Genomic DNA, 144,179 nt, shown 5'->3' on the forward strand with positions numbered 1-144,179 from the left:
AATGCAACAATTTTGGTGGGGTAGCAGAGGGAATAGGACTAAAACTCAGTGGCTTCCTTGGAAATTGCTTAGTAAGATCAAAATAGAAGGTGGTCTGGGCTATAGAGACTTTGAGCAGTTTAATCTTACGCTCTTAGCCAAGCAGGGTTAGAGATTGATACAACAACCCCACTCATTAGCAGCAAAAGTGATGAAAGCCAAGTATTTTTTCAGATCTGACTTTTTACATGCAAGGCTTGGTAGCAATGCCTCTTACCTTTGGAGAAGTTCCTTGGAAGTTAGACCTGTTCTAGAAGAGGGCATGTTGTGGAGGATTGGGAATGGGGAGCCTGTTAACATATGAAAAGGCAAATGGATTCCTCGACCTACTTTCTTCAAGGTACAGACTCCTTTGGTTGAGAGGTATCACAATGGCAAGTCAGTAATTTGATTGATGAGCATACAAAGCATTGAACCTGCCTGTACTGAGAAGTATTTTTACAGAAGAGGATATCAGCAAAATATGTAGGATTCCTATCGGCTAGAGTGGCATTTCAGATTAGTTAGTATGGAGGTGCACTAAAGATGGTCAATTTACAGTAAAGAGTTCTTATCATCTTCTTGGTGAAATGAATTTGTCATCCATAGGTCAACCCTCTATTCGAGCAAGTCACAAGGAGATCTGGTCTAAAATATGGAAAGTTAAGATTCCAAGTGCAGCTTAGATGCTATTGTGGAGGGCCTGCCATGACTCATTGCCAACAAATCTCAATCTCTACAAGAGGAAAATCAGGGAATCTCATTTATGTCCTTTTTGTAATCTGGAACCTGAATCTGTTATACATGCTTTATGTCCTTGTGCATCAATGCAGGACGTGTGGGGAGTTTGCTCCAGGAGATTACAAGAGGTCCATGTCATATTTGATACATTCAGAGAGTTAGTGAGGCTTCTGTTTTCATCTCTAACTGAGGAAGATATTGAACTTTTTGTTGTTACTGTCTATCATGTATGGAATAGAAAGAATCTCTTTGTGTTTGAAGAGAAATTTGAGGACCCCTCAATGCTGGTACAAATTGCTTGATAGCTGGTCCGAGATTTTAAGTTTGCTAATGAAAGGAACTATGTTGGTCTGGAATCATAGAGGCCTCATGTGTCTAACTGGACTCCTCCACCAATGAACATATGCAAGGCCAATTAGAATGCAGCTGTTGATCGAGTATGTTGCAGAGTGGGAATAGGGGTGGTTGTCAGGAATTGGGAGGGCCGAGTGGTTGCTACATGGAGATCCCAAAAAAATTTGTTTCCTGATGTCAAGCTTGCTGAGGCTGTGGTTACTCTCAAAGCTATCATTTTGTATGAACAGTTAAGTATTCAATGCGTAATTCTTGAAGGGGATGCATTCAATGTGGTTCAAGATCTTAAGAGGAAGCCAAGGGACTGAAGCACAGTAGGTTTGATCATTCAAGACATCAAATCCGAGTTCAGGAATAGGCCAAACTGGTCTGTCATGCATGTCTCTAGAAATTTCAATTGTATTGCTCATTATTTAGCTAAGGATGCATTAAAACTCTTTGAGAAGAGCATTTCTTTGGAGGGAGTCCCTCCTTGTATCCAACATTTGCTAAGCTAAAGTTGAATAAAATTGGTTATTCTTATTCAAAAAAATAAAGTGAATGCTACGACATCTCTTACTGTCTTTATAAATATTTCAAACGCTATCAAATAAAGAATAAATATTATTAGATCTACATAATGATATCCGTAACTGGCGAATTGTTGAAGGCGTGATATGGAAGAAAATCTTCCCCATGCTTTTACTTAGCATGGATGGTTAGATTTGTGTTAAAATTAGTCGCAGACTCACTAGCATGTGATTGATTCCACTGATCAAGCAATTTACAGAGTCTGTTGTTGGAGAATATTCTTTGACTGAGGTGTGTTGCTGTGAGTGCTGCTACATTGGTGTAAATGAGCTGATTGCCTTAATACAACTCGCAGATGGTGTTATTTTTCTGTCAGTCCACAGTTTGGAAGGATTCCATTGATTAAGCAATTGCTACATTTTCAGAAACTTCCTATGAAGGGAATCAACGATCATGTGGCTTCCTTTTGAAAGAAAAATGCTGAGAAGAAGAGGCACTATCTCCACCTCCAACATTTGGAGAAACTCCATCCGACTCTAGGATTGTGATTAATTGGAACTATCTAAGTATTGAGTTGGGATATGTTTTCAGCTTTGTGTTTTACATTGGGTCACTTATTGATATGAACCCGTGGGAATGAAATCCCTTGAAGCCACAATGAATTTGGAAACTCACCCAAGAAAGTAAAAAATAAGTTAATGGATGGAGAATATAGACCCATTGAGAACTCGTTTCAAAAACTTAGATTATATGAAAATCTAGACCCGTTGAAGAACCTATCTCAAGAACCTAAATTATAAGTAAGAGCGCCACAAAAGTTGGGATTTACCTTTGATAAGTTCAAAAGTTCATTCAAGAACAAGAGGATAAAAACTCAACTCACAATGAATAAATTCATCAAATTTCATAAACTTCTTAAAACGAGGCTACAAAGAGTATTCAAACCAAAACCTAATTAAAACCCTAGTAAAAATAAAGTCATTTCTTCCAAAAACACCCCTAGATGAATAGTATCACAGCTATAGTAACTCGCTACAGTACCTTTTTAAACCCTAGTTCCTAAAAAGTAACTTTCCAAACGAGCACTTGACCAAAATACAAGGCCTTTCCAAAAACTGTAGTTCATAAGAAATAAGACATATGTGAGCCAAGTATCCTCAAGTCCATTTATTCTATACTAATTCCTATAACTAATAAAATAAACCCCTTTAATTAAATATACAAGTCCAAGGCCTTCAATCACATAAATATAATAATAGGCCCTAATTTATGTTGCACTCTTCCATAGCTTGTATCACGTGGATGATCACTGGATCTCTTTCTCTCAAGCCCGTGTTGAATATTCAACTCTTACTAGACTTATCCCAAGTGAATTGCACAAATTCTTGCATTTTTTGGAGAGGTGGAAGATATGGAATTTCAAACAAGTTGATGGCATTCTTTCCAAGATCTTTCCCAAACTGTATCTTGGAAGAAAAATCCAGCATAGACCAACTCAAAGAAATCGGGGACAGAGATATCGGAAATCATTTTGACGAGCAAAACAACCAGGTTTATAAAACTTTTTCTTTGTTCCACTTTGTTTCAATATAATGCAAAGAGTAATACTATACACTACATTCTCATCCTATTTTGATCATACTAAGTAGTATGTGGCACGTTCATAACCATTATATGATAAAAAAGCATATAATAAATTATCATTTAATGATGATAAATATGCTACATCATAATTACTGGGATGATAGTATGGTGTATATAATTTTCCTAATGGAAATGAGTAATGCTATACACCACACTCTCATCATATTTTGATCATACTAAGTAGTATATGGCACGTTCATCACCATTAGATGATAAAAAAATATGTAATAAATGATCATTTAATGGTGATAAATCTACTACATCAGAATTAGTGGGATGATAGTATGGTGTATATAATTTTCCTAATAGAAAATAGTAATGCTATACACCACACTCTCATCCTATTTTAATCATACTAAGTAGTATATGGCACATTCATCATTATTAGATGATAAAGAAGCATGCAATAAATGATCATTTAATGGTGATAAATATGCTACATCATAATTAGTGGGATGAAAGTGAAATGGTAGTATGGTGTATATAATTTTCCTAACGGAAAAGAGTAATGTTATATATCATATTCTCATCCTATTTTGATCATACTAAGTAGTACGTGGCACGTTCATCACCATTAGATGATAAAGAAGCTTGCAATAAATGATCATTTAATGATAAATATGCCACATAATAATATCCGTAACTGATGAATTGTTGAAGACGTGATATGGAAGCAAATGTTCTCACTGCTTTTACTCAGCATGGATGGTTAGATTTGTGTTAAAATTATTTGCAGACTCACTAGCATGGGAGTAATTAAATTTATTGATCGTGTACTCTCTTTACAAAAAGTAGATAAATCTAAGTCTTCCATAAAAAAAAAAAAAAAAATTATTTTTTTAAGGAAAATGCTTGGCTTACCGAGCATCCTCACCGATTTCTTCTCTTTTTTTATTTTTTATTTATTTTTACTTAATAGTTAAGTATGTAGTTTTTAATGAGTTTGTGATTTTTTTTTAGATGTTTAAAGGATCTAAAAAAATGTTTCAAAATAAATCACAAAAAAAAAAAAAAAAATTGGCCTTTTCGATGATACTCTCAGTGCAGAGTGTGGGTGGGTGTTAAAAAAAAAAAAAAGAATGCAAGACAATTCTAACCAATTTTATAGTATTCTTCAACACTTTTTCCACCAAATTATTCTGAAAGAACAACTTTACAAAAATACAACAGTTATGTTCTATAATGTCAATAAGATAAATATATTTTTTAGCTTAAATTTGCAATTTAAGTAGACCATTAGATCCTTAATGAAAAAAAAAAGGTCTAATTTTCTTTATATTTTCTTCCCAATAATGACGAAGAAATAGAACACTAGAAATCAAAATATTGATCATGACAAACGTACGTAGTAGCCGATGAGGTGGAAGATGCACGTACGTAGTAGCCGATGAGGTTCAAGTGAGTCATAACTTAAAAAAACATGCAAACTACAGTGTTTTGGTCGATCAAGATTCCCTAGATGTTAAATGCAGTGGCAAGTTGTTTAAGTTTAGGGGCATATTATGCAGACACACTCTTCGTATTTTGGCTCAACTAGGCAAAAGTACAGTACCATCAAAATACATATTGGATTGGTGGAGAAAAGATATAAAACGAAAATACACCTTTGTAAAAAATAGTTATGAGTCGAGTAGCAACCACGATAGACAAACGATAGGATCCAAAATTATTTCTATGAACTGTGTTTAAATGCTTCAAAGGTCGAGAGCAGTTGTGTGAAATTGATAAGTCAAATAGAGCAGTTGAAGCTAGAGTACCTTGGCATCAATTCTCAGTATGTTAGCAAACTAGTTGATCCACCTACTTCCATGGAGGGAAGGAAAAGTATAGTTCTTAGTCTGTTGGTAGTTTGGAGCAAGGGAAGACCACGGTCAAGGAGAGAAGCGCACCCTGTTGAAAAGGTTCTTAAGAAAGCTAGTACAAGATGGAAATTGCGATGCGACCTTGTTGAGATTCCTGGAGAGCAAAGTAGTCAAATAGCAGATCAATGCAATGTGAGTGGCATACAATATGTATATCCTCAAATCCAGGTACTTCATTTCGTGGTTTTTTGCCGTGATTGCAATTTGTATATTTTGTCAATATTTTGATGTTGTGTATGTATTGTATATTACTATAGGATATAACAAATCAAGTTTGGACACATGCACTAGAATTTTTTTCTACTCCTTTAATTGCTCCTCCTTCGCAAGTAAACATTCGCAGAATATAAAAAATAAAGTTTGTACCATTATTATATTTTGTTGGTTTAACACAATATTTTTTTATGCCTATAGTATACACATGGACAATTATACACGACAGATTATTTAGGAATTGGAGCGACTGCTGCTCCTTCACTGGTGATCCTTCATAAAAATATAAAAAATAAAGTTTGTGCTACTCCTTGGACACATTATGATATTACATTTTGATACATTTGGCATAAGATTTTTTTTTTTTTACTATAGTATACATACGGGCAAGTATATACAACAGATTATTTGGGTATTGGAGTGATTGCTCCTCCAGTGTAGGTAGTGTCAATGTGAGACACTAATGTTGTTGTTACTAAGTTTTGTTTCTTTAGGTCCAACCATCTCAATTGCATCTCTCGGATCAAGATGATTATCAGGACAAGTATAAATGGTGGTGATTAGCAAGAATGTTTTGGTGGAAATGACTATGTACGAACACAATTATTGGATTATGTTTTGGTGGAAATTATTGGCTTGCGATTTTGGTGGAAATTATTGGAGTATGTGGTGGTGTTTTGGTCCATTAAGTTATTGCAATGTAATATTCAAATATACTTCCTGTAATAGGCTTAGTGTAATTTCCTGTAATGCATTTTTGTATTAATGGAATTAGTGCAATATCCTGTAATGCACGATTTTGTGATGGAATGCGATTACAAGGTATCTTGTAAAAAATGAAGCTGAAATTTTCATGTGAAAATATACAAAAATTTGAAATTGTCCATTCATTCTCAAAAACAAAATACTTACAAATTCAAAACCAGAATGAGTTTACAAAGTATCCTGTAAAAACTGAAGTTGAGCTGAAATTGTCATGTGAAGATATACAAAAATCTGAAACTGCCCATTCATTCTCAAAAGCAAAATATTTACAAATTCACAACGAGAATAAGTTTACAAGGTATCTTGTAAAAACTGAAGCTAAAATTGCCATGTGGAGATATACATAAATCTAAAGCTGTCCATTCATTCTCAAAATCAAAATATTTACAAATTTACAACAAGAAATGTCCAAAACATAAAAATGTCCATCCATTACATGTCAATATTAAAGTATATCTTAGAATTGCCCCAAATATAAAAATGTCCATCCATTACATGTCAATATTAAAGTACATCTTAGAATTGCCCAAACCCCAAAGATACCAGACCAAAGTTGGGTAGAACCCATCAACTGCAACTCCTCACCCAACACCGAATTCATGGGATGCATGATGTTAACACACGGTGTGTTGGCTGTGCCAATCCATTCACTACTTCATTTATTCTATTGAAGACTAATTTTAAAGGGATGCGCACTATAACATGACCTTTGGGCTTTTCTATCACTGGTTTCCGCTCTTCTTCGAACTGCTTGTTATCATCTATAGATTTGGCACAACTTCAATATTTGTTATCATCAATGAAATTTACAACTTAAGTTTGTGAACAACCTGTTGTATTCATGTCATTCAATTAGCAGAGGAAGGTAAAGCATAACCCATAAGAAAAGGTAATCAAAGTTCATAATTCAAGTGCCCCTTTTTGTAAAGAATTTCATTCCTAAATCAAAATCTCTGATATTGCTACATGTAAAATGGAGCTCAATTAATTGGGGTCCTGTTTTTTTTTTTTTTTTGCCATTTAAATAGAATTACTTTGTGTTAAGCTTGACGAATTTTTTTTCTACCTATATATATATATGTATGTATTTGTGTATGAATATCAAAGGTTCAATTTGAAAGTTTGCAGTCTTAAGAGTTCCAATCTTGAATCCATGACCTCGTCCGTTTATCTCTTACTATATATTATGTAATCTGTATGTCAACTCACCTAGCTTGAGTAGATTAAAAAGGAAAAAACATATTAAACTAAATTCCCATTTTCTTCCTGAGTTTCAAACAATGTACGCAACCCAAGCTACAACTCTCCTTTAATTTTTTTTTTTCCAATTAAGCACATTAATTGTTACAATAATGCTAAATCAATGACCATAAATCACTAAAGAAAACATTTACAACAATGGTAATTTAAACAATTAATAATTACAATTTATAACCATCAATAATGGCAAAAAGTTAGAGGGGCTGAACATAAATCATGGCAGAAAACATAAAATAGAGAAGTGAAAATTAGATACAAGTAGCGAACCATATTGTGCAACAACAGAGACTCTGTTGTTGTAAATGGAGCTCTACCAATCGGAATGGAGACAAGCGACAGGCTCGGGGAGATGGAGGGTTTGAGCTCTGCCAATCGGAATGGAGGCAAGCGACGGGCTCAGGGAGATGGAGGGTTCGAGCTTAGGGGCTTTGGAAGAGGAGGGTTCTGGCTCAGGTTTCGCGTGAGGGTTCGTGGTTCAGGGGATGAGATGTTGAAAGGATGCCGAGTGGGAGATGAGATGGCTCGGGGAGATGGAGGCCACGAGCGAAGGTTCATATTTCAGGGAGATGGGTTCGTGTGGTTCAAGGAGATGAGGGAGATGAGGGATCGTGTGGTTCAAGGAGATGTGCTCGAGATTTTCAGAGAGAGAGACTTCATAGGTGGAGATGAGGGAGACGAGAGAGATGAGGGCTCGTAGCTTCTGATAAGGGAGATGAGTGGGATGGGGGCTCATAGGTGGAGTCTGGAGATAAGGGAGATGAGGTAGGGTTTTTATTTATTTATTTATTTTTTAAAATCCACCTAGTAGCAGCCAAGTCATTTAGTGGAGTGTTTCGGTAAAAAAATTCTGTGGACCTAGCATTTTCCTATTATTATTACCTAGATACTAAGGATCTTGAGCTATATTTGGTGAAGATCCTAACAATCCTAACTTATATTGACTTTTCATGCAACAATCTCTCGTTGGGCCTATTCCTGAAGAATTAGGAGCACTTAAATTGTTATATGTTCTCAACTTGTCAAATAAGTTGATGGCATTATTTCCAAGATCTTTCCCAAACGGTATCTTGGAAGAAAAATTAAGTATAGACCAACTCAAAGAAATCGGGGACAGAGACGTCAGGAATAATTTATAAGAGCTATATAACCAGGTTTATAAAACTTTTTCTTTGTTCTGCTTTGTTTCAATATAATGCTAAATAAATAAATAAATAAATAAAGACAATATATATGCTATTGAATGTGAGGCTATTGAGGGCAAATTGATACATTAGACTTTCTATCTTAAATTTTATCCTTCCTGGCCATACCAATTGGAAAAAATATATCTACCAAAAGAGAAGTAGATACATAAAATAAATACCACGACATCTATTACTGTCGTTAAAAATATTTAAAAAACTATTAAATAAAGAATAAATATTATTAGATCCACATAATGATAGCCGTAATTGGTGAATTGTTGAAGACATGATATGGAAGCAAATCTTCCCCCTGCTTTTCCTCAGCATGGATGGTTAGATTTGTGTTAAAATTAGTGGCAGACTCACTAGCATGTGATTGATTCCACTTTTATTTTATTTTTTTCTCTTATCATTCCTAACAATTTCAAGAATGCAAGACAATTCTAACCAATTTTCTAGTATTTTTCAACACTTTTTCCACCGAATTATTCTGAAAGAACAACTTTACAAAAATACAACAGTTATGTTCTGTAATGTCAATGAGATAAATAGATTTTTTAGCTTAAATTTGCAATTTAAGTAGACCATTATATCCGTAATGAAAAAAAAAGGTCTAATCCCACGTATAAAGTATAAACCTTTATATTTTCTTCTCAAGAATGACAAAGAAATAGAACACTAGAAATCAAAATATTGACCATGAAAAGAATCCCAAAGGTGAGAAAATGCGAATGCCCAATCCCGTGTCTTTTGGTCAGGAGAAATTCAAACTTCAAAGCGTTTTCCATAAAAGTGAAATAGCAAAGAAATTGTAATAATTTTGTTAAAATAAACATTATCATTTAATTTTGGAAAAAAAAGAAAAAGTTTGAAGAGGCGAGATTTGTGAAAGCTAAGCTCTAGCGATAACAAATCGACATCATTTTCTGCGCAGGAGCCACCGATTAAGTTGTGTAGGCAATTTTCTACGAGTCCATAGAAAATTGCAAACCGTAAACCCAACGGCAAGGCTTGACATCCATGAACACAGCTACTTCTTCTGTCCCCAATTCTACACTTTTCTCTCTCTTGAGCTTTCTATTGTTTTCACCAAATTTTCATTTCTCTATTGTGTGGGTGTTCTCAATGCAGCCTACAATGAAAATTCCATTCGTTACTTGGCTTTTCTTGATACCCATAGTCTCTGGTCAGTGTTTGGATGACCAGAAATCCTTGTTGCTCCAATTGCAGAATAGTCTCCAATTCGACGAGGCTTCCTCCACAAAACTGGTGCACTGGAATCAAAGTGCCGATTGCTGTTTGTGGAAAGGTGTGTACTGTAGCCTGGGACGTGTTATTGGTCTAGACTTGAGCAGTGAATCAATCTCTGCTGGTCTTGACAATTCAAGTCGCCTTTTTAGTCTTCAGTACCTCCGGAACCTGAATTTGGCATATAACAACTTCCATGGATCAATCCCATACTCAATTGCAAATCTTACCCAATTGATCTGTTTGGATATGTCAATGAACTATTTCACTGGATCAATTCCATCATTCAGCATGGCCAAGGATCTGACCGAAATCAACCTTTCTCACAATCATCTAACTGGTGAAATTACTTCCACTCGTTGGGAAGTACTCTTGAGTCTTTTCTACCTTGACTTGCGTAATAATTCACTGGGAGTATTCCACTTTCTCTGTTTTCTCTTCCATCATTGCTGAAACTACAGCTTTCCAACAACAAATTTTCAGGGCAACTGCATCCATTTTCCGACGTCTCTTCTTTGAAAATCGTGGACCTTAGCTCTAATCGACTTCAGGGGCAACTCCCCATTCTGCCACAATTGGCCACATACTTGAATTTTTCAACGAACAATTTCAGCGCTGGCATACCAGCTGGTATTGGTAAGTACCTTAGTTTCGCTTATTACTTCTCTCTTTCAAGCAATAAGTTCCATGGAAAAACCATAGATCAATATGAAACCAACGCCAAATATCTCATAGTTTTGAAGCTGTTCCATATATTCCTTCAGTGGCATAATTCCCAAATGCTTGATTGAAATGAGTGAGACTCTAGAAGTGCTAAATCTTGGGAAAAACAACCTCACTGGTACAACTCCAGATATATTTCCTAGCAATTGTGGTCAATTGCATGTTAAGATATAAAATAAATAATAAAGACTACCTATTTTTATCAGCTTAATCTTTTAAAACAAGGTGTGATTTTACATGGTATTATAACAAAAGTCCAAAGTTTTACCACTTTTAATTAAATATTTCACGTTACTTGTAGAATGTATTTATGTTGCATATCCTTGTTCTGCGATCTAACAAATTCCATGTGTCCCTAGGTTGTACAGGGCCTAATGGCAATGCTGCCTGGGCAATCTCCGAAGAAATAGTTATTGACGTTTCCTACAACAATCTTGAGGGGACAATCCCCGAAGAAATTGGAGGAATCTATTCAATAGGAGTTCTCAACTTGTCACATAATGCTCTTACAGGCCAAATCCCATCATCTCTGGGAAAACTGAATCATCTTATATCACTAGATCTTTCGTTCAATCACTTGGTGGGGCATATTCCAGGAATTAGATGTCCGGAAACATCCTTCGAGGGAAACGAAGGATTATGTGGCTTCCCACTGCATGAAGAATGCAAAGACTCAGGATCTCATTCGAATGATGACAATGTGGTTGACTGGAAAATCATAATGCCTGAGTTTGGATTTATTTTTGGCCTTGGAGTTATCATCTTACCGAATATATTTTCAAAGAGGTGGAGGATATGGTATTCCCGACAACTTGATGACATTCTTTTTTCAAATACCAAAACTAAAATTATATTAAAAAATAATATTATAACAATATTTTAACTTGATAATATTTTTATTTAATTATTCTTTTATTTCATTTTTCAAAATTTATAAACATCTTAACTCAAACTATTTCACTATTATTTACAAATCATTTCATTACTATTCATAGATCATCTCATTTCATCTCATTATCCAAACCAGGCCTTAGAGATATATAAACATAAACCCTCAAACTATACTATCACCCAATTATGAGGAATAATTTTGCTTATATTTAAAATAAAAATGCTTTTTAAGTAGACCTGTAAATAAACAATACTATGCAAGAAGCTAGTTGAAATTGTTTCGGTCAAATTCGAGTTCGGCTGGATGAGCTATTTGTAAACACAAAATTATAATCGATTATTAAACATTACAACTCGTATAAAGCTCTGCACGACTCGTATAAGCTCATATAATTCGAATAATTTCATATTTATTATTTTGTATAATATTACCTGTATATTTATAGTGAGAATATTTAAAATATTTAAAAAGACTAGAAGAAATCATGTTCATAATACTAAAACATGTTACTTAAATCCTTACTAATTTTATCATTGCTATATTGTATATATGAACTTTTTGAAGATATTAGATAGAAGTCAATGTTTATTGTAGTCGTCGAATTAATCATTACTTAATCATTACAATTTTTTCAAACTTCCAAACAAAATAAAAAAAATAATTCAACTTTTCAATTTTCAAAATAAAAATTATATTAAAAAAGTTATATTTAAACAATTTTTTTAATAGGTAATCAAGAAGTTTTATTAGGATATATGAGAATCACCTAGTTAGAGTTTATACTCGAAATGAGAAAATAATAGACATTTAGCCCATTACAAACAATGGCCTCCGCCCATAAGAACAATGATTTAAAAAAGAAAACTTAACTTATCTATTCTTCTCTTAGATCTTCAAAGCTTTTATCATTTCTCTCCCGCTAAATATATCAACACATACATATAAGAATCATTCTCCATATGGTTGCCACTTGTGAGTTATCTCGAAAGCCTCTCCAGCTTGCAAAGAAGACCACTGGTCTAAGAGGCATGACCCATGAAAATCCAATTCTCACGAAAATATCATTCCACGTGGTCCTAGCCACCTCACAATGTAAATGCAAATGATCTACTGATTCACCATTCTTCTTACACATATAACACCAATCCAATGCCATTATCCAACGTTTCCTTAAATTATCTATGGTGAGGATCTTGTCCAATGATGTTTTCCATACGAAAAAAAAAAAACTAATTTTGAAGGAGCTTTCGTCTGTCATATACTCTTCCATGAGAACATGGTCATTCCAAGACTAGTTAGAACTTGGTAAAATGATTGAACAGTGAATCTACCTTTCTTAAAGGGGCTCCAGTTCATTTTATCGATGGTACCCTCGGTCTTGCTTATATAATACAATGCCGCATAGAACCTTATGATATTCTCCAACTCCAAATCTTAGACTGCCCTAATGAGCTCAACAATCCATTGAGGGGAGCCACAATAAAAGACCAAGAGATCCACTATAGCTGCATCATTTTCTTGTGCGAGTTCAAAGATGGTAGGGAAGTCTTGGAGGTTTCGTTCTCCACACTATCTGTCATATTAAAATCTGAAACGAGAGTCGTCGCCCACCATAATATGTTCATGTCTTCGAAGGTCTCCTAATGTATTTTGACAAACACACTCCATATGGGTTGCATACCTCATTCAAGCACCATCCTCCCTAAGCCTCCCCAAACTATGAATCTCTAACATACTTCTATAGGGCCCCCTTTTCGTGATGGTACCTCCATAACCATTTATCCAACAGTGCTTAATTGATTTTTATCAAATTGCAAATCCCCAATCTACCTTCAAAAATTGGAATACATACAGTGGACCAATTAATTAGATGAAAGTTGAATCTTCCCCCAATCCACTCCACAAGAAGATTCATTGTAACTTCTCAATACGATTGACAACCTTTATGGGGAGCGGAAGCAAGGACAAAAAATAAGTGGGTAATTTAGAAATATTACTTTTAATCAAAGTGAGCATACCACATTTCGACAAATTTAACCTCTTCCAAGAAGCCAATCTGTGTTGCACCTTTTCAACCATGCCATTCCAAACCCTCTCTAGTTCACCCAATGGTAAGCGAAGATATTTCAAAGCTAGAGATGATACCTTGCATCCCAAGAGAGAGACTAAATTCTCTGCTTTAGGAACAGTCCACATCGGCACCAATTCAGACTTTGAGAGATTAACTCTCAATCATGTACCCTTTTATCGAGCATAATTAAGATGTCATCAGCTGCCCCTTTAGATGGCAAGTACCACCACGCTACACGTTGCCCTTTCCATAAACTTCAAACTAGTTTTCTTGTAATAACTTCCAACTTGGTCTCCTGTAAGTAAATAAAATCCCCATTTTGTTGGCGAAGTAAGTTTCTAACTTGGAGCCATTTATTATGTTCATTCAAACCCCTTACATCCATTATATTATTTTTAGTTTCATAAAGCAACCATCTTACCTTTCCTTTAAGATGCCCTTGATTAGAGCTCTTCTCCCCACCATTATCATTCATTGCCCAAGTAAGCATCTTAAGTTATCTCTCTTTTTCCTTTTTTTAGCAAACTTAAGGGATATATCGGATTTGGATTGTGTATTCCCAGCCTTTATGGTAGTAAATAATGCAAAAAACTCGTCTTCACAGCCCTCGCATGTAATCCCTACGCAGTGCTTAATCTCCGTAGCTTTTGTTACCCAATCTAAAACATTGGGATGAAAAGAGTTTAGCCAAATCGTTTCTTTCACCTCAACAAATGACCTGCCGCTCCCTGTATCCTCCTTCTCTTCAGCCACCATCTCCCCCTTGTTAGACACAAAGAAAGTTAGTATTCCTTCCATTTCGACCTCCCCCCTTTCATCCATTGATTCCTCACTCTCATAAACGACAGAGAGATTTTTTTTTGGCTAAAAACCTTTTTTTCGATGCCAAAACAGTGAATTGCACGGCATGATAGTCAGCACAGAAGTCTCTACTAGTAGTTTTTGTGGCCTCCTACAATGCTCCAAGTCTCCCAGCAACTCTGCCATCCTCACATCTACGAGATAGTAAAGTGTCGTCTTGATCTTCTACACCTCAATAGCCACCTTCTCCGCTGTGGTGACAGGAGACAGCCTAGAGAGCATCGGCGCAGGCGTCTGTGCCACCCCACTAAACAGTGGCCTTCCCGTAGTTTCACAAATCAGCCCAGACGATAATGACATACAAATCTGCACAGACTCGATTGGTACTGGCGTTATGTTTTCAGCGTAGATTCTTTTGGAAGCGATCCAAAGTGTCACTGGTGCAGATCTTTGGCCAAAAAAAAAATAGGTGGCTCCCCTGGCTGGTGTATCGGGAATGGTCAACAGGCCTAGGTATCTGTGTTTCCACCGGCCCGACAAGCCTAAACATGGATGTGGAGCCCTTTTCGAAGGAAGGCCCAGTCCATTTTAGCCTCCATTTCATTCTGGGTGCATGATTTGGGCCTGTTCGACCCAAACAAATCTTGGCCTTTCCTTTGTCTGGCCTGTTCAACCCATTTATCTCCTTAGCATTTCCTCTTTTCAAATACCCTTGGCCCTACCCTTGGCCCTGGCCTAGGCCCATGTCCATTTTGCAAGGAAAAACTTCTATCGCCTTCCTCGGTAATTCAAGTTCCTTATTCACATTGAAAAATGCCTCTTTCAAACCAGATAAGGCCATCTGCACCTCACTTTCTGTTGAGCAGACATAGGACAGACCTCCACTCCCTATTTCTGGCACATCACATCGTCCATACTTCTTTATAATGGTGATAAGCTCCTCTACCATGCACCATTTTTTTTTTTTGTTCACCTCTATTATGCACCCATTGTAACCTCTGCATACGACTTGACCTACCTCCCTATCTCCTTTGCCTTGTCCACCACTATATCCAAACACGGGGCCAACGCTAGAGCCTTGTTTGTCAGAATATGCATTGACAAAGTATGTTTTAACTCCATAGAAAAGCTTTTCCAACCCTTTCCTTCTGCTCTTTCCAGCATCGCCGAAAGACCTGGACCCCCACCGCAATAGTCTATTACTTCAAAGAAATGCCCAAAAGCATTAGAATGCCTATGAGCAAACAAAGCTTTGGTCTCATCGCGATATGTCTTGTCAAAATCTTTCCTACCCAATGCTAATGAGCATCCTGTCATTGTATTCACTAGCCAACAAGCATTGCATGGTTGAGCACCATCTCTTTAGTGACCTTCCTACTCCTCCCAGTGATATGAAATTAGTTTCCTCCGTCCAACCAAAATATAAACACCTTTGTTTCAATTAAAATTTGTTTTAGGAAGCCCATGCTTATCACAAAACATTAGAATAATCGTAAAATGGTTCTCGCGAAAGTCACCAGAGCAGTCCTCCCATTGTTGAAGTGTGCGGAGAGAAAATTTTTCAATGAAATGTCCTCCCATCATAAGGAGGCCTGGAGCATTGCGGGAGGCCACCAAAAAAAGTTGAATAATAATAATTTTTTAATAATTTTAATTAACTTTTTCTCTTTCATTTTTTAAAACTCAATAAAATATCTAAACTCAAATAATTTTATTATTATTCACAAAACATTTCATTACGATTCATAGACATTATGAGATATTCTAGATGTCCAAACTACTTTTCATTACTCAGTTTTAAAAACTGCCAAAAGTCATGGAATTGGTCTTACTTTTCAGTTGGGTATTTCTTGTTATTTATCAATGGCTAGTGAAGGACGAGGCGGAGGAATTTGTTTGTTTTGGCGTATTGAGGTAAATCTCAATCTCTCTTCTTATTTTAGAATGTCATTTCAATGCTTGTATTTCTGTTGTTAATAGAGTTGTAACCGAGAGAATTACAACACTTTATGGTTGGTCGTCGAAAGGATATTTGGTCTTTATTACGTCATCTGTCTAATTCAACTGTGTTTTGATGACTTTAACGAAATTGTATTTGATTCTTAAAAAATGGGGGGTTGGCCATGTCCAACTTAGCATATGAATGTTTTTTCGGTCAGTTTTTTATAACTACCAATTGAGAGGTGTACCTATTCAAGGATCTCCTTTCACTTGGAGTAATATGAGAGAATGGACAACAAATATTAGAGAGAGGTTGGATAGATTTATGGGCAATCGTGAATGGTCTGATTCATGCCCATCCAGCTGTGTTCAAAACATACTTAACTTTGTTTCTGACTATAGCTATTTGTTATTGAATACTGATGGTCTACCCACTTATGCACCTTTTCGAAGGCGCTTATTCTGTCTGAAGCGATGGGAGCTCCAGGGTGTGAGGAGAAAATAGCTAAAGCTTGCATTTCTTCTAGTGATTTGTCTTCTAGTTTTGATCTATTTGCAAAATTACATTGTTGTGGTCTTAATCTTACCCAGTGGAGTAGAGACAGTTTTAAGAATGTAAAGCAAAAATTGATTACAAAGAGCATTCACAATGGATTTTGTAAAATAAAATTTCCTGTATAATATAGAGAAATTTGATCAAAAGCACCCTCCAATGGATCATCTATTCTATTTTTATTTTCCATTCATCTACAATAAACCCGCTACACGTTGTGGTTACTGTTCATCCATCTAAATAATTTATTGTTATTTCTCTCTCATTTCGTCCTCCTTTCATTTTTACCTTATTCTCATTTAAGCTCTTATTACTTTCCACCAGGCCCCACTTTTTCTATCTCATTTACTCTCTAGCACTCAGTTTATGATTGTCTTTGACTTTTATGCATGATGTTATTAATAAGGCTACCCTTTCAATTAAGTGTGGGGCATGTGCTTAGGGGGAAAAAAATGTGTGGGGCATCTAGATCAAATAGATGCATTGAACAATTACGAAAAATTAAATTAACTAAAATTAAATTAACTTTCTCAGAATAAAATCAAGTCAGAGAAGTGCTAGAGAGTAAATATTGGCAAACTAGAGCTAGTTTTGAGGTACAAATGATGCGGAAAAGTAATTATTTTTAAATGACATTCTATATGGGGTAGTCGATATTGTAAATATCAAAAAAATATGAGGATATTGCAAATCTATTGATAGTTAGAGGAAATATTTGAAATAAATAAAAAAATTTATATTAAAAAAATATTAAATGTTACAGAGAAAAAATATATAAGTTGATGTATGGTATATTCTAAATTCAAGATATAAAATATAAAAAGTAGATTTTGATAATGTATTTTAAAAAGGAAGATAAAGAAACCATTGACAATGCTCATGTTTATGATTTATCTACTTACTATATTAACAATTTGAAATGATATCAACTTATCGCAGGAACAAGAGGAAATGATATCGCATCAATGATCATGAATGTCTTGGTTGTGTGCTGGTGACCAGAATATAAATTTTTTCCATTATAAGGCATCCCATCAGAGGAGAAATAAGATTACTGTTATAAAAAAAAGGTTTTGTTTCTTGTTTAGAAAACAGACAATATTTTTTGATAAAACCTTTCTGTTTCTTTCTTATAAAAACTTTAGATTTTCACCCAAACAGAAACTGAATACTCACAAGAATCAAAGTTTGATACCAACCACAACAAGAAATAACAGTATTACAAGATATGATCAGATTACATATATCGAACAGTATAAAACAATAGGAAGCACAAAACTTTATCAAGAACATAAACAGATATCAAAAAAATAAAAGGAAATATAACCTATAAAAGGAAATAAACGAAATAATGGAAATAAAAGGAAAGAACACACCGATATACGTGGTTCGACCCTAATGGTCTACATCCACGGCAGGAATGGCCTCAGAGATCTTTATTGATGAACAATATATCACAGAGAAACCTCAGTACTTTAGAGTTACAAATCTCTCTCACTCTCTACCAGAAATCGTACTGATTTCTTCTCTAAGAGCAAAAGCCCTAGACACCCTAAGAATCTCCCCCTTCTCTGCTCTCTCTCTCTAAGTTGTCGTCAATATACAAAATGAGAATCGAATTAGGGTTACAAGGGATAGCAAAGAATATATATGGTACAACAGATGCAGACACGTGGAGCAATCCAGCGGCTCAGCAATTTTACTCCTCAGATATAATCATGGATCTCCCACGTGATTTAAGCAACTTAGCCTTAATTGTTCAAAGGTCCAGATTGTGCCACATCAGATCCAATTATTTATAAAAGAATAAAACACATTAGTAAGTAAATAGCATCAGATAAATGTATTGACATACATATTACAATTACTAACATTAAAGATGTTGAGGGTTGTCTTAGAAGTGGGGCAGATATTGAACCAATTGTCCAACTTTATTTTCATAAGGTATTTTCTTCTATAGCTCCACAAAATATGGATACAGTTTTGGTTTTTGTTCGGCCTCGGGTAGATGATTCAATGAATGATGTTTTGCTTATGGAATTTACGAGTGAAAAAATTAGAACCGTTGTATTCCAAATGCAACCTCTCAAAGCTCCAAGACTAGATGATAAGCCCTATTATTATTATTTTTAGAAGTATTGGCACATTATAGGTGATTCTATTATTCGTACGATTGTTTATTGTTTGAATTCTAGTTTTGTTCCTATTGAGCTTAACCGTACATATCTTGTGCTTATTCCCAAGAAGAGCAATCCTGAATTTCTTAGTGACTATAGATCAATTTCTCTATGTACTTTGGTCTATAAAATAATTGACAAAGTTCTTGCAAACCGCTTGAAGTTGATTTTAGCTACTGTTGTTTCACCTACACAACGTGCTTTTGTACAATTACGGATAATATTTTGGTGGCATTTGAGTCGGTGCATGTCATTTGTAGGAGAAAGAGGTCGAAAGGATTGTATGTCCATCAAGTTGGATATGAGCAAGGCCTATGATCAGGTTAAATAGTTTTTTTCTGAAACAAGTGATTCAAAAGATAGGTTTCAGCCCAAGATGAATTACTCTCATTATGGCTTGTGTTTCATCTGTATCATATCCAGTTCTTCTCAATGGTGTCCCAACTGCTAGTATTTATCCTACTCATGGTTTGAAGTAGGGTTGTCCTCTTTCTCCTCATTTTTTTGTGTTTTGCGCTGAGGTTTTTTTCTTGATGTTAAAAGTAGCTAATTTGGATGGTTCTTTATTGGGGATTCGGGTTTGTAACCAAGCTCCCCATATGTAATAGTTTAGAATTAATTGGAAGAGGTTGATATTGATGAATATGGATAACTGTATTTTCCTCAAGAGAATGGAACAGAAGATGAACAGTACCACGCCTTCTTCGAGGGAAGGCACCTCCAGAGTCTAACAGAATAATATTCTTTTCTGATCCCCTCCCACTACCCCACGTACAGGTTAATATACTGGAATAGTAATTTACTAAGAAGTCCTTACTTTAAATGGGCTCATGGCCCTTACAACACTAGATTAACTGAAATAAAAACAAGATAGATGTTGGGCCTTCAGACAGCCCACGGCCCATTTTATTTCTTCATTTGATGATCCAGCCTTCTCGACTCACGGCCCATGATTCAGATCACTTCTGTTTTGCATCCCGACCGTCCCCTCCACTTAGGGTTATCACCAAACTAAACTTCACTTCAGTTCCTATGCTCTTCTCCCAGCCGCCGTATCACAACTCTCCTCCACTTCAGAAAACCTTGCCCACAAGGTGGGGAAAGTCTTCGCACAAACGGTGATGCAGCTCCCACGAAGCCTCTTCTTTCTTCTGTCCTTGCCACCGAACCAACACTTCTTCCCACGGTTTGTTCTTTATTTTCTTGAACCTTTTTTGCAACACTTCCTCGGGTTCAGGCTTAATGACTCCACTGTTGTCTACAGGGGGTAGCGTTGTAAGGGGTAGAACTCCATGGCTGAGTTTCGGTTTGAGCTGGGAAACGTGAAAAACGTTGTGGATCTGGGCCGTTGACGGAAGCTTTAAGCGATAAGCCACTTCACCGATCCTTTGCTCTATCTGATACGGACCATAGTACCTCGGAGAAAGCTTGTGGCTTTGGCGACGGTTAATCGAGGACTGACGGTAGGGTTGTAGTTTGAGGAAGACCCACTCTCCGATCTGGTAAATCCTTTCCTTTCTCTTGCTGTTCGCATATTTTCTCATCCTCTCTTGAGCTCTATTTATGTTGTGCTTCAACAAGCCCCACAGTTGATCACGGTTTCTTAAGGTAACTTCTACCTCCTCTAGCCGTGTTGTGCCTGGAACATAACTGGTTAATTTGGGTGGACTATACCCATATAATGCCTCGAATGGAGTTATTTTTGTAGATGCATGCATGCTTGAATTATAACACCACTCTGCCAATTCGATCCACTGGGCCCAATCCCTTGGTCTGTCACCCACATAACACCTTAAGTAATTTTCCACCCACTTATTGACCGCCTCTGTTTGTCCATCAGTTTGTGGATGGTAAGCAGTACTGAAAACCAGTTGGACCCCCTGTAACAAAAATAATTCTTTCCAGAACTTACTCGTGAAAGTGGGGTCTCTATCAGACACTATAGAAACTGGCATGCCATGCAGCTTGAATATATGCTTCATAAAAAGTTGAGCTACCACCTTAGCATTGTAGGGATGACTAATAGGCACAAAATGACTGTACTTGGTAAATCTGTCAACAACAACCCATAAAGCATTAAATTTCCCAGAACTTGGCAACCCTTCAACAAAATCCATCGTGATATCTGTCCATGGTTTCGAAGGGATAGGCAAGGGCTGTAAAAGCCCACTAGGCAAAGAGTTGTCAACCTTCATCACTTGACATGTATCGCACTCTCTTAAAAAAACCTTAACATGAGCCTTTTGACCAGGCCAATAGAAATCTCTTTTGAGCCTGTGTAAAGTCTTGTCAAAACCCATATGCCCGCCTATAGGACTACAATGAATTAACTCTAGTATCTTCTGAATGAGGCCCTGATTAGCTGGTATATAGATTCTACTCTTGTAGAAAAGCAATCCATTCCTTTCTGTATAGTGGCTATTCAAATCACCACTTTGATGCTTTTTTAATAACTCTTGCAATGCTGGATCCTCTTCATACAATGCCTTAATGTCATTAACCCAGTCCCAACTAGGTAGGGATATCACAGATAAAGTTGCTGTAGTATCTTCTCTCTGCCTAGACAAGGCATCCGCTACAACATTCTCTCTACCCCTTTTAAATTCCACCACAAAATCGTATCCCAACAATTTAGAAATCCACTTTTGCTGCATAGTGGTTCCAATCCTTTGTTCCAACAGAAATTTAAGGCTTTGATGGTCAGTTTTGACCACAAAGGCCTGACCCAACAAATATGGTCGCCACTTTTGCACCGCTGAAACAAGTGCAAAAAGTTCCTTCTCATATGTAGACATCCCTACAGCTCTACCCTTCAAAGCCTTGCTGAAAAAAGCTAATGGCTTCCCTGCTTGCATCAAAACGGCACCAATCGCTTCACCCGACGCATCACATTCGATAATAAATGGTGACTGAAAATCAGGTAGTGCCAAGACAGGGGGTTGTGTCACGGCTTCCTTTAAGCGATCAAAGGCAGCCTGGGCTTTATCCGTCCACTTAAAAGCTTCTTTCTTTAATAAGTCTGTCAACGCCCCTGCAACAGCTCCGTACCCCTTTATAAACCTGCGATAGTAACCTGTGAGGCCCAAGAACCCTCTCAGTTCCTTCACTGACCGTGGAGTAGGCCATTCCAACATTGCTCGCAGCTTCTCAGGGTCAGCCCTTACTCCTTTTCCCGAGATGAGGTGGCCCAAGTAGGACACCTCTTTGCACCCAAAACTACACTTGCTCAGTTTAGCATACAACTGGTGCTGCCTCAATGTATCAAATGTGCTTTTTAAATGAGTTACATGAGCTGCTGCATCTTGGCTGTAAACTAAGATATCGTCAAAAAAAACTAAAATGAATTTTCTGAGATACGGTTTAAAAACCTGGTTCATCAAGCTTTGGAAGGTTGATGGAGCGTTAGTTAGGCCAAATGGCATAACTAAAAACTCGTAGTGCCCTTCATGAGTCCGGAATGCAGTCTTTGGAACGTCCTCGGGTTTCACCCTTATTTGGTGGTAGCCCGATCTCAAGTCCAGCTTTGAAAATACTTTAGCCCCATGTAGTTCATCCAGCAACTCTTCTACCACTGGTATAGGATATCTATCCTTGATAGTTGCACTGTTTAGTGCCCTATAATCGACACATAACCGCCAAGTACCATCTGCCTTTCTTACCAGCAAAACAGGTGATGAATACGGGCTTTGACTGGGTCTAATAACCCCAGAATCCAGCAACTCCCTGACAATTTTTTCAATTTCATCTTTTTGGAAGTAAGGGTAGCGATATGGTCGAACTGAGATAGGGTTGGTTCCAGGTTGTAAGGTAATGGCATGGTCATGGGAACGGTTTGGGGGTAAGCCTTTTGGGTTGGCAAAAATGTCAGGATAGTGGCTAATGAGTTTCTGGACAGATTCTGGAATCTGGTTGTTTTGGTGTTTGGCTGTACTTTCGATAAACTGTAAAAGTATTCCCTTATTCTCCAATTGGCTGCACTCATGGATGGACCCCTCTTCGATCCAAGTGTTGCTATTAAGACCCTTCAGCTGCACCGTAGCTTGTTTGGAAGTAAATTGCATTGTTAGGTCCTTGAAGTTCCACAGAATTGGTCCTAATGATTGCAACCATTGAATTCCAAGAACCATATCACATCCTGCCAGAACCAGCACGTACATATCCACCAAAAAACTAGACTCTTGGATAGAAACATTCACTCCTGTCACCTTGCCTTCACTAACCACCAACTCTCCATTTGCCACCTTAACTCTAATTTTTTCTTCAGGTATTAAGGGTATGTGAACCCTTGAAAGTACTGCTGGATCCAAAAAATTATGGGTGCTTCCCGAATCAATGAGGATAACAACCCATTGGCTACCAATTTTTCCTTTGACACGCATAGTCTTAGGGTTCCGAGAACCCGTGATGGCATGTAGAGAAATTTCAGGGGTCCCTTCCAACAGACCAAGGGGTTTGACACTCACCTGACCAGCGGACTGGTCCTTCCCTTCCGGAGGTTGCTCAGCCTCATCCTCTACTTCCTCAATCAAATACAACTTAGGACTGGTACATCGATGTCCTGGGTGCCACTTGGAATCACAGTGGTAGCACAATCCTTTTTCTCTACGTTTTTTCATCTGGTCTGGGCTTATTTTCTGGACCGGTACAACAGCTTTTTGATAGGTTTGATTGGGTGATGTGGACAGATTGTTAGGCTGTGTTTGGGACTTGGTTGCTGCAGGTTCTGTGTGTTGATAGAAGGAATGTCGTGTTTGGGTCTTTTTGTGGAGTGAGGATTTCTCTTCTTGTATTTTGGCTAAGCCATAGGCTTGGATTAAATTGTTGGGATTAAACATTCTGACTGTTAACCGAATGTCATCCCTCAAACCACTGAGAAAACAACTTAGTTTGTATGGCTCAGATAAGCCTCTCAAGCGGTTGGAGAGTGTCTCAAAGGCTGACTTATACTCCTCAACAGAGCCAACCTGCCTTAGCCTAGTAAGTTGCTCCATAGGGTCATCATAACTACTAGGACCAAATCTGATTAATAAGGCTTTCACAAACTCCTCCCAACCACATAACAAGCCAGATTCATCCATATCCCGAAACCAAACTAATGCCCTTCCAGCCACATGAAATGAGACCAATCTCAAACGGTGTTGTGGTAGTGTGTGATGAAATGTAAAAAACTGGTTTACCTTGTAAAGCCAGCCGTGTGGATCCTCTCCATCAAATACAGGAAAATCAAGCCTCACAGATCTTGGTTGTAGCTCACCACCATGAGGTATGAGATGCTGTTGGTCCTCTTCACGATTTGTTTGTTCTGAGTTGGCTTCTTTTTCCTTGTGCAGGATGGCAGTGAGGGTAGAAAACTGCTGCATCATGGCCTCCATCTGCCGCCTCATAGCACCCAACTCACCTCCAATAGAGCTAAATTGGGACTCCGAGTTCTTGATGTGAGCTTCAGTGGTGCGTTTGAAGGAAGTGAATCCTTCTTGGAGGTCTTTCAAACGGGTTCCTTCAGCCATTGCAGGACCTTGGGCTCTGAGATACCACTTGTAATAGTTTAGAATTAATTGGAAGAGGTTGATATTGATGAATATGGATAACTGTATTTTCCTCAAGAGAATGGAACAGAAGATGAACAGTACCACGCCTTCTTCGAGGGAAGGCACCTCCAGAGTCTAACAGAATAATATTCTTTTCTGATCCCCTCCCACTACCCCACGTACAGGTTAATATACTGGAATAGTAATTTACTAAGAAGTCCTTACTTTAAATGGGCTCATGGCCCTTACAACACTAGATTAACTGAAATAAAAACAAGATAGATGTTGGGCCTTCAGACAGCCCACGGCCCATTTTATTTCTTCATTTGATGATCCAGCCTTCTCGACTCACGGCCCATGATTCAGATCACTTCTGTTTTGCATCCCGACCGTCCCCTCCACTTAGGGTTATCTCCAAACTAAACTTCACTTCAGTTCCTATGCTCTTCTCCCAGCCGCCGTATCACACCATATTAATCATTTATTTTTAGTCAAGCAACTATTGTTGCTAATGAAAAATTACAGCACATCTTATCAGCATATGGGGCTACTTCAAGACAGCAGTTCAATTCGGAGAAAACAGAAAACAAAGTTGATGTTTAGTAATAATGTGTGGAGGGAAACATTGCAGGAAATCGAAGAAATATGGGGCCCTTAGTCCATTCAACACCATGATAAGTATCTTGATTTACCTTCCTTTATGGATGGATCTAAAATTAACACTTTTTAGGATATCAAGGAGAATGTTTGGGCTAAGCTTCAGGACTAGAATGAGAAACTTCTTCCACAAGCAGGTCGTGAGATTTTAATTAAAGCAGTGGCTCAAACTATGTTGAATTACACCATGAGTTTTTTCAAGCTACCTAAAGGTTTTTGTCATGTATGGTCGGTTTCGGTGGAGACAACAGGTTGAAGAGAGGAAAATTCAATGGGCTAGTTGGAAACGTTTGTACTTTTTAAAATTTAGAGGTGGTATGGGCTTTTGGAGATCTTGAAGCTTTTAATTTAGCTCTTTTGGCAAAACAAAGTTGGAGGCTTCTTCATTATCCAAATTCATTGTTTTATGAAGTCTTTAAAGCAAAGTATTTTCCCCATTTTGATTTTTTACACATTAATTTGGGTAGTGCTCTGTCATTTGTTTGGATAAGTATTTTTTATGTCAATGATTATTAATTCAAGATGTTCATGGATATAGGTATTGGAGATCAAATTAGATTATGGGATGTAATTGACTGCCTCATTCTCTTGGGAGCAAAGTACTTACTCCTTATAATATTCTATCATCTGATGGTTGGGTTGCTACACTTCTGGGGGTTTCCTTAGAGGCTGAATTGAGAGTTAGTGCATCATGTATTTCTTCCCAGTGATGTTGTTCAGACTCTGAAATTCTTATTTTTGCTCAGTGATGCAGTGACCAACTGGTTTGGAGACACATGAAAAATGGTCTGTTTACTGTGAAATCAAACTACTATGTTGCTCTGAATATTCTTTCTGGGGAAGATCAGGGGGCTACCTCAAATAGACACATTAATCATTTATTTTGGAAGACTATTTGGAACCTAAAAATTCCTAATAAGGTGAAAAATTTTGCTTGAAGTGCTTGTGGTAACAATTTATCTACAAAGCAGAATTAGAATTTATTGTCTATGCAAATTCTTAATTGTTTGATTTGTGATTTCTGTGATGTTGGGTGGAGGATACTCTTCATGCTTTATGTACGCGTCTCAACTTAATTCGGGTTTGGATGGATTTTTTTTTTTATGTGAGCTATTTTGATTGCAGTAGCTATTTGTGATTTGATATGTTGGTTTGGGATATTGTTCAACATGCTAATATCTCTACACTTTCTCATTTCCTAATTATTGCTTGGGGAATTTGGAAATATAGAAACTTTTGCATATTTGACAATACTGACAAGTATACATGATACTATTATCTCGTCTAAAGTACATGGAGAACTTTCAGCAGATCAAGGCTTCTAAACAGGTTCATAAGTTGATTCCATTATTATGTTGGCATCCTCCTCCAGTTGGTAAATGTATGTTGAATTTTGATGGGGCTGTTTTTCATTTATTAAATAAGTCGGGTGTGGGTGCAATTCTTAGAAATGAAAGGTGTGAAAGGCTTATGGCTATGTGTAGAAGGGAGGATGATGTTTATGAGGTGGATGAAACTGAGGACCTTGCTTCTTTATGGGGACTTCAAATACTTTTACCTTTGGGTGTCTTTGATTTGATTTTAGAGGGTGATTCTTTGGTTATTGTGGAAGCGATTTTTTTCAGATTATGAGCATTTGTCACATTATGACCCATTGATACGTGAGATTAAATCATTGTTGTCCTGTTTCCTACATTATAAAATTGTTCATATGGTTAGACAAGAAAATGAGGCAGCCCATTTCTTAGCTCATCATGCAATATCAGTGGATAATATATTACAATGGTGGTAAGAACCTCCACCATTTCTAGCTACTAGGCTTGCTGATGATATTACTTCATTTTCTGGGAGTTGATGTTGTCTTTTATGTATTTGATGGGCGATACAGTGTTTGTTCTCTCTAGTTTTATGTTTGCCGCATGTTTGAGGATTGTACAAATAACTATATATCTGTCTGATATTATGAATGGAGGTCTTTGTAATTCTAAAAAAAAAAAAAAAAATCTTGATTGGAATAAAGACAGACCCACACAAACGCGTCTTTTCCAATACACAAAATAAACATGAAACAGACAGATATGCGGTTTCTTGGACTGCACTTTTTCTTCTCCTTCAACCTCCATTCTACACTTTCACTTAACCCTACCTATTCATAATCAATTCCTGAACCCACTACAAATTTCATCTCCTTTTTCAATTCTTTACCGTACAGGTCTCTCTTGATATGACACGTTCCAATGAGACTTCCGTTCTTTTCATTGCTTTTCTTTCAAACTACCAGTATTGTCAACTTTGCTCAGCTTATCTGTTTTTCTAGTCTCTGGCCAATGTTTGGAGGATCAACAATCCTTGTTCCTCCAATTGAAGAAAGAATTCATTTCAAAGGGAGATCCTTCACAAAAATGGTGCTCTAGAATCAAAGTATCGAGTGCTATTTATGGGCAGCAGGTGTAACCTGTAGGGTAGACTCGACAATTCAAGTAACCTTCTCTAGTACCTCTAGAACCTAAGTTTGGCACGTCTCGTCGGCAGAGTTGATGTAGATGACTGAAGAAGCGATTTCCTTCGATAAAGCATTGAGCAACCACGATAGAACGACAGTATTGCATCAGATCCATGCATTATACATTGGATCTGTCTCTGCAGGCAGTGGCAAAGCTCCATTAACAAAACACAGCTTGTTCTTGTCAATGAGTGCCATGGACGTGGATCAATTCCATGTGAGATAATTGTCTCCATTCAGTGGCTGGGAAATGAGAATCGCTCCAAGATGATCACCACTTTGATGATAATAAGGATTTGAATAATCCTCAAAAGTATGATGTTGAACAGTGGAAGAAGAAGAGGAATCATCAGAGGCGACAACCATGGTGAATCATCACTAATAAATTAGGGTTACATTTGATACCATGATAAGAGGGAAAGGAAAGCTTGATTGGAAGATAAAAGAATTCTAGAACCTTGTATTTCATCATAAAAATAAAGTACAAAAATACATATAGTAAAGTAATCATGTGATGTACACTGTAACTAATGTGCATGTGATACATGTGATTAAAAAAAAGGTTAGGATTGGATTGAGAAACACTATTAACTCATCTCATCTCATTTCATTTTATTATTATAACTTTCATAAATTTCTATATAAAATATAATAAATAATTTAACTTTTTTAAATTCTAAAATAATAATAATATTAAAAAATAATATTTTAATAATATTTTATTTAATTTTTAAGTGTGCAAATCTAACCAAACGTTATTATACAATAAGTTGGTAATAGATTCCGATTGCCATTTCGCGCTTGACGAGGTTGGTTATTCTTGATATGTCTACCCTTTACTTTCTAGGAGCTCCTCATTCCCTGAAACTTGAGGATCCAAATTTGCATATGCTAATTTGGAATCTTTCAGAACTAATAGAACTTCATCTTAATTGATAGTGTTGATGTCGTATTTCGCGGACGTAGACAACTCTATGCTGGCAGCACTCGAACTCTTGCAAGGAGGAGAATGGAGAGCTCGGGGTCCCTCCAAGGAGGACAATAGCACATCCTACACAATTGTTTGATTTGAATTTTTCAGGGAACAGTCTCAGCGGGCCGATTACTTCACTTAGCATGGCCAAGAATCTGACTCAAATAAACCTTTCTTGTAATTATATATCTGACTGGTCAGATTACCTCCACTCACCGGAAAAGCTTCGGTATCTAGTAAACCTTGATTTGTAGTACAATTCACTGGAAGGGAGCATTCCAGTTTCTCTATTTTCCCTTTCATCATTGCAAAACCTACTTCTTTCTGGCAACCAATTTTCTGGTCAATTCAATCAATTTCCCAATATTTCTTCTACTGTACTGGAGACCATTGATTTGAGTAGCAACAACTTGGAAGGGAGAATACCAGTGTCAATCTTTGACCTCCGAGGTCTTAAATTAAATCTAGATCGTATCACTTTCTTCAAACAACTTCAACGGCTACTTGCAGCTTGTTGTGATTCAGCAGTTGAGAAATTTACAAAGATTGATCTGTCATACAACAACTGATCGATTGAGTATAATGTAACTAATTCTTCATTACACTCCTTTCCCCAGCTTACTACATTAAAATTGGCTTCTAGCAACCTAAAATCATGTCCTAATTTCTTAAGAATCCAATCCAAATTAGCAATTCTAGACCTTTCAAACAACCAGATTAGCGGAGAGATACCCAGATAGATCTGGAAACTTCCTAATCTTTTTGAGTTAAATCTATCTTTTAACTATTTTTTTACTTTTGAAGGATCTTCACTCACTCATTCTTCGAGTGTCCCGACCTTCACTCCAACCAGATCCAGGTGAAACTCCCAAATCACCCACCATCTGTTACGTACTTGGATTTCTCAAGAAATAATTTCAGTTCGGTTATACCTGCTCGCATTAACATACAACTTCCTCACTGTTGCTTATTTCTTCTCTCTTGCAAGCAATAAATTCAATGGGAGTATCTCTCCTGCAATATGTAATGCAACCTGCCTCCTAGTTCTTGATTTGTCAAATAATTCCTTCAGTGGCACAATTCCCCAATGCTTGAGTGGGATGCGTAGGACTCTTGGGGTGCTAGATCTAAGGAAAAACAATCTCAGTGGCACAATTTCTAATACATTTCCATATGATTGTGGATTACAAGCTTTAGATCTCAATGGAAACCAACTTGTCAGACACTTACCAAAGTCCCTGGCCAATTGCACAAAGTTGTAGGTTCTTGATATAGGTAACAACCACATTGAGGATATCTTCCCAAATTACTTGAAGAACATATCATGTTGCGTGTACTTGTTTTGCAGTCTAACAACTTTAGCAGGCCCATTGGTTGTCCCGGGCATAATGTCAACTGGCCAATGCTTCAAATTGTAGACGTAGCTTCAAACAATTTCATTAGCAATTCTCCAGTAAAATGCTTTTCTAAGTGGAAGGCAATCATGGATGCTGAAGATGAGGCCCAATCAAAGCTCAACCACCTCCAGTTTGAAGTCTTGGAATTGAGTAAGATTTTTTATCAAGATTCAGTTGAAGTTACCTTCAAAGTTTAGAGAGGGAACTGGTGAAGATTCTAACTCTCTTCACTTCAATGATCTACCTGTCCTGCAACAATCTTGATGGGCCAATACCAGATGAAATAGGACTCAAATCACTATATATTCTTAACTTGTCACATAATGCTTTTACAGGCTATATCCCAGCATCTCTGGCAACCTTGACTCAGCTGGAGTCATTAGATTTGTCTGGAAACAAGCTTACCTGGGGCGGGGAGATCCCTGTGCAACTTGCAAAAAGTCTTATTTTCCTCTCAGTGCTAAACCTTTCTTTCAATCAATTGGTGGGACTAATTCCACTCATCAAGCAATTTGCCACATTTTCAGAAGATTCTTACGAAGGGAACAAAGGACTTTGTGCCTTGTGGCCCCCCTCTGAAGACAAAATGCAACGTTGGAGTAACAACGCCATCAGCAGCACCAAAATCTCAAAAGAAAGCTTCAACCATGCGGATTGGATTTGATTGGCCGTTCATATTGACCGGACTTGGTTTTGGGGTAGGAGCAACAAAATTTGTTGCTTAGTGTTTTCGGAGAAAGGAAGAAGATGGTGTGACAGTAGCACTGTTAAAATTCTTCTGGTGATTCTTCCCATGATGGGATTGTCTTGCACAGGCTACAAGTATGTTGTGGTTGAGGCAGAGGGCGATAGTGAATGTGACAACATAGAAGATGATACGGAAGATGAAAATTTTCGAGGTCAGTATTGTGCATTTATTTTGTTCTAAACTCAACATTGGTAGGAAAAGGGTCATTCATGGCCGCCAGTGTATATGCCATAACTCACCACCGATCTCTTCATTTCCTCTACATCCTCATCTTCTTAATAGTCATACCACCAGAGTACATGTTTCTTCCCTTCTTTTGTTTTGGTTTTGTATATACCATGTGGACCGCCCTTCTTGTATATAGATACAGAATCATCAACCCCAGAGAGGGGGGGATGAAAACATAATTTGAACATGTAATTGAGTGGCCCTTCTGGTTTAGAAATAATCTGCTTTTTACCTAATATCAAATTGGGTGTATCTGTTCTGTATTACAAGGAAAGAAAGCATGGCAGAGATGTGTATGGATATTCATTCAGGAATCTTACCGAACGGGTGATAAACTCATTGAGCTTCTCGATGAATACCCGATCGAGAACTTTTAAAGAGAAAATGAAATCAAGCATATGCAATATCTATATGAACAGACATGTTAACCGTCAATCGCCTCAAATTCCCCAATAGCACTCAAACCATGCACGTTAAACTGGGAGTCCATCCATTGCCTTCTCCACAACAACGGCAGCCCTCTATACCGTTCTCCATAAGTTGCATTGCATAAGCAGACCCTCTAGCACAGCGAACTCTCAAGAAGAGCAGCAAGATTTTGAATATATTTTATATATATATATATACATATTAAAAATTTAAACACCATATATACAAATAGAATTGCTGGGAATATATAGAAAAGTATATATAAAAATTACATTTAATATTTGTTCTACTTATAATGTAAGTTTGTAAATTTTTTTATATAATTTTTTTAATGTACTATTAGTTTTTGAGAAAATATGTCTTATTTTTAACACACTTAGCTCATCACTGACGTGGAAAGCTATAATAAATTCCATTATAAGTAATGTGGTAACACATCGGCTTCTGTATAACAGAATTCTTAGTTTTTATCATAAATCTGATTATTTTCATCACATTTGGTGTTATATTTACTTCTTATGTCAACAACTTAAACACTAATCACTTATAATATGACACATAATATACACAATTAAAAATGATAAGATCTATGACAAAGAATAGTATTTCTTTTCTATTTACGGGCGTAATATTCTTAAAAAACTAATGATTAAAACTGAGAATTTGATTAAATGATTAAATTTACTTGTAATAGATTTTAATTTTTTTGTTTTTGGTCTAAACTCTTCCTTGCTCTTGGATTAGTGTGAAGGGATGTACTATACATCAGTCATCATTCACTTTCATATTCTATTCTTCTAACTTTTTTATAAGATGTATGAAGATATTTTTTATAAGATATGATAATGCAAAATATGAGATGATGACTAGTAACTGATCAGAAAAATTTTCAGTGTGAAATGGATGTTTAGATTCTTTTAAAGGTCAAAAAAAGATGTAATTCATGACATTGAGACCCCATGGGGGAACACCCACTTGCCCACCAGAAAAGAAAGGTAGACATATATTGACATCTCTCGAGTTCAGTTGGCCTATCGTAATGGGCTAGTACAAGTCTTTGGGTATACCATTAATTTGTCGTGTTTGAAGTGTTGCCATGACTCTTGACCTTATTTTTTACGCAAAATTTTTGCAAAAGACCAAAGCATGAACTACTTTGACGTGATGGGTGAAAATAATAACTTGGGCATTTATATTTGAAAATAATAAATAAAATTTGAATTGGATAGATGCGTTGATGTCTAGTTCTACACCTTTTTCAAAGTCTTTATTTCTCATTTTGGACTGACTAAAGAATCTTATTTATAAATCTATTTCTTAACAAGCCAAACATATAACTTATGTGAAAGTCTGTAACTAATTCAAGTTATAGTATTGAAAAAAGAAAAATAATGTTTTGTCTACTCAATTTGTCTTCTTATAATTTTGACGTCTCATGTATTTTAATTTTTTTAATTTTTTAATTTTTATTTAATAATTAAGAAAGTGATTATTAATGTATTGATATTTTTTTATATTTTTTAAAAATATTTCAAAATGATAAAAAAAACTTGAAAAAAAAATAAAAATACCAATTTGGCCTACGGTCACGTAGAGTAGCACCGCTCTTGAAAAAATTGAATCGATTCCAACATTCAGTCTGAAAATCTCTAGCTAGATGATCTCTTGATGATCTTTGATGGGTTTTGTCCAGTTATTGCTATTGAGAAATTGCAATGACGTAGAACAAGCACATAATTAAGGAAAAAGGAGAAAAGAGAAATAGAGAAAAAAGAGAAGAAATTAGCTAGAAAGGGATCGAGAAGAACTGACCGAGCCTTAAGCCTAAAAAAGAGAGTAAAAAAGAGGTCAAACTGATTTGAAATTTTCAATTCTTCGAAGTTAATAGTTCATTCAAATGTTCCAACTACTTCATTCACAGTCAAAACGGACATGTGAATGGACGACTATTTTAAAATTAAAGGGAAATGATAATTAGACTGATAAATCCTATCGAAAATTTGTACTAATTTTTTTTAATGATTAAGTAAATATTTTTTTAAATAAATTTGTGATTTTTATTTAAGGGATTTTAAAAAATATTTTAAAAAAAAATCACTATCGATGGTGGTTTCTATATTGAAGAGGCAATTGATGAAAATATATGATTGTAAATAAATCTTGTGGTTATATTGAAGAGTAATATACGAGGCATGAGTTTTACTAATAAGGCTTCCTAAATTAATCAAATAATAATATTAAGAGATATTAATTCTCAAAATTAGTGTGTACTTAGACCATATCATTTATATTTAAATTTTAAAATTTATCTTTTAAATTAAATTATGTTACGTACGTCACGTTTCACCATTTATACTAAATTTAAAAAATTGACCATACCAAAATTTGTGATAAATCTTGCATTTTCTTATATTCATAAATCACAATCCAAGGAGAGATTCTAAAAACGTGGACTGATCATTAGCTTTCCATGCATATAACCACCAGTACTACAATATATATGAACTGCAAAATATTACTACAATATTATGATACATCCCTCGACATTAGTAATACTCTCAACAGCTAGCCCAGCCCATATAATATATAGCATGCAGCGAATCATTTTCTGCAGAAGAGCAGAAGGATTTCTTACACCACAGCTGACACGCTGTACCCCACCCACCCACCCAGCCACAGAGACAAGAAAGACAGGGACATAGACAGAGAGAAACCAGACCAAATCTAGTATTTCACGTAAGGGTCCAAAGAAACGGTTTCCTCAGTCTGGAAGTAAGAATTCGGCAATGGTAACGGTGGTGATGACGGCTGAACTTGGTCTACTAAACTGTTTTCTGCATAAAAGTTCTGCTGATCATGAGAAGGAAAAGAAGGTGCAAGGAAGCAAGATGGGTCCTCGTCCACAAAGTTGATCATGGTTTGGTGAAGCCAAATCTGCGTCTTTAGGAACTTCACGTAGTGAATGGCTTCTTCCAACATCGACACTGTGTCCATCTTACTCCCACCAGGAACTAAGCTCTGTAGGATCTTGAACCGGTCACTGATCCGGTGCCTTCTCTCTCTAGCAGCCACGCTTTGAGGGTCAGTCGAGAGCTTAACTCCCTTGCTTCTCTTCCCACCTTTGATCTTCTTCTCCTTGCTGCTGTTTGCCACTGAAGAAAACTCAGAGGAGCTAGGGTTGGCAGTGGAAAAGTAGTCCATATATAAGCAGGAATAAGAAGGAATTGAACGCTCTTATCCAACTCTCACAATGTTCAGTTCCGGACTTTATGTAAGTTGTGACTGAGAAGTGGAGGTTTTCCTTGGGACATATTTATAGGGAGAGCACATCACAACGCAGGGGAATGTTGATTTGATGTGTTGAATGAATGGATGAGATTTCGTCATGTGAGTCAGCTAATCTTTGGCCAGGATACGGGTGCCTAACCGTAGGGGCCTAGCCCAGCAGGGGCCTCGATCTTTAGCATACGCAAAGGTTTTTGCTTTGACTGGCCTGTTAAAGCCATAAAGGCATGTTTACTTAGCTTTAGAGGACTACGATCTTCTAAAAAAATTTGTGACCAAATAGGACCCCTACGACTGGAATCAGTGTTGTTTTAATGTTGGATTCAATTTGTTCTTTATGTGGGTCAGAGCAGTGAGGATCAAGAGGGGTCCTTCCTCTGAAATCGAAGCGGATGTATCATGATTATAACAAGTGTGCCTTAATCAAAAGAGCAAGTCGTTGCGGGTCTTTTTAAGTGTGTACGGTTTCAAGCTGCTTTCTTTTAACCTCGGGTTACACTGTTTGCTGAAAGAGATCGATCAATGAGTATTTGTGTTTCCTTAGGTTGCATCTCGTTAAGAGGAAAAGAAATTAAAGAGCTTATTAATATGTCTCCCCCAGCTCTTCTTTTAAAGGGATTTTTGGATCAAAGTTGTTTAATTCCACTGTTGCTAAATTCAAGCTAGATCCACTACAAAGTATAGCTGAAAAACCCCACTCTTTAAAGAAACCAAAGGTATGCTTTGTCTTTTTGTCGGAGAATAAAAACACAGCGGAAAAGAATCGAAAAACGGGAGTTAACAGTTGCAATCCCATGGTTTCGTCGGCTGAAATAGTGCTATTACTAAAATGGTCTGTGTTAAGGGCCGGCCGGCTAGCTGCTGATCACGAGGGTACGTGTCATTCTCGCATCCGCAGTACTGAATGGAATACATGAATAGTTATATATCTCTTTTCCGCTCAAAATAATTTTGAGCTCTCGTCTAGAATGGAAAGCTTAAAATTGCAGAAAATATATAGACACGTAAAGTGGAGTCTATAATATTTTATTATTATTTTAAACATGCAGTACTGTTGAATGAGCAATATAATTAATAAATATTATAAGACTTTTACTTAAAATTCATAAATCTTGAATCAAACCTCAAAGGAACCATGATGTCATGAACAATACAAACCGGAGCTCAGGCAGGGTATTGAAGGAGGTACTGCTTATGAAGATGACGGCCGTGCGCTAGCTATATATAGCCATACAAGCAGGAGAAAGGCCACAAGTTTTGGTAGAGTGGCGCATTCAAGTTAATTGTGAACCAAAACGTACAAGAATTCAAGGATTTGACTCCTAATTTCAACAAATTTGAAGGAAATTGGGAAATACATGCATATATAGTTTGGCAGGTGGAGAAAATTAATGATTTAACTGGAAGCCAAAATATTATAATCCTTGTTGATTGGGGGTCAGGTATGAATAGCATGAAACATGTTGTGAACAGGGAGATTGTGGTTCGTTCCAATACAAACTTTATATTTCCATATTCTTTAATTTAATTCAGTAACATAGTCACATAAATGATGAAATAGAAATTTCATGGAAAGAAAGAGTGAAAGCTGGGAAAAAAAGAAAAAAAGAAAAAGAAAAACAGGAGTACTACTTAAGATAGTGATCGGAAAAGACGGAGAGACAAGTGCAAGAAAAGAGCACATGCAGCTCCGGTTTTCACGTTGGGAGTGGGTAGAAGCTTAATTATTTTTACTTGTTTCAGGTGAAAATCACCTGCTTTCCCTGTCTTCTCAAATCCAGCTTCATCAACCACATCAGTCTCTGGTAAAAAAAAAATCAAAACATTAACCATATATATTTATATATATATATAAAATGACATCAGTCGCGAGCATTTTCAAGTGCATATGATGGCAATAATAGAAGACTTTTTTACAATGAATAAAAGATCACTGCCAGGGCTTTTTGACAAGACTATTTAACAAAACATATCAAAAGAAGATACAAAAAAACACAGATCCAACAGGCCGTCGGCAGCACTGCTACTGGGTCGACACGACTCACAGGAGGTCGTGTGTGTATATGTATAAGTATATATATAGAAGCTAGTTTGTCTCTCTCATTTGACTGCTCAAGTTGACCGCGTGTCAAATTTTTTTTTTACTCGATAATTAAGAAAGTGATTTTAAGTATATTGATATATTTTTATTTTTTAAAAATATTTAAATGTGAAAAAAAAAATACTGGACAGTACGCCGAACGGTAAAGGTGGGGCGGCATAGTAGCCCCACTCATATATATATATATATATATATATGTGTGTGTGTATATGTATATACACATATAAATATGAGGAGTGCTACAACCACAAAAGAATTATATAAAAATAATCCCACAAACTGACATGGCTTCATGTGATCCGTCAAATCTGATTTACAAAATATGTAACTTTACTATTTTACAAACTACATCAAGCTACATTAGTTTGTGAAATTATTTTTTTATAATCACTTTGTGGCTAGAGTAGTTCCCTATAAATATATATCGGATTGAGAAATTGCAGTGGAATGCGTATCCAGGCCCTACTGAAACCAAATCAAGGAGCCCTCGTCGACACAACGCTCGGCGTTTATGGGGCATGTGACTCTGGGACTTTCAAGATCAACTATCAGCCTTCCTTCCAGAGTGGCACGCGCCACTGCAGCCTCTTTGTGTTATGTTTCTCCATTTTTTGCAGCATTTTCTTAATTTTTTGCAGTGTTTTTACAAAAAAAAAAACATCATACCCTCAGACCTTAGTCCAATGGGAAGGTCCCCCCCCCCCCTTCCGCTTAGTGGGTGTTTTGGTGGGGTTTGGTGCATCCTACTTCGCTTAGTCGGGTAGGGGTTTTGTTTTCGGGTTTTGTTACCTCTATTATGGACAAAATTGTGCTATCTCTTAGAATTAGGTCTTTAGAGATCTGCCATCTGGACTAGACCATGTCAATCACGAAAGTGTATGAGAAGCTATTAACAATTGTAATTGGCTTGTTTTCAAGTCAATATTGTAATGTCCTCTATTAATGAAGGAATGTGCTATGTTTTTATCAAAAAAAAAAAAAACAAATGAATCATTTCGTTTTAGCGAAAAATTTGTCTGAAAGATCTCGTGCGTAGGGAAGGAAAAAGCTACTCTCTAAGCCCTAGGCCCAAAAGCAGTCTAAAAAATCATGTTCCCCTTCATCGTTGTCTTCCCTGTCTATAGTCGTCGCCCTCTCAGAACCATCGTTCCCTTCCCCCTGCTCAGAACCGTCATATGTCCCCTTCCCCTTCCCCAATCGTCGTCGTCAGCTAGAATCTGCCCTCATCAAGGTAAAACGATTCCTGCTATGAGCTTTCAATTCTTGTTAGATACTGAGCTTGTTTGCTATAGCCTATGAGCTTGATTTATGCTGTTTTAAGTTTATATTGATTTTTTTTTCTAGATTATCTTGTCATCTCTTGCTTGCTGAATCAAATAAGCAGATGTGGGATGAATTTTACATGTCATTGAGATACAATAGAATGAACACGTGACAATAATTTATCAAGGATCTTGATGGTTTCGAGGGTATTGTTGATTATGCTTAAAACCATTCAATAAAAAATAGAAATCAATGAAAATTAAATAAAACAAATGCATCCCCAAGTTGTTTTTTGGTTGTTATTGAAACCAATTTAAAAACTAATAAAAACAAAAAATATCAAGAAAAGGAAGTGATGATTTCTATGTCAATATGATAGTTAAACGAAGCAATTAGAAATAACGTTTGCACTTGAGAGACCTCGTAAATTGGTTCCACCGGTTTCGACCGGTCCTGTCTGATTTTTCGATTAAAATTTACACCCCTATTCTTATGTAACTACATATCTAGTATTTTTTTTCAATTGTCAATATCATAAATACTATAAGCTATGAAATTGGTTACTCTGGTCAATTGTTTTGTGTGATACGTCAGTCATTGACATGTCTAGTATACTTTGCAGTAAAGCCATTTGTGTAGTATACGAGTAAATAATGTGACATATCTAAAATACTTGGCAACAAAGATATTGACGTGCCTACATTTTAGTTTGCTTATCTTATTAAGAGCAAGCATTTATATCATGTCCGTTATACTCATGATTGATTTTTTTTTTCTTCCAATACAATTAAGTTAGTCTTTAGCCTGTTAGTGAACAAAGTGTTCAATCTTAGCCAAGTCCATATAATAAACCTAAAATATCTTTCTTTAGTTGCACCTGGCTGGAATGTTCTAAACTATTATTGCTTTCCATTTTGGCCCACTTATGATTGTAAATGAGCCAACATAAAAGGTCATGCTTTCCAATTTAATGAGTAATCTAAATTTGACCAAGAAAATAACTACTTGTCAATAGGAATTTTTGAGAGGCTGCTAATAAAATGGTTAGACACATGTCCAATGGCAGTTTTGCAACAAGGTTTATTGCAACAGTGTTAGCATTGCCACCAACCTACTCACGAAATGCACATATATATAAAATAAATATCAAAATAGTAAATACAGTTGTAATTCTTGCTTGTCAATAATTTTTTTTTCATATATTATATAATCTATGAAATCTTTGTTATGTTGCAGCAGCATCTCTACTAGTTCCAAGGGTGTTTCTGTTTTTGATATGCAATGTCTTCATTGCATTCTTCATCTTCTTTGGTTGATTCTTTTTCGAATCATGCTCCAAGATGTTTATGAGGAGAGATGACATGTCTAAAATTCTTGAACATCCCAAGAAGTCCAAGGCAACCTTTTTATTCCTATCCAAATTACAATAATGAGGTCAACACTAATATTTTCTCTTGTTTGTGTACTTTTATTTTCCGACATTGTTGTATTAATCATAATTTTTCACAATGATTTGTACAAGCTGTTTGCTGTAGGGAAGGTCATACTACGAGTACTTTTTATGGACAGATATTGAAGTAGGAAATGAACAGAAAGTTTTCTAAAAAAGAGAACGTCGCCTCCAAAAGAGAGGAATAACTCCAAAAATGTGAGAAAGAACTCTAAAAGAGGTATGAAGAACTCCAAAAGAGGGAGGAAAAACTTCAACTTGCTTGGGAAGAGATTCAAAAAAGGGAGGAGGACATCCAAAATATTACGTTTGGACTTCTTAATGATCGAAATGAGCTTCAAGGTCAAATGAAAGTTATTAGCCAGGCACACATGCTACTCTACGTGTATTGGGGACTTTCAATTCTAATATCATGTTGTTGGATAGGATCAAGAAAAAATGCAGATTAAGTAAATGTGTATCAAACTATATAACTTTGTTTATGTTGTAATAGGTTTAGAAACTTTATCAATATTGTAACATTCACACCTAGCAGTTGTGTATGAAACTTTTAGAACCTGTGATATTTATTTACTATATTATAAGTGTTGTCATGTTTTTAGACAATTTGGATTGTTATGTTTGCAATACTCAGAAGTTAGATAATGATGGCAGCATGTACTACTAGGAGTTAGAAAATTATAATGACCAATCTCATGAAAATGACCAATCCTGTAATAATTTGAAAATACAGTGCAAATCTCATGTCTACCAAAATCTATACAAATTCATACTCATAAAATGGTTAAAATATCTAACGTCATCAACAATACATTGAACGTCCCATCATGCCAAAATAGAGTTACACGAATGAAGTTATGAAATACAAGAACCAATTCTTTTTAACATAGTCAAAATGCAGCTGTCTACACAGTCTTCTTATCAGTCCTAGAGAGGGCCATGATATTAGAAGTCCACCTACAAGTAGTTTGAAAAGTTGTGTAAAAATCATTAAAAAAAAAATCTCATTACTTGTTCAACATAGAAACAAAAGGAAAAAGTAACAACATTGTTTCTCAGGCACTTGCAAAACAACACTTTGTTGTAAGCTAGATAATATTAACGAATCTGTTGGATTTAATACATCTTCCGGACGTGCTGTCGCCTATATTTGAATACATAAACAAATTAAATAACTTAAAAATAAATTTTTGCATATATCAAAATCTTATTATTTAAATCTTCCCACAATTTTCCTCTATTGCTAACCACCGACCTTTTTATTTTTGCTTTGCAATTTTTCTATTGTAGGTTTTCTCCTCTTCGATGGGGGTCTCCCTTTGCCTCTAAAAACGTGAGGATTCAACACTTTTTTTGAACTTTCAGTTTCGGCATCAATGGAAGTATGAGTATTTGCAACTGTAGTTTGAGGTTTTGTTTTAGTGTAAATCAAATTCATTGCCTGTAACTTCTGTGTCATGTTCAAGGAATTATCTTCGTTCTCTACTGCATTTGTAGCTACTTACCATATTTTTATCAAACAAGAGTACCTACCAATAGCTGGTTTACCACTCAAGTTATTGTAACTGCTTCGAATGAGAGCATATCTATGTTTAATGTCCTTTCTCCACCTATCCATAATGTACTTTTTCGGCAACACTCGGACATCCCTTGAGGCAAAAATTGCAAGAACGTGCCTACATATAATTCATCTCATCTCCAATAGTGTACACATGCACTTCCCATCGCACTCATCTTTATTAAAGTATGCCTGCAAAGTTGATCTTTAGATGCAGTCTTCAACTTGCCTCTGGTCATTAACTTGATATGTTGTAATCGCTCATTCCATTTTTATGAGAACACAATGAGAATAGATAATCCTCATTACTTCTGCATATACTTCCTTAAACTTAGAATTCATGTACACTTCCTAAAATTTCTTCTCCACGGATAAATGGGATATACATGGGATTGTACAATTGAATGAGTGAAAGTTCGTTGCCATCTTATTCCCTACTTTCTTTCTTAGTGCATTGTCAAATTGATCAACGGACTCTTTTAACATAGTTCTTGAATGTACAAATTCATCAAAAAATGCATTTATACTCTCACTTCTCTGACTTGTGCTCATCCTAAGTTAGAATGTATTTTCCAGGTATACGGGAACCCAATACATTCGCTCACTATAGAGACTTTGAAGCCTTGCATCCTCGTACAAATTGTAAGTGTCAATAAACACCTCCCAATACTTCTCAAACTCGTAAGAAGTTTGAGAATCATAAACTCATTTTTGCAATGCACTCTTCAAACCACCTTTATATTCAGCCTGTGAACCCAATTTCTCTGATAGTTTTTGCATTATGTGCCACAAACAGTATATGTGACGGGTATTTGGAAAAACTATTGTAATATCATTTTTCATTGCCCTGTCTTGATCAATGATGATAGCTTTTGGCGATCACCCACCCATACATTTCAACCAAGTCTCAAATAACTACACAATTTTTTCAGTACTTTCACTTGATATCAAACATGCTCCCAAAAGTATGGACTATCGATGGTGGTTAACACCAACAAAATGGGCAAATGACATGCCATATCTATTTGTTAGGTACGTTGTATCAAATGTCACAACATCTGCAAAATACCCATATGTTGCTCTACTACGTGCATCAGCCCAAAAGACATTTTGTAATCGTATATCATCATCCAAATCTATCAATGAGTAAAACCCATCATTCTTATATTACATTCTCTGAAAATAACTACTAAGTGCATCAGCACCTCCTTTGCCAAGTCTAAGGTGTCGAGTCTTGTCAATATAATTATATGCATCTTTCTCAATAAATAGATGTTTCTCGAATCCACCAGCCTCTACAACCAATGCATTAAAACTTTTGGCCATACCTATGCATGCCTTGTCATTAATATCTAACTGCCTCTTTACAAAATAATCAATAGCTCGATTACATTTAAAAAATATTACCTTTCATGGACTTGGCCCATAGTTATGTGCATTTTGAACAGTAGTTATGCGCAGGACACCACCAACCAAGATTCATTAATCTTCGCCTTGCAATCAATTTTCGTTGTCGATCGTGGTTTAGAAAGGTTGGTAATACGATTCATTGCCTTACCACCATAAACACAACCAAGTGTTACATATCTAACACTCTCATCATCTTCCCTTTTATTTCATTGGGTCATTATGTCAAATCCAACCTGTTTTCCATATTGCTTGTAGTAGACAATGAGTTCTTGATTAGTTTTAAAAAATAACCCTAGCGTTGGCTCTGAAGCCCCATCATCATCATTTCCCGGCATTGGCTCTAAAATCTCATGATCATCATTCCCAGACGTTGGCTCTAAGACCCCATTAGTTACTTACTCCTCATTTCCCACATTTGGGGTATCCGGATAAGTACTCTTTCAGAAGAAAACAACAATCGCCTATGCTTTCTTCCCATTTCTCCATCAAGTTGCACACCAAGAATACCTATATAGAGTAAGAACTAACATTAAGAACAATCTCAATTTATTTAAGCACAACATGAAATTAAAAAAAATTAAATAAGTAAAAAAATTTGGTACGGAAAAAGACAACTTGAACATTTAAGCACAACATGAATATTTTCACTAATGTAGATTTCATGCACAAATGTACTCTCAGTAATATTTTCAGGCCATACAAGCTCTTTTTCAGTTTGCAAACTGAACCTTCCTTTCCCTGTACCACAAACCCTTCAGGTTGGTGCATGTAGATGTCTTCTTCAAGATCTCTATGAAGAAAAGCTGTCTTCACATCTAGCTGCTCAAGAAATAGATCTTCAGTAGCAACCATAGCCAAAACTAACCTGATGGTTGTGATCTTTACCACAGGTGAAAAAATCTCAGAGTAATCAATGTCATGTTTCTGCTGAAAGCCTTTTACAACAAGTCTGGCCTTGAATCTCTTACTGCCATCATGCTCAGTTTTCACCCGGTACACCCACTTGTTGTGTAAAGCCTTCTTCCCTGATGGAAATTCTGTCAACTCTCATGTCTGATTTCCTAATAAGGAATCCATCTCATCCTTCATGGCCAACTCCTACTTGCTAGAATTTTCATCTTGCAAGATTTCTTGGTAACTCTGCGGTTCTCCACCATCTGTCAATAGAATATAATTTAAAGCAGGTGAGAAACGATGTGGAGGACGAATAGTCCTAACTGACCTGCGAATTGCAGCTGTAGGAGTGGACGGCGCTGGATCTGACTACAGAATAATAGGAATGGGTGCATTGGGCCCATTTTTCCAGTCACTCATTTCTCTACACTGCACTGTGACCTCTGGTAGATCATCCAAACTCACAAAGTCAAACTCCTGAGGAACTGCTTCAGCAACTGTGCTAGACTTGTCCTTGTACACAATCTTCTCATTGAAGATCACATTCCTGCTTTTTATAATCTTCCGACCATGATCATCCCAGAAACGATAGCCAAATGTCGCGTCTCCATAGCCAATGAAATAACATTTCCTTGACTTAGCTTCAAACTTACTACGAGTATCAGAATCAATAAGAACATAAGAAAGACAGCCAAAGATTTTAAGATGAGAAAATTTAGCCTCTTTCCCGCTCCAAGCTCCTCAGGCAATCCACAATCTAACGGAACTGATGGCCCTCTGTTTATCAAGTATACTGCAGTGCTAACTGCATCTGCTCAGAAAGTAGGTGGTAGCCCAGCATGCGGCCTCATGCTTCTAGCACGCTCATTTATAGTTCTGTTCATGCGCTCAGCAACTCCATTTTGCTATGGTGTCCTAGGAATGGTCTTCTCCATTCTGATACCCTAAGTAGCACAATTCTCCTTGAACCCACCATCAATATACTCACCACCATTATCAGACCTCAAGCATTTCAACTTCAAGTCTGTCTCTGTCTCAACTATGGCTTTCCAAAATTTGAACACATTAAATACATCAGATTTGTGTTTCAAAAAAAAGACCCATACCTTCCTGCTGTGGTCATCAATGAATGTAACATAGTAACGAGAACCTCCAAGAGATGCTACTGGGGAAGGTCCCCACACATCAATGTGCACAAGATCTAGTCTTTCTGACTTTAGTGTTCTGCCATTCTTCAAGAAACTGACCTTCTTCTATTTTCCCATAATGTAACTCTCACACATACTGAGATCAACTAACTTCAGTTTTGGTAGCTTGCCTATAGACAGAAGTTCTTTCATGCCCTTCTAACTCATATGGCTAAGCCTGCAATGCCACAAATATGTTGTGCTCTCTGCAACAGTAGTAGCAATAGTGTTATCCAAACCAGTAGTCATATAAAGTGTACCAGTTTTCTTACCCCGAGCCAGTACCAATGCCCCTTTGGTGACCTTCCAGGTGCTATTTGAAAACACCACTCAATGTCCACAATCATCAAGTTGCCCAACAGAAATGAGATTCTTCTTCAACTCAGGAATGTATCTGACCTTTTGTAAGGTCCATTTATTCTTGTTAGGAAGAGCAATATCAATATCTCTCATCCCTACAACATTCAAAGTCTCTCCATCAGCCAAATACACCTTTCCAAAATTACCTGTAACATAATTCTGCATTATCTCCCGATGGGAAGATGTATGGAAAGAAGCCCCTGAATCAAGTATCCAGTCATCAACTGGACTATGAACAGCAAGTAATAGTGCATCCTGTACTTTTTCAGTTACCACATTAGCACTATCATTCTCGGTCTTCTTGGGATTTCTGCAATTCTTCTTTATGTGGCCAGTTTTGCCACAATTCCAACAAGTTACCTGCTGGCCAGGCCTTGACTTGCTCTTGCCCCTGTTCTTTGATTTTGATCTGCTTTTGTTTGAGTTCCTATCTTGTGCTTTCCCCCGAGAGTCAACAGTCAATGCTGAACTCGAACCTGAGGTCTCGCCTGAATCTTTCCTGTGCACCTCCTCAGCCAAAATCAAATCACGAATATCATCATATTTCAACTTTGACTTACCGGTAGAATTACTAACAGCCATTCTCATGGCTTCCAAACTATTTGGCAGTGATGCCAATAGTATCAGTGCACGTATCTCATCATCAAATTCAATTTCAACAGACGACAATTGATTTGTGATAGTGTTAAAATCATTCAGATGTTATGTAACAGACATACCATCTGCCATCTTCAAATTAAATAGCTTTTTCATCAGATGTACCTTGTTATTTGCTGACGGCTTTTCATACATACCTGATAAAGCCGCTATGAGATCCTCAGTCGTCTTCTCCTTGATGACGTTGTGTGCAACGGATCTCGACAAGGTTAATCGAATAACTCCCAGGACCTGTCGATCCAACAGGGTCCAATCAGCAACTGACATGCTGTCCGACTTCTTCCCCAAGAATGGAAGATGAAGTTTCTTCCATTAGAGGTAGTCCTCTATCTGCATCCTCTAGTATCCATAATCCGTACCATCAAACTTCTCGATCCCCGATACCTTCACTTTCTCTCCAGCCATCGTTTTTTCTCAGACCCGAACCTTGGCTCTTGATATCAATTGTTGTGAAAAATGATGACAATAAAGTAAATTCAAACACGGGAAAAACAAGCAATCAAACACGACACAGTATTTACGTGGTTCGGCAAATTGCCTACGTCTACGGGAGCTGCAGAGGATTTTTATTACTTGAGGAATCACAATACAATATGTGTTGGACGGCTACTGTTAACTCAGATACAGTACAAGCCATAAAATATCATATATATATATGTTATGCGGCGGAAACCCTAAATTCAGCAGAATTAGTGATGTTTGCTCGAGCGGCGTGTCGAGATCGCATCGCGCGAACCTGTTTCCATCAACTGCTCGAGCCATATGTCGAGCGGCTTCTCAAGCGAAGCTCTCTGACTTCCCTCCGCTCGAGCTGTGTGTCGAGCGGTGTCGAGCGAAGCTCTCTGACTTGCCTTTGCTCGATTAGTCTGTCGAGTTATCTTTGAGCGAAACTCTCTTACTTGTATTCGCTCGAGCGGCTAGACGCTCCGCTAGAGCGTTGTGGACTAGACTCTAAATACTCAACAAGGAGGGACAAGATCATTGCCCACATCGACATCGTATCTGAGTTCTATAGAGAACTTAGTGGTGCAGGCCAGGATGATGACAAATACACTTTCTCCGTTCGGGGCAAATTAGTTAGATTCTGAGTGGACGTAGTCTCCGATTTTCTTCGTATCCCTCAACTACCCACTGCATATCCGAGCGTGGTGTCGAGGGAGTCTACACATGTAGGTGATGAGGAGACTGCTGAGGATGAGGACACTGATGAAGTAGATGGTTTTGATGGCCTTGCTGATCATGAGGTTTGTTAGTTGGTTGTGGGTCTAGATGCTCATTCCTATGATGGGACCAAGAACATCAAACAGGTCGACTTATCCAATATTTTCAAGATCATAAACATAATAATAACGAACAACATTGATCTACAACTACACAAGACTAAGGTTAGCATAGATCGGGCATGGCTTATGAAACGAGTCGCTCGTGGGGTGCCTATCGACCTAGCAAGATATATCTACGCTAGGATTCGATCAGAGGCCACCTATATTATGACAGATATATTGTCATTTGGGGTCCTGCTCACATGATTTCTTTTAGTGACAGGGGTCCAGCTAGATGCGTATGAGCATGTTCAAGAGCCAATTGGACCGATCAATTCCTCAACCTTGTCATGCAGCATGGCACACTTGATATTTCATTTCATGCACCCACTACAAAGGTGGTCAATACTGAAAAAGATGCACACCCTAGAGATCGTGGCGTATTGGGTGAGGCATCTACACAATGCATATAGAAGTCCGAATTGCCCTTGCAAAGATTGAGTCGAAGATCATGTCTCAATTGACAGATATGGAGGCATGCCTTGGTGGAGTCGAGACGGTGCAACGAGATTTGGGCTAATAGTATATGCCTTTTATTTTTATTTTTTTGGTTTTTTGTATGGACACTAGTTATTTGTGTTTTGTATAATTAATTTAAATATGAATCGTCTTGTCATTTTCTAAATTAGTTATTGAGTTCCTTTATGTATTTATATTATTTAAATGCTATATTTTTTTATATAAATTAAATATTTACCTATAACTAATTAATAAGGTATTCTTTTGCAATTAAAATTTGTAAAAATTATGCCACTGTTTGAACGTACTATAGAAGCATTCAAACGTTTTTTCTATTCCTGCCAAACATTTATTCATCTATCTCACCAAGATTTTCGTTCAAACCATTCAATGATTGTTCGAATCTTAACTTTAGATGTTTGAATGGTAACTCTTTCGTGTTCAAACATCTAAATACACTATTCAAAGGGATACTCAAATTCACACTAAATTTGATAACTTAACTTGCCAATTTAATGTTCAACGATTCCAAATAACTGTTCGAAAGTTTATTAAATTTAAGATCGAACGGTTAGGTAACCATTCAAACATAATTTCTATTAAGGACAAAGTTTTTTGTGCCAATATATTCCGTTCGAGTACAAAATGTTACGTTCGGACGGATAACGATAGTTGTCAATTTTTTGGAACAAAACTTGAATTTCATCCATAAAAAGCATATTTTGAAATGATTTTCATTTCATCTCAAAAAAATTTCATACCAAAAACAAAAATTTGTTATAGTGACCATATTTTAAATAAGATATACTTTAATAAAATAACTTTAAGTAATATTATTTTATAAAAATATCTTTATAAAATAACTTTATGTAATAAAATAACTTTATGTAATATTATAATTTATTGGCCTAAATTATATTTAATGAGTTATGTTGAATAAGTCCACAAGAAATAAATTATTGAGATTGATTAGGAGTTTTAATTAGGCTCAATAATTATGTTAAATCTCATTTGTTATTCAATGAGTTAGACTGCTTTTTGAATTTAAAGATCAGTCATTAGAAATTTATTTCAATATAAAATTTTCGCTAATTGAAGTCCCCTACGCAGTCTCGGTCGTTGCCAATCCTACATTGAATGAGCTGCTAGATCATGTTTTTAAATTTAAGCACTCTTCTTAGATGATCACGACTGAGTGTTCAGCAGAGTAGTGTCACTACATGTACTAACCGAGTCCGACTCAAACTCATCGGCACCCTCTCCCAAATCTCTCTATAAATATTTTTATTCTGTGTTATTTGAAAAAACCATAAACCTCCATAAGTGCAGTGACCAAACCCAAGATACCCAATCCAGCATAGTGCATGTCCCACATTCACCATGCCAATAGCTGACTGCTTCATTCCTCTCACAACATCCCTTATGTTTTCTTTCTTCTTCTAGTTCACATGATCAATTTTATGCCAGAAATATTGGATTAACGTTGCGAGGTAAGTAGTTTAATTATAAATTAGGATTAGTATAAGTTAGCTAGTTATATATATTATTATTAAAACCAATTCTTTGGAAGCCAGTGTTTATGTACCGTGCATGTCATGATATTTGCAAGTATGTCATTCATCATGTTTCATTTATCATATTATAGTTATATATATATTTTGCATTTCATGCATCTCACTTTGCATAAAACACATAAACTTTCTTATGATCAATTAAGTATAAAAAAATAAGATCATAACAGTTAATAAGATGACCATTTAGATGCATGTTACCAATGCAATTTAAGGGTGGATATGCAAGCCACAAATCTAAGTTTGGTCTACCATAGTATGCTAGAAAATTATTAGCTGCTCCCTTGCGGTCGCGAGATGTGGGCCCGATGCAACACTTTATACACATGGTTAAGTGTGTGAGCCAGTATGATAAATAAGATAAGTCAGATAAGTCAAGATAAGTCATGCATGTCATAGTATACATATGAACAATCATGATTTGAAGTTTTTAGCATTAAATATTTTATGAAAAACCTTATTTTAAGTATGTTTACGTTATGATGAGTTTCTTACTGAGTCATTAACTCATTTTAGTTTGTTTTATGTTTTTAAACTACGCTAGGTCAAAATATTTATGAAAGTAAAGCTGCATGATAGAACTTACACTAAGAAGGTGTGACAATGACCTAGATCATGTACAAATTTTTTTTTTTGCACGGATTTTGAAAATTTTTAAGAAATGCTTCCTCGCACTCTCATTTGTGATTTTAGTATTTTGATTAAAAATGATTCTATTTATTATATGGAATTTTTATACTTGGCGCTTCCTTTAGGAAAAAAACAAATATATTTTTAAGTCAAATTCAATAGTAGTGCTCTGACTCCCGTAATTTTTTTTTTTAAAAAATGACATCTTTCTTAACAGTGGATAACAGAATTTTACTCCGATTGTCTCAAATTATTTGGCTACCTAAAATCAGGATATATGCTCCTATCCGTACAATTCTTTCCACCACTTTTGAATCATGGGGAAATAAAAAAAGTGCCATGATCACCATGCATGGCCACCTGCAATAAGAATATATATATATATATATATATATATATATATATAGGAAGGACCGATATGAGAAAATTCATTTGAACCTTGTATCAAAGTTGATGAACCAGGAGTGGCTCATATTAGGTACCTGAAAGAATATAAAATGGTCCCTCAAGTCACCCCTGATCTACAAGACAAGAAGGAATTTCCAGCAATCAAATCTGGTTCATCTATTCCAGAATACCTTTTAATGATTTAGGCTCCTAATTCACCAACTGCTTCAGCAAGAGGAAAAGCTACCAGCTCATCCTCAAAGAAATCTTCTAAGTCTGCCAACGATAATATCCTCAACAGACTTGATAAAAAGGATTTAATAAAATTGCTTGAGCAACAACTGTCCAAGTCCCTGAGTAACAATTCTGAAGACGAGGAGAATTCAGAAGCATCTTTAGAGGCTTCGTACATTAACTTATTGGTAATAACTCAGAAGACATTCCAAAGCTGGAATATGATTGACTACTACTTGAGTTTAAAGAAGACTAACCAAAGTCGACTTTGAGATATTTGTCACTTTGTGCCTAGAGCAGCAGCCCTCAGAGACAGTTGGGAGACACAGAGACGACCGAATGCTATTTTGTCATTTTATGCCGAAAGCAGCCGCCCTCAGAGACAGCTGGAAGACATAATGATGATACCACCTGTGCCCGTGCTTAAACAGTTCCCACTGTTCACTCACGGATTGATTTACTGTTTTAATATTGTAAACAGGAACTCCTTATGTTATAAAAGGAGGACCTCATTCTGAGTTTAGGCAGAACTCAACTTTGAGAGAACTTCCTATCCTCTCTCCCTAATTCTGAGTCTCCCAATACACCCTGATTTTGTAAGTGCAAATCTGCACTACCTTATGCTTGTAATTACTTTAAACTTGTTAATTTTAATAAAACTTATATGTTTGTTACAATCATTTTTGCATATTCATTGATGCATATGCCTGGTTTAACCGTCTAATTATTTTATGCTTGCATAATTTATTATTGTGCAATTTACTATGATCTCTTCCATTCCCTTCCTTCTCTTCTTCTTTAGTCCCCTCTTCCTCCCTTTCCACTATTTTTGGTATCAGAGCCAATCTGGTATCTAATTGTTGTGAGTTGATTCTCCTTTATTTCACTTGTTTTGTCTTCTGACAATCCCACCCGGAATTTCTACTTTGGTTGGTTCAAGATCATCTTTCAACAAGTAGGTCAGGAACCCAGAGGTATAAGTCCCGTTTTGAAGCTAGGGAGGCGATTAGGGCAGCTATAGGTTCAAACCCAAGGGCCGAGAGTGGTAAGTTCGCAGACCCCTGAGATGCGACGGTCGGTGTTGTCCTAGGACAAAATGAGTTGGATAAATAGATCCAATTCAACAATTAGTTCCAGGTCAGCTATGCTGCCTGACATAGTTAATGAGGAAGACTGCACTTTTGAAGCTGCAGAATCATCTGTGCTGGGATCATAGAAGATTCCAAAACTTGATGTTAATTCGATCTATTGAACTACATGGTTCGAAAGATCTTTACATACAAATTTTTGTGTTTGAACTGTTGAACAAACTTATGCTATTTCCAAAACTCAAGAAAAATGTTATCTCTTCCAAAAAGAACTCAACTTCGAGAGAACTTCCTATCCTCTCTCCCTAATTCTGAGTCTCCTAATACACCCTGATTTTGTAAGTGCAAATTTGTACTACTTTATGCTTGTAATTACTTTAAACTTGTTAATTTTAATAAAGTTTATATGTTTATTACAATCATTTTTGCATATTCATTCATGCATATAGCTGGTTTAACCGCCGAATTATTTTATGCTTGCATAATTTATTATTGTGCAATTTACTATGATCTCTTTCATTCCCTTCCTTCTCTTTTTTTTTAGTCCTCTCTTCCTCCCTTTCCGCTGTTATTGGTATATATATATATATACACACACACGAAGGTTTACACATGGGAAGGACGAAGGTATATCCCCGCCACTAGATATGTAGTATAAAATGCTGAGAAAATCAAGGCTAGGACTGTAAATGAACCAGATTGTTCGATAGCCTGCTTGATACTCGTTCAGTTAAACTCGAGTTGAACTCAACTCGTGAAAAAAAAAAGTTCGCTCGTGAAAGTAGATACCCGCTCTATTAGTAAATGACACATATCCGACGAAACTCGACTCGACTCGGCTAAGGCTCGTTAAGGCTCACTCGTTTATGCCCGAGTCGACTCGTTATCTTGATTCGATTAAAGCACATTCATATATTGATAAATATATACATACACCCATGTATATATACATATATATATGTATTAGCTAATAATATAAGTATAACACTTTTATAATTAAACATATAATATGTAACCTAATTACTTATGCCTATATATTGAATATGCTTCATAGCTATATTTTATAATTTGTACAATGATTAGTTGATAAGATTTAATCATTTCATATATTAGTATGTGGAGACCATATATAAAATAGATTTGTTCTATCATATTATATGTATGTGTTAATAATTTACGTAGACATATAATATAAATAAATATCAACTAGTTACATATTAGTTATTTATAAATTTTTAAAATCCTATAATTCAGTAGAGGTTCTAGTTGTCAGGTGTATAAATTTAATATTAGATTTTTTATTTTTTATTTATCTAATTTATTAATTATTAGATTTTTTTAAAAAAATAATAATAATAATAAAGAAGCAACTCGAGCTGAGCTCGAGCTCATTTTTTGGACAAGCTCAAGCTTGAGTTGGGAGTTTAGCTTCTCGAGCCGAACTCAAACAAAGATTAAATAAAAATATCAAACTCGAATCTTTTTAGTCGAGTTGAGCTCGGCAAGTCAAAGACTGGATCGACTCGGCTCAATTATAATCCTAACCAAGGCCCTTACTCTTGTATGTAGGGGCACATTTTAATTAAAGATGTGAAAATGAGTTTTTCTACTCAGTAGTTCTACACTACACACCTATTAATGTGAGATTTTTTTTTTCTTAACAGGTGTGTAGTATATTACCGTTGAGTAAAACTTTATTATGAAAATATATCAACATATTCATCAATGCGAAGAAACTGAAGATGCATAATGTTTTGTCATGGACGATGAATTATAAACTATGACTTTCTATTTTCAACAATAAACTCAAAATTTTCATTCGAGATTATGATCATATATTTAGAAAAGCAAAAAACTTGACGAAGGGAATTAGAGATAATAGAAAAAAAAAATTATATGTTGGTCGATGATTTTAGAAAAATTCATCTTTGGCTTTTAGAAACTTTTTTGGGATCAAACTTTTGGATTGGAAAGGTCAAAGTTTTATTAAAGATTGCTAAACTCTTCAAGCCTTCAGTTTTTTAAATAAAAATATCTAGGTATTTTTTGTCTAGATTTTTCAAAGGTGTTTGTGAGTTTTTCCAACAAACTTATTGGATTTTGAAGGGATGATAGGTTGTGCATCGGTTGTCAGGGGAGGTGATGAATGTATCATTCCTCCATCTATCAGATATAGGGTTTTTCTCTAAGAAGAAAGACGATCAAGGACTAGAATATAAATAGTTTTCTCTCGTGTTTTCTCTCTATTTTCTCTCAGAATTTTTTCTCTTGCCATCACAGCATTGCTGCCCAAGGGGTGAAGCTTTGTCTCCTTCCCCTCCACTCGCCCAGTCTTCGTTATTAGGTTTATTTCCATTATTCTCTGTAAATTTTTTAGTGATAGTAACAAGTTGTTTCGATCTGCTATTTGTCGGCAATATCGGATCGCCATGCGCCCCTCCAACAGTCTCTCCAACCGCCAATCTGTCGGACGGAGGAAGAAATCTGTCCAAGTGAGTGGCGCGAGTGGCTCACAAGCAGCACAACTTACAGTACGCATGGGCCTCACGCACTGTCACACCAGAGGGGGTTTCCTGCCGCCAAATGTGGCACCATCGGGGCCAGCGGCTTCAGATCTCTCAGATCTGGGTGCTCCTTTTTCGTTCAGTGTGGTGCGTGTCTTGCACACCCCACCACCATCAATGGTGGTCTTTCGCTGGTATATTGGGTCATCTTCTAGTTGTTATTCTCCTATGTTCCTTCTTTTCCTAACTAGCGATCAAGACGATGTGGTCGTGATAGTCTCTTATAGTTGGAGAAGATCAACAAAATACAGCGCACCCCTCTCGACTGCAGCGTTTAGTCGTAGGATTATAATTTGTTTATCAAACTATGTTATAACCGCTTTTGAACAGCCCCCTGTTGGATTGGGTTGGAGTCAAGTTTTTTACTTACTCCACTTTTTTATTTTTATTTTTGGTGCTGCTTTTATTTATTTTGGTAAGATTGTCGAGGACTTCCACCCTACTGTATCTTGTACTTATAACCATTTAATTTATTTATCCAATACTTAACTTATTGAGGGGAAAATATATATATATATATATTTTTTTTTTTGGGTCAAAGAAGGTAGGTGAGAGTAATAACTTTTTATTATTTATTATCTTTATTTGATGTGATATTAAATAATTAAAAAATTAAAATATAAATATAAATTATTATTAATTTATCAATTATTCTGAATAAATATATATTTAAAAAAATGAATAATATTTTTAATAATTGAAAGGTCTCAAATTGACACTTCGCACGCATCGGTTGTCATGCCAAGCCAAGGGATGACAGAAATTAAAAACAAATAATATTATTTTTCATCTATAATTACGTTATAAATAAATATAAAAAACATTGCATTATTTAATATTATCATATTTTCCCCACGTCAGCCATGCCGAAATATAATTTTTCTTTCCCCAATAATTCATCAGCCCTAAGAATTGAATCCCCTCTCTCTGCAGCCCCCGTCTCCGCTTGTCGTCGCTCCCGCTAGCCCTGCCACCGCCGCCCAGTTGGTATGCCGTCGACTCAATCTCAATATCTCCGTCTCTGTTTTTTATTGGGTTGTTTGTCGATATCTTTTTTTTTTTTTTTTTTTTTTTTTTTTTTTTTTTTTTTTTCCGATGTTTTTTTCTTGCTGTAGGTTTGCTGCTGCACAATCGGTTGCCTTGTTTTCTAATTTTTATTTATTTGTCCAAATCTCGATCAAAATATTCTCGGTCGCTCAGTTGGACTTTTCTGTTTATGAGGATTTTGGGTTTATGTATGCAAGTGGCAGTGTTATAGTTCAAGTAAGATGACGAATGAGGTTCTATGGTTGCCGCTACTTAGTTACTTCCGCCCAAATGGTTTTACACAAAATAAGTACATCTCGAGTGGTTCAAAGAAAGTTTCCGTAGTCCGATGACCCCTAGAAATTGACCAAAGAAGATTCAAATCTTAGACTTGGAGGGAGCCAACTCTTTTTCTTCTAATTCATATAATAAACTGGTTGAATGCAAACCCTTAGGGGTTGGATCAAGTGGTATAGACCTTGGGCTTGGGGGTATGCTCCCCCCGGTCTAAAGTTCAAATCCCCTTAGAGCACTGGCATTGGCTTCATCAAAAGCCCATCCAAATGCAAATTTTGCATATATATCATTGAAAGCGTCTACATTGGAGTGGCTATAACTCCTCAGCTCAAGATTTGAGCTACAGTGAATTCAATTCATTCTTCAAATTTGAAGTGATACTGTTCACAGGCCAAAGGAATTTTTTATTCCAAAATGTGGAATAACAACTCCTGGGCTGAGGACTTTTTTGTCTAGTCATTGAAATCTTGATTCGTTGCTTTCAAGAAGAGGAAGTTGCAATTCGTAGCTTGCAGACATTGTTTGGCGGCATAATTGTTGACTACATGATTGTAGTCTTCACTGGGTGGATGAGCTTGAAGATAATTAAAAATGATTAATTAACATATTATTAGTATAATTTTAAAATATGATTAGTGTAATTGCAAAATATGAAAAAAATAAATTAAAAATTTTATTATTAAAAAAATAATATTATATTATTATTTTTATGAATCCAATGGCTAATCCAATGTGGGGTTATGGCTCGGGAGGTTTTGGACTTATGGAAAACATGTATTTTTCATCAAATTTTGGTGATGGCTTTGATGAAGCCAATGCCAATCTCTTAGGGGTGAAAACAATCTCTAAGGGCCATCGGACTGGGGATTTTTCCTTTGAATTACTTAAGGTGCACTTGCGGGAAACTCCTTGTTGATGGCCTGTGCACCCCCGAGATTAGTCGGGATGCTATTCCTGGACACCCTGTGCCAATAAAAAATAAATAAAAATAAACTGGTTGAATGCAGGTGGCATAAAACAAATGCTAGAACTGTTATTCTTTTTATTTTTTTGTTTCCAAATTCATGGGTGTGGGTGGTTAATGCAGTTTTGGGAATTGCTGTTTCATTATGTTTTGATGATTTTTCTGGTTTTGGGTCCTGATGCAACCATCTGGATAGATTGGGAGTTTAGTCATCGCACTTGAACCGGGGTGGACCAAATGATGGATCGTTATAAAATGGGTTTTGCAATATCTCTGACACATTACAAGATTTGTAGAATAGGACTTCCAGTTTCCCGTTCTTAAGATTTCCCTTTTTGTTTTGATTTTTGTCTCAGTTTTGGTGTGATGAGCAAGAACTCTGATCGGCACGTTCCTGATTCAGTGCTGGATGAGAATAACGATGAGATCAAGTGGGAGGTGAAGCCCGACAGCATGCTCATCCAGAAGCAAGAGGATGATGTTGGCAATGACAGCTCTGCCACTACTCAAGGGCCAATGATCAAACTCATAGTCTCCTACCTCCACGGCCCTACCCGTCATGAGGTCCATGTCCCTGCCCAATCTACTTTTGGTAAATCTTCTACTCCTCATAGCTCGGCCTGCTCTATAACTGATGCCGGACATAATTAGAATTATTGTGACGGCTATTTAATCAATAAAAACTAGAGATTGAGATTGAGAAAAGATGTATAATAGAGAGACAACTCTGAGAGTAAAGTATATTGATAAAACTCGTCATCAAGTTCTGAAGCCCACCAGCTGAGCTCAAATGGCCTTGGAAGTTCGAGATTCTGAGAATCTTGACCAAGAAGACAAAATCCCAATTATTGCAAAAAATAAAGTATGTAATAAAATAAGAATCTTGCCAAAAATCTGGCTCAAATTGGAATCAGAGTCATATCTAAAAAGGAAAGTGAAATATTTCCATAAAAGGTAAAAAAGTAACTTAAATCGACGATTTGAATGGGAAAGCAGCTGATTTCATGGTCGAAACGTGGACCACCTGGTGTAGAGTGGTGACCACGGCGTGTGCGCCAAAAAGAACTTTCCGAGGAATTTTCACTGTTTCTTGCCATATTTGCACTGATCTGTCTTCTTGAGGTAGTTCAGCATTGTTAACATAGAATTTGTCAAATTTGCATCATCAGACCTGGATTCCCTTGCAATAGTAACCCTCATAAGAATTACAATTGTTCACATTTGGCATCGTTGCAGTTCTGATGTACTCAAGATTGGATTTGATCTTTTTTTTAATATTCAATAAAATAAACTTAGTATGATCATATAATTTTAATCAGCACAACAAAGTCTTCATCTTTTCAGTCAAAAAGATCATATATACTATTTTGATCATACTAAGTTTATTTTATTGAATATTAAAAAAACAAAAAGAAGAAAGCCTTTGTATAATGGTTAACATGTACTGGTAATTTTGAAGATCTAATAAAAGTTTCTGATAGCATCATTAATGTTACTCTTGTGAAGTTAAGAAGGGTGACAATTGCATTTCTAGCTTTAGAAGTGGGAGTTGGAATTCCCACTTTTCATGTGACTTGGAATGTCAATGGAATTTTAATTCTCTTGAATCTTGTCATTTGAATGACCAACTCTTACCAATTCCAGGTAGTATGTTTTGGCGTGACGAGCTCCTTACACTCACATGGTCAGCATTAGATGGTGTTATTGCACTCTCTCAGTATTGTTTTCATGTTGCAGGAATGTTGTGGTGTTTTTGTTCATGCACCAGTGATTGTATGTAACATTCATACATTCTTTGAAACTTCAACATCTATGTTAATGATCATTCTCCAATCAATGGGTTTGATGTACTCTTCCGCCATTTACGAGTATATCTTCTGAGAGAGTTTTTGATCGACAATGAATGTTTTGGTTGTCCAAACTATTGATTGCTGATTGGTATTGTCGTATAGTTTATTTTTATCACATCATATGTGTTTTTAGCAGAGGATTTTTCTTTGATATGGTACTTGTGTGTTTGTGTACAACCATTACTTGAACCTTCTAGGCTACTAGTGTGAACAAATATATATTCTGATCGAAGTTTATATATGTTTTCTTTAAATGGTTTATTAATTACAGGGGATATAAAGAATGCTCTAGCACAGAAAACTGGTTTGGAGCCTAAAGACCAAAGACTTATGTTCAGAGGAAAAGAGAAAGAGGACGAGGAGCACCTGCACATGGCAGGTGTAAAGGATAGGTCAAAGATTTTGCTTTTGGAGGACACTGCAAGCAAAGTGAGGAAGCTTGAGGAGATGAGAAAAAGTGATCAGATAGCAAAAGCATCTGAAGCAGTTGCAGAAGTCAGAGCAGAGGTTGATAAGATCTCAGAAAGGGTAAACTTATCTCCTCTAAAACCACCTCTCTGTGAAGGATACATCCAATGGAGACTTATATCAAGTATCAACAGAGCTGCTCATTTGTGTAGGTGGCTGCCTTGGAGGTGGCTGTGGATGGTGGGACCAAAGTTGAAGAGAAGGAATTTTTAGTCTCAATAGAGTTGCTCATGAAACAGTTACTGAAGTTGGATAGCATCGAGGCTGAAGGAGAAGCGAAACTGCAGCGGAAGGCTGAGGTTAGTATTCTAGGCCATCAATCTTGCAACCTGGATGTTGTATCTGCTCTCTGGTTTCAAATTGTAATTTTTCACTCATGGATCCAAAAGCTTTTATTGAGATGATATATTGCTCAATTTATTGTGGCAGCATATAACTTGATGCCTTATGCTCGATTATGCTGGTTACCAAGTTGTTTTTCATTCCATATCCTATATTATGTTGTGCCATGTTGTCTGGAGATGTTCTTGTTGTCTATATTTCGTTCACAACAATGAAGACCAAAGAGAGACCTGCACCAATCTAATGTTTTGGTGTATTCCATGTAATTGTAAATTGGGCTGCCAGGAATTATATTACTTCCAATCTTCATCCCCCTCTCTATATCTCTCACTTCATGCGCTTAAGCTAAACTATATGCATGCCTATTATATGTGTGCTACTTGTAAAGCATATACTTTATTTGCATTTTTTACTTTCGCCATTTTGCATCATAACGGTCTCCCAGGAAACTAGATGAGACATTTGTAGTTATGTCTTCATGTTCTGGTGTGGTTACTGTCCATGTCTTATTTCAACTTTTCATAACTATGATAGATCTCTCAATTTTGCACTAGGAGTTTCCTTGGATTATGACATTCTTCTTGTGGGTGGGGTTGTGTATACAGGGTTTTATTGCCCAAGGGTGGGTCCACAGGGCCCTGCTTTGGTGAGGTTCCACACCATTAAAATAAAACAGCTTACTTGATTATCATGTTATGTTTGCTTCCCTCTTGTAGCAGATTTTTTTTTTTTCCTTTGAAAGCAGTGAGTTGTGTGCCAAAGAGTCTGTATGTTTGCCCTAGGTTTGCATTATCTTCCACTTTGTCCCCCCGTTTTTTTTTTTTTCTTTTTTTGCTACCAGTGGTAGACTGAAATATACAACTGTTGTGTCTATGTTTGATGTTATCATGAAACTGTGTGCGCATTAATAGCCTTGCATTGAATTCTCTGAAGGCTACTGCATGAGTTGATTACTTCCTTGAACAGGTACGCCGTGTTCAGAAATTTGTGGAGAAACTCGACAACCTGAAGGCTAGAAACTCTAATCCATATAGCAACAGTAGTAATTCTGTCTCAGTAACAACCAAATTGTAGGCCTTTTATAGAGAAAAAAGAAACAAAAAACAAATTGTAGACCTTTGACACTGAGCGTGAATTAGTCCGGATTTGAAGAATTTGCTTTATTACAATCGTCTATTGAATTAGATATTCGAGATAAATTTAATAGCATCCAAAATATTCTATTGGAGCTTCATTCAAGATTGACCTTTTTGTATTGTGTTATGGAACTCATTCATTTAAACGGAACAATCTTAAAGAATAGTAGGAATTTCTCCTGAAAAATGCTACTTGCACCCGGGGTTGGGGAACCCGGCGTACATGCCATCCACATGTACAAAATGAAACGGGGCATTTCCTTTTTTTTCCTTGTTCCTGCTGCCTCATGTATCGCTCAGTGCTCACGTGCTTTTTGTTTTCCTATCTCTTCTCTTTCATGCCTTGAGAGTTCAGTCGTTTTCTCCATATCAACATTTCCTACCTTCACATTCTTTGCTTTCACCAAATTGGGATTTGCAATCTCAATTAGACCTTGGGTGCCTTTCCGCTTCTGAGGTTCTTCATCTTCTTCATCTACTTCCTCTTTAGACTCTTCTACCTCTTTTTCGACTTCTTCCTTCTTAAAAGTTTGTGGGCGAGAAGAGCTACCAGCAATCATTTATTCGCGAGTCGAGAAGTTGCGGTGACCGGTGGGCTTGCCCTTGGATTTTCCACTGCCCATCTTTGAAGCAAAAAACAAAGAGCAAGAGAGGGCGAGGCGGTTTAGTTTGTGCTGTGTTTGGGTAAAACTCTTCGACTTGTCCATGGCTTCCTGTGGTTTCAAATACTAGGCCATAGAAGATAATAAAAAAAAAAAAAAAAATGAAAAAGGTGGCCACTTTGCGGAGGATTTACTTATGAGACTTTACCACCTGGGTTGGAGGATTTGCTTGTGAGACGGTCTCACTAAGACCCATTTTGGCGCTGGCTGGGATGATGGGTTTCCTTTGCTTCTGAAATCATTTTTTGTTTTTTGTTTGTTTGTTTTTTTTTTTAATAATATTAGCTGACGTGGTTAGTACCATGTCAGCCAATTCCCAACGCCGGGTACCTGTAGCAGAATTGATTTCTCCTTAATCCATTTGCAATTTTATTTTTTGTTCGATTTAGCTACTTATCTTCAACATTATGTTTCTGAGTCAGCTTACTAATGCGATGCCCTAATGCCTACAAAATTCTGCTATAGCCACTGCTCCAATCCAGAGGAATGATAGGCGATATTTTATCGAGTTTTTTTTTTAATGGGTAAACAAGAATGTATTGAGCTTCTTGGAAGCACTATTTATTTATTATAAATGAGTTTCTCTTACATGGTTGGTGTGATTTCCAATGAATGCTTGTACAAGGAGTTTTATCCAACATCAGACTGCGTGCTGCTCTTCAAGTTGGATGTCACCATTGGTAGCATCTTGTGTATATTGTTGTTCTCTTTGTCCTTGCCCAATAAGAGCATAGGCTTCCTCTCCATGAGCTGCATCGTCCCCAATCTTGAGCTCTTCCTCAGTCATTCGAAGAGGTATTAAAAGTTTAATGGCCAAGAGAATGATGGATGTAGCAAGTACATTCCAACCAATTATAAAACATGCTCCAACCAACTGCTTCCAAAATTGAACTCCACGTTCACCGCCATAGAAGGAGCCTTTTGAATTGGTGACGGGTAGGAACAAGCTTAAGAGGTTTGGATGAGCGAAGAGTCCTGTAAGAGCACCACCCAAGATTCCGGCAACAGCATGAGTATGCAACACACCAAGGGTGTCATCAACAGCCTGCAGCAACGGCAGCTTCCTGCTCAAAACCATCATGGTGTACCAGGGAATTGTCCCAGAAACTATGCCCATTACCAAGGCAGCCCATCCCTGAACGAGACCTGTAGGTATGGGAAAGGTTGAGACTGGGGAGAATTGAATATGAGGTCTGTGAATATTAAAGGAGGCATGCTTAATTAGAAATGTTCTGACCTGCACCAGGAGTGATACAGACCAACCCAGTTATCATTCCCTGGATGGCTCCAATCACAGAGGGCTTCTTGAAGAAGAGAACATCCCAGCATGTCCATACCAGGAGACTAGTGGCCGCACAGATATGAGTGTTGAGGACAGCCATGGATGAATCCACATTAGCTGAAAATGGATCTCCACCATTGAAACCACTCCAACCCATCCAAAGAATTCCAGCCCCAGCAAGTGCTAGTAAGAGATTGTTAGGCGGGAATTCATCCCGGTCTTCTCTCAATCTTGGACCAACCTACAGAGAAGATCACCAATCAAACAAGTCAAACAGATTGGAGATTACTGAAATCATCATTACCATATGTGGGATATCGGGAAAAATGGGTATAATTACCCAGAAAGCTGCTGTGAATCCTGCTGCACCAGAAGCTAAATGAACAACATAACCACCCGAATAATCCAACACACCCCACTGGAAGAGGAAGCCACCACCCCATACGCTAAAGGCTCCGACGCTGTAGGAGAAAGTGATCCATAATGGTACAAAGAGCATCCAAGCTTTGATGCTCATCCGACCCAGAACCGACCCAGCAAGCAGTATCACAGTCACAGCTGCAAAGGCAAACTGGAAGAAGACCATGGTAGCTGTGGGGTATAACAGTGTAGCTGCTGTTACATTTTTGTAACTTGTGGAGGGGAGAACGGCTTGGGGGATCAAGAAGTCCTGGGAAACGGCAAGGCCAGCCTTTCCCCAAAATGGAAGAAGCTTATGACCAAAAGACATTTTGTAAGCCCATAGCACCCAACAAGGCATGACGGCTGCAAAGGCAAACAGTGCCATGAATGCTGAGTTGAGTGCCCATTTCTTCTTGACGAGACCTGCGTAAAGGATGACTAGCCCTGGCATGCCTTGCATGCCCACAAGTGTAGCAGATATCATCTGCCATGCATTGTCGCCCTTGTTCAGCCATTCAGGTGCAGCAGGAACCAGGCCTTGCAGGTATCCAGAAGGAACAACCGAAGCATTTGCCATGTTTGCGTTGAGTTTCAAACTTGCGGCTGGCTATGACCCCAAAACGATCACAAAGGATAGAAACAAGGCAGAACAACTAGTTATAATATAGTCAAACGTAAGCGTAAACTTTCGGAAACTGTCAAAAGCGTGCATGGTTTGGGTGATTCATGTTAATTCTAGTATTATCGTCGTAGTTGGCTCTTTTTGTCACGGTGTTTCAAATGAAGCACGTAGGATCGATCCACTTTTAATTTATTTTTTGTTTTCCGCTTTCGTTAGTCCTGATCCGTGTGATATCCATCGTGGGTACGTAGCCACTAATTAAACTGGCCGGAGTTGATTAATGTATAGTAACGTTGAATGCACTGAATCTTATCAACCCACATGGGCGGAAGATTCCACGAGATTCTTGGCAACGAGTCAGGATCTGAAGTCACGAAATAGAAATTATTAGACAAAGCCACATTAATGAATGTGGGGTCTTCCCACCTAGCCTTTCTACACCATAGTCCAAGCACGAAGAATCCCCCAAGCTGCTTGGACCTTTAACTTGGAGTGTGAACGTGGAAATTTTGCGCACAAAAAAACAAGGGTAGTACTGCATGCGAGCCCCTCTATTCTGCGATAATTGGTAAACGGCTTTTGTCCCAACCTACAAAATTGGATCCTCTATGTCCTATTATCAGAAGGCAACGAATGATCCGATGTGACGATCGCGCGATGCCTTCTGTAACTTATAATATTTAATATATATTATTACATCCACATATTAAAATAAAAATAAAAATGAGAATAAAAAACAAAAAAGGGCGAGATTGTAATTGGCCCATATATGGTTACTGCTAAATATTAATTGTATCAGTTGATATTCTGAACCTAAGATATGCTATATATATAATAAATTATTCGTATATACAGATGAAAACGTACGTACCTTATAAATCATATATATATATATATATAATATGATTCGAAACTAGGATTATATTAATGATTTCTTAGTATCATTAATTCCTTACCATTAAGGTATCGTAAACGTTTGCTTTCTTTTTAAAAACTGGAGTTAATTGAAATAATTTTTTGTAAAAATATAATAATAATACTAATAATAATAAAAGATTAATAATACAGGAAGCTTATAAGCTAGCTGTGGTTGATCTCGTGGCCATATCTATATATATATATATATATATATATATATGTATATAGCTGCGTCCTCGATAAGTTTCAAAGTAAGTTACCTTTAATTCAAGACATAAGACAACTCCTAAATAAGTTTTAAAGCTGGCATGCTAGGAAAATTATACCAATCGATACGCGCATTTAATTGCACAATAAGCAGTCTCCAAAAATCTATATGGAAGTATAACCCTCATTTCTATTCCCCATGCCTCCTAGACTGTCATAGTGGCAAAACCCACCAGTCTCTAATGTTTTGTACTATTGTATTTAGGTTAAACTACTTTGTGCTCAGTTTTTTGAAGGTAATGAAGTTCTATTTGCAAGAAAAAAAAAGTATTCAATATCAGATTCAATGATTCTGTATGCACTGAACCATAATATATATTGGACAAAAGCTCTGTTTTTTTTCTCTCTCTCTCCCTAATCAAGCTTGCATAATTATAACTAAGAAGTTTTAAATTACAGAATTGTCATCAGGAGGGTTCTTGCCACTATCAATAAGTACAATACTAGAAGGTAAAATAGCTATTGGTATGTGACCAATCACTCCATTGGTTGGGGCCCATTGCGCCACATAATGTGCAAATCGATTTTGAGATCGATCTATTTTTTTAAAACACCATCATCTAACCGCAATTGCTTCTGCTACTACTGGAGTTGTTGTGCTAATTTATTTCTTCTGTCTATATTTCAATTGTACTTCCTTCAGAATCACGACTTACTGCAGAGGCCAAAGAGGAAGATGTCCTGACTGCTGCATCAAAATTAATGCTTACAATGTTGAGATAAGGATTTTGCCATAGTTGTAGTTGCTTTTCTTCCAGCTTCATTGGCCAAGCAGATAGATATTCTTGATAAAGGAAACCAAATGATCTGTAGCTTTCTTTAGAGATAAAGCTGTTTGATTATGGACTATATCATTTCTCTTTCTCTAAGTGAAATCCAATATCAAAACTGCAAATAGTTGGAAAGTGTGCACTTCTTGAGAGTTTAATCCCAATTTTAGCTCCGGATTAAGAATGAAAGATATTTAATCCTGCATTGTAACAATTGCTAAGGAAGAGAGATTTAGTGGCCACTTGCTTTGGCTCCACAAGATTCTTGATACAATCAAGAAAAGATAAAGTAGTGTTTCCTCTTTCTCATTACACAAAGGGCAAGTAAAGGAAGGCATAGATGGTATGAAGCTCTTTAGTCTTCCCTTGGTTGGAATTAAATCCCATAGAATTTTCCACAAAAGGAGTTTACGACGATCATGAATTTTTAGTTTCCAAATCTTCTCTATTGCAAAATTAGAAAAGCTTACTTGAAGAGCATAACCGATATTTGCTGCCAAATGGTAAGCTATTTTGACAGTGAATTTCTCACTTTGAGTTTTAATCCATATACTGCAATCTTCTCTAAAGTTTGAACGAGGCAATGGTATTTTTAGTATCTCTCTAAAAATGGAGATGCTCTTGCTGCCTTTCCAAGCTTAGACATGACATGACTAATATATATATATATATATATATATAGAAAATACTCTAGTCACAAAATGATTACATAAAAACAATCTTATAAACTGACATGACTTGATGTGATTCAGTTAGTCTTATTATAAAATAGATCTAACTGATCAGATGAAACAATATCAATTTGTAAGATTATTATTATTTAATTTCTTTATAGATATAGCAGTCCTCTAAAAAACCAATCAATATATTGTACGTAGGAATGCTGTCCTAATATTTCAGTACTCAATCATTTTATTTCGTTAACTCTTCACCATAGCTAGGGAAAAAAAAGTTAGCGACCTTTAATTATTTAGTTACTGCCAGATCTTGAGCTTTCAATATATATAATCATATAAATATATATTGCTTTTTGGTTAGGATCTAATTAAGATCAGATGATGGTGCAGTATCGACGACGTACGTACTTCGATCAAGTAATCAAGGTTATACTCACAATGACAATTAGCTTGTATATATTTACAATTTAATGATTATATAATTATCATATGAATATTTCTTTTTTTTGTTTGACAAGTGGAAGTCGGTTCAGTGTATTTCGGCAGAAAAAGTGGAGAGGTTTCAGCATCTTGATTTGGAAGTTGCAGATGTTCCTGCGATCCAATTGGTTGGAATTTTCAACATCTCCATGCATGAGCTGGTAGGGACAATATGACTGGAAAACTATGTATGGTATAGAATCTAGATCTTTGGCGATAAACGAGGGGAATATTACCTTTTGATCGTACATGATGAGCTTAATTCTAGAGATGCGACAATATTCTCTGGGAAATTCGATCCCTACAAAATTTTCTTGGCGAAAGGTGACATCTAGTTTGTAATTAACCAGCAAGTGGGATATTGGAGTAAATGGACCTGGTATATGTAAAGCATCTTCCTCTCAAATATTCTCTGTCTAGCTGGAATCTTGATCATGTAGAAGTATTATGTTGGGATTATATGATTATTCAATCTTCACATATATTGAGATCATCAGGTCATACTAATTAATTAATCAAGCTACGGATAATTCCTTGGACGGGAACAAATTATGGCGTTACTGCTAGCTAGCTAGTGATTACATTTCATTACTTGGATGGATCCATCTTTAATTTGAGAGAATCAGAGATCCTTGCAGGAATCTCTCTCTCTCTCTCTCTTTTGTTTTAAGCAAGTAAGCATATTATAGATGAACTAAAAGATAACAAGATATAAGGTTCGATGGGGTGGGAGTCCCCCACAATTTTTTCAAAATCAATAGATACAACACGAGAAATAACAAAAGAGGGATATGGAGCCAAAAATTTAGCTCCCACCCATTTCCCGCAAGGGGAAGCTCCTTGAAGCGGTTTTTACATAGTCTGATGAACAGACTATAATAATACAGCTAAAAGCCGTAGTGAAGAGATGTGTACTACATTTTGTTGGTTTGGACTGGCTGAAAGAGACATTCACAACCACTTCAACTTGATCATTGGTTAGGAAAAGCAGGAACATAGGGTAGTAGCAATCAAAAATTGTGTTGAATTGCCGGTGAAAGACCACCACTGGCTGTGGCGGTGCGTGCAACTCACACGCCACTCTAGGAGTGTAAGTGTAGTTCGGATCTAGAAGATCCGATGTTGCTGGTCCCAAGGGTGCCGCATGTGGCGGCATCAGGCTCTACAAGGCGCTGCACTTCTGAGCTGTTTTCTTCTGCCTTCTAGTAGATCAGTGGTTGGAAAGTCTGATGGTGGGGGTGCGTGTCTGTCTGAGGATGCCAGAAGACAGTAGATCGACATATTTCGGTGTTATGGACAAAAAACTAAAGGAAAAAAAAATAAGAAGACAACCTGAAACGGAAAACAGGTCCGGCAAAGGGGGAGGAGCGTAGGTGGAGCTGAAGCTCCAACCCTTGCCCTTTGCCCAGAGGAATCCCTGTGGAGAGAGGCTTTTATAGCTGGAGAGAGAGAGAGAGAGAGAGAGAGAGAGAGAGAGAGAGAGAGAGAGAGAGAGAGAGAGAGAGAGAGGCTTTTATCTCCCAGCAGGAATCTAATCTCTATATATATAATTTTCAAACATTTTATTTGATAATATGATCATCATTAAGCCACATATACGTACTTAATTCTCCCAATTAATTTTATTGCAATCATTTAAAAAGTTTTGATTCCTTACAAATATTAGTAATTATGTTTTTTTTAAACAACCCTTCGATTTCCATTGTTTTACATAAATTAAGACCCTTCGATTATTCCACTTTTGAAAAAAACATTTTGATTTCGACTTCATTCATAGGTACTATTAGGGCTGGGCTCCGACTCCGACAAGAGTCGGAGCCAAATTGGAGCTCCGACATAAGATCGGAGCTCGACGTGCGCTCGACGTGGAGCTCGAGCGGAACTCTTTCAGAGAGGTTCGCTCGACTTCCGCTCGACATGTCGATCGAGCCAATGTTCAATACAACGTGTGCTCGACTTGCGCTTGACACCTCGCTCGAGCGCAAGTGTACAGTAAAAAAAATTTCGGAGTCGGAGCGGAAGTCGGACGGAGTCGAAATTTTCAGAATTTTGCACACCCCTAGATACTATATATATAATTCAAGATTTTTGTTTTTCTTGTATCCAGCCCACTGGAGTAGTCGGCCAGCTAGCTAGTGATCTTAATTGATGGAACATGTTTGTTGTCATCCATAAAGACCATGTAATTAATGAAGACGATCGAGTTGTCTTTTGTTTAAGAAAAATTCTATTTACAATCTTCATTTAAGGATTGTATGTACAAGCCCTTCATTAAATAGAAAAAAATTACCATTTCGATAAGGATATTATTATAATTTTAAAAAAATTTAAAGATAAAATTAACTAGACTTACAATATAATCTCCATTTGAAGACTGTATATAGCATTGCTCTTTCTCATCCATTCATTTTATTTTTTAAGAAAAACTGAATTGTATTCATATTCACTCAAAAGTCACTACATTGTACGACTTATCTTTATAAATCAAACAATTAATCGAGATAGGTCCCTCTTCCATCCAATATTTTTCACTATCAATGTGTAATGCTATTTTTGCCAAATGATGTGCCACCTCATTTCCTTCTCTATGGGTGAAGCCAACAAACCACGCGTCACTGGTGCTCAACTTCTACTTTAAATCCTCTATGAGCTGTCCAAACCTGGAATCATCACTTCCCACCTTCTTAACTGCATCTACTACCTCTTTAGCATCCCCTTCAAACCATACATCCCAGAAATCCAAATCTTTGCACATCTTTGTAGTCTCCCACAATGCAGTACACTCAGCTACAAAAGGCGAATTGACACCCCTTCTATTTGCACACTTAGCAGCTACCAGATCACCATTACAATCTCTAATGATTACACCTACCCCCATTACCTGCATTGGTTCGTTCAGTGTAGCATCAAAATTTGCCTTGTATCTCCATCCCTATGGTTTCTTCCAACCCACACCTCTCACAGCAATGCAATAGACTTCCCCCCTTCTCTTTAGTTGCACTTTGAAAATCATGATGATCCGCGAGAGCTATCTGTATAACCTTAGCAGGATATAAGAATTTGTTTTCAAAGACAAATTTATTTCTTCTATGCCATATGTTCTTCATAATCACCACCATCTTCTCTATATTTTATTTAGTAAACTTCCTATACATCTCAACCCATAACTGTGGAAAATCTAGCCCCAAGACCTCCACTTCTTTGCTGGACTCCCATCTTCAGCCCGTACATCTGAAGTTGCTGGACAGTTCCATAAAGCATGGATAATTGTTTCATCGTCCAGCTGACACATAGGACATTTAGGTTGCGTTTGGGTACCCAAACTAGGCCTTAGGCTCCTCAACAATACTTTTCTTCCACAAATTATGTTTGGTAGGGAGAATGTTGTTTGTTGTTTTCCACAAAAATATGTTTTGCTATCCTAGATACCTCCAGCCTCCAAATTTGTTTCCATAGTTTTTCCTCTTTTCCTGCATAAGAAGACTCCCCATTCACTCTCCCCCTTTCTTGTTGTTCCATATAATAGGCACTCTTATCAAAGAACCTCTCATTGCTCATAGGATGTCATATCAGTCTATCACTTTCCCCCAATCAACTTATAGGCATAGTTGTTATCAAGTTTGCCTCTTCTTCATAAAAAATCTACCTACCTAGGTCATCATTCCGTTTTTTCTCCTTTTCATCGATCAACTCAGACTCTGGCATCAGTTTTCAAGATCCTAACTTGGGATTGGACACAACAAGTCGTTTGTTTTGACAACCATTTTTGTCCCCATATTTTAATGGACTCCCCATTTCCTACCCTCCATACAAGACCCCTTCTCAATACATACAACGTTGACCACACACTCCTTCAATGAAAGAAGGAGACTTCCCAAGTTGAGCCTCCAATAGCTGGGAGTTCTTGAAATACTTCTCTTTAAAAACTTTTGCAACAAAGGACTGAAGATCTTTTAGCATCCTCCAACCCTGCTTGGCAAGCATTGCCCTATTAAAATCTTCAATCTGTTTGAAGCCCATACCCCCTTTGATTTCATCAATCTAAGTCTATCCCATCTCCACCAATGAATCCCTTTTTCTTTCTTATATTGAGACCACCAAAACCTTGAGAACATTGCTTCAAGTTTAGAACAAAATCTTTGTGGCAGCTTGAAAACACCCCTTGTGTATGTGGGAATGGCTTGTGAAACAGCCTTTATCAACACTTCCTTCCCAGCCCTAGAGAGAAAACCATTTTTCCAATTTTGCATTTTAACCACACTCTCTCCTTAATACTCCTTAGTGCATTGTATTTTGACCTGCCTACTACCGCAGGAAGTCCTAAATACTTCTCATATCTATCAAATAAAACTGCCCCAGCTTCTTTAAATATTTCATCTCTCACATTCTCTTTTGTATTGGAACTAAATAAAATGGAGGTCTTATGCTTATTCAACATTTGTCCAGAGGCTTTTTCATAGCAATCAAGTATTGAGTATATACTGGCCCATTCTTCTTTTTTTTAGCTCTATTGAATATTATACAATCATTCACAAACAAGAGATGGTTAACCTTCAAACCCCCCTACTGTTGCAGTCCCCTTTATCACCCCTTCTTTCTCAACATTCAGAAATAATTGACTTAGACCTTCTGCACATATTATGAACAGGTATGGGGAAAGGGGATCCCCTTGTCTTAAACCCTTGATGGAACAATGACCTTACTAGGCTTTCCATTTACCAACACTGAATAGCTCACAGATGTAACACGTTTCATAATCAAACCAATCAGCCTTTCACCAAAGCCTAATCTTCTCGTCATTGCTTTCAACAAAGCCCAATCCACCCTATCATAAGCCTTTGACATGTCTAATTTAATTGTCATAGTCCCAGTTTTTCCTTTTTGTTTGGTTTGTATCAAATGTAACACTTCAAAGGCCACCATTATATTATCAGTAATGAGCCTACTAAGAATAAAAGCACTTTGATTTCGGGATATAATTTGATGCAGCACCTTCTTTACTCTGTTTGCTAACACCTTAGAGATTAGCTTATACAACACATTGCATAGGCTAATTGGCCTGAAATCCGTCACAGATTCAAGTGTCTTCACCCTTGGTATCATAGCAATATGAGTATGGTTTAAGCCTTTTATCAGATCTCCTCCATGAGGGAACTCCAGGCCAACCAGGCAAGTCTCCCTTCCCACAGTTCCCTAATGATTTTGGTAAAAACCTACCCCAAAACCATCGGGAGGGGATTTTAATGCAGACATCTACTTTAGAGCCCTCTCCAAATCTTCAACTTTAAAATCCAGATCTAGTCCCATTTTCATCTCATTTGTGATCTTTGGTTTAGTTACTAACACACATTTATCTATCTCAGTAGTAGAGGGTTGAGATGATGAATAAATTTCTGTGAAATACCCCCAGAAAGCTTCTTCAATTTCTCCATTTTCCTTAAGTTGTTGACCCTGTGCATTAACTACCATTTTGATAGTATTCTTCTTTCTTCTCTAATTTGCACACGCATGGAAGAACTTTATATTACGATCACCATCCTGCAGCCAGTGTCTCTTTGCCCTCTATTTCCACCATAGATAATCCGGTTCTAGTAAGGAGCTTAACTCCCCACTTAGTTTCTTGATCTCTTCTGTCTGCTCTGACCCCTTTATCTCTTTTAAATTCTTTAACATTTCAGACTTCACCTTGATAGCTGCCCCTTGTTTTTATTAAATCTTTTGACCATGTACGTAGTTCCTATCTACTTCCATTAAGTTGCTGTTGGATTCTATTCAGGTGTCCCCTTATAGTAGTTGGTCTTTTCCATACCCTTTCCACTATTTTTCCACAATCCCCCTCCTTATCCCAACTCATTTCATATCTAAACTTTCTCCTCATGTTTCTTTTTTCAACCCCACCCCTTGAGCAAGATAGCAAGATAGTCATATGATCAGAGCACTATGCCACTATTGTCTTTACCTCCACCTCAGAAAAGCCTGCCAACCATCCCTTGCTTGCCACATCACGATCCAACATTTCCTTAATAAAAGTTTCATCCCCATGCCCATTGCTCCATGTATATTTATTTGTTCCTCTTCCAACCTAGATCAATCAATCCTCCATTCTCTAATGCACACCTAAATAACTCCATCTGTCCCTCCTTTCTTTCTCTACCTCCATACCTTTCATCTTGAGATACTATCTCATTAAAGTCACCAACCACACACCATCTCATCTCAAAAGGGGGTTTGATGGATAATAATAGCTCCCATGAGACATTCCTCCTCGTTGAATCTGAATTTCTATAAAAACCTGTCAATAACCACTTGGATGCCCCACTGTTACTCTTCACCCACACATTTATATGCCATTGTGAATAATTCCACAGCTCTACCTCATCCTTAATTTTCCATAATATAATCTGCCCCCCCCCCCCCCCACTCATGTCTCTCGGTTCTACCACCATGCACCCCTCAAATCTCAATCTTCTTTGTAAATCTCCTACTCTGATGGATCTCAATTTTTTCTCCATGAGAAATACAATGTTAGGTTGCTTATCCCTCGCTAACCTGCAAAGGACCTGATTTGTCCGAGGGTTTCCAAGCCTCCAGCAGTTCCAACTAAGGATCTTCATTGCCCCTGGTGGGGTTGTCCAGTAGTAAAGTCCGTACTACCACCTCCATTTCTCAATTTCTTAACACCCACACTTTTTTCTTCCCCCACACATCCATACAATAAACTCCTTTTTTTAACAGATAGCTAACTAGGGGGGTTTTGAATCTTACCTTATTCTTTGGCTCTTTTTTCCCACTTTCTTTTGTGATCTCACATGGGTACCATGGGTTCCACCCCTAGTAGTTCCCCTTCTTTTCCATACACACTCCCATCCACAACCACCATAAGCTCTACCTCCACCTCCTCATTTTCACCCCCCGATCCTTTCTGCATAGTTTGTTTGGCACCATCCTCTCCATCACTGCCATTCCCCACTTGTACTACATCCACCCCCATACATTGCTCCCTATTTGTATAAGCTTTTTCTTGAACACTCATCTCTTCCTCATCACCTACATCCCCCTTCCCCCTCCCTACAGATCTGTCCTCCCCATCTACCTTTCTTTGGCCCTCCATTTCATCACCAATTTTTCCCACTCCCTTCACTTCCCTTCCCAACACCCTCCATCCTTCAGTACTATAAGAGGTCTCAATGTCATCAGCCCCACCACTCTTGCATTCATTATCCTTCCACTGTCTTCCTCTTCTCTCTCCAGACCGTAAGCCATTATAAGATTTTCTTCTAGAAAGTGGTTCTGCTTGTAGCCATGCACCAAATTGGGAATTCGCCACACTCATACTTTCACTCTTCAAAGCACCCTCATCATATCCTGTATCATCATGGAGAATTCTTCCACATTTGAAGCACATTCTTAGCAGTTTCTCATACTTTAAATTCATCCAAACACCTTTTCCATTTACTTTAATCATTCAACCTCTAGCCACAACCTTCGTTAGGGGAATTTTAACTTGGGCTCTTAGAAACTTTCCCTAACCAACACCATCTACTGGGACATCTGCCTCCACTAGTCTCCCTATCGATTCACCAATCTGACTCCCTTTACCATTCGTCATACATACCATAGACATATTATGGATCTGAACCCAGAATACCTCCCTGTCAAATTTCCACTGGTTTGGTTGAGAATAACCATAGAACAGGTAGAGAGCAAATGAGTGGTTATCAAATAGCCAAGGCCTCCCATCCATCACTCGCATTTTATCCGTTTGACTCCCATCCATCACTCGCATTTTATCCGTTTGATTCCTGAAGGTTATCACAAATGCATTCTCTCCAACTTCTTAAAACACAGCAGGCTTGCTCACCTGCCAAATTTTTTCCATTGTAGAGGATATAACCTCCACACCAATTCCCCTATCCATACAGATTTTTCTAATTACACTTCAGTCACCCTTTTCCCAAACTTATTCTTCACATCCATCTTCAATATCTAACACCTCAATCTCTTCTTCCGTTAATCTAAGATTCTTCCATAGCTCTTCCAACCTCACCATCCCTCCTCTAGAATTTCCTTCCATAGCCAGTAGCTCAAGAAGACTTGCCCTTCAGGGAAGGTCAAGGGTAACTACCCACACTACCTCTATTATCTTAGAGAGAAATAGAGAGGAGACTCGTCATGGACGTGTCTTTCTTGGTTAAATCCTCTTTCCCTCATCCATTCAAATTGATAGTACTATAGAGGGAAATTTGGATAATCAGAAGATCTTTAATGTACAAGGGATGAATGCTAGCCGTTGGTTCAAATACATTAATGATCCATATATGTCCACGATGCACGAAGTTGAAGAACATTAATATTATTACATTTGAGGCTTTAGATGAGATATAAAATTCTTATACGATCTCATTTCATCTTATCTCATCTTATTCCCAAACATAATCTAAATACAAAATTTTCAAACTAATCATTACAACTTTTTCAAAATTTCAAATAAAAAATAAAAAAATAATTCCAACCTTTTGAAGTCTCCAAAATTTTGAATATTATTATTATTCACAAAATTTTCATCTCATCTCACTCTCCAAACAAGCACCCCTAAATATTAAAGTACTCTCGGTTTCATATATTACGCATACATTGAAGGGTTTATACATGCAGACAATACAGTGTGTGTGAGAGAGAGAAAGAGATCACATCCATGCATGCATACATGCTCATGTTGTACAAAACTATTTTCCAAGGCATTATATATATAGTGTGGTATATTTAATTCTAACGTAAGTGGGCGGGAATGATACATAATTAAACCGGTTGGCTTACAAATTGATGGTCACACCTCTAGCACCATTGACATATGGAGATGGTGTAATGTCCTGCGCATAGGATGATGTATTCCAACCATGCTTTGTAGGGTCATATTTTTCTCCATCACCCCAAAGAGCATAAGCCTCCTCTCCATGCACAGCGTCATCTCCAATTGCCAGTTCCTCATCCGGCATCCTCAATGGGATGAACAACCTTATGGCCAGAAGAATTAGGGTCGTGGACACTAAGTTCCAACCGGCCACAAACAAGGCTGCAACCAGTTGCTTGAGGAATTGCTTTCCACCATTTCCGCCATAGAATGCGCCCCTTGTGTTGCTTACTGGGAGTATGAGTGCACAAAGCTCTGGCTCTGCGAAAAGCCCAGTGAGAAGCCCTCCCAATAGCCCAGCCACTGCGTGCGTGTGAAATACACCTAAAGTGTCGTCCACCTAATCATAAATAATCATAAAATTAGTAGAGAGACCATATATATATACATATATATTATTAAATGTGTTAGCTAGCTATACATTTGATTCAAAAGATTATTTATTTTTATATATATACACACACACATATTTATTTGGGAATGGAGGTTTCGAATTTCAGACTTCTATTTTAAATGTTGAGAGTTATATCAATCAGGTTACAGACTTCTGACAATTCAAAAGAAATTATCTAAAAGGGTTGGATTAGTAATATTTATGTATAGATATCATAATCTTTCCACAAATTAAAGAACTCCATTAATATATTATATAATGATAGAATATTAACTTAATCATGTATACTTTTTTGACTTATGGACCAATATTTAAATTATTTTTTATGGAAAAATATAAAAGGGAAACGGATCTTCTTTATGTTCTGCTTTTCGATCTTTCTTTTGATTTAAATTAGGGTACCAGATCGGGATGATTAGACCAAAAAGAAAAAGAAAGGATTATTACCATTGAATTGTGTGCAATATACCATTATGGTCATGATCAGTTCATCATCACCTAATCCTAAAGGATAAGATCAGAATGAAGAAAATGTGGTTATCAATTATTTCATAGTTGAAAAAGATTGATGCATGGTCGTATAATAATTAGACTGCTGACTATCATGACTACTAGAATTTAGAATGTTTGTATATTGAAGAAAGAAGGAGAAAAAAAAGAAAACATATATATAATAGAGAGGAAGAACACCCAAGACAAAAAGTCAAAGTTTTAAAAGACAACACAAGTACTGGAATTTATTTGGATCCAACGGCTGATCTCATGATATTATTGGAGATCATAAAAGGCCTTTTCGATTGAATCCTGAAATAAAATAAAATAAAAATGACCTCCAAATTAAAGGTCCATGTTTATTTATTTATTTATTATTATTATTTTATCTATCTTTTAACATTCTTCATGTAACTTGATTAATTTGTGGGTTAAAAAAGAAAAAACCCAACTAACTTCTAAGATATATTATAAATAGTCATGAATTTATAATAGTTCTGAATTATATTAGATTGAATATTCATGCATATATATATATATATATATATGTAGATGGGAGAGCAACTCAAAATGTGAACATATTAATACTACTGTCTAAAATCTCATTTCATCTCATCTTATCATTACAATTTTTTTAATTTTTTATATAAAATATAATAAATAATTTAATTTTTTTAAATCTTAAAATAATAATAATATTCTAACAATCAATTTATCTAAAATCATCTCATTTCATATAATCTTACTATTCAAACAAAGCGGACTAATTAAGTCGTTGAAAATGATTGACTGGTTTTATATATAATGACATATATAGAGTTGTCTACCATTATTGCAATGGGACCATATAGCGAAGATAAAAAGGTAATTAGAAAGAAAGATGATAAAGGAACGTCGAGAAAAGGACAAAAGTGAGACAAGAATATTTAGTACTGAAATTACTATTTTAGATGGAAAAACAAAGACGCCTACTGTGGATGCATGTGGCATTAACAACTTCTCCAACCAAAAAGATAATATCAATTAAGCCATCTATACATATATATATATATTATATATATATATATATTACCCTTAAGATCGTAACAAATCCCTCCCATCCCAACTACTAAAATTGAAAAGACCAGGACCCTGATCAGAAAAGTCCGTACGTCGGTAAGACACGATGCGCGCGCGCACCTTCAAGCAAATAATTAATTATTATCCAAATAATTTTCCGAAAGAGAAGCTGATCATCAATGGTAATGGTTACGTAATTCAATAATATGTTTTGTTAAAAGTTAAATAAGATATTATTATAATATTATTTTTATTTTAATATTTAAAAAAATTAAATTATGTATTATATTTTATATAAAAATTTAAAAAAATTATAATAATTATATAAAATAAAATGAGATGAGATATTTTAATTTTATATAACCAAATCGTCCTAATTCCACCTCAAATTTTAGAGAATGAATATTCCTATAGTCTTCGCCTAGTGATACCATGTGGACCCTAAAAGTCGAACCAGGCCACATAATATATATAGACTTATTTGGGCTTTCGACGTTATCTTTCAAAAGCCATCGTACGTGTAATTGAAATATATGATCTTCATTTCAATATATATTTATATATATATATATATATACATTTGAATTTATGAAATTAACCACATCATGAAATTACCTGCATGCTTCATCATGTTACAGACTTAAATATTAATTAATACAACCTTAGTTAACCAACCAATTAATGCATAATTTCACAAGATTATATTAATTGATAGAGGCAAAATTAGAGTACTGCTAGCTAGTGGTGGGAACAAGCTTCCACTTCTGTCGGCTATGACCTAATACCGCATGTAAAACGCTACGTACCTTTTGTAGCAAAGTAGACTTTTTGTGAAGGATCATCATGGACACCCATGGAATGCTACCAGAAAGAATCCCCATCACTATAGCCGCCCACGATTGTACCAACCCTGCGCGCAACGTCACCATTAATATTCATCGATCATAATTAATTAATTAATTAATATATAACTAAAAAAGATTAAAAAAAAAAAATCCTTCAAATTTTTATTTGAAATTGAGGAATTCAAATGAAAAAAAAATACCTAAAATAAGTAATACAATAGTCATATTTTAATTTAATTAATACTATCCGAATATTTATACAAAAATAAATATAATGTAAGACTCGTTTGCATGTCTAGCTATATATAGGTTAGAGTTGATGGACAATTTTTTTTTCTTTTCATCGAACTGGCGGGACCACATTAATGCCACTGAGAAAGTCATCTTTGGGGGGCTTATGAATATAGAAAAATATATATTGGCCACACGTGTGTACCTGCTCCTGGAGTAATGCACACTAGTCCGGTCATCATCCCTTGAACAGCACCTATCACCGAAGGCTTCCCGAAGAAGACGACGTCCAGAGACGTCCAGACAAGAAGACTCGTCGCCGCACATATGTTTGTGTTTAACACTGCTATTGAAGCGTCAATGTTTGCTGCGTATGGTGCTCCACCATTGAAACCTGACCATCCCATCCACAGCAGCCCCGCACCGGCAAGCATAAGCAAGACGTTGTTGGGAGGAAACCTCTCCCTGTCACTCTTTAGCCTCGGGCCAACCTATATATAGTACCATATAGTCCACTTCAAAGATTCATATATACCAATAAAACTGATGTAACCAAAGAGAAAAGAAGAGAGAAATTTGGTTGGTTGGTGAAAGGTTTTTTTAAAATATAAATTGGTGAAAGGTTAATGAAATAGATATAGTACCCAATAAGCGGCAGTGAAACCGGCGATTCCTGAGGAAAGATGGATGACATAGCCGCCGGAGTAATCTATGACACCCCAGTGATACAAAAAGCCACCACCCCAAAGACTAAAGGCTCCGACGGTGTAGGAGAACACAAGCCAAAGAGGGACAAACGCCATCCACGCCTTGATGTTCATGCGCCCCAGAACAGACCCAGCAAGTAAAATCATGGTAATGGCGGCGAAAGTGAATTGGAAGTAAACGAGCGAGGCCATCGGATAAAAGGGCTCAACGGTCTCCTCACGGCCACCTTCAGTAGTGTGCTTACTCTCGGGGACTCTGGCCTGGTGGACGAGGAACTTTTGGCCAAGAGCGGGTGCGCCCTTTCCCCAGAAGGGGAGGAGTTCGTCACCGAAGGCCATGCGGTAGCAGACGAGGACCCAGCAGATAAGCACAGCGGCGAAGGCGTAGAGAGCCATGAAGGCCGAGTTTACTGCCCATTTCTTCTTGACAATGCTGGCATAGAGGATGACCAGGCCCGGCATGCTCTGGAGGCCTACGAGAGTCGACGCCGTCATTTGCCATGCGTTGTCGCCCTTGTTTAGCCATAGTGGCACGGCTGGACTGACAGCTCCGTAGGCCGGTGTGGTGTTCATGTGGCTGATCTAGCCGATCGGGGTAATTAAGCTACGTACGAGTTCGAGGTTTGGTTCTTCAGCCACCGCAAATATATATATATATAGAAATTAAGCTCTCTCCTAGAAATTAAGCTTTCTCCTCCCTAGCTAGCCGGTCCCTTTGTAGTTGGGGGTGAGAGAGAGAGAGGGAGAGAGAGAGATTGATGTATATTAATGCTCGATGCAGAGTCCGTCGACGGTCTTTTGTTGACTGCGTGATGGAATTAAATTCTTGGGAGACTTCGTGTGAAAATTCAGTTGCTTTTTACATATGGCGGCTATAGTGAGAAAACTTAACCAAAAAAGACAAAAAAGAAAAGAGGGATTTCGGAAGCGTTGGATATATATATATATATATATATATATATATATATATATGTATATATATTAATTTCCAACAAAAAAAAAACAAACATTTGGTTTTTTCCACCTGTCCAACGTGAAATCGTTGTGTAGTTGCGTTTGGTAGGTGGCCCGCCCCCGCTGCCCCGCTCGGCTTCCGCCCCGCCCCGCATAGAGAGGGTATAGCGGGGGCGGGGGGCGGGATGACCCCAGCGGGGCCCCGCCCACGCCCCCGCCCCACATTAAAAAAAAAATTTTATTTATATATATTAAATAAATATATTGTATATAGATATACACAATTTATAAAAGACTTAAAATTATATTCAAGTCATTGGATTGTTTTGGCCTCCTAGGCCAATCTTTATATAGGAGGCCAAGGCAATACAATAGTCATCCTTAAGCAATGTGGGACTTACTACTAAGTCCCACATTGCTTAAGGATGACTATTGTATTGCCTTGGCCTCCTATATAAAGATTGGCCTAGGAGGCCAAATCAATCCAAAATCTAACTCTAATGAGTTTATATTTTTTTATATTTATAAATTTTAATTTATTATTTAAAATATATTATAATTTTGGTCTAAAAAAATATTTTTAGACTAAAAAATTTTTTTTTTTAACATAATGGCGGGGGGCGGGGCGGGTGGGGGTTTTTCCCCCGCCCCCCGGCACCGGGGCGGGGGACCCCGCCCCGCCTCCCGGGGACGGGGGGCGGTGGGGAAATCCCCAACCCCGCATGGTGCGGGGCGGGGTGCGGGGAAGGGCACCCCCCGCCTCGCACCATGCGGGTAGCAGCCCTATGGTAGATGACTCGAGGTACGGAACCGTGTGGGTTGGGATCGCACATGCTTGTACGGATTCTTTATCCATGGCTTTTGGGGCTAACTCATGCTAGCTTTGACTGCCAACATTTTTGGTCCATTTTTTCCCCTCCTCTCGCGACAATTCCTTCTATTTTAAGAAGCAAGTACTTATCTAGCTCCTCGAGTATTTTTATTTTTATTTCTTTTTTTATAGCAATCTCCTTAATTGAGTATTTAATGTTGTTCATAAGTGACAATTACGGTAGGCTGACTTTATATAAATATCTCTCTTTCACTTGAAATTGAATCTTTTTTCAATAAGAGTGATGCTATATATTGTACCTACATCTCATTTTCATCATAGTACATAAAATTAATGTGATACTTTTCTCATCCCACATTTGGTTTGGAGCTGATCAGTGGTCATTATAAGATCACTTGAACTTAACATGCATGCAGTTCCGAATCCCTACTTTTAAGTTATGCAGATCAGATCATGACTACACGAGTTGAGGAGTTACTGCAACATTTATATCGGAACATGTCATATATGATCATATAGATCAATGTAATTATTCAAGTAGTAGATTTGCAATTGTTTGGAAGTCAGGGAGATGGGCCTCGAAACACGGAGAACGCTGGTAGATAATAGATGCTACGCGAATAAGGATGCTTGCTGTTAAACCCCATATGAGGAAACAACCTTTCTCACATTGGAAATCAAATAGATGTAGAATGTACTTCCTACCCATCCACTCCTTTGCTTCACATCTATGATTATCTTCCTACAAAACATTATAAGAAAATTAAGCATATTGAGAGACTTTCAAAAAGCAAGTCTAATTCATTTCTGCCTTCTTTGCTGAGCAAAGTTTTGTGACGACCCATGTGATATACAAAGTGCCAATTTATATATAACCATCATTTTTAGATGTTTAATTAGAAATTATTTGCTATTTATTTATTTATCTGATATCATTTAATGTTATAAAAAAAATGTCTGTGCAAGTTGTCTCGCCAGCCGGGAAGCTTACCAAACAACCGTTTGGTTTATCAGACACTAGTTATTTTCATGCGCTTTTGTTCTTATTCACTCGGATTGTTATCTTATTTTAAACATTTTAAGAGAATGCAAGTTGAAAGTGCATTAAATTCTAATATAAAATGCTTGAAAACATGATATGGTGATGTCAAATGAAATGATAACAACTCAAAAAGTGATGGATATTATTTATCATGTCAATAAGAATGGTTGATATGGGGGTTGAGTTTGGTGGGGAGCATATATGGAACACAAAACATGACACCACACCCCGGCCGGCAGTCTCTTTCCTTGGTCGTATATAAGATGCTTTTCACAGAGTTAGGAGAAGTATTTCTATTCAAATGTCTTCAGCCCTTTTCTTTTGTGAATAGGTGAAGAATTCCTCTAACCCCCGCTTTATAGAAAAAACGGAAAGAGAGCCGCACAAAAATTTCTCCTTTTTCATTGTATTTCAAGGCCAAAGAATCAAGGGTAAGGGGGCAGGTCACCATCATGTGTTGCAAAAATGTGAGACATGGATGTACTTGGACTTTGCGTTCAAATGTTTGGTAGAGTTTTTTTCCTGATGATCATTTGCCGATCGATTATCCTTTTGTGTTTATCTATTTGATAACAAGAGTTCATAAATAAACCCCAAAACCAATCTAGATCAAGTAATTAGAGCTCAAGATTAAATGGGTTAAGAAGTAAAAACCTTGAGAAACATCTCCAACGGAACATCGAAAATATTATCAACTTCATCTGTATTGAGTGAAGGCCTGAAATTTCCTTTCCTAGCAAGTAGGCCTACCACAGGGACAACCTTGTGTAGGTGCTGCATGCGTGATCATCAAGTGACATAACAAAACATGATATTCAGCTAATTTAAAACAAGATATGAAATGGAAAATCATCAAATATGATATGAACCACACATGCAGCTAGCACCTGAGAAATAAAAGGCTCTAAAGTGGCAGCAACTCGAACCAGATTAGGTTCCAATCCTATCTCTTCCATGGCTTCTCTTAATGCAGTAGCCGAGTCATCTGCATCTCCTTTCTCAAATTTCCCACCAGGCAAAGCTACATCCCCTGTTTGTCACATGGAAACATACATCGCATCAATTCATGCACTCCTTAATCGTTTCAATACTTTTTCTGTGCCAACAGGCGCTAAAGGTCCACACACACATGACACACACACACACACACACATATATATATATATATATATATCTACATATGTGGTGTATATCTACCTGGGTAAGAGGACAGTTTCATGGATCTCTTGGTGAGAATAACTCGTAATTCACCTTCTTCGCCTTCAAAGAGACAAATCAGAACCGCCGCTCTTCTCTCCGTCCAATTGACACAAGGAGACCGATCATTTTTGACAGCCACAGACTTAACAACTGATCCAAAATCCGACCTAATACTACAATATTGATCCTTCTGATCTACTTTATCATTTTTTAGTCTTGGTAACTGAAACTGCTGTGCAAGTCTTTGGAATAGTTGGCTTCCAGAAATCTCTTCACCAAGCTGGCACAGCTGAGATGCGAGATAAGCCATCTAATTAATGGAGTACGTTCTTGGCAAGCCATGCACATTTTCTATATAAAGAAAAAATTATAAAGCTGGGCCAGGGGACCAATATTGTGGCATGCAGATTATACATATATATATATATATATATATATATATATATATATATCGCTGGAAATCCTTTGCCTCCCACCCCATCATCAATAAATTAAGCATATTCATAAGAACCTAAGCATATCATGAGAATGGATTTTCAAGGGCACAAAGATGACAAAGAAGGGGATTTCACCGATTGTCGACTGATATGCATTGTGCGAGTTGGGTCGAAGTGTCGGCTAATATGTATTGTGCAAGTTGGGTCGAAGTATATATGCCATCGCATAAGGAACTTCCCAGATGCCCCGGCCCAACTTTTCTTATCCCTCCCAAGTGAAATTCGATCCTCCCCCCACCCACCCAAATTAGAAACGAGCTTTGTTCCTTATTATCTCGTACATTACATACCGTACTTCTTTTATTATTATTATTATTATTTTTTTAAAATTTTTTAATTGTATTCTTCTTAAAACAATTGAATTATTCTACTTATCATTTATATATCACATATTTAATAAGAGAAAAAAATATTATATGGACATGATGAATATAATTTTTCATTATTAATTTGTAAAGTAAAGTGACGAAAACACGTATACCTTAATATATCATAGAATTTATATAAATCTTCCCCCCTCCTTTAAAGAAAACTAAAAAAAGAACTAGCTCACATAATACGTACACAAGAATTTTAATAGAAAATCACGTTTTTCTCTAAAAGAAAATATAAACATATTTAGGGTTTTGCTAAGACTTCTTTTAGTACCAATTAAGTCTATATATATATATATATATATATATATATATATATATATAAATCTACAATTCTATTCATAATATAAACTTTGGCCCCAAAAAAATTATGACATAAAAATTCTTTAATCCATAGATAATATATATGTATATGACTTTCCTACATATTTCTTTTTAGTCTCTTTTTCAATTATTCTCTCACTGTTCTCTACCAACAGCTTCTCTCTTTTTTTCAGCAACTTATACCACTTTGAATTAAGCTGGTAATTAACGGTGATCTCTATATTGAAGATGGAATCCATTGCATGTGTAAATACATGATAATAGTACTCAAGTAATTTTTGTGATAAGTATGTTGATAATATTTTTTGTATCTTGAATTATTTTATATTATTATAAATAAATAAAAAGGATACGAGTATTTTAAATCAGTCGGTATCGGCCCTCCCAAAGATATAATCTGGCCTTCAATATATATAATGTACGTACACCCTATTAATTTGATAATCATAATATTTATGATCCTCTTGATATGAATTAATAATATTTAATGGTCCATTAATATGCAATAATTTGAATTATCGCTGCAAGATAGTTTTTGTGGCTCTTCTTTCATGACCACTTTGCTGCTATAAGAAATTGACGAAAATATTAGTTTACGGCGAAATTATTTAATTTTTGTGACGGTCTGAATTTGCAGTAGTGTTCATGAAATTCTTATAAAAGTCCTGAGGATGCAGTAGTACCGTGTTAGCACAATTATTAATTGTACTGCTATTCCATCACATGCACTGCTGTGGCATCATGCATATAGAAGGTAGCTTCTGCGCTCCCATCGGCAGGTACACCCATTAAAAAATAAAATATCCTGTTGTGGGCCTCAGATTCCTCTGTCCTACGCCTACCACTACCAACACCAAAGCCACCAAATTTACGGGAAGTCACGTTATAATTAAGAGTAATTTATATTTACTATATGATTATTTTTAATTTTTAATTTTTTTATTTTAAATTTAAGATATACGTGATTTAGATGATATCACATTATATGTGTAAAATAATTGTTTTTAACAGTAACTTCTATCTATATTTATTCTATAATTAATATTGATATCATAAAAATAACCAAAAAAAAAAAAAAAAAAAAACTAGAGAGAAAGCATGAAAATACCCAATATCATGAGCTTTTTTTTTTTTTTTTTTTCCCGATATTTGTAATTTCGGCCTTGAGGTGACGATGTATACTAGTACAAGTAATTTGGCTGTGCTTTATAATGCATGGGGCCCCGATGGCCTTATATTTCATGGTCTTTATCCGATCAGACAAGCTAATCCCAGTCGCATGCATATGTCATCGACAGATGATGATAGAGTACTGCATGCATATATGCGGTTTGCTTTATCACCCGGAATCATTTCGAGGAAACCGGCTGGCATTTTATTAAATTGCATACATCAAATTATGAAATCATGTGAAATCGCGTTTATTCTTAAAAAGTAGAGGTTATGAAAAACTATAGATTTAATTCTCTATATTTTATCTTAAAAATCCTCTTAACGTATGGTTCAAACTCTTCCTTAATAAATAAGTCTAATAATTAGTGTGATATTTAATTAAATAAAATGATGTGATATAATCATTTTATACACTTCATTTTATATATCATGAAAGCGGCCTGCGTGCATTTTTTGGTACCATCGTGTCGACTCATGATCATATTTTGCCGTTGTTGATATGGGCTTTTAATTAGTTGTTGGGGTGTTTTCTATTTTTTGAAAAGTTTTAGGGGGCATTTTTTTTTTCAAGTCGAAAATTAAGGGGCTTTGTTGTGATTTTTTTAGTAGTTTGGGTGGTAATTGCGGAGACTTTTAGTTTAGGGACTGAGAGTAATAAATTGGATCGTATATATATAATTTGAGACGATTTTTCTATTTTCCCTAAATATTTATAAGAGAAATTTTATTTACAATTTTGAGTAGAAGAATGCTTGTTCAGTCCCATTGACGAATGAGGATAAAAGGAGAAAAAAATCATTTTAAGAAGCATATTATTGTAATTTTTTTTTAAATATAATTGTATGTGCTTGTATGAGCAATCCCTATTTGGGAACTGTATATTAGAGCTAAGCTCCAACTCCGATGGACCTCCGACTCTGAAGTCGGAGGAACGATTACGGAGCCAAATTGTTCCTCCAACTCTGACTCCTACTCCGAACTGGAGTCGGAGTCTGACTTTGAATGGAGGTCGGAACTCCGACCTCCGATCGGAACTCCGAATGAAGGTTGGAACTCCGACATCCATTCCGAGTCGGACCGTTAGTTCCGACCTCCGTTTGGAGTCAGACCGTTTGTTTCTCTGCATTTCTTACAGATCGAGTTGTACGTCGACTTAGGGTGTTTGTTTTGTGTATATAGGAAGTTTTGGAGACAAATTAAAATGCCTTTGGGGTGCCAGTACTACCATATATATCAAAAGTTATAATGATTAGTTTGAAAAAATTGTAATGATTAGTTTGAAAATTTTGTATTTGAATTATGTTTGGAAATAAGATAGGATGAGATCAGATAATAATTTTGTGTCTCAGAGACCCCAAACAAGCCCTTAGAGATCCAATCTTTAAACACGAGACAAAGAAAGTTGCAGCAGTCACCAGAGAATGAAGCAAACATTAAAAAGATGCTGAAGTTGGCATGTGTATTTGGACGGATGAATCAATTGGGACGGCAAAATTATATGGTGGGGAATATATAATAAATTACTTGTTAATATTTTGTATTGTTGAAGTCGAAGGACAAGCTTATGTTGGTGGTCCATTTAATATATACAAAATAAAAGAAAAAAGAAAAGCTGATGGTGACCGATATGCCTTTAATTTCTCATGTGGGGTCTTTAAACTTTAGTCAGGTGTCACTGGGGTGATTATTTTATGCCTATCAAAGGTAGTACATCGAGCTAATTAATTTGGATTAACTTCATCACTAGATCAGATACATGTATGTAAATGCGTGTGAATAATATTCATGCATGTATGTATATATAGAGAAGAATGATGGTACGAATCTGTATAATTTGATTAATTTCATTTGGATAATAAATTGTAAATGTTTGAGAGAGGATGGAAAAGTACTAATAGAATAAAGAGTACTTATCCCACGTCTTTGCTCTGGATATAACTACATAAATATGCTCAGCAAAGCCCAAGTCCAAATCCAACTCTGACTCCGACTCCTTATTCGGAGCCATTCCGCACTCCGACTCCGTTTTCCGACCACTCGGACTCCAGAGTCGGAATCAGAATCGGATCAGATGTCGGCGGAGTCGGAAATCTCGAAATTTTACACAACCCTAATTTATGTAAACTAACTCTATTTATAAACTTGTGGGTCTGATTTTATTTCTCGTATTGGGTCAATTAGGGATATAAATCGGTCAGTCCGGTCCAGGAGGTAAATCGATCGGTCGGTCCCATCCATACATGTTTTATATTTACTTGCAACTTATGTATTTTACAAAAATTTATCTAATAACTTTGATTAGATCATAGATGTAGATGTTAGTAATTAGTTAATGATGAATTGGTGATAGGTTAGTTAATTACAATTTACAATAATATTTGTAATTGCATTATATTTACTTACAACTTAATTAGGTATTTTACAAAAAAATTATATAATAGCTTTAATTAGATCATAGATGTAGATGTTAGTAATTAGTTAATATTGAATTGGTGATAGGTTAGTTAATTGATATCATACATTAGTTAATTACAATTTACAATAATATTTGTAATTGCTTTATATTTACTTACAACTTAGGTATTTTACAAAACATTTATCTAATAACTTTAATTAGATCATAGATGTATATGTTAGTAATTAGTTAATAGTGAATTGGTGATATTTAATTGATAATTTACATTAGTTAATTAATAGAATATTAATCTATAATTACATATTTAAAATTTTATATTGTTAGTGGTAATAGGTTAGATGAAAATTATATCATTATTATATAAAATAATATATATAAATATATTTAAAAATTAAAAATATATATTTTCCTAATTAGTCGGTCCGGTCCGTTCCAGGAAAATCCCATCCTGGGATTGGACCTAAAACTAAAAAATGGAATTTCTTAGACTGAGACCAACCGGTCCCAACTTTTGGCCAATTCGATTGGTCTAGTCGGTTTCCCCAGTCCGATCCCGGGGTGGGGTTGGTTCGATCTAGGATGGACTGAAAATTGAAAAAATAGAATTTCTTAGATCGAGACCGACCGGTCCCAACTTTGGGCCAGTTCGATTCAGACCGAACCGGTTGGTCTGGTAGATTTCTCCGATCCGGACAGAAAAAACTTACAACTCTAGGATCAATTTATTAAGGGAAAGACCAACCGAATAATGAGGTAGAATACTAAAATATAATTAAAATAATTAAATTTATCTATTCTCATAAGTTTAGGAATTTAGAAGAATGTTAATTTGAGAAGATTTTGTTTAGTTAATTTGTGCAAAACTTCTTTGTAAGTACTATCTTGGAAAGCAATCTTTATATATGGTTATTTTTTTTTTGGGCTAAGATTAATTTAGCGATGATTTTCTTCTATGATTATTAACGTATGAAAATGATACAATATTATGAATTATATAATTTAAAAGCCTTGATCAATATTAATTATAAATAATCATAAAGCTTGTTAAGAGGTGGCTTGAATCTAGTTGAAATAGTGTCTGTGTATGTTCGCTCGAGCGGAGGTTCTTCAGCTCGAGCGAAATGCAAGTCCGAGAGTTCGTTCAACATCGCTCGACATTCAGCTAGAGCGAAATGCAAGTTCGAGAGTTCGCTTGACATTGTTCGAATGTTCGCTTGAGCGAAATGGCAAATATCTACGTTCGCTCGACACCCGCTCGAGAGTTTGCTCGAGCCAATGTTCTCAGAAGTGAATGTACACTGTTTTCTATAAATATCAAACGGCGCCTCTTACTTTGAATTTTTAATTTTCATTTTGTGTGTTTTTACAAGAGTGATTTTAGAGAGAATTGAGAGCTAAGTAAGATAACTTCTTTGTGAAATAAGTTTTGTATTATTCTCATGTATTCCATCTTTATTTATAGTGAAACCTATGATACCGACCCCACCAGTAGACGTAGGCTCACTTTGAGCTGAACCACTTAAATCCTGGTGTTTTCTGTGTGTGATTGTCAGTATTTTCTTTAGCTGATTTCCGCTGCTATACTTCAAAATAGTCTTTGATATACCATTATTTCCTACAAAGCTAAACATAATAATGAACATATATGATAATTTATAATATATACAAACAGCAGGTACTACTTGATGGTCAGAGTTGTGCATGATTAATTCACATAGATTCCGACTTTCAAGATGATTAAAAACTATATACCACCAAAGTATTATGAAAAAGCTTATTAAAAAACAAAAGAGTACTTATACGCGGGCGGGAACAAAAGCAGTGAATCAACGTCCAAATAATTGGAATAAAAAAAGGAAAATTGGTAATATTATAACTCAATCATTGAATTAATACCGCGGGATAATTCACAGAAACACATGACAAAGATTAATTTTGGATCCTTGGAATAATTTTTACAGTTAATTAATAATTATAACCAAGAAATATGGCCTACTGAAAATTAATCTTCAGAAACGTGAATTTTTTAAATGTTGGAAAGTCATTTGATGGCCTATATATGCCTGGAAATGTCGTCTACTATAAAAGCATTGATCTCTGTCAAAGAAAAAAAAAAAGCGTTCAATATATAATAATAATCAAGCATATATAGATCATTGTTATAAGTTTCATGATAAAAAAGATAAAAATCCAAGAGTTCTAGCCGACCATGCATTAATCAATATTATAACAACATTAATATATAGTTGTTTCACATAATTTTTAAACATGAACAATTATCTATATATAATATATGATAAATCAGATATAATCTTATTGAATGGAAGCCACAAGACTAGCACTGCATGACCACAAATTACAAACTACCGTGTATATATGTATATTATATATTTGAAGAAATTACATTTTTCACTTACAAACTACCACAAATTTTTAATTTTGCATCTTAATTACAAAAGGCTTCATCAATTCACACCGTGTTAATTGTGTAAATAAAAAAAAACAAAGAAAGTTATTGTAAGGATTAATTATCTTTGTTATATAGTTTGGGGTACAAAAAATATTATATGTGGTAGTTTGTGCCTGGTGAATGAAAATTGTAACTATATGTTAAGATAATATTATATATATATATATGTTTACGACATGATTTATGCCTTAAACTTTTAGGATAAATAGTAATTTCATATGACATTAGAGTAGGATGTTGTGAAAAATAGTGTAAGGAAAGTAGGATAAAGTAAGAAAACAATCACACAATACAAAGATTTACATGGTTTGGCAATGTGCCTATGTCTACGAAACTGCAAAAGATTTTATTCTCTTGAGGAATGACAAAATACACTTCAGGGTGAAAATACGCTGTTCCAGACTGTTCATACTATTCATAATTACATGTTTATAAGGTTGTATGGTGGAAACCTTAATTTTACAATGATGGGGTTATTTGCTCGAGTGATTTCTCTGTCTAATATTCGTTAGAGCGACATGTCGAGCGAACTCTCTATTTATGCTTCGATTGAGCGATCTGTCACGTGAAGATCGAGTAAACTTTTTGTCTGATGATTCTCAAATCACAAACAGGGTAAAAACAACATTTCTTGGTGAACCCCCTACAAGGCTTGTCCATGTTCACTCTAGCTTAGGCCCACCGGCCCAAAGCTCATTGAAATATCATAAAAGAATCGTAATGAATCCTGGTCAGATCGAGTCATCAAATCAAATTGCCACAATAATAAACCGACTCCACAAATCCAACATATATAAGAGTCTTGAGTTAAAAGTATTTCATGTGTTGGGACTACAGAGAATCTAAGCTACAAAGATTAGCGTTAAGGAATAATTTAAATGTATAAATTTAACTTTTAAGACAAAAGTGATTAATTTCACACCATCCATTCATATTTTTATTTGTTTAAACTTATCAAACGTCACAGCTAGCAATAATTATCGTAATAGATGCCGCAATAATTATCATATAAGTAGACGCCATTTGTTCTCATGCTTCCACTACATAAATCACGAGAATGAAAGATTTTGGCGCGTAAACTATTTGAGTTTTGTACGTAGTTAATTATTATTAGACATCGATAATGACTGATTTTGATATAAAAATTTGATTAATGCAACTATTATAGATAATTAATCAATATCTCTTCGTTGAAATGATCTTTTAGACAAAATTAAGGCTACATTATTGTATCGATCGAGCTGTCCATTTTCAACCCACCAAATGCAACTAAAAACAAAAGAACATGCAGTAATTTATTATTTAGGTTGATATGGCATATATCATAAATTTATCATGCATTAATTTATCATGTATGGTCCTAGCTAGCTTTAACAGGGTAAATCAAATCATTGAACCGGATGCTTATCTGCACGGCTAGCTAAGTTAGGAAGCTAGGGAGGATTGTTCCTCGTTTTCCTCTCTCTCTTCGATCTCCATCTATCAGTTTCACATTTGTCACCGCATGCAGCATAAAGACATAAAAGACAGTCTCACTCAATGTCTTATTCACCTGCCCCTATTCCACATCTCTAGCACCTAGCTCGGCCTTCATTTATATCTCTGACTCAAGCACAGTTTTGCCGAGCGAGCTAATTCCACACATTTTGCAAGAGATCTATTGCATAGATCACTACAAGTGCAGCTAGCGTGCAGTATCGAATATCGTTAATTTCCAACACCATTTGTATGGCCAGTAGTGCACAATTATCACCTCTCATTGCTCCTAAAAATTCAGGAAAGGAGGAGCTTCTCTTCTCAGGTGACCCCAAGTTCGGTCTCCATGGTGAGATAATGATGCTCATACTCGTACTGGTTTTTGTAATTTTTCTTGTTTTTATTGTCTTATTTCTGTATTTAAAGCGCCCTCATGATCACCCCAAGCTTGCTCAGCCCGAGCTTCCTTGGGCACTTCAACGTCCATGAAGATCATCAGCCATATATACAGATTTAGCAGCAAGCATCCATTGATGTCAAGAGTTCATGTGGAGATCAATTTGTCCATGCACCTGTATAATATATAGCACTGCCTGCACTGAACCCAATTTGTAAAATTCTTGAGGTACTGCTGCATGCGTATTACGGATCGATGTGTATTTCTATTTAAGTTGCTAGCTAGCTGGTGTATACATAATTCCCAGCAAGTCATAATTTGTTTGTTGCTTTAAGATTAGTCATATTGTTAATTTCTTTTTGAGATAAGAGATATCAGAGTACTTGTATCCAAATGAATGTGAACCATTTGTTTTGTATATTTAACATTCTCATATATAATTTTGGACACATCTCAACGTTTCTAAAGGAATCTATACAATATTTATACTATTTTTAATTAATTCCGCGCAATTGGCAGTTTATAGAAACATATATATTCCTTAGAAGCCAGTAATAAATTATATATGTTTATGGGGTTTCCCCATTTTTTTCTTCTTCCGTTTTGTTTTGCTGCGAGTCTTTTTTTAAGATCTGGTTTTGGGTCCTGGCTCTTCACATCTATACTGTGTCAATTGTACGGGAATTTTGAGATGCAACACAAACATGATGCCATGATTACTGGCCGAATATTAGATCGATCCATGTCAATTTCTAGTTACGCATAGCTCAAACTCGACTAAAAAGGCTACCTGACTCCTTTCTTCTCAAAGTTAGAAAGGAGAGGTTGAGGTTGAGTAGTACACTTCCTAGCTAGATGCATGCAAGCGCATCACTATGCAGATAGCATCTTATCCACTACAACCTCGAATATGGGATCCATGTCTCGACATTCCGCACAAAGAGCATGGGGCCATAAAATTTAGAGATGTTTTACTTGAAACTCTCTCTCTCTCTCTCTCTCTCTCTCTCTGATCTCTCTCAGAGATTCATGCAGCAACCTGGTCTCTTGTTAGTTTTGGCTTCTGTTTCTGTTTTTCATTGGTTTTTTGCTTGTTCTTCTACAGATCTGGTTTGATTCAATCCCCATTAATTGAACACGTACAACGTGCCCCAAATCACTGCTCTAGCTCCATGGCCTAATCTTGATCCGTCCCTGTCCTTTTCGATTCGGGCCATGAGCCGCCCCACCGATGATTCTTTTTCAGCAGATTTAAACCCTTTATCATCCTTTAATTAATTGCATGCATTTATATATATTTTAAAACTCTGAGCAACTTCAATCAATCAATTCTGATTGTTACTATTGAAATGGATTGAAACTAATTCAAAACACTCCGTGCATGTGGTTCTGTTGATCTTCACCTTATATAACATTGCCACTATTACTATCGCTCAATACTACCTTTTTTTTTTTTTTTTTTTTTTTTTTTTTTTTTTTTTTTTTTTTTTTTTACAAACCATGAACTTCATTAATCAAAAGAGGAATTACAGACATAAATCAAACCACAAAATTTGAGATAAAAAGTCCGGAATACAATCCCACCACATGTGGATTCTATCAACATTTCTCGCATATTTAACAAGATAATGAGCAGCCTTATTTGCTTATCTATAAATATGTGTAAATAAACATTCCCCAAAACAAGATGACAACTTTTTAATCTCATAATAAAGACCACCAAACTTGGACCTTTCCATGTTATCTTGATGCAACGGTAGTTCTATAGCTAGTAAGCAATCACTCTTCACCTGGATTTTCTCGATTCCCATGCTTGCGCAAAACTGAAGGCCACAGAAGAGAGCTAGCAACTCTACCTGCTCAAGTTCAGTAACTGCATCCTCCTTGGAGCTTGCAGCCATAATAACTATGCCTGAACTATCCCTCAAAGTTGCACCAGTACCAGCTTTTCCCATCTCTTTAAAGACAGCTCCATCAACATTCAATTTCAGCACTTCAAGATATGGTGGCTTCCATTTATATGCATCTCTCACTTGCTACCTTGATTGTCTCTGAGCCCCTTTATCACTTTTCAATAGTGAAACAACATGTTCAGTAACTTGATGAGGAGAAATGAGAACCTGTTCGTGAATGTATTTGTTCCTCCTACACCAAATCCCCCATGCCAAAGCAAAGAAAGTAGACAAATTTTCATATTGTTTAGCTTTGCATAAATTAAAAGCCAACTCAAAGACATTCAATAATTTATCTATCTCAAGGGCAAGGATATACTCTGTCCAAATCATTTTTAAATGCGCACATTTCACCAAAGCATGATATAACCCCTCATTTTCAGCATCAAACAAATTACATCTCCCATCATTTGGGACATGTTTTAATAATAATTTCTCTTTCGTAGGCAATCCATCCTTACACACACACACCATGCAAATATTTTTATCTTATTAGGCAAATGCATTTTCCAAATGTTTTTTCAGACCATACTATGGACACGCGAAAAGGAGGATTTAGCTTCCTGGGATCTCTGCTGGACAAAAATAAGCTTGTAACAACTTCTAACATTGAACACCCCATTTCTTTCGTAGCCCCATACTCTCCTATCAGCCCCATTACTAGCACACAAAGCTACTTTCAAATTGACAAACTCTTGACTGAACCCCATCACCTCCGTAATAGTTTTCAAAAATCCCCACTTAACTCTATCCTACGCTTTACTCATATCTAACTTCAATGACATAAAACCCTTTTTTCCTTTTTTCTTAAGCTTCAAAAAATGCATTATCTCATAGGCTATCAAAACATTATCAGTAATTAAATGTCCCGGAACAAAAGCACTTTGACTCTCCCCTATAATTTCAGATAACACCATTTTTAACCTATTTGCAAGGACTTTAGCAATTAATTTATATACGACACTACACAAGTTTATTGATCTATAATCAGCCACTCTAAGAGGAGATTTCCTTTTGAGAATTAAGGTAATGAAAGTATGGTTCAAAGTTGAGGGAAAAGAACTTGAATTAAGAGCATGTAAAACAGGTACAGTAACAGAACTCCCAACCACATGCCAATATTTTTGGAAAAATATTGGAGACATGCCATCCGTGCCTGGAGCTTTAGAAGGACTCATTTGCTGCAATGCGTCCTTGACTTCCAATTCAGTGTACTCTCTACTTATCTCTTCATTCATCTTTGATGTGATCTTGCCTCTCCAAACAGACAAAAGGTCCAGAGAATCACTCAGGTTGGCTGTAGTAAACAAGTCTTTAAAATAGTCAAGAATCACTTTTTCTTTACTAGAGCCCTCTTGCCACTAACCACTATCATTTGGAATTCTCACCAGCCTATTCTTTCTTCTCCTTTGCGAGGCTTCTATATGAAAATATCTAGAATTCTGATCTCCTTCTTTTAACCACAACACCTTTGACCGCTGTTGCCACATAACCTCATCCCTCTCCAACCAAAGTTGTACCTCCTCTCTTGCCATATTCAGTGCAGACATATCATAACCACGATTATCTTCATATAGCTTTGTTAACTGCAATTTTGCTTGCTGAAGCTTCTTTTGAACATGGCCAAACTTATTCATATTCCATGCATTCAGTTTTACCCCACACGGTTTAATCATACCCACGACATCCTCTATAGTTGATTGGGTACTACTCCTCCATTGGTCTTTAATAATTTCTTCACAATCTTTGGCACCCACTGACATATCCTCAAATCGAAAAGGTCATCATGTTTTAGGGTAAATGGGTAAATGGTCTGAATATGCCACAACACCATGGCTCACTCTTGCATTTGGAAAAGAATTACACCACACTGAATTAGCTAAAAATCTATCAAGCCTTTCAATAATACATTGATTTCCTTCCCTTTTATTTGACCAAGTGAACTTATAACCATTAAAACCCATATCACGCAAATTGCATTCCTCTACAACATCCCTAAAAGTTACCAATTGTCTCTCAGGTCTTGGTTTCCCACCCAGCATCTCATGATAAAACATAATTTCATTCAGATCCCTTATCACTAACCAAGGTTCCCCATTCGACCAACACAAACCCCTAAGAAGATCCCAAGTTCTATGGCGTAAATGATCTCAGGATACCCATAAACAACAATTAAAAACCATTTTCCTTCGTTAACCGCAACATCATTAACAACAACATCAACATGGTAATCAGAATAATTAAGAATCGTTAAATCTACATCCCTTCTCCACAATAATGCAATATCGCCCTTCTTGCCAATAGCATTACCAATGAAACAATTTGAGAAACCAATCTTGTACTTACATTTTGTAACATCCCGTATTTTAGTGTATTTTCACTGAAGGATTATTTTTAATAATTCAAAAATTTATTCTCTTAATTTATAATTATCGGATATTTTAAATGGGTTATTTTATGATCTTTAAATTGTGAAATTAAATTGTTATGTTTTCTTAATATTTATTTATTGTTGTACATTTAAATTGTTCTTCTTTTTAAATTAATTGATTGTGAGATTTAATTATTTTATTTTCATTGTATCATTATGTTTAATTTAATTTAATTGATTTGCTGTTTTAAAATCATTTTCGTTAGATCATTTTCTGTGACCTAAGATGTGAGGATTGGACCTCATTTCTTTCCCTCAATTTTTCTTTTTCCCTTTTTCTTTTCTTTCCTTTCTTTTTTTCTTTTTCTTTCCCCAGTTTTCCCCCCTCCCGCGCGACGCACCCCTCTCTCTCTCCCCGTCCGATTTCTTCTCCACCATTGGCTTCACCGACCTCTCCAGGCCCTACCCTATCAATTTCGGGTCTTAGTTTATCCCCATTCAAAAGTGGGTATTTGAGACCCACGGCCACAGTGTATTTTACACTGTTACGTTGCTGTGTCGCCACCTTTTGCAGCTCCATGATCCTTTGAAAATTATTATATAGCACTGTAAGTATTTTTTCAAAGAACTATTGTGATTTAAATATATTTTTGCACTAACTCATATTATTGTGAACTGGTTGGACATGCCGGACTGAGTCCGAGGAGTTCGGGGGTCGGATGGACTATGGACTGAGTTGTGTGTTTGGTTGGTATTGTGAATTGTTGGTTGTTGTGGTGTTGTTCATGTACATGGCATATTGCACGCACGATCATGTTTGTAAAGGAAACTGGATTTTCGTGTACATGCATTCATGCTCATGTGTTTCATGAAAACTGAGTTTTCATATGTTAAAGGATTTTGGGTGCGTGTGTATCACGACCTCAAGCCGAGATGGAGTATTATCTCGGTGGAGCTCCTCTGGTCACTCGGGAGCGGAATATACTAAGTGACGTCCCCTGGATTGTCGCTGGGCGACAACGGGATCGGACGAGATGGTCTCGTGCCGACTCCGTGGCCCCTCTGCTGGGCGCGGAACTGAGCATCGCTCGTTGCGTAGTGGGTGCTTGGCCACGAACGCGCTGGGCGCGGAACTGAGCATCGCTACGAAGCCAGGACATGCGGATGATCCCTAGGGGAGATCATGGTGCATTGGTTAATGGAATAATGGGCTGTTTTCTGGAAAAATAGCGTGTGTTGATTAAAATTTTTTTATGTGATTCATTTTCTGGGAAAATGAGATTTTATTGATTTGGGTAATTTTCTGGGAAAATGACGGATTATTGTTTTTGGGCCAAAATGGAATTTTGGCGTGTGTTGGAAAATATCTATTTTCGAAAAAAATAGTATTTTTAGATTTAATGCATATCTCATCATATGCATGCATGTTAGTAGCATTAATGTATTTTTATCTCGTGGTTATTTGGGTTATACTTACCTGCGGTACCATTTTGTGGTAATGCAGATTTTGATGCAGAGGGGGATGAGGGTGAGCCTGAGGAGTCGGCTCCGCCCAAGGAGTGATTGGATCACTCGCATTTTGGTTGGGACTTATAAACATTTGTTATGGATGACTGTATAATCTTTAAACCTTTTCACTGATTCTTTAAATTGTATTAACAATTCTGGTACTTAGTTGTATTAATTATTCGCTGCGTTGTTTCTGTACAATGTTGCATGCACACACACTTGGCACTAACGTTGGGATGTGTGACCTTGTTGTCATCATCCCGGCGTCTCGATTCCCGTGTCTCCTTACATGGGGGTCGTGGGCGCCACACATTTTTCAAGATTACGAACACTGAGTCGTGTCTCTTGTAGAAATAGCACGTCGTGCCCTTCCCTCTTGACTAGGTCACAGAGGTTGTGAATGCCCCATGGGTTCCCAAGCCCACGGGCATTCCAACATAACGTTTTCACGCCTACCGGCGGTGCTGTTCAATAGCCACCACCTATAGCACAACAACTTCCTCAAAAGTCGCATCTTCATTTGCCAATCCGCTATACATTGCACACCTCTCTAGTTTGAGCTTTTTCCCAGCATTCTGTAACTCATCTCATTTTCCTTTCCTCTGCTTCTGTTTCTTAGCCCCCTCACGATTTTTCAGAATTTGGTTTTGGTGTCCCATTACAGAACGATGACACTCTACGCCACTTACGACTGTTTGAGATATCGGGCTTAGATAACAAGCCTTGGCCCATCACTGACTTTTTCCTAATTTTTGCTGGAGCCCACACAGCCCACCCTCATTAGCCTCCTGTCGTTTTTATGCAAAATCCTTAGCCAGATTCAAATCCTCACTAACAGCTCCCAATACAGTTATTATTAATGGATCTTTAATTATCCCTGAAACTGCGCTCCCATGCAACTTCGGACCAGGCAACGTCTCTTCCTGAAAATCAGCCCCCTCTTCCGCTTCTACCGGCTCCATTAACTTTGTAGCCATTACATTATTTGCTACCCCATGACTTCTGCTTTTAGTATTGGTTGAGCTAACTCTGGCGGCCATGGCATCCCCGTCCCTTGCCATCTGCACTTTACCAACCACCTCATCAAGAGGAGCACCATCACTCCTTTCAACATTGCTGCGCACAATGTTATCAGGGATATGTGAACGAAATTGCCCCTGATTTTTCCGGTCATTAAAAGTTCGAGCCCGAAGCCCAACCCCATAGGGCTGAGAAGACAGATTCATCACCACAGATTCATGCACCAGTAAACCACAATCTTTGTCCGTATGGCCTAGCCTATCACACCAATAACATAAATTTGGAAGTTGCTTGCAGGAAAACCGATTCCACACTGATTCACCCCCACCAACAAATAACTTGGACCCACGTAGCAAAGGCTATGTCACATTGAACGTGACTCGCACCCTCATATACTCACCCCATTCAACCTCTCCCGTCTCCAAATCCACCTCTTCAGCAGTCCCCAACTTTTCACGAAGTTTTTTACTAACAAACTCATTCCATGCCATACTAGGTAGATCATAAAGCCTTACCCAGAGCGTTGCCATTGTCATCTATATCTGCTGCAATTGGAGTCTACCGCCCATTTCTTTTAATAGAACCAAATGCTTATCAAACGTCCTTTAACACCTTCTCCTTGTCTCTACCATTTGCGAACACAACAAAGAAAAGAATAGGAGAAATATCTCGAAATCTAACACCTATAACAGTTCACCAAACTTTCCTCATCGTACCTTTGAAGGCTTCCTTGTTATAGTATTTCTCAGTATAGAGTTTCGTAAACAAACACTTCTCTCCACACGGTAGCACGTTCGCCAGTTCATCCAGATCCACCACCACATCTTCACTTTCCTTCTCCTTTAAGGACATCTTCATGTAGAGGATATGGAGATCATCCTCCATGATCGTAGCCAGAAAAAAGACATAAACTGCACTGAGGCAGTAGGGATCGCCTTTACAGAGGAAAACCTAGGAGAGGATAATTAGATATTTTGAAGCCGCTCAGTACTACTTGTAATAGTAGGCATCAAACTCATAATATTATTAGAAATTAAACCCTACATACATTAAGATAATTTACTATTGCATTATCAGATCATGTTATTTCCAAGTAGTGACTATGATACTGGGAGATATCAAAAGCATAGTTAAACACAAAAGGATGACAAGGCCGATTGACTATCATCACCTACTAACCAATGATTTACATACTATATGTACTGAAGCTAGCTAGGCAGAATTAAAATTATTTTGATGTTGTAGGTTAAGAATTAAAATGGCAATTAAAACTTAGGGACATGGTAAGAAAATCGTGAAAACATTAAAAATATCCCTAGACATTCCAACTAATAGAGGAAGACTAGCACTCTAATGCGTTACGTGGAAAATACTCAAATTCAAATCGATTCAGTTAAATCAACAAGCCAGACTTTAATCAATAGTTAATTAGGAAAACTAGATAATATAGAGATTTTTCCAAATAAGACAAAATCCATTGGTTCATAAAATTAAAATAATTATTTAAATAAGAATCTTGCTAAAAATCTCTTGAAAATAAAATCACCTCTAAAGAGGGAAAGGCAAAATATAACTTCAAAATAAGATTTGGAATGGAAAAAGGCTAATTTCATGGTCGGAATTTTGCCCAGCCACCACATCATGTGACCTATATAGTGACTATGCACAACGTGTGTGTTGAAGATATCTTTCCAAACTGGGATCTTATGCATGAATACGATACTTGTAGCCATAGTAATGATCAAATACATCTACCATATGTGAGAAATGTCCCCATTTAAGTAAAGTTTTAGTATTGTTTCTTGCAATATATGCATTGATCTTCATTTTCAAGGTATTCTAGTGCTACTAACAAAAAATCTGGTAATCCAACATCATTTGATCTCTTGCATCTTGTAAATATGCGCATGCATGTGTAATTATAAGTTCGTAATAATGATTCATTAGCTAGCGAAGACCGACTTATATGATGTTTTAACATATCCTTTAATTTATTTCTTTAAACTTAATGACTTATTGAGTGCCATGCATTAGTTGGTATTGAATAGACTTTTGTCACCCAAAAGACAAATTTTGCAAGTCTCACTACTAGAATTCTTGCTAAAAACCTTTTCAAAACGACTTCTTTGCCATAATAACTAATATATTATATCGCCTGCCAAAAACTACATTGCAGTGACATTTCGTTTGGTTCCTTTACTGATATGTCCTTTTTCTTTATGATCTTGTGTATTGGTCAACCTGTCACATCTAGGCTAGCATATCGTGCTTGTAACTCGCTAAAAAATTTACTATTTTCCCATGAGAAGCCCAACTGGTTGGAAATACCTACGTCTTCCAACGATAAAGATAGCGGCAAACGATTAGTGATCTCGCCACAAATGCTTATTGATTTCGTATTTGCTTATGGAAATAGAACCAATTGTGGTGACAAGTACTAGTGGGTTATAGTTTTACCGACCAAAATATTTGGTGGGAATAACTTCTTTCTCAGCAAGAGTCTGTTCTCAGTAAAGGTGATGGTTGAACCTTTTCCTAGAGAGACTTTCACTCGGTATTGTTCATTTCCATGAACTAATCTCGCAGGAAATAGTTTTTCAAGAAGTGGGATTTACATATTTACTACAAATAAAATCTTGCCAGGAAAAGTATTGTTTCATACAAAAGATGTGTTGTAGAAAATACTTATGTTTTGAAACATTTCCCACAAATTGTTAGCATCACTAATTGTCAATTGAATTGTATTTCCTGTACCCGGGCATCACCGACAAAACCCAAAAATTCAGTTTTTTTTTTTTTTTTTTTTTTTCCTATGGATGTTGCTATAACTATCGAAAATAAATAATGCTTATTTTCTTGTTAGGTTATTCTTATATGTGTCCTTGTAGCATGATAAATCAATGCAACCAACTTTGCATTTTCTACACACAGAGAACACATTATTGTTTAAACACTCACATCCATAAAACACTCACACTTTGATACCTAGTTGGGATGTCCAAAATACTAGATAAAACACTCACATCCATATAATATAATTTATATATTAATATTTATAACATTCCAATATGTCCTCAGTGATCAATCCAGGTCATCGAAATACATCAATATTTGCAAAGTGGAAAGTATATGAGGGCCACTCACATGCATATTTATGTTGTATTATTTAGAACATATATATTTGACTAACTAAATGTATACATATATTTGGCTATAGACACACATAACTTAGTCCGGTCTGTGATGTGAGACAACTCCAGTTCATCTCCCCAATAACTCAACAAATAGCCTCTCCATCCACACATATCAAGGGCTGATAAGTACTTAAAAATATATTCAAAACATATTAGCTCATAATTATCCTTCCTATAGTAGTACCATACTATAACAAATCAATTGTTCCCGCTAAATGCTACACAGATTTCCTAACATAAATTTCTTCCAAATCTAATTGGTCATTTCAAACACCTTACTCAAGTTTATCATAAAGTTCTCATGCAAAGACACCCCAAAAATATGTATAAGATAACAACCCATAGATTTGTTGGGATGAATGCCACGTGTTTATAAAATATGCTTAATCCCTATGAACTTGAGTAGGAGTCCATTCTTACTCTAATATGATATTTCACATAAAATATAATTTTTCACAATAATCAGCCATATAAAATCCAACAGCTAATATTTGGACCAACCCTTATTAAACAGTATTTGGAAATGACTTTATATCTAAGATGTAACATTAGTTTGTGTACAAACATACCACCAGCTCCTCTTGCATCTATTTCGAAAATAGGTGCAAAGTACCTTTTATTAACTCTGAAATGGTGTAAGTATACAACAACCACTATTTGCATATCAACCTATTTAGGCTTTAACCAAACTATTAAATTTTGACAATCATAAGTTCCATATACAAACATGATGAACTATGAAAAAAGACCTAAATATATTTCAGAAATAACTAACGTGGATGTGTGGTTCTTATTGGTAACTTACTCCTGTTCAAGTATATTTTTCACTTCCTTTGGTGGTTGCCAATTTTGCAACTACATGAATGTTGGTATATCCTTGCATAGAATTAATTGTTGGTTTTAACCTCCCGATGCAACTAATAAATTTAATAAGCCTTACAAACCAATGATTGTATAGGAGAAGATACTCACATCATCATAAAAGCAATCAAGAGATTACATCCTACAAAAAAATATCCTGCCAAGTAGCTATGCACATGAATATACCAGGTTTTATCTAGCCAACACAAAATATAATTATATAACGACAACTAACCCCTGCCACTTGTTCTAACATAACACCCCCAAATACTTCCCACATTGCACATCGAAATATTGGCATTTCACACACTTCCATGTCCACAGGGAGTATACAAAATATAAAAAATCTCCAAAAACCCACAAAAGCACTTCTAGAAACAAAGATGCCTAAGCATCTTCCCAAGTCTCTCATTAAGACTCCCTATTAGACTCCAACTCTAACATCTGGATGTTTAGTTGTTTCTCATATTCATAAAAATCTTTCCTAATAGTACCCATACCACCCATAAGTGACTCTAATTGAGTTTTGTAAATATCTACACAAGTCTTGTTCCTTTCATTCTTTGAAGCTAGACGTAGAAATGTCTTGTTCTTTTGTATTGAACAAGAGAGCTCAGGAATGACTTAAGTGTTGTATCCCTTGTGCATAGCTAGATCTTAACCCGAACACCTCTTTGAAAACAAATGCAGTCACATCATCAACATCATCTTCTAAGTCTTTCTCATTCAACTTCTCGACTATAAGATTTTGAATGTTATAATTCAAATATCATGAGATTGGTGAGTCAATATATAGTCCATCAATAGATAAAAAAATCAACCAATGTAAACTCACATAATTTTGTTCAGTTATTACATTGATGAATTTCCCTTTTTGCCTTAACCAATGAGTTTCTTCGTAAAAAGCATTCAGATTCGGTGCCGTCTCACGCTTAAATAAAAATTTGATAAGTAAAGTTCAGACTCCACTTTGATAAACCACATATATATGATATTCCACACTACAAATATTACTTTTTCTTTCAATAGCCTAACAAAATACTTCCTCTCACATGTATGTTTCACCTTCTATTTTTGCCTATTAGTAGTGTTTCTTTGAGACTGCTCTTAAAATATTTCAGAAAATATCAAGTCTCATATTTTTACTGAATGTTTTATGCTAGAAAAGATCCATGAACAAAAAGATAGGCTGCTATAACAGAAATAGAATTTACTAAAGTTAGAATTTGTAGTCAACAATAGTCATAAGTACCTTGAATGTACTAGCTGCTCACCTTTCACATAGTCACTCCCAAATAGGTTTCTCCACCGTGGACATCTCATGAAATAGTGCCTCTTCATGCAATGCATATTTTAATTAGAGTTGGTGTAGTTCATAGTGATATATATTGTACTTATCGGTAAGCATCATTATCACAATTTCACGATGGTTGTGTTTTGTCTAATTCAACACAAAGTCTACCTGGAAATTCAAAATCATAATACAATATGTTTTGTCACTCTAAAAAACCAATTAGAAACTCATAATATCATAATTAATGTATATATAATAAACCCCTACTCTAACAGGATCGATGAGCTCGTGTTTCTCCTTATGGGCTACCATAATCTAGCTTGCATGCCTTATTCCTGTATGTACTTTAACTATCCAGCTCACTCAACTAGTAAAGACGGGGCATTCTGGCATGACCCTTCACTGACCCTCAGCCTGGCTTTTTTATGGGTGGGACTATATATCGAAGTTAATAAACTTGTTATAGCAAAGAACAATGACAATATTGTAAACTCATAATGTTAGTATTCAAGACAGAAAATTAGCCATATGCCATTAACTGCCATATATGTAATAATATTTCCTTGATCTTCGTCATGTTCTATGTCTATAGACTTTTGAAGACCCACATCTGGTATTGCTTGAGTTGAATCATTTTAAAGAGGATCCTTCTCGTCTCGTAGTTTCCTTGTCGGAGGTAGTAGATTTGGGCGGCTTCTACCTATAGGGCTTGATATTGGTCTAGCGTGTCCCCCTCGTCCCCTTCATCCTCCCTTTCTGGATTGCATCGTCATTGTCTTTACTTGAATTTCTTTCACTTCTCAAAATGCAACCCACAATTTAGCCATTAACATCAGCCAATTTGTTATAAGGTAACATGAGTTCATTTTTATAACTTTAACTACTACTAATTCCCTACCAACAATATCATTTCCCTATACACATCACTATTTCTCCTTTACCACATATGCAAACTTAATAAAACATCACTTTCTCAGATTACAAGAGATGAACAAATAACAACAGATAATATGCACTATGCCACCTATCAAGAAAATACTAACTCAAACTTTCATATAATTAAAACCAAACAATAATAAGAATTGAGAAGTCTAAAAAAAGTGAACTGACTAAGCCTTGTGTGGGAGAAGAAACCCTTTCAGATGCATGGGCTTTTGCCATAGCTATGAATTGTTTAACGCCTTTACTGTATTTGTTGGAATGCAATTTATCTTTCATATGTATCAAAGTCTTATCCATCTAGATTTTAACAAGAAATTGCAGAAGTTAATAAGGGTTCTGAATTCTGGATAGACAAATTTCACAAGAAAGCCATAAATGGTTTATCACGAAACTACTTTCACATAGATATCCGGATGTCAAAGGTCAAAAAGCATTGAGATGGAGTGGAATGATCGATGATGGTGTATGGACAGAGATTGTTAGGTTAGTAAATCTGGGTGTATAATGACTAGCGAATAAAAAAAGACAACAACGAATATTACATAAAAAAAGGTTAATCAAAATGTTAGTAAACTAGAACGTTCCATGGTATCTTTAGGTTAAGATGAGATGGTAAGTACGATAAGAATAAATTTAGGTCGTGGATAATACATAGTCTTCAATGCTCAAAAGTGCACATGATTATAGAAAAGTTGGTAAGAATAGATATTGAACTAGAATGTGCATTAGTTCTACCATTAATTACTTAACATGAACATGAACTTATGCATGTTCTAATTTAATGAAAGCTTTTGGGTTCTACCAGCTAATGGTTGACATTACCCAACATGGCGTACTGAAAAATCAGATGCTCTAACCATTGTACAATCTAAATGGTGGGTGGGCAAATGTATTCAAGTTGGCTCCTTGGTAAAGTTTGAAAGATAGTGCCTTGGTAAAGTTTCACAAGTATAGTTTATTTGTAGCGGTTTGTTTAGTTGGTGCCTAGACCCTCTTAACAAGTGTTTTATTTATTTGTAGCCCGTCTCTTGATCTCAATATACAACTTTGTAGTTCTAGCTTGTGCCAAAGTCAGAGCATGTGTTTTAAGTTAATATGAATGAGAACTTCTTTGAGAAATGGAGGTAGATGATTTTTACCTTATTTTCCTTTTTTTCAATTTTTTTCTATTCTATAACTATTTTGGGTTGAATTTAATTAAAATCATATTACAAAAATGCCCTGTGTAACTTGAGAAAACTAGAGACTGATGCCGATTTTTAGCATATTGAGTTTTGGAAGTACAATGTTATGTATGCAACTCTAAAAAAATGACGAGGACATGGTGGATGATGGATTTGAAGTGAAAAAAAGTATTCAACACTTGTCTTGTCATTGGTGGATAGGATTTTGCTACAGGTTTGTTTCAGATGCATCTATCTATATCGGCTTCTCTATTCGTCCGAGGCTTCCACACTTAACTCTCTTAACCAAGTGGTAATTAGTTTGGTTAAGAGAAATATTGAGAATTTTCGATAATTTTTTAGAAATGGTGCTTTAAGATGCATTGTTTTCTGGTATTTGAGAAAGTAGATAGGAAATATTTGGAAAAAGACCTGGTTTGTTCAATAAATTAAAGTGGGGTTTGTGGTAGTGTAGGCTTTTCACAGTCTATGTTTCTAAAACACATGAGAAGTTATTTTAATACTAAAAGTAAAAATATGTGGCAATCTAGGTTCTTGATAATTACAGCTCACTTGTGAGGAAATAATAGACTCTGCTAGTTTCAAGTTCCATAAGACACATTTTTTAATCTCTCTTTCAATAAGAAATACAACATTTGTTTAAATGGGGTAATATTTTATCATCATATGACTTTGAAATACTGGAGTATTAAGTAGGGAAATTACCTTGAGTAATTATGCACTAGATGGAGAAATATATTCAGTTGACAGTTTGGGTTGAGCTGGGTATGTTAAACTTTATTCACTCTATTTTACAAGACATTTCTTTATGATGGCCTCTAGCAAGTTAGGAGCGGCAATATGTGGCATGAACTGTGAATCTAATACGAATGAAATGAATAGGTTTAGGTTTGATATAAATGGGCTCGGGTCAAAACAAGTTACCCATTAAGACACGATTAATAAACTGGAAACCCGCTTAACCCGAAGTCAATCCGCAATAATCCATTTAAATTTTATTTCAAAATTACAATTTTGTTATTGTTGGATTGTAATATTTGTATTTCTCAATATGCATATATTTTTTTGTTGGATTGTAACTTTGGAATTATGCTCACATTTACTATTATTGGGTTTGTAATCTTGGTTTCATTCTACGTTAGAATCTAAAAAATATTGATATTTTTTATTAGTAGGTAGTCTTATTGTCTTTTCAGATATTGTAGCTACTAATACATATAGATTTTAACTTTTATGTAAAATTATATTAATTAGGTCAAATGGGTTATGTGGGTTAGTTCAACCCATTTACATGAAATGGGTGAAATGAGTTGTGTTTTGTTGACTCTTTCTAATTAATTATTAAACGGGTTTAAATGGTTCGTGTTAAAAGGTCTGATTCATTTAGCTTAAAGGGTCAGCTTGACCCATATAGTCGAATGTTCATGACTTGACATGACAAGAACACGACTCGTGAATACAAATTGCCACCCCTACAACCAATACCCAAGAGCACCCTATGAAATTAAATCAAGCAACCAATCAAAATGAAGACCAAACATGCATAATGTATGTAAAGTTCCATTATAACTATAAGTATATAGAGTCAATGACCACTTTCCACAACAATGCCCAATCAAAAGTTCAGTTGTGAAATGCAAGTTAAATGAAGAAAACACAAGCTGCAAATGACTCCAATAAGTTAGCCAAGTAGTTGAGTTTTAAATATCATTGCTAACATCACACCAACATAGTAAACTTGAGGTATTTGGCACCAAATTACCTTAATGTAGAATGACCATCAGCAGTAGGGCTGCTACCCCTTCCTCATCCTAGGGGTAGGGCTAGTATGTAAGTTAATGTAGCCTAATGCAGCATTTATATAGGAGGAGAAGACAATACAAGAGTCTCACTTAAGTAATGTGGAACTGATCAAGGGATTGATGGATTGATTGCATATATGAGATTGAGGGCCGAGGGCTGATGGAGAAGCACCACCGATGACTAATCGAGAAGTAGAAAAAGGATTAACCAAGGTTTTAACGTGGATTTGTTGGTGCCACCGTCGGCTTCAACACAAATGTGAGAAACATTTCAGCTTGCGCGTGTTTATTGTGAATCCACTTTTAGCCACGACCACTTGTCGTCGCAATAGACCTTTTTCTCCACGGAATTTCACTTGATGGGCGTGATCTCGTTACTAAAGAGTATTCTTTCTCCACGGAAGTGGTTTGTGTCATAAGCTAATTATTTGCGACCATGGTAGGTCTTGGGAAAAAAAACTCGTGGGAAAATACAATATTTTTTATAGTGTGAGAGGGCACGAATCTAGTCTCAAGAGCTCTAAGGACAACTTGTTTGCGTATGTAGTGGAAGTCAAGGGTGTTGTGCTTTGTTCGTGTAGAAAATACGGGTTTAACGGACAAATGTAGGGAGCTGACATTATCACAGTAGGGCACAGGTGATTGAGGAAGAGGGATAAGAAAATCACGGAGAAGGAATGTGAGCCACGTTAGTGCCGTAGTAGTGGATGCCATGGAGTGATACTCGGCTTAGGCACTTGATCAAGCAACCATGGATTGCTTTTTCACACTCCATAAGATGCAATTGGCACCAAGAAATGTGTAGAAACCATCAACCAAGTCCATAACTACACTCGATTGAAAAAGGGAATATATGATGCTGGCAAAAATGAGTTAATTTTGTCACTAATGACCCACTGAATTACTTGTGTGTCTAACTAGAACTTAGACAAGAAACAACACAGAGGCATGAATATATAATATTTATGGTAGTGCTAGAGCAACCAATAGTTAGTATTGAATTCGATATTGATAGTGTAATTTTTAAATAATAAAAATAAAAAACAAATTACTCAAATATAAACAAAAACAAATTCTAAAAAAAAAAAAAAAACAGAATCGAAACACTTTGTCGTGTTGATGGGAGTATCATTTTACTTATATTTATGTGTCATTAATATATACACTACAACATATACTACTTTTTGCCAAGAGTAATTATGGTCAGAAAAAATATATATTTAGTAACAAAAAGTTTTTCTCACCAAATTGGTCCGTGGCAGCTTGGTGGCATATACCTAGTGATGTAAGTCTCTTTTTCCACCAAAAGTTTAATTCATGACAAAAAATATTTTTCTCCACGACATTAATGGTGGAGAAAACATACAAAATTTCGTGACAAATAGTACTAGACGGCGGAAATATATATTTTCCACAAAGTATTTCGTCAAAAATACTTATTTATGAAGAAATTTTATCGTGGGAAATAATTACTTTCGGCAAAAAAAAAGTATTTGCCACGAGTTTCATTCACGGCAAATGCTAAGAGATTTCAAAAATAAAAAATAAAAAAAATTGTCAAATAAAAAAAATGAGACTAAGCAAAAAATAGTCATAACAAATAGTCTAATATAGGCTATAATTATTATATCCAAACCAGTGACAGATTATAACTAACCCAAACAACTACATTTAATTAAAATATGTTTATAATTAAACTACCTTTAATTTAACTAATCAATGAAAAAATGCATAAGTTTCCTAAACTAAGCCCCATCACACAATCCATTGTTCATGCATAACACACTCAACATAATCAAATCTGTCCAATTCTTGGACTTCAAATTCTTCATGTAAATTCAAATCCATAAACTATTGCATTTAAGTAACATCTAACATATTTGCCGCCCATATACATACTCAATTTATCAATTATAAAACTTACTAACATATTTACTGCCCATCTACATCAATCCAATACAATTACAAATTTCAAAATTTTAATAAGTTTCATTCATGGCTCCATACAATTCTCAACCTTCACATTATTTTTTTTTTTGGTTCATTGAAACCAACGCATTCAATGTATAAATCTTGAATTTTATTTATACACCAACCCCAAACACAATCATAAAGATTTATAAGTTTCATTCATGGCTTAAATCAATTCCAACCCAATATAACACAACTTTCCTATGTCCAAGTATTCAAATACAAGATCATTTAATAAAGTGTGTTTTTTAATCTAAGAGATAGGGAAATAGAGGTTATACCAAAACTCTTGGGGCTAAGAATGTCTCGGATGGTTGGTGGTGAAGCTGCATTTAGGCTTGAGACAGGAAAAGTAGCTGTAAGAACAAGAACTTTCTCATCATTATGCCCTACACCCTAAATCGTAAGAAAGAAAAAGTCCAATGATGTTAAGATCTAATAGATTGAAACAATTAATCAAATTCAAAGTATGTTGAAATATTAATAGAATGGCACGAAAATTTGTTATTGTGGCGGTTCATTAAATCCATGAGGAACATACACATATAAAGGAACATACACATAAAAATTAAATCCCTTATCCATTTAAACTCAATATCCAACAAACCCAAATAATTACATAGCCTCACAAATCTCAAACCGATAGAATCATCAACACATACTAAAGTTGAAAGAGACATAATAGCTTAAGATTTTCAAACAAATTATAGGTAAGGAGAAGTGAGAACAATGGAAACATAAAGGTCTGCCATACCTCGGCCCATATTTGTTGTAGTGAGTGAAGCGACTCCATTCCATCAATACATAACACACTTGACTACTTAGCACCAAATTCACAAATTCCTCTACACACTTCTATATACATAATTCCACTAATAAAACATATAGCATGCTTGCTGCCCATGTAATTTAATCTAGCAAAATTACACTTACTTCAGTTGCCCATGCTTGCATATAGCATGCTTGCTGCCCTCTCCATTCCATCAATGCTTGCTGCCCATGCTTGCAGTTGACATGCAAAATTAATCATCTACTCCTAATACTAACCTATGCTATAAATCTAGTGAAACAAGTATAATAATTAGCTTAGTTAACATACCATGTGTAATTAAACATAACATAGCAAATAGCAAGAATAATCCATTACGTAAACTTAAAAATCTTTAAATACGAAAGTTTATAGATTAATCATTTAATACCTTTTAAAAGCAAGTTTATGGATTACATACAACCACAATAAATCTATAAAACCGAACACCTCTAGCATCCTAAGACAGAACACATAGTACAACCTCAAAATAGAATACACAACACCAACATACATACACAAAATCATACTAAAGCCACCTATGGTTAAACCAAGCTCATTAGCAAAATACCAAATTTGAAACATAGGAAATCATATAGTAAAACAGCTCTATCATCATTCGGTTAGGACCAAAACATAGCATTTATAATATTTTGCAACATAGAGAAATAAAAACAGCCCAAGACACAAGCTTTCCATCATAAAAGAATTTGGTTGGCTTCAAAATAATACCCAAATCAAATGGAGCAAAGTTAGTGTTTCTACCTTGGTTCTTAGCTCCTTCTGGCCATGTAAAATGGAGGACCAAATAATGTTATAGGCCTGTAGAGGAAAGAACACAAGTGATTGCACTGAAAAACTCCAAACCGAAACATCAATGGGTAATCTTTCTTGAAGAAATCAAAACCCATTCGAAACCATAATAGAAAGTGAATCAAAAAGGTCTTACCTTCAAGGTTTTCCCTTTGGAAAGATGAGAACAAGACCTTAAATCAAATTTGGAAAGAAACTAAAATAGGTAGAGGGATGAGAGCATCGCACGGCTTGGGAGGAAGAAAACTATTTGCCTAGTTGCTATGGTCGCATGACTTGGAGGAAGAGATATACAAGAGCTGGGGTGGAGTGATGGTTGGTGACTGGAGGAGCCATAGGCAGGTGAGGGTGGCGATGGCCATGGCTGGAGACGGTGGAGGTGTACAGATATGCTCGGATCAGAGAGAGAGAGAGAGAGAGTCGGTGAGAGGGCGAGGGGCTGAGGGGGAAGACCCCCGATGGCTTGATGGCAATGGGAGCCTTTCGCGGTGGCATAGTGGGGAGGAGAGTCTCGACAACTGTAGGGAGAGGGAGAGGGAGAGAGAGAGAGTCACAATGGCTGATGGAAAAGAAACGAATAAGGGTTTAAAAATTTTATTACTATTTGCAGCGAATTGTTATCGCCGTAAACGGTAATTGGTCGCCGCAAATATTAATACCCAGAATTATGAAAAAGTTTGGTAGGTGAGTTTATTTGTGGCGATAAATAATTGCCGAAAAAAAAACTATTACACTCGTCACAAAAACTATTAACCCACGAAAGTAAAATAATTCTGATAAATTTATTTTCGACGACCTGTTATCATGGCAAAAAATGTTTGTTTCGTGATAAAAAGTTTTTTTCCACAAAATTTTACTTGCCGACTTGATTTCGTGGTAAAAAACTTGTCTTTTTTTTCATGGACGATTTTCGTGTCGTTAACTTACTATTTACCATGATCATATATTGTGGGAAAATAATCGGTGGGAAAAGCCCATATCTGTTGTAGGGATATCAACTAAAGTGCCATTCTATGAACTTTTTCGCATGGTACGTACTGAAAAAGGGGATTGCATGACACTATGAGGCAGATCTAGGAATGGAAATTCTTGAGAATGATGAAAAGGCTCAACGTAATAATTAGAAGATAGGGTACAGCACATATAGCTAGCCACGTACGTACCCTGAAACACTTTTAATATTGTATACTCTTGGACCGTTAATTTGTTCCTGTGCTGAATCTGATCATTTCAACGTACATGAACTCACTCTTGCGTTGACAATAATCCGAATATTTGTTGTGTGTGTATGTGTTATGGGTCGCTGTGACTTTATAATTTGTTAATTTATAATTAGATCTTGATATAAGATCTTTTATAAGGAGCATGAATAACTAATTTTATAATGTCGATGATCTCTGGCTGCTGGATTAATATAATTTCTAGCTGTATATGAAGAATAATAATATGCCATTTACCTATATATAATATATTTTGGTCAGCTAGATTCCAGGCGAATGATGCCTCGCTAGCTACTTGCACAATATACATATATATATATATATATATATATATATATATTATATATATATATGAGAAGAATACCTTAGCCATCATGCAGACTTGGTCAAAGAAAACTACCTGCTGCAATTGACGCCTCTATCTCCTCCTTCCATGCAAAAATGAAGTCAAAGTGACAATTGCTCTTTGTCCAAAATAAACTACTAATTTCAAAGCAACATATGCATACTAAACAACAAGATCAACGTTGAAATATTAGAAATTAGGCAGCTATATATATATATATATATGTGTGTGTGTGTGTGTGTGTGTGTGTGTGTGTGTGTGTATCTCGCAGGCTATATTCTATATATATACTTATAACCAAATATCTATAATAATTAATGTAATTAAACTACATGGGTTTGACACTTGATTTACAATATATAGTTCGATTAGCTGTGGAGGCCGTAGTACTGTCATTATTCAGAAAATCGGCCAAACATTGAAATTATTAACTTCGTGTTCTTAAAATAAAGTTCGATTTCTATATTCGGCTTCGATAGTGCAGGGAAAAGCTTTTTCTTTCAAAAAAAAAAAAAAAAAAAAAAGAGCTGGGTAGTGATCAATATTGTACCAGTAGTTGGCATGCATGCGCGCGCGCAGTTTCAGGATCGAGTAGATCAGATCGATCACTTTTTTAAGGACTGTTCTAAGTAAATTTTTACTTGTGTTTTGAGGGAGAGTACAATTTTTTAGTGGTTATATTTTAAAAAGGTTCTAATCATTGATACCCTAATTTCTTTTTATTATTATTGTTATAACTATAATGAGGGTTTTATAATTGAGCCCCACGCCTTTGATTGGCTCCGCAATATATATAAGGCAAAAGTACCGCATGCATGACAAGATCAGTAATGTTCCCAAGGGGGAATTAGTTAGATAACATCGAAAATATTAGGGACACGGGGTTACATGCTCCTAATTATGTACTAAACATGATTATTTTTACTGTTTACACGGACACGAAAAATGCTATTGATCATGTGAGGGACCCGTGTGATCCATAGCCCGATATATATATATATATATACCCACATCGAGGTATATTTATTTCACAGGCTTATTGCTAATTAATCTTTCTAGTACAGATTCTTATTAATTATTCCCAAACAACTAATGCAGGTTAAGTAGTGAAAGGACGTCTGCTGTACGTATTTGGAGTATGGATCTCAGGTAAAATTTCCCTACACATATCTATACATACATATATATATATATATAGAGAGAGAGAGAGAGAGAGAGATCAGAACACTTTGGTGCTTGGTGAGAAGACCCAGATATTTAGTCCCTTATATACGTTACCCACGAAGCTAATTAAGTTAAAATCAATAATATTATACGGGACATTAATTTGTTGATATCCAAATTTAGCAAATGTCGGGGAAAATAGAAGAATTGAAAAGGAAATTGAGTGGCGGAGACTAATTATTAATTCGTATGAGGGTACATGAAAGACAACTTTCATTCATAAAAGTACTAATGCATTGTTCTGGACAAGTACCTCAAGATCTCACTTAGAATTTCCTCAAATATAATTCATATAGTCAGATCCAGAGTACTTGCCCTTCTTTCTTGCTTCTTATCATCATGGGCGCGTCCTTCCTTCAAACTGGTCAAATTCGAACTCGATGATTGCGAGTACAGAGACAGGGAGAGATTACTATCAACTTTATGATGCCCTGAACTTCTTCTCTGGTTCTCATCATGATCACTCGAAGTCAGCCTAAGAGATAGATCCAAGTCGAGGTCGTAGTCCGAGACCTTCCTTTTTAGCTTACTCCACTGGTCTTGAAGAGTGGTTGTATTAATCTTGCTGAAATCTGAAGGAGCACTGGTATTACAAAAACTTGTACGCTCTTTTACTTCCGCATGCAGATGGCCGGTTAAGGCCGGGTTAAGATCATCAGTGGGATTCAATCTGGTTTGAGTCTGCAAGCAGGATTGATTTCTATGAAATGACTGGAATCCATCTTTCACTTCTTGGGTTAATCTAGTAAAACCTGACTGTTTACTGAAACTGGAAGTTCCCGAAGGGAAATTGCTGTTAGTCCAATTGCTATAGCTGCTACCAAAGATCCTTTCACCCACAGTACTACTGCCAGTACTTGAATTACTCATTGAGCTGCAGCCCGCAGTAAAACCCAAGAAGTTTTCGTGAAAGCCCCAAGAAGCATCTCCAAATCTACATCTTGGACTAAGAAGGATTTTCTTATTAGAAAAACCCATTAAAGAAAAATTAAAAAATCAAGAGTACTATGGTCTGGAAAAAACAACAGAACTCTTGAAAGGTAGAAATTATATGGTAATTGATCTTATACCGGAAATGGGAATTGTGGCTCGGGTTGTATCCTTGAAGCATGGGAAGTTGGCTGAGGTTATAGATATTTCGATCTCCACTTTCCACAAGATGCCTATGATCCGCTAATACTGTCATGTGAGGAACATTTTTTTTGTATCATGAATCGATAAAGAAACCCTAATTTTTCTTCTTGATGATCAGAAGGGAAAAGCAAAACGGAAGTTTTGGTTTACCTTGGTTCGAATCATCCACCTTCTTGCTTCTGTACATCTAGCGAAGTGCCAAAAGTGCAAATATATGGAAAGTCGTATTAAAATTAAGAGCGAATTATGCCATGCTAGAAATTTACAAAGGCAAAAATGTCTAGAAATCATTGCTAAATCGTTCCTTTTTTAAAATCAATTGCGCGCGAATTACCTGTAAATGGCTCTTGACATGTGCAATACTTAATCCTTTTATGTCCATCATCTGAAGAACCATCTTTGGTGTGGCTCCTGCACCAAAAAAAAAATAAAGAAATTAAGAATATACGATGCAAAGACTTTGAAATTAATAGATCATGATCATTATTTGACTGATCAATTATTGATAAACTCACTTTCTTGTCCACCAAGTTTTTCAACAGCATGAACAAAACGAAGATGAAGATCAGGCGTCCATCGGAGCCTAGGCATCTTCGATCTAACATAAGGCCGCACCGATGGCTTCTTCTCGCTCTCTTCGACAGTGCTGTGGCTTGAGCTTGCTCCTTTCCTAGGATTACATTCGTCATCATTCTCCCCGCTCTCGCTTCCATCCTCATTTCGGTTGGAAAGGCTTATCTTTGAACATTCAGAGCCACCTGCAGTTTCCTCCATCGATCGATCTTTGTTGCTGCTTCTTCTTTCTCGATTCCTCTTAGTAAGGGAGCTATGAGAAGATGCAAGGCTTACACAGTGCGGCTTTAATTAGACTTACAAATTATAAAGGACCCCGGTAGCAACATAAACTAGAAGGAGATGAAACTCATTCATTCCTACCTTTGGTCTTCTTTTTTTCTCCCCCATGCTCGGACCAGATATTAGTAAGAAATTAACATACCCATATTTGCAATACGAACTTGATTATCAGCTAGCTAGGCGGAAGATGAGCTGCAGTTCTATGTATACCAGATGGGAATGCAAACCCTATATGAGATTGACTTGGAGGATTTAAGTCTCTCTCTCTCTCTCCCCCTCGGTAAACCTTATTTACATATTATATATATATACACGAATACCGACATGCATACCCATCATGTATGTATCGTGTATGCATGCATGGATGTCATATAATACAAGATATCTACTCGATTGGCTCATGTGATGTGTCAACTTAAGTAGAAGAGCATCTCTGGTGTAGACAACCCTTTGACCGGGGGGGGGGGGGGGGGGGGGGGTGTGGAATTTAAAAGTGTGAAACCAATCCCCACACTAAACTAGTATTAACACATTCATATATAATTATATTATTCAAAGAGTGCATTTCTCTGTGTGTGTGTGTGTGTGGTTGGATCACCCTTCTCTTGTGTGATTTGCTAGCAGAGACACTTTATCCAATCCATATTCCGATCCATCAATGTAATGCAGATAAACAAACGACTAATGATTAATGTTGCACGAACAAATATATAATGAATCCAACCACATACAGGATATATGTTTACCTAAATGGAAAGTGTTGGACCATACCTCTTATGACATGACAACTCGATCCTTATTACTTATATCCAGTTTGTATAAACAATAAGTTACAAAAATTCAGAATATTGATTATGTTATCCAACATTAATATAAAATCCTCAAAGCAATAAGTTATTTTGGACCAAAATGCTTGAAAAACATGGAGGCTTATATATTTACTTTTGCTCGATTATTGATATTTTTCTCATACTAGGGGGAGCTAGAACTAATTCGCTACATCGACCTCCCTTTCCGAGAAAAAGGAAGAGCTATATAGGCCGGTTCCAGAATTACTTTAATTTGGATTTGCACGTATTCTTCACATGTAAGTAGTTGGGCATGTATGCACGCATGTCCGCTCGAGAAAATATTTATGGGGCTTCAGACTCAATAAGTGCGAAGTCACAAACAGTAGTTCATCATGAGCCAGCTCATGGTTAGATGGTTGAGGCATGTGTGCGTATGTGACTCTCTGTCAATATTTATGCTTCGGACCCAAAGTACTTTAAAAAAATATAAGAATGAGATAGCCTTTCGTCGGGAATCACGGGGTTTGTTCCTCCTCAAGGATTTTTATAGGTTCGGGGCTTGCTCACGAAACGTCATCTTCTTACCTAGGGTTATTAATTACCAATCTGATCATGTTCTTACTCTGTTTTTGTTTTCATGATAAAAAGAAAAGAAAGAATAAATATTTAAAATTGAGTAATGCTACTCATCATCTCAATTCTCATCATCCTCTTATCATCACATAATGTGATATTAGATAATTAGCGACTATTTATTATATTTCACTTGTAAACATATCATCTAATGTCACATCATGGAATGATGAAAAAATAATGAAAAAATGGATGATGAATAGATTTTTTCTTCAAAATCTTATTGATTGTAGAATAAAATGATGATTAATGCTGTGGAATAATAATATTTATAAGTTCCTTAATTAGGATCTTATTAGCATGCTGAATTAATGGCATTTTGAGGTTTCGGATTCTTTATTATTCTTCTAATATTTATGAGTAGTATATGAAAGGAAAAAATAAAGTCAATCTTGGGAAAAGAAATTTATTGACAACGGCAGATCGTGGGAAAAGTTAGTTAAACTCAACCGTCAACTCAAGAGGAAAATGTAAGGGAAGCAAATTAATTAAGAGAAATACTTTAACACCGGTCCATCCAAGCTTCTTCAATTAACAGCCCGCCGATAATTAAGTGACACCTAGGTCTTTTACCATAGCTATCTTGTATATGCACTACATTATATTCTCAACTATTGGCAGCCCCATTGGCCCCCCCCCCCCTCCCCCCCACCCTCGAACACCCACACTCAGCCTCCAAATCTTCTCCCCGTGCCCTATTCTTCTTCTACCAACACACCCTCACGAAACCTAGAATTCCACCATGCCAAGCTGTGACGAAGCTCGACCCCAAGATCTGCGACGGATGGACATCGACCCCCAGAGCCACGATGGACGAAACTAACGAAACTAATCCCCAAGCTTCTCGTACCATCTAATTCGTCTTCCACCATTGAGTGGGCAGCTACTGTGATGGGTGACAACAACTGTGGTGAGCGACAACAACTGTGGTGCCCTATACGAAGATGGGTTTTTTCTTTTTCTTTTTTTGTTTCGTGTAGAAAAATTTTACCCTTATGTGTTGTGTTTTCCCTTGTAGTCTCCAGCATGATGATATGACCCTTACGTACGTTGATGATCAGAAACCACTATAAGAAAAAATTTGTGACTCTCGCACGTACGTTAATCTACCGGTGATAATATTTCTTGAATTGGGCGGTCCCCATGCATGCATGCATGACACCCCGAAAAGTTCCCTACCCGCATGCACATTGAATAAGATTTAGAAGTTTGAAATTAATAGCAGTCGTAACTTTTGAGTTAATGCGCGCAACTTTTGCGAGAGAGAACTTTTCATTCCTCCCACGTGGATGGCCCCTTGACTTGTGTCCATATTGGCCGTGAATCGGGTTCAACTTTTTCCCTTTTTAATCACGAATATCTTGAGTGGGTTTGTAGTAATTGTGGTCAGCTAGCTGCTAGCTCCTCTACGACATGCATCTCCATCTTATTTAGTTTGCCCCTACAGCTTGGATATTGGAATATTCACTCCCATAGTACTCTAGCACTCTGGACTTATATTCAACCATTCTAATCAGAATTAAGGTAAGTAGATCAAGTCCTAGCTAGCTAGCTTGTTCCAAAAAATAAAAAAAAAAAGGTCACAATTATATATATGACATCATGCATGATCCTCTCTCTCTCTCTCTCTCTCTATATATATATATGTATATATACTTAATTAAAATAATTAATTTCTTCAAATTGCATGTTTGTCAAGTTCGCTAGCTCAAATTATTTGTGTACGAACGAATTATCTGAGTACGTACTACGTACGGCCTATTAGTATATAATCATGTTAACATTAATTTAAATATATATTACCATTTATCTGAAAATTAAGATTAAAAAAGTTATAAATTAGGTATAATTACTTGCTTAAGTCTACGTAAATTAATTAATTTGTTTGATTGAAATTATATCATGAACCTGATGACCTAGATTTCATAGGGCAACTTTATGAATTATGGTTGAGTTCTCAAAAGATACATGATCGTGATTTTTAGTAAAAAGTTGATTTTATATCATTTTTCTATATACAAGAATATTAGTGTTTTTAATGAAATGATATTGTATATCTCACTTAGCAGTAGTACTAGTGCATCATGCATGTGTCGAGGATTTAGTTATCCTAAAATTCATTTTTATTAAAGAATCACGATCCGTGTTTATTCTACATCTACATGCAGCATGTGTACTGTACCCCCCCGCCCCCCCCCCCCCCCCCCCCCCCCCCCCCCCCCCCCTCTCTCTCTATATATATATATATTGAAATTATATATATGCTAGTTAGCTATCGATACCTTGTCTTTTTCGTTAGCCTACCGATATATATTATATATATATATATATATATATATATTACTGGATCGAGAATATTTTCACATTTGTTATGATCACAAAGAAATTCGTAGAGGAACACGACGTAGACCATGCATCGAAAGACGCCAACATGATTTCCCAATTTAAAATAAAAGTTTGTCTGAAAAGATTCACTTCAACACCTAGCGGCCTGTAAGGTCAACTCCCAACATTACTAGTACCTCTGCTCCGTTTTTCTTTACACTTGAAAATGTTTATTTTATCCTGTTTGTTTAAGCTGCATGAGAATACGCGAGCCTATTAATGCGGATCTCATGCATTATTTCAGAATGAGTATGTCTGTCGTCTTCTACAAGTCCCTCTAATTATCATAAACAATTCTTCATGAGAGCCGTGAATAATTCACCATCGACCATGCATCATGGATATTAGATAAATATATTATAGCAACAGAGCATCTCTATGCATGCTGCATGCACCATAATAATGCCCATTCATGAGACTGATGACTATCATTCATGTATATGAATATATATATATGTTCCCAATCTCGAAAGAAGCTTTACAACTACTGTTTCAGTAGTGCTGCTTGGGTAGACAGAAGGTATTCTGATCATCTATGAATGCAAATATAATATTGCAAATGAATCGATCATATGTCATGCAAATTTAATTTATAAACTAAGAAAATGGTACGGAAGAAGCTTAATTATATATATATATATATATATATATAAAATATAGTAGATCGACATGCTAGCTTTTGTTGTGAAAGTCTATATATATATATATATATATATGCATGCGTTCCAGTAGTACCGAGTACCAACTGGGTATATATCATGTGGCGCACATTTAATAAAACCCAAAGGACCAGTACTCGAAGTTGGAGTACTATATATAATTAATGGCAGCGGGTATATATGATTAAACAGATCATAAATTACTGAGTTGAGAAGCATAAAACCCTATCTAAATTAAGATGAAACCCTAGGAAAACAGAAGGTTCTCGAGTATTTGGGGAAAATAAAGAATATTACATATTGATCTGACTTAAAAACAAAATAAGTAAAATACAGAATATTTATACTATATATGGATAATTAAACTTAGAGTATACACTGTATACTAAGGGTACATGTGACACGTGTAAAATAAAGTTGATACCCCCTTAAGATGGAGAGTAAATAGAATGTACTCCCATCTTAATTGGTTATCAAGTAGTGATGAAACTGTTGATGGCCAAGAGGCAACTTGGTAAGAACATCAGCATGCAAGTTGGTGTTTAGAAGCAAGATGAAAAGTTTGATGATTACAGCTTGAATTTTGTCACGGATGAAGTGGTAGTCCAGTTCAATATGTTTTGTTCTTTCATGAAAAACTGGGTTGACAGCAATTTGCAAAGTAGTTTGATTATTCCAAAATAATTAAGCACTGTGAGAATGAGATATACCAAAATCAGAGAAAAGAGTAAGAAGCCAAACAATTTCACAAGTAGTAGATGCCATTGAGCGATATTCAGTTTCAGCTGAAGAATGAGAAATAGTTGGTTGTTCCGTGGTCTTCCATGAAATTAAGGAATCCCCAAGAAAAACACAATATCCATTTGTAGATCAACGACAACCAAGATAAGAAACTTAATCTGAACCTGCAAAATCTTTAATGGTTATGGAGTTGTCAACTAGAAATAAAAGACCATGATTAGAAGTACTCTTTATATATTATAAAATTCAATAAGCTACTGTTAAATGAGGTTGTCAGGGCTGGGCCATATACTGACTAAGTCTATGAACTCAGTAAGATAAATCTGACCTTGTAAGTGTAAGGTAAAGAAGCCTACCAGTGAGTCTACGAAAGAAGACAGTAGGATCAGGTAATAAGTCTCATTCTTCTTTCTTCAATTTCACATTCTGCTCCATGGGAAAAGAAACAGGTTTAGATGTAAGAAAACCAGCATCTTGGAGAATCTCGAGTGCATACTTCCTTTGGCATAAGGAAATGTCATGTGAAGATCTAGCCATTTCCAAACCAAGAAAATATTTGAACTGACCAAGATCCTTAAGATTGAAGCTTTGAACTTATCATCAAGTAAGGACTTCAAATGCTTCACAGATTGTAAATCATTACTAGCTATCAGGATATCATCAACATAAACAAAAAGAACAATGAAAGAAGAACCATGTGACTTGGTAAAAACTTATAAAACCACTTACGGGAAGCCTATTTCAAACCATAACGGGGTTTATTCATGAGCATGCAAACTTTGGACCCCCTTTAATGTGGAAACCAGGAGGCAACTTCATGTACACTTCTTCCAATAAGTCCCCATGCAAAAATGTATTATTAACATCAAGTTGAACAAGGTGTCAATTCTGTACAACAGCAATAGCCAACAATGTTTTAACAGTAGCCATTTTAGCTACTGGTGAAACAGTTTTAGAATAAGCCAAACCTTCCTTTTGGGTATAGCCCTTGGCAACAAACCTTGCCTTGTAACGTTCTATAGAACCATCATCACAATACTTAATTTTGTAAACCCACTTACAGCCTATGGGTTTTTCACCAAAAGATAATGAAGTAACAGTCCATGTATTATTATTTTTCAAGGCTGTAATCTTAACAATCATAACATCTCTCCAACGAGAGTGCTTGACTGCTTGATAATAAAATTCAGGTTCAATATCAGCAATAATGGACAAGGCAAATGACTTATGATTGGAAGATAAACGGTCATAAGAAAGAAAGCTAGAAATGTCATACTTGGTGTTTGAGAGAGGAGGAAAGGAAGGACCTATTGTAGGGTTTGATGCAGAATGTGCAGAAGAAGAATTAAAATAAAAATTCTGCAAGTAACTAGGTGCTCCAATGATTCTAATTGATCTCCGAGGAATTATTGAGGAGATATTATTTTCAAGAGTGGTAGTAGAGTGGGGAATAACAATAGGTATAAAATGATTGTCAACAGAAGAATGATCTGATGAAGGTACTATTCAAGGCATAGGAAATAAATCTAAGGTTGAAGATTGATGAGGAAAAGGAATACATGTGTTTGAAGAAGAAACAGATATAGGAGGGAAAAAATTTTGAGATTTGAAAGGAAAGACATAAACAAAGCATTGATTTGTATTTACATCAAGGAGATTATAACCTTTGATACCAAAAAGGTGTCCAAGGAAGACACATGTACAAGCCTTGGGATCAACCTTAGAGCGAGATCTTTGTAAGGTGGAAGCAAAACATAAGTAACCAAAAGTCCTTAAGTGATCATATGAGGGAGGGGAATTAAGCAAAAGCTCAAAAGGAGACTTATGTTTCCAGATAGGAGCCAGTAATCTATTAATAATGTAAGTGGCTGTTAAAACAGCATCACCCCAAAATCTAATAGGCAAATGAGATTGGAACATTAAGGCTCGAGCTATATTAAAGATGTGTTGATGCTTTCTCTCCACAACAGAATTCTGTCATGGAGTTTTAACACAACTGTGTTGATGAATGACACCTTTAGAATTTAGAAAGGTGGAAAGAGAAACTTTTGTACCATAGTCAGTACGAATTTTCTTGATTTTAATATGAAACTACGAGTAGAATCATCAACATTAGTTAAGAAAAATCTGTAACCTTCAGTAGTAGAAATAGAGAATGGTCCCCAAACATCATAATGAATAAGATCAAAATGAGAAATAGAAAGATGAACATTACTAGGGAAATGTAATTTTTTTTTTTCGACTAGTGGACAAATCATACATGGAATGTTAGGTACAACCAATTTAGGAACAAATTTATTCACAAACAACATCCTCAAAACAGAAAGATGATCCAGTCTATTATGCCAAAACTCAAACAATGAGCATTTGGAAGATACAAAACAAACATGTGAAAGTAGATTATTAAAGGAACTAGAAACTACAATATATGAAATAGGAAAAGATTGAAGTTTAGAAGAAATAGAAGAGTCTGGTTGTTGTAGTATGTAAAGTCCTCATTGCTGTCTACCCACTCCAATCATCCTCTAGTGGATTAGATCCTGAATGAAACCCATATTAGATGAAAACAAAAAACAGCAAGTGAGTGACTTAGTAAGGTTGCTGATGGAAATTAATTTGAAGGTGAATGAAGGAACACAAAGAACATCATGAAGAACAAGATGTTCAGAAATGCGAACAGTACCAATATGTGTAACAGACACAGATTGGTCATTAGGAAGCTTAACAAATGTATTAACAGTAGAAGTAATAGAAGAGAAACAATTTACGGATGGAACCATATGATATGTGGCTCCCGTATCAAGAATCCAACAATTAAGGCCAAACAAACGAGATGTAATGGAAGAAAAAACAGAGTGGGTATTATTACATGAATGATGAGGGAAAAAATACCAGAAAATGAAGAATTCGAAGCTACATCATTAACAGCATGAGTGGATTCATCAGAGACGTTTTGGGAGTGAAGCATGGACATGAGTTGTTGATATTGAACCTCAATTAGAGAAAAGGGAGAAGTAGCCAAGGAATTGTTGTCACTAAAAACAACCTGATTTACCATAGACTATTGCTTTGGCTTTGGCTTGTATCCGGGGGAATCCATGCAACTTATAACACTTTTCAATAACATGACCAATGATTCCACAATGCTTACACACTAGTCATTCCTTCTTGGAGAAGGATCTGATAGATCTGGAGCTATCACTCTTAGAAACAAACGCATGTGAATCAACAGAGGAAAGAGAAGCAACTGAGATTTCTCTCTATTGTTCTTCCTGTAAAACAATAGAGAAAACTTTGTTAAGAGATGGCAAAGGCTCCATTAGCAAGATCTGAGCTCTTGTGGAAGAAAAAGACTCATTCAAGCCCATTAAAAACTGTAAAATGTGCTCTTGTTGAACATAAGAGTTCAATGTATGTACAGCTCCACAAGAACAAGCTAAAACAGGCTTGTAATTTGCCAACTCTTCCCAAAGGGCTTCCAGGCAAGTGAAATATGAACTCATCGAAAGTTGCCCTTGAGAAAAAGCAGAAATAGATTTCTGTAGTTGGAAAATCTGAGCACCATTCCTTTGATAGGAACGTTCCTTTAGATCTAGCCAGATCTTGTGTGCGATAGTGATATACAAAATACTAACAAAGATATCAAATCAAATAGAGTTAAGGAGCCAAAAAATCACCATATTGTTGCAGCGTAGCCATGGAGAAAGAAGAGGATTGTTCGGATCTAAAGTAACAAGAAGGACATCAGGATTGTCACTTAGGTGAAGAATGAAAGCACTTGTAGCATCTTCATAGATAGAAGGTGGTTAAGTCAGCGCCATGGAAGAAAGACAATTGATACCATAACAAGATGAAACCCTAGCAAAACATAAGGTTCTCAAGTATTTGGGGAAAATAGAATAATATTATTGATCTAACTTAAAATACAAAATAAGTAAAATACAAATTATTTATACTATGTACGGATAATTAAACTTAGTGTATACTAAAGGTACATGTGACACATGTAAAATAAACTTGATAGTTAGTTCCCTGGCCACAGATTTTCTAGAACGAACTTGCCCTAGCTAGCTAGCTATGACAACTTCTTTCTTTCTTTTTTTTTTTTCCTTAATTAATTTATTTCCATCCCTTATGTAGCTAGCTCTTTTTGACCATTAAAGTTTGATGAGCACCAAAGCATGAAATGTTGGTTAATTGGTCGGTCCGATTCTAGTTATACCTCCAAGGAGGATATATAAGCATCATCCAAATTCATTTTCAGCTTATCTCGAGGAGGAGGTAACCATTTCACCAAAAAGATCTGTCCAAAATGCAGATAGAATTTGAATTAGAGAAGATCTTGCCTGCAACCAATGAGTAATCTTGTGAATTACAAAATCAGTTGATTTAGAAGTAGAATCATATCTGGCTGAGTTTCTAGCTAGCTAGCAGAAAGTTCCCAAAGCACCAAGGGAGGAATTAAGCCATTAAGGAGCCTAGCTAGAAGACTTATCTGATCACATCCTTTGAAATAGAACCACCAAGATGAGATCATCGAGATCAGTACTAAAGACTTCCAGCTAACCAAGAGATCAGGATAATTGGGAACAACCAAATAAAGAGATAAATGATGCCGGATTGCTTTAGAAAAGTACTCCTGTAAAAAACACAAGAATTGGGCTAATTTTGTCATCTCTTGATCTTGATTGTTAATTAGTGTTATGTGTGTATATATGGACAGAGATTCTCTAGAGTTCGTGGCCTGACTGTAGGGACTAGAGCGTGAAAAAGATAAGACACTTGAAATGCATCTCTTAGGCGCATTTATAATTGTTGGAGTGAATTTCTGATCAGGCAGATCAGTTAAAATTTACATGATCAGTAAATGTTATAGGATTTATTTCATGTATCTCTCTCTCTCATGGTCTAAGTTCTAGAGTTTAGTCATCATAAATTTTATCTAGTGATATCTAAATCCGACCTATTAAGCTTTTAGTACAATTTATAGTTTAACATAGTATTAGATCATCACGGTAGTTATCTTGATTTTGAATTGTGACTGATCTACTATTTACCTCATTCAATTAAATTTCTACTCGTTAAATCCACTACTAATTATTTAGGGAGATTCTAGCAATGGTAAAGGAGAGAGTTGAAACATATATAATTCAATGATAAAATACATTTTTTCCTATCAATTACTTAAACTTTTCGAGCAATAGGTACCAATTATCATTGGTGATTTCCTTTTCTCAATGAATTATATAATCAAGCTAGGGTTTCATTTTTCCATCTCAATTATTTGATCATGCAGCTCATCAATTAATTACACCGGCAATATGCATGGTTGATCGCATGCACCTAATATATATATATATATATATATATATATATATATATATATATATAACTGCAAATTGGAATATTCACCCTACTGGTGATGTTCCTGTCTCATTAGCTAAGTTAATTATAGATAACTTCCCGTGCAAATTAATTGTCTAAGTGGTGATTAAAAAATTGAATATTGCACATTGATCCAAACAAAAAAAGAATTAAAAATACATAAAAAAAAAATATACCAATAAATATATATATGTTTGCCTTGGTAAAATTAAATACTATAAATATATATATATATATATATATTCATATATATATATATAATACAATAATCTGACGCGAATATCTTATAAGAACAGATTGTCAGCAAATGCATGAGGGTCAAGCGGAATTTCTTCGGTTTTAGTAATTTTATATTGGACAGGTACACATCAAGACGTATGCATAGTTGGCAGATGAACAGAATTATTAATTAACTAATGAATCGACGAATATTTAAATATTCACGTCAAAGTTGAAAATTGTCCCATCTTGATACATGCATCTAGCGGGTCCTAGCTAGCTAGATAATGTTTACATCCTAGCTACCTATTAATTCCTAATCAATTCCTATCCCTTCGTATATATATTCCAAAATTCTTCCAAGCATTACTATAAGTACTATCATTTACAAAACATCTATTTTATGATATTCTTTTACGCTACCATGCATGGATCAGTGATCGATCTCTAGCTAGCTAGTTAGGCTCTTTCACACTAGTCATGAACTCATCATAATAATAATAATAATCATCATCATCATTAAAATTAATTTTAAGTACACCTACCATGTATTTGTTTTTTTGTTTTATTGGGTGGGGAAAGGGCCGGGGTCATGTAAACCACCTGCCAATTTCAAACATTGTTGCACTTAAATTATATGTGAATAATCGTCTGGTCAATTCAACATGATTTTAGATGGTTAAGCATTTTCTTACCTATAATTTATCAACTCGATCTAGTTTCATGGTCATGATAACTTACACGATCGTGACCATGCACGGAATTTGGCCACAATATTAATATTGAAAAATATCTTGGAATTAAGCTTTAGAACAGCAAGATATATATGTATAAGCTAGCTAGACTCTTATATATCCTACTCAAATTTTATGTATTGTACGTGTTAATATGATATTACGTATTAATTCTTGAATTAGTTATTCTAAAAAATAAAAATTGATTTATTGATTGATAAGAATATTTCACATCAACGCAGCAGAATTAGAGTATATAATATAGTTATATATAACTCTTTCGCACAAAATATAACTTGTTTGACTATATAGTATTATAACTAGGACTGATATTTAACAGCATATAATTTATATAGGTTTAAGGGCCACTAGATATTTAATTAGTGGCAGGTAATACTAGGTAATAATAATCACTACAACGAATAAGATCTTTTGGGATAAAAAAAAAAACCGCCCCAAGGTTGTCCTAATAAAACTGTCTCAAAAGGTATTTTGAGACGAAAATCATAAATTCGTCCTAAAAAATATTTTTTAGGATGAAATTTCGATCATAGTAGAACATATATTTTTTTTTTAGAACAATTAAAATTCGTCTCAGAAAGTCATTCGAACGGCCAAAAACCGTTCGAACAATATGTTTGATGGCCGATCGATCAATACCAGTTCGTTCGACCAAATACACATGAAGAAACATTTGAATAAATAAATTGATGATAGAACGTAAATTAAGTCGTTCGAACGTATTTGAGATAGAAAGAGTGAATTGCATATTCGAACGTGTTTGAACGGGGCACAACTTTATTTACCATTCGAACTCTAACTTGTGAAGTTCGAACAATTGTGTCCGATGTATATATGTTCAAATGTTTAATGATCGTTCGAACGGTTAGTATTCTCCATAAGAATACTAATTTAAAACAAAATAGATATTTATATTTCAAAAATACATTACAAATTGTTCAATATAAATAAAACTAATCAAATAAGCTAGAACTAAAAAAATAAAATAGTAATAATACTAATATTGTTATCAATACATTGTTCAATATGTAAAACATGAAAATCAATTACTTTGAAGCCTGAATTGTTGTATAAGCATCTACATTTGAAGTTGCATCTGTCTTTGTTGATCTTGCATTTGGAGTTGCATCTCTCTTTATTGATTTTCTTATTGTTTTATACGCATATTCATGTCTACTTATTTCATCAATTCAGCTTCTAACTCATATTGTTTTGTAATCAATTCTTCGATCCAGAATTCGCATTTTCTAACACAATGGCAGTAGTACTTGACGTTGATGAAAAGCTTGAAGGTTTTACATAGCGACCCAAAACCCTCAAATATCCTGAACGTTGACATAAAACTTATGTAAAAATTTCAACATCACTTGTTGATGAATTCTGATCTGATGCAGCTTCAGCAAAGAGAGCAACCATTTTATCTTACACACAACATATAAAATTAATATTAACATAATAATTTAAATATATTTAATTAAAAAAATTATAATACTTACATAATTCTCACGAGTATCGGGATGAGTCCACTCTCCATTACTATTAATATGTGATGCAACATATAATTTTGTTATATTATAATAAGTGTCTAACTCTTTTTACAAAAGACATTGTTTAGATATAAAGTCAATATTAAAAACAAACTATATAGAATATAAAAAAAGTACATTACCAATTTCATAGAGATGTGATGGAAAGATATTGAGCATGCATGATGATGAATCTTCAATTTCAATCTATTTGTTTTGTTTATAGAACTTTGCTCCTGCATAGAAGTTGAAAAAATTAGTATTTGAAAATTACAAATAGGACACATAAAGAATTCATTTAATTTACCTTATATGATGGATCCTTAAACATATCGCAAAGTTTTTCTCAATCTTCAAGTCGGACATCTTGAAAAAGATATTGACGTCCATTTTCCTTATTCTCATACTTCCTGCAATGCTCGTGACACATCGTCTTATGCTTGCGAAATGCATTGCACATTAGTTCTTCGACAGTCTTACGCTCCTCTCTCCTACCAAAATTTAGTTCAAACTCATTATTAAAAAAGTATATACACAAAGATATTATCATTTAGAATATTAAATAATATCAATATAAATTTATTATTTAAATATTACGTACCAAATAGCGCTTCTTTATAAGTTCTTTCACATCTTGCAGGATTTTATGGCATGAATTTGTAGCTAAAGGTGCATAAGTCCATATAAGAGTACCCACATGCGATGCAAGCCAAGCTGCTTGTTGTCCCTCGCCTCTAGTATGTTCGTAAAAAATGTTATCATTAATCTTACTCCTTTTATGATATTTTTTCAACGTCAAGCCTCTAGTAATGTCTCGTCCATGACGAGATTGTACTGTTATCTCTATAAAATAATATTTAGTTATTTACATCGTATCAATTATCAATTATCTCAATTGATAAAATGTGTATTAGCTATTTACGTTGTTCCGTAGAGTCAGTCTCTAATAGTGAGTTAGACGGAGAGCTATGAACAGGTGGAGATGGGATGCGAACTTCATTTCTCTTGGTGGCATAATTGCGTGATACTGTATAATGTGAACACAAAACTGATCAATCATCTGTATCAGTTTCATCCGTAGATTCACTCTCATCATCTATAGATACGTTAGATGACTCAACACTTTGATCAACTGTCGCCTCAACTATTTCAGCCTCAATATCTTTCTTATGTAATGGGTCATATCATATTGGCTCAAATCCACAAATAAGTTAAAGACAGGTTGACTCTCTTGGTATGCTTCTTAAGTAGAGAGATCATATTCTTCTTCATTTTATCCCTCCACCTCAGGGATAACGTCATAAATATTTCTAGGAGAAAATTTTGGTATTACTTGTCATTGATTTCCTAACTGAGAATCATCTAAATAGAATACTTGAGATGCTTGAGAAGCCAAAATAACATACATTTTTTTGATATATTAATACTCAGAAAATATTCATCGTAGCATTTTTCCATTCAAGGATTGTTTAAATCCCACTAATCATACATAAATATATAAACCACAAGCTCTCTCACATATTTCATTCTAATTATATCTACGATAATTTCATAGAATTCAATGTTGTCTCTATCATGACTCACTTCAATAAGAACACCATTATTTTGTGCTTTCTTATAAAATTCTCGATCAGTTGTATGATACTTATGTCCTCAAGAAATACATGCAGAATATTGAGCAGCACGTCTCGAGGGGCCACACGCCAGTGCATATAGTTCGTCTGATATATCGTTCAGATTACTCGCATGTATTTGTACAACCTACATATTAAATAAAACATAAACATTCAACCATTAACAATCCAGTCTATTTTAAATATCTTAGTGCAAAATTGCATCTGTATTAATGTCATTACCCATTGTTCGAACTATTTTGGGAACTCCTGTTCATATCTCTGGTCTATATCATTTACTCCCAATTTTTTGAGCATGTTAATATGATCATTGAAATTAAAAATTACCAACAATAAGTATATTCGTATAATTTTTTAATAATTAAATTCAATGATTAATTAACAATTAATTTGAATTTACTTCAAGTGGCTCTTTATCTCAGGGCAGTTGTTTAGCACGTACCACTGAGCTTTCTCGAACTATCTTTCACACAAATCATAACCACATGTAGCACCAAGTGGACGTACTTGTTTAAAAAATACAGAAAACCCATTTCGTTGTCTTGCTTAGTCAACATCAAGCAATATATACTACTATATATATTAGTAATATATACTCACATGTATATATACCCTCAAATATACTAAGATCATATAGTGAAGTATAGAGAAGTTTATAAGATCATATATATTAATATATTAGTAATCTATACTCTATACTGTATAGTATCATATATAACATAGTAAAATATAATGGAATATATAGTATGATATATATTAGTCAAGTATAAACTCATATATATAGTACTATATACTATTACTATTATACTATAATAATATATATATAAGTTACTATGTTTTCATTTAAAGTATTATATTATCATAGTATATATATATATATATATGTATAATATACTATAATATTACATATATAATCTACTATAATAGTATATATATTATACTAAATTATAGTATTATAAATATAATATACTATAATATACATTTTTACTAAATTTGAAACAAATACCATTTGAACTGTAAATATTAACGTTCGAACAATCATTTAAAACTGTTCGAATAGTTAAATATAACGTTCGAATGGTTCTACACATATAAGTTATCACGGGTAGAGCCCTTTCAACATCATCGTCCCCACCATTTGAAAATGAGAGAAAACGTTTGAATGTCCATCAATTACCTGCCATCGTAATCACCACCTACGTCAAACACTCTTCCTCCTAAGTGAATGTATGCACTTTAAAAGTTATTTTACCATTTATTTTTATGGTTTTATAGTTTTATTTGTTTTCTCTAGAAAAATTATACTTTTTTCATCAATAATTATCGTAGAACACCATAAATCTACCGTAAGATGTTTAGAAATGACCGTAGAACACCATAAAGTTATTTTGTCGAAGAAGTCGACAGAATCGATATATTTCATGTGTTTTCATAGCCGCTGAGTTAACTTAGTCATGGGCAAGCTCAATCTGTTTTCTGTTCAAACTCATTCGAACGGGTTTAACCTGTCTGATCGAACACTTTTTTAACCGTTCGAACGATTTGAACCAAACAATATGTTTTCCATTCGACCACTTTTTGTCCTTTCGAACGTTATAATTTTCGTTCGACCACTATAGATTATGTTCGAACCAATTACTTTATATTAGCTTTTTAAGTTATTTTCATCGTCCTATTAAATTGTTCTATCAATTAATTTATTAAATTGCTATTAGTATACAATTTTGTAAATCTGTTCTCATATTAGATTTTATCATTAATGTTGAATATATATTTATTTTTTGAATTTCAGATTCATAATTATGTCTTATAGGAGCCGTAAACGTAGCAAATTAGGCGAACCTTCCGTTCAAATAGTTCTAGAGCGGACTGATTTACTTGAGCGGCATATAAAACAGTCTTATTTTGTGACTCTTATATTGGAGGGTCATTCTGTCCCATCAGTATTCAAGGATCGTAGTTGGGCACCAATATTAGATCAGCGAGAAGAAGGAATAGAGTTCATTTCCTATATTGATATCGTTGCTGAGTTCTATAAAGAGATCAGTGGTGCCAGCCCAAACGATGGAGGGGCATACAAGATCTGTGTCCGAAGAGCTCCTGTTATATTTTTAGCAGACGGACTCGCTACATATCTCAGTATTCCTAGGCTGGTTGATGCCTATCCAAACCTGCTGCTTAGAGAGTCTGATCCTTCAGGTGATGCAGAGATCACTCAAGACAAGAGACCAATTTACACATATGAGGTTGATACACTCGCTAATCATGAGGTTAGAGACCTGATTATTTGTCCAGATGCTCCAGTGTACGATGAGACGAAGAACATTAGGCAAGCAGATTTATCTTCTTTCTTCAAAATCATGAATCTAATAATCGCCAATAATATTGACCCTCGGCAGCACAAAACCGAGGTTGGCATGGATCAAACAAAATTTATGATACAGGTTGCTCGTGACATTCCAATCGACCTCAAGGGGTATATATTTGAGAGGATCCGATCAGAGGCTCGGTACATTATGATAGATATACTATTGTTCGGGATCCTGATCACTCGATTTTTGCTACATTTCAGGATTGTGCCAGAAGTTGTTGAGCGTGCACAGGAGCTGATGGGACTGATCAACAACACCACCAAGTCGTGGAGCACGGGACACTCAAGACTTCGTTTTCGTAGACCTGTTCCTGATAGGGCTGATATTCAGAGAGATGCATAGCTAGGAGATTCGAGAGTATTGGCTGGTGAGACATCTACACAGGCCGAGGCATCACGTATATCTACTTGCGAAGAGATGGCCGACATAGTACTGCGTGTTGAGATCGGCATACACACATCAGCGGTGATTGATGCAGTGCATACTGTCATGTCTGAGTTGAGTACAGTGATTACTGTTAGCATCTCTGAGTTATGTACAGAGATTAATGTTAGCATCTCTGAGTTGCATATAGAGATTCATGTCAGTAATGCAACTCAGGTCACGTTCAGTACTCGACTGATATAGGTAGAGAGACTATGAACTGCAGTCGAGGATGTGTGCAAAGACCTCGCATCACAATAGTTTCTATTTTTTATTTATATTTTTTTTTTGTTATGGTTATGGACAGTATATATGGTGTTTTGATAATTTACTTTAATTATAAATTAAATATTTTATCTTTTCTGGAGTAATTTTTTATTTATATTATATAGTGTATAGCTGATAATATTTATTTAACTAAAAATCTTATTTAACATAAAAGAAACTATTAAAATATTTTTAAATTAATTACATAAAATTAATTTATGAATTCGTATATATGATATATATATTTTTTATATTTTGAGTTACATACCGAAATTAATATTATACGTTCAAATGTATAAATGTGGTGTTTGAATATGTTCGAACTAAATATGTTCTATTCGAACGGTCTAGAAACCTTCCTGCGAAGTTTTGTCACCATATCTTTTCCGTTCAAACAACAAAATTTCCTATTCGAACTGTTTTGAACTTTTTCCGATACAATAAATTACTTCTCCATCAAGATTTTATTGTTCGAATGGATTTTTGTCCGGTTGAATAATAAAAATTTTTGGGACGATTTAATTCGTCACAAAAGATCTTATTCGAATGAATATTTATCCGGTTGAATTGTAGTTTTGTAAAATCATCAATTTTTAGGACAAAATTTAAATTGTCTTAAAAAATTACTTTTAGGGATGAAATTTGTTGTTTCTAAAAGTCAAATTTGTTGCGGTGAATGTCGATGCACGTTTTTTATATAAGAAAGCTCGAAGACAGGCCAGTTTACTAAAGAATATTAATTAAACATCAATATTGATTGGTTTAATTCGGGCAGGCGTAAATATTAGGCAGGCATGCATGGGATGATCGTCGGCCCTCATCATCATCATGACCAAGGTACTAGCTAGGAAGTAATTAACTTACTTTGTTAGTTTCGGACCCCTGCGTGCATGCAGTACATTCTGCTGCATGGTCATCATCAAGGATATAGCGATCTCCACATGATGCATAATATCCTCGATTCCTAACTGGTCATCAATATCAGTCCATCGATCTGATTATATATTCTACGTAGTTATTTCTAGTTATAATTATTTTCTTTTTATGGTGGAGTACGTACTTGATCTTACCCGGACCAGATCATGACAACATTGATTTTTTAGTTTTTTATTTATTCAATCTGTCAAAATCGATTACATGATTGACTTGGTAAATGAAATATTTATGCATTATGTAACCTAAGACTAATTATACATATAGAAAAACTCCACACAATTAGTTGATTGCAAATATATAGCTTTCTCATAATTAGTCAAATATCCTCATTAATTAGCTTGAAAAATATTCTAGCTAGTATGTTCCTTTATTTTTTCTTTTACCTAATTTATTGTTCTTCTCTTCTTCTCGCTAGCTAGCTATATATAGTTGTTTTAGGCAGCGGCCACATACTAATTACCCCACTTTTTTTTTTCTTTTTTTAATTGAAGCTCTTATATTCATTCCATTATAACAAAGATGAGATAAATGAAGAGGGCTTCTCCATAGTTATAATAACATGATTATAAATGGATAAAACATCTTTTACCAATAAGTGAGCTATTACATTGACATTTCTCCTAATATGAGAAACTAACATTCCTTTGCTTCAACTATTCGAAGCTTCATTTTCACTATTTAAAGCATTGATCACCTGCAGTGAGTCACCCATGAGGCTGACCTTCCTTAGACCCAAATCCAATCCCAACTTAGTAACTTGTAATGCCCTATATGCTTCTGCCAGCATTGGTTCTGGAAACATGCATTTACTCAATCTCATGGTAGCAATTATCTAGCCTTCACTATCCCTCACAACAACCCCTATTCCAATCTTACCAGTATTTTGTCAACTGTTGCATCCTAATTTATCTTGTATGTGTTTGGTGGAGTGGGTTCCCACTTATCTGCTGATAGGCTTCTTGGTCTGGTGGTGTTGCTACTTTTCTCTTCCATCTCTAATAACAGTTTTAAATTGTATTGTGCTTTCTTCACAATGTTATTAGGATGTGTATACTCTTTATTGAAAATGAAATTGTTCCTTCTCCACCGATGCAAATTCCATAGCACCTCAGCTTCCATAGACTTCAACAGTTCCTCTATAAGTTTCAGCATAGACTTATGTGAAAAGTGGCACTTCTGTAGTCTTTTTGAACATAGCTCCACACATCTATAGCAGACACAGCTTCAAATTGCATGAGTAATGGTTTCTTCTTCAGTGTTGCATATAGGTCACAAGGGATGTTCAACAATCTGTTTCTTGAATAAATTGGATTGAGTAGGTAGAGCTTCAAGGTATGCCCTCCATAGAAAGACCTTGTCCTCAGGGGTGGTTTTTAGGCTCCAAATCTGTTGTCATACTTTCTGGAACTTGTTGATGCTAGATGCCTGCCCCTTTGGTGTCACCGTCATAGCCTTTTGCATGTGATATGCACTTCTGATAGTAAAATAACCACTTTGAGTACCCTTCCATATTAATCTGCCAGTGCTACTCGAGGTACTGATTGGAGTCTTAACAATAATCTATGCCTCCTCCTTTTCAAAAATGTGTTCCACCAATTCAGTCTTCCACTGCTTTGTATAAGTGTCAATCAATTCGTGGACTTTGGCATTGTTGTCCAAAAACTTCACAAGGCTTATAACCTTGGCTGGTGTAGAGTGAGTGATCCATTTATCATGCCGAATCCTGACTTTCTCACCAGTACAAACTCTCCAAAAAGATCCTGCTTCAATAAGGTGTCTAGCAACTAGGAAACTTCTCCATATATAGGATGGCTTTTGACCCAGTTTGGCATCCAAGAAAGAAGTTCCATGATAGTACTTTGCCTTCATAACCTGAGAAGCTAGAGAGTCAGGTTGTTGAATCAGTCTCCAACATTGTTTAGCTAGCATTGCATGATTAAAACATTCCAAGTCTCTAAACCCCAAGCCCCCTGCAGATTTGGCCTTCCCCCATGGTGCTCCAAGAAACCCAGTGGATTTTCTTCTGTTTCTCTAATTGTGCCCACCAAAAATTCTGTATAACAGCATTGATATTTCTAAGCAAATTGTTTGGCTTCTTGAAAACACTCATTGTGTATGTTGGAAGAGCTTGAACTACTGCCTTGATAAAGATTTATTTCCCAGCTTGAGATAGTGTTTTCACTCTGTGATTGTCGATTCTCATCCTCACCTTATCCAGAATACTTCTGAAAGATTTTTCTCAAACCACAGTTGGCAGGCCAAGATACTTCTCATAGGGCATAACAGTTCTTACACCAGCAATAGAAAGTATGAAGTCTTTGGTTGCCTTAGAAGTATTTTTGTTGAAAATGATAGAGGTCTTCTCAAGGTTGAATCTCTGTCCAGAATTTGTCTCATAAACTGAACAACCTACTCAATTCAATCGAGTTAGCCTTGCAAAATAAAAGGCTATCATCAGCAAATAATTGAAGAGTGAGTCTGATTTGGCCTCTTGCAATTGGAGCCCCATGAATCAATCATTTACCTTCATAATTCCTAATCAAATTACTCAAGACCTCAACACAAAAAAGAAAAAGATAAGGTGATAATGGATCACCTTGTCTTATGCCCCTAGATGGATTAAAAGATTTTTTAGGGACACCATTAACCAAGATTAAATGGGATACTGACTCAATGCACTTCATTCCAACACTACCCAACTTTGGGTAAAACCCATTTTGCACAAAACTGATCTGAGAAAACTCCACTCAATCCTATCATATTTCTTGTTCACGTCAAGCTTCAAAGCTATGTAACCTTCTTTGCCTGTCATTTTTCATTTCATTGTGTGCATAGCCTCAAAAGCCACAATGATATTATTAGTTATTAATCTGTCAGATACTAAGGTTGACTGATTTTGTGATATAATGTTTGGCAAGATCTTCTTCAACCTGCTTGCTACAACTTTAGAAATAAGCTTGTACATAACATTACAAAGAGAAATAGGTCTGAAATCAGATATTTTAGTTGGGAATTTCTTATTGGGAATTAGAGTGACAAATGTGTTATTTATATCACCAATACACCCATTGGAATTAAGAACATATAATACAACCTCACTAACATGATCCCCCACTATGCTCCAATGCTGCTGGTAAAAGGCTGATGAGAAGCCATCTGGACCTGGTGAGCTGAATCTATTCATTTGAAGTAACGCATCTTCAACCTCCTTGTAAGTGTATGGCTTGCTTAGCACTTGATTCATCTCTTCACTAACTCAAGGTTCCATAGTAGCCAGGCATTCTCCAATGTTGCTAGGTTCAGAGGTGGAAAAAAGTTCCTAAAAGAAATTTTGAAATTGCTCACATATGCCTTCCTTAGTGTCTACATCTTCTGAAACTGCTCACATCTTTTTATTGCGTTGGTTTTTCTTCTTTGGGATGCACACTGATGAAAGAACTTGGTGTTTCTATCCCCTTCATCCAGCCACCTTTGTTTAGCTTGTTGCTTCCACTTCGTATGCTCTTCTTCAAGTAATCTATCCACTTCCTTTTGCAGGGACTTAATTATGTCATTCATGTGCCCCTTATTCAGTTTCTGTAAGTTTGAGACCTATGCAAGCTTGGAGTTGATCTCTCTCTTTGAGTTGCCAATCTTCATTTTACTCCACTGCATCAATTGTTGTTGACATTTTTTGAGGCCTTCAGTGGTGAAGCTAAGCTTGTTATCAACCATTCTTGGTTGTTTCCACTCATCCTCCACTATTCTATAACATTCATCTTTATGTGTCTAGCTAGCTTCAAACCTAAAAGGTTTTAAAACCATGCCCATATTAGAATCAGTTCTTTCCATTGTGATCTAGATTGGATTGTGGTCAGAGCTTTGAGCAGGTAGTACAAGGACTTTAGAGCTAGAAAAAATATCTGTCTAGACATTATTACTAAAGGCTTGATTAAGCCTCTCTTTGGTAAAAGTCTTTCCAAACCTGTTATTAGACCAGGTGAATTTATTCCCAACAAAACCCATATCACTTATACCACATGTTTCCACTGTTATTCGAAATGCTTCCATCTGATTATAGGATCTCAGAGCACCTCCATATTTCTCATTATTATTGAGAATCTCATTGAAGTCCGCAACACAAAGCCACCACATTGTATTCTTAGGTTTCAAAGCTTTAAGGAGTTGTCAACTTTCATGTCTTTTAGCAATTAAAGGATTATCATAAAAACCTATGAGGATCTAGTTTTTTCCTTCATTGACATCTTTTATACTAAGTGATATATGATTTTGAGTATAGGATTTCACCTTAGCTTCCACATCATCCTTCTATAAAAATGCAATCCCCCCACTAAGACCTTTACAGTCTACCACAAAACTGTTTTCAAAACTCAATCTCCTTTTTATTAGTTCTACCTTATTCCTTCTACACTTTGTTTCCAACAAGAATACAAAGGATGAGAGCTTACTCTTCACCAAGAGGTGCAGATCATTGACTATCCGAGGGTTCTCAAACTCTCGACAGTTCCAACTTAAGCAACTCATTGCATTTGGTGGGGTTGTGCACCAACCACCACCAATTCTTCTGTGTTTGAGTCCATAGCTTCCATGTCCTCGGTTTTTGGTTTTTTTTTTCTTTAGTAAAACCCACGTCATCTAAGTGTAACCTATAACTTCTTTTTCTGTTCTCAGTCCTTTCACCCTTCTAACTAGTTTCATTAACTAATGATGCAAAGCACTTGTCCCTTGCTTTCCTTTTTCAACTGATCTTTCTCTTTGATTGTTTTAGAACTTGAAACTAATTTGTTAGGAATTTGTCAGGAATTTGTCAAGAGAGTTTACTTTGTAGATCAAATCAATTTCTGTACCAAGGTCCCTAGCGGAGCTATTGTGCTTGATATGGAAAGCATATGTTTTCCCATTGGCAGGATCTTCTCTTTTGATAGCAGTATCACTTTGGTTAGGCATTAAACTCCTCATTTCCTTTGATGAGAAAATTTTGGTAGTTTTCATATTTTTCATTCCCTCTCTTCCCTTATTTGAAAAACGATTTGGATTTGCTTTGACCCATAGTTCCTGCACTCCTTCCATATTTGCTATTCCTTCCTTCTGCTCATCGCTTCCCTTTTCAGTTTCCTTGATTTCCTTCTAATTTTCAGGCTTTCCGTTTTTAACTTAATCTCTATCCTGATCAGCAACCCTTAGTGCATGACTTTCTTCCTTTGCAGGGTGACCTTCTTTACCTCCATACCTTTTTTGGTTAATCTCACTATCTTTTGCAGCAGGAGTCCGTAGCCATACACCAAATTGTGGTTGGCTTCCTTCATTTGACACAGATGGGCATGACTTATGAGAGTGTTTAATCACTCCACATCTTAGACAAAAGTTAGGCAGCTTCTCATACCTGAAATTCACCCATGTTTTCTTCCCATCAAAGGTCAGGAAGGTGCCCCTCATTAAAGCTTAGTGATGTCGATCTCCACTCTTATTCTCAGAAACTTTTCCCAACCAATCCCTCGATTATCAACATGAACTTTCAAGACTTTTCCAACACTTCCTCCAATCTGGTAGCCCACTTCTTGTGTCATGTAAGCCAATGGCATGTTATGTACTTGTAACCAAAACTCTTCCTTGTTGAAAAGAACTTAAATGATGGGAGTATTGCTCTCAAAAGCATGGAAGCACAGTAACCATTGATCAAAGGACCAAGGCCTTCCATTGATCACTTGCTGCTGTTTCCCTCGTTTTGAAACTCAATAAGGAATCTGTTGAACCCCACCTCAGTGAATTGTTCCAACCTTCAGTCCTCCAAATCTTTGTCATTGTAGTCTTGAAGGCTTCTCGATTCACTTCCCTTTTTGCTATTATCGTCGTGGCTACATGGAGGAAGCACGTGGGTCCCACGTGTTGGCTCAAATTCTAGAGTCTCCCGAAGTTAGTTCAAATTGCAATCTGTCCATCTTCGCCTCTATCTGACTGTTTTTCCTAAATCTAGTTGCTGGAATACTCTCAAGTAAAAAATTTGAACAGTTGGCTCCTAATAATCACCACACCCTCTTTAATCCCTTTGTCATCTCTCTCTGCCACAACCCATGAGGTCGACTCTTTTACTCTTGCCTCCAACGTGAGACTCAAATGTATTCTTTTGGGAGAGTGTAGTCTTGCAATGACGTATAATGAGATGGAATTAGGATTTTTTATTTGGTTTTTTAGTATAAGAGTTGTCCTATTTTTCCACAGGACCATGAAGATAAGGAAGTGGATCTCCCCAACAGCCATTTTAAGACAAAATGCAGTCACTACAATCCTTATTGTCTCTAGTCATGGGTTACAATCCCTTTATTGGACTTTACAAAAACCGTCATTTTGTACGGCTCCCCCTTGGCAGGGAATGGTAGGGAACATTCATTTGTTTCTAGTGTGCTCCCATTTCTTTTTATATTTCTTTAGTGATGCACTAGTTATGAAATAGTGTTTGTTGGGACTCCTACGTACCCCTTATGCATATATTTATGTATCCTTCAATTATAACTTTATTAGCAAAAAAAAAAAGCCCAATGTTTCTGTTCAACTTCCACTAATTCATTGACGGGAAAATTGATGATGACATTGCATGCAGGCTCTTATAATCACATCGTGATCACATATACGTGTAGACACATGTCACAATTACCACGTAGTTACCAAAGAAAAAAGGGTTCTCACTCTACATAACATGTCAACAAAATATTAAAAAATCTTAAATTAAAAAATAAAAAACATAGAAAAAAATTAAGAATTATTGAGAACTTAGGAAAAATGAAATCTAGGCTCATAAAAGAGGATCAGGGAGATCCCGAAGTTAGCACCTCCCTCCCCGCATGTAATTATAAGCAGCTAGCTTTAGAAATGGGAGATTGGCAGTTTTTATTTTTTTCTTTTTTTTTCAGAGAGAGAGAGGGAGAGAATGTTAATTACTATGCGAGATAGTTCATGTGTTTATTCACATACATTTTTCTCCAACTTTTATCTCATTAAAAAATCGATGTGTATACCCATATTATATGTGTGTGTGTGTGTATATATATATATATATATATATATATATATATATATATAATATTGCGCGCAAAATTATATAAGAATCGGTTTAACTTCAAATAATCGACAATCAAATTACTTAATTTTGTGACATGTTGAAACAAGTCGGGCTGAGAAAAACTGTCACATACATACACACACACACACACATACATATATATATATATATATATATATATATATATATATGATCTAAAGTCTAAGCTAATATTGAATTAGTTGCTCTTGAAAAAATCAAGATCATCGTGATCAAGTTGGAACAATGTTTTGGAATTTTGTATAAGGTTTAAGTTCTATATATAGTTTATTAGGAGGATTTAATTTATAGTTTATTTTTTTCTTTGGTCATAATTATTTAGTATTATATGATTAGTCTTTACTTGCAATCTACACTATTAACATAGTATGATTTGGTAAGAGAAGGTACTCAAAATTAATGTTCTTCATGCAATTGTCGGTGTAGAGAGTGAGAACAAGGACACACTTCACAACGCTGAGATGATAAAAGCTGGTTTCAAACACCGACTTGAAAATGTTAATATTAAATCTTTTCAATCTAACATGTCAATTAACACTAGCTTGAAAAAATTCTCTTACAAATTAAATTTGATCATATATACGTGTTAATATTGTAGAGAATGCATCCTCCACACTAACTTATAAATATAATTTGGTTCGTACAAATTGAGAAACCTGCATTAAAAATAATAATGGGAATGGCACACTTGCTAGGCAGGCCATGCAAGGAAGGAATTAAGTGAAACCATGGCCACACTCCAAATTGATTGGGTTAGCATTAGTCTTTGTATTGGGTATCTCTTGATAATTGGATAGGATCTGTTTAGGGTCCATTAAGCAGATTCACATGAAATATCCAAATAAGCGTTCATTTTGCTTTGTCTATTTGTCTTATTGATGCAATGCTTCAAATTAGTTTTGTTTAGCTTTGGATACATAAATTTGAAGTCCACTGCTTGTATATGTTTTTCCATTTATAAATAAGTAATGTGCATGCAGTTGTGGAGTACGCAAGTACCATACAGTCTTTTTGAAAAAAAGTGAGGTCTATTATTAAAAAATTATTTTTTTTTATGTGGGTCCTATTGAGACAAATAATTCTTCTACACCGCAATCCTCAACACTGCAGGACAACAGCATTACGAAGAAGGGAGATTCGGGAATATCACGTAGCACTACACCTGCAGCAACAAATAGTTTGTTATAACTAAATGATGATGTGGCTAATCACTATTAGTTCATGTATAAGAATCTTTGTATTACCTCTTTCTCTTTCATAAATCACAAGTGTATAAATATACACCATTGTAAAGCTTCGACAGTGTGAAAATATAAGGAGAACAATTTTGTTCTTAAAGAGTTTTACTATCTGCCTCTTATAGTTCTTTTATCAAGTACATACTGTGCATAGTTTTCTTCAATATGGTATCATAAGAGCCACTAGGACCAGCATCCCCTCTGCTACAATGGCCAACTCAAAAAATTCTTCTACAGCTAACCCAACAATCATTAGTTCTGCATCTCACTTTATTACTATTAAACTTACCTTGGAGAACTATCTCTTATGGAAGGTACAAATCGTGCCCTTCCTTAGAGGCCATCAGCTTCTCGACTATGTGGACGGCTCCATTCCTATGCCTCCTCTCATGGTTAACAATGCTAAAAATCTTGAATACAAGAAATGGGTATTACAGGACCAACTCATAGTAGCAATAATTAATGCTTCCCTGTCTGAAACAGTGTTGGCACAAGTGCTCTCCTACGCAACCTCCTCTGCGGTTTGGGACACTTTGGGAAATCATTTGCTGCCCAATTCTCTACCCACGTTATGCACACTAAACTCCAACTTGCCACCTTGAAAAAGGGTTCATCTACTATTACCGAATATTTTCACAAGGTCACTACTCTGGCAGCTACTCTCAGCGCTGCTGGCCATCCATTACCCACCTTTGAGTTTACTATCTATTTGTTGGCAGGTCTAGGTTCCGATTATGAGTCCCTCGTGACCTCACTTTCCACCCGACCTGATCCCTTGTCTACCTCTCAAATTTACAGTTTTTTCTTGAACCATGAGTTCCG

The 144,179-nt window shown here is 36.0% G+C and overlaps 6 protein-coding genes and 1 long non-coding RNA gene across 10 annotated transcripts; 2 read left to right on the top strand and 5 right to left on the bottom strand.

Annotated features, from left to right (window-relative positions):
* Positions 1-33,861: 33,861 nt before the first annotated feature.
* LOC121264618 (transcription factor bHLH140) lies at positions 33,862-34,712 on the bottom strand. Its single transcript, XM_041167884.1, has one exon. The coding sequence runs from the start codon at positions 34,619-34,621 to the stop codon at positions 34,145-34,147; it is 477 nt and encodes a 158-aa protein (XP_041023818.1). The 5' UTR covers positions 34,622-34,712; the 3' UTR covers positions 33,862-34,144.
* Positions 34,713-54,681: 19,969 nt separating this feature from the next.
* Positions 54,682-60,021, top strand: LOC121264620 (BAG family molecular chaperone regulator 4-like). 2 transcript variants are annotated; one of them, XM_041167886.1, is made up of 5 exons: positions 54,682-54,827; positions 56,484-56,719; positions 58,249-58,505; positions 58,598-58,744; positions 59,754-60,021. In XM_041167886.1, the coding sequence occupies exons 2-5, from the start codon at positions 56,494-56,496 to the stop codon at positions 59,859-59,861; spliced, it is 738 nt and encodes a 245-aa protein (XP_041023820.1). In that variant the 5' UTR covers positions 54,682-54,827; positions 56,484-56,493; the 3' UTR covers positions 59,862-60,021. The 2 variants fall into 2 exon arrangements, with proteins under 2 accessions (XP_041023820.1, XP_041023821.1); XM_041167887.1 differs by lacking the exon at positions 59,754-60,021 and adding an exon at positions 58,967-59,483.
* Positions 60,022-61,124: 1,103 nt separating this feature from the next.
* LOC121264619 (ammonium transporter 3 member 1-like) lies at positions 61,125-63,064 on the bottom strand. The gene is made up of 3 exons (XM_041167885.1): positions 62,208-63,064; positions 61,823-62,108; positions 61,125-61,731 (listed from the first exon to the last, which is right to left on the bottom strand). The coding sequence occupies exons 1-3, from the start codon at positions 62,844-62,846 to the stop codon at positions 61,226-61,228; spliced, it is 1,431 nt and encodes a 476-aa protein (XP_041023819.1). The 5' UTR covers positions 62,847-63,064; the 3' UTR covers positions 61,125-61,225.
* An 11,655-nt stretch (positions 63,065-74,719) lies between these two features.
* LOC121264621 (ammonium transporter 2-like) lies at positions 74,720-79,496 on the bottom strand. Its single transcript, XM_041167888.1, has 4 exons — positions 78,580-79,496; positions 78,141-78,426; positions 77,666-77,769; positions 74,720-75,254 (listed from the first exon to the last, which is right to left on the bottom strand). The coding sequence occupies exons 1-4, from the start codon at positions 79,213-79,215 to the stop codon at positions 74,817-74,819; spliced, it is 1,464 nt and encodes a 487-aa protein (XP_041023822.1). The 5' UTR covers positions 79,216-79,496; the 3' UTR covers positions 74,720-74,816.
* A 1,458-nt stretch (positions 79,497-80,954) lies between these two features.
* Positions 80,955-82,980, bottom strand: LOC121265926 (nudix hydrolase 15, mitochondrial-like). Its single transcript, XM_041169585.1, has 4 exons — positions 82,668-82,980; positions 82,358-82,500; positions 82,125-82,244; positions 80,955-81,170 (listed from the first exon to the last, which is right to left on the bottom strand). Exons 1-4 carry the CDS (start codon positions 82,978-82,980, stop codon positions 80,958-80,960), a joined length of 789 nt encoding a protein of 262 aa, XP_041025519.1. The 3' UTR covers positions 80,955-80,957.
* An 8,365-nt stretch (positions 82,981-91,345) lies between these two features.
* On the top strand, positions 91,346-92,217 carry LOC121264622. The gene is made up of 2 exons (XR_005940535.1): positions 91,346-91,749; positions 91,827-92,217. It is a non-coding gene; the product is annotated as an uncharacterized LOC121264622 (long non-coding RNA).
* Positions 92,218-114,378: 22,161 nt separating this feature from the next.
* Positions 114,379-116,573, bottom strand: LOC121264623 (probable transcription factor KAN2). 3 transcript variants are annotated; one of them, XM_041167890.1, is made up of 6 exons: positions 116,379-116,573; positions 115,958-116,268; positions 115,777-115,853; positions 115,593-115,629; positions 115,379-115,487; positions 114,379-115,254 (listed from the first exon to the last, which is right to left on the bottom strand). In XM_041167890.1, the coding sequence occupies exons 2-6, from the start codon at positions 116,214-116,216 to the stop codon at positions 114,597-114,599; spliced, it is 1,140 nt and encodes a 379-aa protein (XP_041023824.1). In that variant the 5' UTR covers positions 116,217-116,268; positions 116,379-116,573; the 3' UTR covers positions 114,379-114,596. The 3 variants fall into 3 exon arrangements, with proteins under 3 accessions (XP_041023824.1, XP_041023823.1, XP_041023825.1); XM_041167889.1 differs by having other exon boundaries at positions 115,958-116,286; XM_041167891.1 differs by having other exon boundaries at positions 115,028-115,268; positions 115,958-116,573.
* Between the last annotated feature and the right edge of the window lie 27,606 nt (positions 116,574-144,179).

The sequence above is a fragment of the Juglans microcarpa x Juglans regia genome, chromosome 5D (genome assembly GCF_004785595.1).
Source record: "Juglans microcarpa x Juglans regia isolate MS1-56 chromosome 5D, Jm3101_v1.0, whole genome shotgun sequence".
Lineage (NCBI taxonomy): Eukaryota > Viridiplantae > Streptophyta > Magnoliopsida > Fagales > Juglandaceae > Juglans > Juglans microcarpa x Juglans regia.

Coding starts and splice junctions, on each gene's coding strand:
- LOC121264618 (XM_041167884.1), bottom strand. CDS start 34,621: ATGGACTACTTTTCCACTGCCAACCCTAGCTCCTCTGAGTTTTCTTCA.
- LOC121264620 (XM_041167886.1), top strand. CDS start 56,494: ATGAGCAAGAACTCTGATCGGCACGTTCCTGATTCAGTGCTGGATGAG. Junction 58,506..58,597: donor TTGATAAGATCTCAGAAAGG/GTAAACTTATCT, acceptor TCATTTGTGTAG/GTGGCTGCCTTGGAGGTGGC. Junction 58,745..59,753: donor AACTGCAGCGGAAGGCTGAG/GTTAGTATTCTA, acceptor TTCCTTGAACAG/GTACGCCGTGTTCAGAAATT.
- LOC121264619 (XM_041167885.1), bottom strand. CDS start 62,846: ATGGCAAATGCTTCGGTTGTTCCTTCTGGATACCTGCAAGGCCTGGTT. Junction 62,109..62,207: donor GATTCACAGCAGCTTTCTGG/GTAATTATACCC, acceptor TCTTCTCTGTAG/GTTGGTCCAAGATTGAGAGA. Junction 61,732..61,822: donor CTGTATCACTCCTGGTGCAG/GTCAGAACATTT, acceptor CCATACCTACAG/GTCTCGTTCAGGGATGGGCT.
- LOC121264621 (XM_041167888.1), bottom strand. CDS start 79,215: ATGAACACCACACCGGCCTACGGAGCTGTCAGTCCAGCCGTGCCACTA. Junction 78,427..78,579: donor GTTTCACTGCCGCTTATTGG/GTACTATATCTA, acceptor TACTATATATAG/GTTGGCCCGAGGCTAAAGAG. Junction 75,255..77,665: donor AGTCTACTTTGCTACAAAAG/GTACGTAGCGTT, acceptor ATTTATGATTAG/GTGGACGACACTTTAGGTGT.
- LOC121265926 (XM_041169585.1), bottom strand. CDS start 82,980: ATGGCTTATCTCGCATCTCAGCTGTGCCAGCTTGGTGAAGAGATTTCT. Junction 82,501..82,667: donor GAAACTGTCCTCTTACCCAG/GTAGATATACAC, acceptor TGTGACAAACAG/GGGATGTAGCTTTGCCTGGT. Junction 81,171..82,124: donor CGTTGGAGATGTTTCTCAAG/GTTTTTACTTCT, acceptor AATGTTTTGTAG/GAAGATAATCATAGATGTGA.
- LOC121264623 (XM_041167890.1), bottom strand. CDS start 116,216: ATGGAGGAAACTGCAGGTGGCTCTGAATGTTCAAAGATAAGCCTTTCC. Junction 115,630..115,776: donor ATGTCAAGAGCCATTTACAG/GTAATTCGCGCG, acceptor GCACTTCGCTAG/ATGTACAGAAGCAAGAAGGT. Junction 115,255..115,378: donor AGCCACAATTCCCATTTCCG/GTATAAGATCAA, acceptor AATCCTTCTTAG/TCCAAGATGTAGATTTGGAG.